The sequence below is a fragment of the Zingiber officinale genome, chromosome 6B (genome assembly GCF_018446385.1).
Source record: "Zingiber officinale cultivar Zhangliang chromosome 6B, Zo_v1.1, whole genome shotgun sequence".
Taxonomy (NCBI): Eukaryota; Viridiplantae; Streptophyta; class Magnoliopsida; order Zingiberales; family Zingiberaceae; genus Zingiber; species Zingiber officinale.
This window is the reverse complement of record NC_055996.1, coordinates 113603707-113732372: the sequence shown is the minus strand read 5'-3', so window position 1 is coordinate 113732372 and position 128666 is coordinate 113603707. Positions and strand designations below refer to the sequence as shown.

The 128666-nt window shown below is 38.4% G+C and overlaps 11 protein-coding genes across 19 annotated transcripts; 2 read left to right on the top strand and 9 right to left on the bottom strand.

The window, feature by feature from the left end:
* Positions 1-24767: 24767 nt before the first annotated feature.
* Positions 24768-25522, top strand: LOC121989005. Its single transcript, XM_042542777.1, has one exon. The coding sequence runs from the start codon at positions 24979-24981 to the stop codon at positions 25387-25389; it is 411 nt and encodes a 136-aa protein (XP_042398711.1). The 5' UTR covers positions 24768-24978; the 3' UTR covers positions 25390-25522.
* LOC121989004 (probable serine/threonine-protein kinase PBL7) lies at positions 25518-27969 on the bottom strand. Of its 2 annotated transcripts, XM_042542775.1 has the most exons (7): positions 27847-27969; positions 27106-27714; positions 26768-27028; positions 26529-26695; positions 26369-26448; positions 26133-26280; positions 25518-25951 (listed from the first exon to the last, which is right to left on the bottom strand). In XM_042542775.1, exons 2-7 carry the CDS (start codon positions 27674-27676, stop codon positions 25610-25612), a joined length of 1569 nt encoding a protein of 522 aa, XP_042398709.1. In that variant the 5' UTR covers positions 27677-27714; positions 27847-27969; the 3' UTR covers positions 25518-25609. The 2 variants fall into 2 exon arrangements, with proteins under 2 accessions (XP_042398709.1, XP_042398710.1); XM_042542776.1 differs by having other exon boundaries at positions 27106-27948.
* Positions 27970-28912: 943 nt separating this feature from the next.
* Positions 28913-43816, bottom strand: LOC121989003 (lipid phosphate phosphatase 2-like). The gene is made up of 7 exons (XM_042542774.1): positions 43478-43816; positions 30174-30261; positions 29984-30093; positions 29825-29918; positions 29556-29744; positions 29405-29464; positions 28913-29284 (listed from the first exon to the last, which is right to left on the bottom strand). The coding sequence occupies exons 1-7, from the start codon at positions 43691-43693 to the stop codon at positions 29079-29081; spliced, it is 963 nt and encodes a 320-aa protein (XP_042398708.1). The 5' UTR covers positions 43694-43816; the 3' UTR covers positions 28913-29078.
* Positions 43817-44757: 941 nt separating this feature from the next.
* Positions 44758-58320, bottom strand: LOC121989002 (histone-lysine N-methyltransferase ASHR1-like). 4 transcript variants are annotated; one of them, XM_042542771.1, is made up of 14 exons: positions 58123-58320; positions 57776-57921; positions 56216-56350; positions 47816-47870; positions 47592-47710; positions 47187-47275; positions 47009-47090; positions 46792-46890; positions 46541-46631; positions 46313-46432; positions 46056-46162; positions 45848-45917; positions 45412-45475; positions 44758-45194 (listed from the first exon to the last, which is right to left on the bottom strand). In XM_042542771.1, exons 1-14 carry the CDS (start codon positions 58220-58222, stop codon positions 45035-45037), a joined length of 1437 nt encoding a protein of 478 aa, XP_042398705.1. In that variant the 5' UTR covers positions 58223-58320; the 3' UTR covers positions 44758-45034. The 4 variants fall into 4 exon arrangements, 3 of the variants coding, with proteins under 3 accessions (XP_042398705.1, XP_042398707.1, XP_042398706.1); XR_006114151.1 differs by having other exon boundaries at positions 45119-45194; positions 45872-45917; XM_042542773.1 differs by having other exon boundaries at positions 45051-45475; positions 45872-45917.
* A 10389-nt stretch (positions 58321-68709) lies between these two features.
* Positions 68710-69543, bottom strand: LOC121991403 (zyxin-like). Its single transcript, XM_042545410.1, has one exon. The coding sequence runs from the start codon at positions 69541-69543 to the stop codon at positions 68710-68712; it is 834 nt and encodes a 277-aa protein (XP_042401344.1).
* A 960-nt stretch (positions 69544-70503) lies between these two features.
* Positions 70504-77722, bottom strand: LOC121989001 (4-alpha-glucanotransferase DPE1, chloroplastic/amyloplastic-like). Its single transcript, XM_042542770.1, has 16 exons — positions 77259-77722; positions 76712-76774; positions 75755-75843; positions 75620-75680; positions 74623-74701; positions 74394-74530; positions 74142-74300; positions 73974-74050; positions 72079-72218; positions 71924-71955; positions 71773-71847; positions 71582-71654; positions 71398-71486; positions 71200-71244; positions 70960-71112; positions 70504-70793 (listed from the first exon to the last, which is right to left on the bottom strand). Exons 1-16 carry the CDS (start codon positions 77640-77642, stop codon positions 70689-70691), a joined length of 1761 nt encoding a protein of 586 aa, XP_042398704.1. The 5' UTR covers positions 77643-77722; the 3' UTR covers positions 70504-70688.
* Positions 77723-95812: 18090 nt separating this feature from the next.
* Positions 95813-97898, bottom strand: LOC121989000 (cytochrome P450 72A397-like). Its single transcript, XM_042542768.1, has 5 exons — positions 97576-97898; positions 97246-97469; positions 96911-97155; positions 96460-96844; positions 95813-96379 (listed from the first exon to the last, which is right to left on the bottom strand). Exons 1-5 carry the CDS (start codon positions 97874-97876, stop codon positions 95954-95956), a joined length of 1581 nt encoding a protein of 526 aa, XP_042398702.1. The 5' UTR covers positions 97877-97898; the 3' UTR covers positions 95813-95953.
* Positions 97899-101351: 3453 nt separating this feature from the next.
* Positions 101352-112531, bottom strand: LOC121988998 (probable peptidyl-tRNA hydrolase 2). 2 transcript variants are annotated; one of them, XM_042542764.1, is made up of 9 exons: positions 112417-112531; positions 112131-112346; positions 110994-111054; positions 110661-110697; positions 110376-110453; positions 110230-110302; positions 103782-103821; positions 103044-103127; positions 101352-101684 (listed from the first exon to the last, which is right to left on the bottom strand). In XM_042542764.1, the coding sequence occupies exons 1-8, from the start codon at positions 112456-112458 to the stop codon at positions 103078-103080; spliced, it is 597 nt and encodes a 198-aa protein (XP_042398698.1). In that variant the 5' UTR covers positions 112459-112531; the 3' UTR covers positions 101352-101684; positions 103044-103077. The 2 variants fall into 2 exon arrangements, with proteins under 2 accessions (XP_042398698.1, XP_042398697.1); XM_042542763.1 differs by having other exon boundaries at positions 101352-101681.
* Positions 105744-108872, bottom strand: LOC121988999. 4 transcript variants are annotated; one of them, XR_006114150.1, is made up of 3 exons: positions 108421-108872; positions 108084-108315; positions 105744-108013 (listed from the first exon to the last, which is right to left on the bottom strand). XR_006114150.1 is itself a non-coding variant. In XM_042542765.1 (3 exons), exons 1-2 carry the CDS (start codon positions 107983-107985, stop codon positions 106254-106256), a joined length of 375 nt encoding a protein of 124 aa, XP_042398699.1. In that variant the 5' UTR covers positions 107986-108872; the 3' UTR covers positions 105744-106065; positions 106228-106253. The 4 variants fall into 4 exon arrangements, 3 of the variants coding, with proteins under 3 accessions (XP_042398699.1, XP_042398701.1, XP_042398700.1); XM_042542765.1 differs by having other exon boundaries at positions 105744-106065; positions 106228-106399; positions 107757-108872; XM_042542767.1 differs by having other exon boundaries at positions 105744-106399; positions 107757-108013; positions 108084-108872.
* Positions 112532-113829: 1298 nt separating the features above from the next.
* On the bottom strand, positions 113830-114669 carry LOC121991402 (transcription factor MUTE-like). Its single transcript, XM_042545409.1, has 3 exons — positions 114542-114669; positions 114010-114438; positions 113830-113907 (listed from the first exon to the last, which is right to left on the bottom strand). Exons 1-3 carry the CDS (start codon positions 114635-114637, stop codon positions 113830-113832), a joined length of 603 nt encoding a protein of 200 aa, XP_042401343.1. The 5' UTR covers positions 114638-114669.
* A 1647-nt stretch (positions 114670-116316) lies between these two features.
* LOC121988997 (histone-lysine N-methyltransferase ASHR2-like) lies at positions 116317-122386 on the top strand. The gene is made up of 2 exons (XM_042542762.1): positions 116317-117598; positions 122176-122386. Exon 1 carries the CDS (start codon positions 116410-116412, stop codon positions 117586-117588), a length of 1179 nt encoding a protein of 392 aa, XP_042398696.1. The 5' UTR covers positions 116317-116409; the 3' UTR covers positions 117589-117598; positions 122176-122386.
* The last annotated feature ends 6280 nt before the right edge of the window (positions 122387-128666 follow it).

The following is a 128666-nucleotide window of genomic DNA, read 5'->3' as shown; positions in this document are numbered from 1 at the left end:
TGCCGTGATCCCCGACGGGTTCACCTCCTGGCCTATAGTGTGGGTGGGTCCAGGCGGCCGGAGGCCGCCGACGGTGGGCAGATGGCCGGCGGTCGAGCGAGGAGGCACGGTGAGCACAACGAGCAGCTTTGGCGAGAACGAAGAAACACAACAGAGAATTCCAGGCTTCCTTCTGTGGGTCGCGACCGGCGGGTGGTGGGCCGCCGGAGGCGAGGAGGCGGGGTGACGCCAGCTGGTCGACCGGCCAGAGGCGAGTAGGCGAGGTTGGCACGATCGACACACGACGACGAGAGAGAGGAGAACGAGGATGGTAAAAAAAATATAAAAATATAAAAAGAAATCAAATTATGTCGCGGACGAGTCCGCATGCACATGTATATATATATATATATATATATATATATATATATATATATATATATATATAGGTTTTTTTTAAAAAAAAATTAAATTTAAATAATTAATTAAAATATTTTTTAGAATTTTAAAGTTATATTTTAAAATAATTTTTTAAATTATATATATATAGTTATATTTTTAAAGTGATTTCATTTATTGCAATTAAAAAAATTTACGATTTATAAGTAAACTAATTAAAAAAATATATCTTTTAATTATGAATTTACTACTATAACATTAATATTCGCACAGGTTGCGGAAATTATTAATTAAAGAGTATATTTTTTCACAATAATTTTTTTATTAAAAAAATATAAAAAATCTCTACTGCACTGCTAGATAATCTTGATTAAAACTACTACAAATAATTTTAATCAAATTGTTTTATGTTGCGATAGTTTTAAATAAAATTGTTACACAGTTAATTTTAGTTCTAATAATGTTGAATAAAGATATTTTTAAGATGAAAAATAGGATGAAATATTGTTTTAATATTTTTTAAATTTGAGGTATTCTTAATTGTTAATAAAAATGATACTAAGAGGTGCTCTTTTAAATTACTCATTATTTTTTCCAAACTTATAGTATTTTCATGATTAAATAAATGCTCCTTTTATAATTCTTTCTTTCATAAACATTTCAAATGACCTATAGGTAGATATTTTTTTACTACTTTACTTTCTAAAATATGTGTCGACTAAACATATTTAATTGTATTTCTAATTCCTTTTTTTTTTTTCATAAATTACTCGAAACTGATATACAAAAGTTAAAGAAGCCGTGCCTACAACTTTTTTAGGCATCCTAGTTTAAAGGAAGCTTAGTGCATGCGGGCAGCGTGAAAGCTATATATTCAATTGTTACATGCAGTTACATTTTGGATATTAGTAGAGATGCAGAAAAACAGGCTAGTTAGAAGACAGATGGTACACTTTTTATAGGTAAGCAATTGAGACACGGAAGTACATATTTGTTTAGATGTCCTACGGGGATGATTAGAAATTCACTACATATGAAACAGGAATTATCTATTTATAGACTGACGTTATGGCTATTTGGGCATTGTTTCCATCATGAACTTTTGATTAAGGCGAGAATCCTTCCTGTCTGCTTTGATATACGGAGGGTTTAGGCCGTTGTAAATATTTTTCGATTTATTTTGATAATTAATAAAAAATTTTTATAAGATTAGATTGATCATCTTAAATTTAACATTGTCTAGTCTAATTAATTATTTTCTCAGATATTCATGATTTAATTTTCAATTATGATATATCTATAAGAATTTTTTTTCATTTGAACCTTGTAATTAAATAATATTGAATTTTTAAATTATTCATCATAAATATTTTTTTAATTTTTATGAAGTGAAATCGATTATTCCAAATTCGATCTGATCAGTCGGATTGATTATTTTATTTTATTCGATAGAGTTAGATTTTTTTTTTTTTGAAAATCAGATAAATAGTGAGTCCATCTAAGAGAAAGTCATATTTATTGCACATTGAAAATGTATTCTGATGATTTGTCAAACATGAAAGAATATTGATAACTAGATATTACACTTTACTAAATAAAGGTTGACAAAATAATTGATGTGAAAAAACAGATGCTACTATTAAAAATTCCTTTTAGTTATTTGTAAAATTATCATTTGATAATGATTTGATAATGATGAAGGGTCTCATAAAAAATAACTCGATCGAAGGAAAAATATCAGTTTATGTAAAAGATAAAGTTAAATAGCGTATCTAAATCGGTTCAGTGGACTGGGTATGATAAGGCGGACTGGGTATAGTCGAACAGATGATACTAATTTAGGAGATAAGTAAGTCGGGCTCTTTTTGGTAGGGTAAAATGACCCTCCGACAATAAAAAGAGTTAAGCAATAGGTAGTCCCGGCGATTGGGCTTCGTGTTCGTTCAGAGGGGGATAATTGACGATGGTTAAAAAGAAAGGAAAGAGACTAGCCGACAGATCTTAAGGACATTACCGAGCGGAGGCAGCCCACCTGAGCAGAATCCGAGCTACTGTGCATGCCCCCATAAAATATATCTTATCATATCTTTTTAGAAGTTTGTGCCACTGATAGCAAGACATGTTCAGCTGACAATCGTACTTTATAAACTTCTAGATTGTCACATCAGAGAACTGCATGGTTACTCAAGGAATGATGTCAGAGACATTTTTTGACCTATCTTTTCTCAGGACACCTAGGAAAACGTGTTAACACTTTGGGATGCATGCATAAATACTACAGGGATTCTATAAAAGAGAGTTCTCATCTACAGGAAGAGGTATGCGTAACTTCGTCTTCTACCCTCTTTAGCTATAACTCTCTATTTTTGAGATCGTTGAAGACTAATTTGAGCGTCGAAGGGTCAATACTGAGAACTCTTTCTTGGCTCGGCACTAACGCTTTTGTATTGCAGGGCTACGTGGATTCTTGACCGCGTCAACTTCGAAGCCACTTTCCCAGCTTGCCATCTTTGTCGTTTCTAGATAGAATCATATTTGGCTCCGTCTATGAGAATCTTACCTGAATCTAAAACACAAATTAAGATGGAGGACGCTGGACAACTCACCACCATAACTTGACTCAAGAGAAGTTGGACATGCTGATACAAGCACGGGCGACTAAAATGTTGGAGCAGCAGTAGACAATAGTTGATCGCCAAACAAATAAACCCACGACATCGCTAAAGTCAACAAGTCGATCATAGAGGCCAAGTGGAAAATGCCGCCGCTCGTTGGAAGAACAACAAGTTGACCGGTACATTTGAAGAGGCACTGAATGCGTCGATCTCCTACCACCAAGTGTTGTTCTGCACCCCTTCAAAGGAGCAAGGCCGAGTGGATAAGGCCCAAGGATCCTCATCGGAGGAAGCACCCGCTCGGGATGAGCGATAGGGTAAAGTACCGAGGCTCGACGATTCTCCCGAATGGATAAACAGGCAGTTCTTTCAGGAGATCCTGGACGACCAGCTGCCGCGACATTACATGTCGCTAATAATCGGAGAATACACGAGGGCGACCGACCTCAATCATCATATCATCAAAATTCGACAACATGGCCATGCTCCATCAGTACACCGACGGAGTAAAATGTTGGGTCTTCCTCACCATGTTATCCGGATCAACACAGAGGTGGTTCATGCGGCAGTCGATCAGGTCGATCTGTAGTTTCAAAGACTTTCGCTCGACGTTCCTATAACACTTCACGAGCAGTCATCATCTCCAAAAGACGAATGTCAACTTGTTCACGGTCAAGCAAGGACCTAAGGAAGCATTGCAGACCTACATTAATAGATTTAACCAAGTGGCTATGGAAGTCCCATCAGTCACTCCGGAGATCCTTGTAAGTTCATTATCACAAGGGCTTTTAGAGGGTGAGTTCTTTCGGTCGCTTATCTGGAAGCCTCTTCAAGAATTCGATCACTTGCTCGGGCGGCTACTAAGTACATCAATGTTGAAGAGGCCCAAGTGGCTCGAAGGAATGAACTGATCCCTGAGCCAGCAATGGTCTCGGAGCGCCGAACGACCCATCAAACCTACCACCAAAGGGGCCCTGAGCGGGAGCAACTCAACAGCAACAAGAGTCTCATACGCATGCATTCCAACACGTGGAAGTCAAGTGAGCGAGATTCACCGAAAGACAACAATGGACGCAACTCTCCTGCTCATATCATCGGGTGGCGACACACAACACCAGGAACTACTACAGTCTCAAGTCGAAGCCCCATCAAGAGGCCTCACCAAGAGCATACCACTGGTCACCATCTCCTGAGCGACACCATCATAGCCAATCAGGTGGGCGGTGGGCGGCGTGAAGAGAATGTTGGTGCAACCTTAGGTCAAGGTTGACATGGTTGACCCGACTCGAGTTGACCTGACTCGAGTTGTATTTTGATGTTTGACAAGAACAAAAGAGTTGTATTTTGATGGGAGATTGTGGGTGCAACCTTTGGTCAAAGTTGACCTGGTTGACCCAAGGTGAGTTGACCTGACTCGGAAAAGTCCAAGCAGGGGGTTTGGCACGGGAAAAGTCCAAGCGGGGAGCTTGGCACGGGAGAAAGTCCAAGTATGGAGACTTGGCACGGAGAAGTCCAAGTATGGGAACTTGGCAAGTGGAAGTCGGAGAGGGCTCGGTAGCTCGTTCTCCGAACTGTGGTCAGAGAGGGCTCGGTAGCTCGTTCTTTGGACCGGAAGTGGGAAAGTCCTGGTGAGTGAAGCCAGGCAGTTGTGAAAACCCTAGTGAGTGAAGCTAGGTGAAAGTCCTGGTGAGTGAAGCAGTGGGAAAGTCCCAGTGAGTGAAGCTAGGCGGTTGGAAAGTCCCGTGAGTGAAGCCGGGCGATTGGAAACCCTGAGTGAAGCGGTGAAAACCCTAGTGAGTGAAGCTAGGTGAAAGTCCCGTGAGTGAAGCCGCAGGAAAATCCGGATGGATCAAGGGTGATCGGACATCTGGTGTTGAGAAGGTCAAGTAGGTCAAGGGAGTGATCGGATACTTGACACGAAGAGAAAAGTCCAAGTGGGTCAAAGGGATTGACCGGACACTTGGTGGGGAGTCTTAGCAGGTCAAGGGAGTGACCGGATGCTAAGCATGATGTACCAACAGGTCAAGGTTGACCGGATGTTGGTTTGGAAGGTTTGGGACTTGGTTTGGGCGAAAACCAAGCTCTGGATCGATCAGTGGATCGATCCAGTGATACACTGGGTATCTGGATCGGTCTGGTGACCGATCAATAACCACACAGTGAGCTTCTGTGTGTTATCTGATCGGACTGAAGATCGATCAGTGATCGATCAGGAGACGATCAGAAGGAGACGATCAGAAGGAGGGAAAGGCCCTGATCGGTCATGGGACCGATCAGGGAAGGACTTGATCGGTCACCATGACCGATCAGGGAAGGGCCTGATCGGTCTTGTGACCGATCAGGACCCTTGTGGACCGATCAGGATGAAGCCTGATCGGTCCACATCCTAGCCGTTGCGTAGCAACGGCTAGTTTCTGTTGTGTCTTCTTCGCAGGTTATAAAAGGGGTTGAAGAGCTACTGTTTCCTTCTTCTTCTTCTTCTTTCTTCTTGAGCTGCTGTTCTTCTTCACTGCTGTGATCTGAGCTTTGCTGAGCTCGCTTCTGCTTGAAGCTTCGTGTGAGCTTCATCGGCTGGGTTCCTGCTGTTGTAGGCGTCGTTTGAAGCTGCTGCTTCATCCAGTCGACAAGAAGGCAAGCTAGGGTTATTACATTTTTGTATTGTACTTAGTTTCTTGCTGTATTCTTATACTCCTGTTTATCTTGCTGTTGCAAGACATTGTGGCGAGGTTTCTCCACCCAGAAGGAGTGATTATTAGCCGGGTTTCCGGGGACTCATCCACCGACGGATTGATAGGCTTCGTCCACCTTACGGACACGCCGAGGAGTAGGAGTTTCATCTCCGAACCTCGTTACATCCATCGAGTTTAAGGAAGAAACGAAGAATTTGGGGCGTCTATTTACACCCCCCCTCTCTAGCCGCGATCATCGGTCCTAACAAGTGGTATCAGAGCGAGGTCGCTCTTCGCCGGATTAACACCCGAGGGAGCACAAGCTAGAGATGGATCAGCTCGGAGAGGACATCACGATTCCACCCTTCTACGATCGCGACGACTTCGCGTTTTGGAAGGTAAGAATGAAATATTTTCTTATGACTAATCTTGAGAATTGGAGGTGTGTGCAAGTAGGTTTCACTCCTCCGGAGGATGAAGAAGGAAAACCTCTCAAGAAGAAGGGGTGGACGAAGGAACAAATCCACCAATCAACCATCAACGATGACGCTTCGTCGGTTACATAGTGACCAAGCGAGGATCAAAGCAAATCCAAGCAAAGTGAAAGCGCTTCAGGACATGTCTCCTCCACGCAACCTGAAGGAAGCTCAACGGTTGACTAGACGGATTACCGCCCTATCAAGATTCATATCTAGGTCATCCGATCGGAGTCACCCTTTCTTCAAGGTTCTATGCCGAACGATAAAATTTCAATGGGACACCGAGTGCAATAAGGCGCTGGAGGAGCTCAAGACAAATTTAACTTCTTTACCTGTATTGGCGAAGCCCATCACTGGCAAGCCACTCTGGATGTACCTATCGTCCATAGAACGGGCGGTTGGCTCAGTGTTGGTGTGATATAATGACATTGAACAACAAGCGATGTATTTTTTAAGTCATATATTGAAAGATGTTGAGTGTCGCTACACCTATCTCGAGAAAGCTGACATACGGGCTGGTCCTCGCCGCTCGGAGGTTACGCTCATACTTTTTGTCGCATCCAATAATTGTGTTGACTAACAACAGTCTAGGATGAGTCCTCCTTAACCATGAAGTATCTGATCTACTAATCAAGTGGATATGGAGTTAAGCGAATTTGACATCAAGTAACAGCCTCAATCGGCGATTAAGGCGCAAGCCTTAGCCGATGATCCGGCGGTAAGAATGGGGGACCCACTTCCTGAAGGGTCTCAGCTTGAGGACCGATGAAGGGCTGACTAAGTGGTTAATGGCCGCGCCGAGAGGCTTAGTAGGTCCGAGCGGAGCTAGAGATAACCCGTCCATGGGCTTGGGTTTCCGACGCCAAGGCAGGAGGATCGAAGGGCCGAGCGGGAGTCCGCTCGGCTGGGACCAAAGGGTCGAGCGGGTTGTCCGTTTGGCCCAGATAAGGGCGAGGGTACAAAGGTGGCTGAGCGGCCTATGCGCTCGGCTCGGGATATGGGATATCAGCAGAAGCATGTCTGATGATTAGGCCGTACACAAGATCGCACGATGGAGGATCTTGCCGTCACATCATGGAAAGGTTGATACAGTAGCAGTATGGCCTCATGGACGTCTTTCTGACGGATCCATATCTGGGCATGGCCCTTCTGACAGACCCATACTTCGGCATGGTCAAATGCAGGTGGTTACTTTGATTGGCGCGCCCAGGCTTCTTCGAGGGGTCTATATAAGGCCTCCATTCTTTCACCAGAGGTAGGAAAAAAAGTCTTCATCTTGAGGCCACCCTTTTTGTTATTCCTCGCCTGACTTGAGCGTCGGAGGGCCGTCGCCGGGACACCCCTCCCGGCTCGGTTTTGTGGCAGGTTCACCGGAGCACTTGAGGATTCAGCAGGGAGCGCTACGTGCCCAGTGTCCGTTGGCTCCTGGTTCGGACAGGATCAAATTGGCGCCGTCTGTGGGAACGCTCCTGCATTCGAACAAGAACAATGGATGAGGCTGGACGACAACACACGGTGGCGCTTTCAACAGAAGAACTCGACGCTCTGGTCGAGATGAGGGCCGCCAAACTTGTGGAGCAAAAACAGAAAGCCGCGGCCGAGCGGCCGGAGCAACAAGCAACATCTGCATCGGGTGGCCGAGCGGAAGCACCTCAGGCCACCGTCGCATTCCACCGGGCCTTATTTCGCACCCCTGAAGTCGTACCAGCTCGGAGAGATAGAGGCTCTTTTTCAGACGAAATGCCAAGGCGGGATGACAGAAAAGGGAAAGCTCCCCGGGCGGACACATCTCCCGAGCGGATCAATCGCCAATTCTCGGAGGCTATTCTACGAGACCCCCTACCCAAGCATTACGTGCCTCCGACGATCGGCGAGTATAATGGAACAACAGACCCGGATGATCATCTGGGTAAGTTTGATAACACAGCTACACTCCATCAATATACAGATGGAGTAAAGTGCCGCGTCTTCCTTACAACCCTCTCGGGATCGGCTCAACGGTGGTTTCGGAGGCTGCCGGACGGATCCATCACTAGCTTCAAGGACTTCCGAACGGCCTTCCTCCACCATTTCGCTAGCAGTCGGCGGTATCAGAAGACAAGTGTCAGCTTGTTCGCCATCAAGCAAGAGCCGAGAGAATCGCTTCGAGCTTACATTCAGCGGTTCAACCAAGTGGCGATGGATATCCCAACGGCCACATCGGAGACGATGATGAATGCCTTCACGCAAGGCCTTGTAGATGGGGACTTCTTCCGGTCGCTCATCCGAAAGCCGCCCCGAGATTATGATCACATGCTGCATCGGGCCAACGAATACATAAATGTGGAAGAAGCGCAAGCCGCTCGGAAAAAGGAAACTCCAACCGAGCGGGCACCTGTTCAGGCCGAGCGGAAACAGCATGCCGCTCAGCAGCCACCAAGAGGACCGAGGGCCGAAGCAATCCGATCCCCCCACGCCAGGTCGCACGTACAAGAAGTGGCTGCCGCTCGGCCCAAGCCAAAGAAGAGGTGGACCCCTATGTTCTGCTCCTTCCATCAGACGGATACGCACAACACGAGGGATTGTCGAAGTCTTCCCTTCGTGGCCAATCCCGTTCCCAGGAAAGCCGAACGACTGTCGACTCCCATCGACAGGAGACAAAGGACCCATGAAGCCGACCGGACCCGCACCGAAAGGCGACATCAACAGACACCCGATCGGCACCGATCTCCAAGACAGGAGAATCGCCGGGCGTCCAGAGAACGGTCACGACCGTCCACTCGGGAAGAGGAAAACAGGAGCAATACTTCCCGGGGCGAGATCAACGTCATTGCTGGCGGGCCAACCGGAGGAGACTCCAACCGGGCCAGAAAGGCGGGCGTTCGGCAGCTACAGATCCACGCAGTCGGCTGTAGTCAAGAGCGGGCAAGTGGACCGGAAATCACTTTCGGCCCCGGAGACTTGGAAGGAGTAGAAGTGCCCCACGACGATGCTCTGCTCATTAAAGCGGTAATAGCAAATTATACTATTCACCGCCTATTTGTTGACACAGGGAGCTCGGTCAACATCATATTCAAGAAGGCGTTCGATCAGCTGCAAATTGATCGTGCCGAGCTGCTGCCCATGACGACCCCGCTATACGGGTTTACTGGCAACGAAGTTCAGCCGGTCGGACAAATTCGGCTAGCTACCTCACTGGGAGAGGAGCCGCTCAGGAGGACCAGGACAATAAACTTCGTGGTGGTCGACTCTCCTTCGTCCTACAACGTCATTTTGGGACGACCGGCGCTTAGCGAATTCCGAGCCGTCGTCTCAACCTTCCACCAGAAGATGAAGTTCCCCGTCGAAAACAAAGTGGGAGAAGTACGGGGGGATCAGTTAGCAGCTCGGCGATGCTATATCGAGATGGTCCGAGCAGAATCCAACTCTGCTCGGAAGGCGCCTCGAATCGAGGTAAATGCCATCACCGAGAAACCTCCTGCTTTAATTTATGATGAAAAGGAGGAGGTTCAGATCCATCCGAACCGATCGGAGGCCACAACTTTTATCGCCTCTGATCTGGAGAAGGAGCAGAAGGAGGAGCTGATCCAGTGCCTCCAACGAAATCATGATGTCTTCGTCTGGTCGACACATGAGTTGCCCGGGGTTTCGCCAAGCCTGGCGCAGCATGAATTGCATGTCCGACCGGACGCTCGGCCAGTGAAGCAGAGGAAAAGGGATTTCAGTGCCGAGCAGAACGCCATCATCCGGGCGGAAGTAGAGAAACTTCTGGAGGCCGGCCACATACGAGAAGTGCAGTTCCCTAGCTGGCTGGCCAACGTGGTATTGGTCTCCAAGCCGGGCGGCAAGTGGAGAGTTTGCATCGACTTTCGGGACTTAAACAAAGCATGCCCCAAAGATTTTTATCCCTTGCCCCGGATAGATCAGCTAGTGGACTCTACGGCCGGTTGTGAATTGATTTGCATGCTCGACGCATACCAAGGCTATCATCAGGTGCCGCTCGCCCGTGAAGATCAAGAAAAGGTTAGCTTTGTGACTGCCGACGGCACGTATTGTTACAATGTGATGCCGTTCGGACTGAAGAATGCTGGGGCCACCTATCAACACTTGATGAACAAAGTGTTCAGGGAGCAGATCGGGCGGAATCTGGAAGTCTATGTGGACGACATTCTCATTAAGTCTGTCCGAGCGGCCGATCTTTTCAAGGACATAGAAGAAACCTTCCGAACGCTGCGCAAATATGGAGTCAAGCTAAATCCCCAGAAGTGCTTGTTCGGAGCAAAAGGAGGGCGTTTCTTGGGGTACATAGTGACCGAACGAGGAATCGAAGCAAATCCTAGCAAGGTGAAAGCTCTGCAAGACATGCCGCCCCCAAGAAATACAAGAGAAGTGGAGAGGTTGACCGGTCGGATAACTGCTTTGTCCAGATTCATCTCCAAAACCGCCGACCGGAGCCTTCCATTCTTCAAGATCCTGCGCAAGGCTACTAAGTTCCAGTGGGACGAAGAATGTGACCGAGCGTTCGGAGAATTGAAGACGTATCTTAATTCTCTGTCAGTGTTAGCCAAGCCGATCGGGGGTGAGTCACTTTATATTTATTTGTCATCGACTGAGCATGCTGTAGGCTCAGCACTTGTGAGGGCAAGCGGCGAAATACAAGAGAAGTGGAGAGGTTGACCGGTCGGATAACTGCTTTGTCCAGATTCATCTCCAAAACCGCCGACCGGAGCCTTCCATTCTTCAAGATCCTGCGCAAGGCTACTAAGTTCCAGTGGGACGAAGAATGTGACCGAGCGTTCGGAGAATTGAAGACGTATCTTAATTCTCTGCCAGTGTTAGCCAAGCCGATCGGGGGTGAATCACTTTATATTTATTTGTCATCGACTGAGCATGCTGTAGGCTCAGCACTTGTGAGGGCAAGCGGCGAAGAGCAGCCGGTGTATTTTCTAAGCCACATTTTAAAGGATGCTGAATCTCGTTACACCGGGCTCGAGAAGTTGGCCTTTGCTTTGGTTCTAGCCGCTCGGCGCCGTATTTCTTGGCTCACACCATCATTGTCCGGACGAACAGTCCACTCGGAAGAGTACTGTTGAATCCAGAAGCGTCCGGACGGCTCATCAGGTGGACGACAGAATTAAGTGAATTTGACATCCAATATCAGCCCCGCTCGGCGATCAAAGCCCAATCCTTGGCTGATTTTGTGACCGAAGTGCAAAGGCCAGAGCCGGAAGCTATGTGGAGAATATATGTGGACGGGTCCTCCACTCGGCTCGGAAGTGGGATTGGAATATCGCTGCTCTCACCTCAAGAAGAGAAGATGCACCTATCCGTCCGGCTGGATTACAAAGCTACCAACAACGAAGCAGAGTATGAGGCCCTCATAGCCGGATTGCAGGCAGCCCGGTATGTGGGTGCCGGTCGGGTGACTCTCTATTCGGATTCACAGTTGGCCGCTCAACAACTTTCTGGCACCTTTGAAATTAACAGTGTTCGGCTTAAACTCTACGTTGAGGCCTTTGAAAAACTCAAAGCCACTTTCCGAGAGGTTCTTATACAGAAGATCCCCCGAACGGAGAACCAGGCAGCAGACGAGTTAGCCAAACTCGCGAGTTCAATAACACCAGTTGCCATTCAGCAACCAATTGAAAAAGTACTGCTGGTGGCGCATGTTGATCGGATGCAAGGCCTCACGTTTCCCAGCGACTGGAGGACACCTATTATAGAATTTATCCGTTCGGGCACCACACCCTCCGATGAATATGCAGCCCGGCTCCTTAGAAGAAGAGCCGGTCGGTTTACACTCATCGGAGATCAGCTTTACAAGAAAGCTTTCTCGCGCCCGTTGCTGAAATGTGTAAGCTTGGAGGACTCAGCTTACATCCTCCAAGAAGTACATCAAGGATCATGCGGGGGGAGTACTTTTGGCTAACCTTACAAGAGGATGCCGCTCGGGCCGTTGCCAAACGCTTTTCATGCTGAATATCACAACTTCTCCCACCGACCGTCAAAGAAATGAAGGCGTCAGCGTTCATGCCGTTCGACCAATGCGGAATGGATATTGTCGGTCCATTTCCGATGGCGGCCGGGCAGAGGAAATTCTTACTAGTGGCGGTAGACTATTTCTCCAAGTGGGTGGAGGCCGAGCCGCTAGCAAAGATCACTGAACAAATGGTTAAAAAATTCATCTGGCAACACATCATTTGTCGGTTCGGCATCCCTCGCCGACTAGTGTCCGACAACGGGCGGCAGTTCACAGGGAAGGTGTTAGAGGATTGGTGCAAGAGCTACGACATTGAGCAACATTTCACATCCGTGGCCTATCCTCAGAGCAACGGTCAAGCTGAAGTGGCCAACCGGGAAATTCTCCGTATTCTGCGCGCTCGGCTCGACCATTTGGGAGGAAGTTGGCCGGATGAAGTGCCGAGCGTCTTGTGGGCCATCCGAACGACGCCAAAAGAAGGGACAGGAGTCACACCGTTCCATTTGGTATATGGTGGCGAGGCCGTCATTCCGGTTGAAGTCGGCGTGGAGTCCGCCCGGATCCAGAGCTACGATGAGGACAACGCCGAACGGAGAAACATGGAGCTGGATTTGGTAGAAGAGGAGAGGGCAAAGGCGTCCGTTCGGCTGATGGCGTACCGTCAACGAATGAAGCAAAACTATAACCGGCGCGTCATTCCCCGATCATTCCAGGTCGGCGACCTTGTCTGGAAGAAAGTCAAGCCGGTCGGCGACGTCGGCAAGCTTGAAGCTCCATGGGCAGGTCCCTTCAGAATCATCGAAAAGCTCCGCTCGGGCGCGTATTATCTGGAGGATGAGGAAGGTTGGCAGCTAGATAGGCCGTGGAGCGCGAACCACCTCCAGCCTTACCGGGCAGGGTGAAAGGTGTGCCTATGTAAATCATCTTGTGTACTTTTTTTCGACTGAATACTTGAAATGCAGAAACGAAAAATCAAGAGAACAAATAAGACATCGCCAACAAAAGAACGAAGGCCCCGAGCCGCTCGGCCGGAGGTAAATGGGTCGGGCCAAGCGCTCTAAAATTGAAGGCCCCGTACCATTCGGACGGAAGTATATTATCCTAGCCCAGATGCTCGACGAAGCAGACCCTGAGCCATTCGGCCAAGAGTACGTTATCCGAGCTGGGTGAAAGGAACCAAAAGTGATAAAAAGGAGGGCAAAAGCTTCGCCGAACGGAAGCGTCAAAATTAGCCAGAGTCGTCTAGCCCAGACGTTAAACCGTAGAGCCGCACCGACCGGCTATAAAAACCGAGCGGAAAACCGACGAGCACCGTCGTTAAAAATCGAGAGCCGCGCCGATCGGCTATAAACATCCGCGCCGACGAGCACCGTCGTTAAAAATCGAGAGCCGCGCCGATCGGCTATAAACATCCGCGCCGACGAGCACCGTCGTTAAAAATCGAGAGCCGCGCCGATCGGCTATAAACATCCGCGCCGACGAGCACCGTCGTTAAAAATCGAGAGCCGCGCCGATCGGCTATAAACATCCGCGCCGACGAGCACCGTCGTTAAAAATCGAGAGCCGCGCCGATCGGCTATAAACATCCGCGCCGACGAGCACCGTCGTTAAAAATCGAGCGCCGCGCCGATCGGCTATAAACATCCGGTGCCGACGGCCAGGTAAACGTTGTCCGAATTCGGCTATAAAAGCCCGACGAGCCCAGTCGTTAAAGTAGAGCCGCGCCGATCGGCTATAAACATCCATACCGACGAGCACCGTCGTTAAAAATCGAGAGCCGCGCCGATCGGCTATAAACATCCGCGCCGACGAGCACCGTCGTTAAAAATCGAGAGCCGCGCCGATCGGCTATAAATATACCAAGCGGAAGAACGAATATCAGAGTAAGAAACCGCGGAAACTACAAATATTAAAACATTCAGGCCCGATTGGGGGTTGGTCCTTCGATACTCGGCGTTTGTTGACTTCACGCAGGCAGGATACGTGCAGAGCGAGTAGGCCTTCTCGCTCGGACTTTATGCAATGAGCCAAGCCGATCGGACGCGTGAGGGAGAAAGCTTAAGAGCATGACTGGCAAAAATTTTACAAGCATCAATGTTAAGCAAATAGAAGAATATTATGGACAATGAGTAGGAAGACAGGAAAAGGGGCATCGTTTCATTAGAAGAAAAATTATGCCGAACGGCACGTACAAAAATTTTACATCTGCCGAGCGGATGAAGTACAGAAAGTGCTTGAAATAACCCGCATCACTCCGGATCCTCAAAATTAAAAAAGGTGTCCGGGATGTCGTCAATCATGGCCGCCAGTTCGGGAGGGGGAATGCTCAGGTCAGCAGGAAGATGCCCCCCTTCTTGAAGTACGCCGTGGTGACCTTGACCGCCTCGAGGAAGGTTGAGGAGACGTTGCCACCAAACTTTTCGCCAAATCGCTCCGAGCGGATGTATTCCTGGCGCGCTGCTGCTAGCCGACTTGGCTCGCCCTCCTTATATTTTTTGAGTGCCGCTCGGGAAGCGGTTAAGGTATCTTGGACTGCCTTCAAGTCCATCTCAGCTTTTGTGCGTTCGGCCGAACGGATCTCCCGCTCGGCATCCAACTCGGCCCCTAGCTTCTTAGACTGCTGATCTAGGGCCCGGACTTCGACTTTCATTTTATCTAGATCAGCAATTGCCCGCCTCTTCCGACCATTGGCGCGCTTCACGTCCCCGTCCCGCTTCTTCACCAAGTCTTCGAGTCGGGCCACCTCTGCAGCCAGATCGGCAGCCTTCTTCTGTTCGGCCTCAAGAGCTTGTTTCTCCCGCTCGGCCGTGGGACCTCCCGACACTTGGAGTTTTTCTAGGAGATCCTCCAACTCGGCTAGCCGATGGCTCGTGGCGATTTGCTCAGCCCAGCGCTGTAAGGGAAATAATAATGTCAGGAATCAAACAATAGCATGACACGGGAATGAAGATGGGTTTACCTGAGTGGCCTGCTGCATATTGTTATCGCCGAGCTGCTTGGGCGTCATAAGGGCCACCTGAATCTGGGCGTCCTCGAAGAGCTTGGCGAGCAGACCAGTCAGGGTTATTTCGTGAACGGGGCTCGATGGCCGATCGGCAGACAGTAAATATTCCTCTGACGGGAATCGGAGGGTAGTCTTGATGGTAGGGTGGCCGGACGGCGCTTCTTCAGTCGCGGCCGCCTGATGCGAGGACTCCCCTATGGTGGAAGTTTCGCCCAACCGACGTAAGCGGCGGCGAGTTCGGGGAGGAGAGCCGGAGGGCTGTGCGATAGGCGAGGCCACAGGGGTCCCGATCTGCGGGGGCGTGCGGTCAGGCGAAGTTACGCTGATCGGCGCCTGTGGTTCCCCCTCTTGGGTCGGCGGAAGGCTGGGGTCTCTTCGACGTTTCCGCCGAACCTCCAATGGTGGATCTCCAACCTGGGGAACGCCCAGCTAGGCGGGGGCCGAGGAAACAGGATCCGCCTCAACCTCCGTTGAAGCGGATGGGGCAGTTTCTGTTTCAGGGGCGGACTGCGCCCCCCCCTCTCCTGCATCCGCCGGGCGGCTGGGGATGAGTCCTCGCTCGGCGAGCTCTTTTTTCGTAGCCGCTTCAATCTCCACGGACTTCAATTTCAGGTGAGCGGTAGCCTTGGAACGCCACATGACTTCAGCTGCAGTAAATGAAATTAAAATCAATTAGACAAAAAAGACTAAGAGAGTAAAGAATCCTTACTCATGCGGAAGGGGAGATTTGCCCGAACGGGAGACAATCCGAAAATATACAACACCCCCTTGAGCAGCAACTGGTCGATCTTGTATCGCTGACCAGACAACCAGTTCGCCGCATGAAGATAAGCTGGATTGCTTCTGAACTTGTCGAGCTCCGGCTGAGTCGGCACAGCGGTCTGCCATTTGGTTCGGAATGCTGGCCGCTCGGGAAGTCGAATATAGAAGAAAAACTCCTTCCAGTGTTTGTTGGAGGTCGGCATATTATCAAAAAATTTAAAGCATATTCTACTTTGGAAGATAAAAGTGTCCGGCTCGGATTGTTTGGGGTAGAAGAAGAAGTGGAATATTTTGGGGTCAAGAGGGATACTGTGCAGCTTAAAGAGGACGACCACCCCGCTCAGCAGCCTAAAGGAATTCGGCACAAGTTGGCCGAGCGGGATGCGAAAATAGTTACAAACCTCTAAAATAAAGGGATGGGTAGGAAATCTAAGGCCACCCTGAAATTGGTCTAAAAAGAAACAGATTGTGCCGATCGGCGGGTCATGTGGTCGGTCAGTCGGGTCGGCTATAACTATTTCATGGTTATTGGGAATCCCATACGTCCGAACCAGGCGCCGAGCACCCTCCTCATCAAACCGACTCTCCATGGTCATATACCAGGGACCGTGAACGTTGGTGGCGGGTTCAGAGGAACTTGCCATCTCGGAGAGGCAAGAGGATAGCAAGAAATCGAAAGAAGGGGAGCGAAAGAGGCGAAATGAGCAGGGAAAACCTAGTAAGTGAAGAAAGAAGACTCACTGAGGAGGAAACGGGTGGAAAAGATCACCGGGGAAAAGGTAGCAGCCGGAAAGTGGGACTGGATCGCCGAAGGCTACAGCGGCAGAGGAGGCAGAAGGAGGAAGCACGAGCGAGCGTGCGGCAGAGGAGGAGAACTGAGACTTTATACAGCCGGGGCCCGTCGGCCTCCGCCGTCCGATCCAGGTCACGAAGGACAAGGACGCCATCGGGCCGTCCATTTTAAACGAGGGGGTCCCATCGTGAGTGACGTCGCCGCCACACAATGGTCGACAAGTGGCGCTCTGTCGCCAAGCACAATTAATGCGCCCATACCGCGCATGCTTCGACTTAATGGAGAGGATTTGTGTGATTTTCGAGAAGATCTAGACAAGCAAATATCCACATTAAGCGACAAGACAACCGAAATGAAGAGCCGAACGGCTGAATTTGGCAGAAGGGCCGAACGGCCCCAAGAATATTATGAGCCACGGAAAGGCGGCGACCGCCCGCTCGGGCACGTATAGTCCAGTCAGTCGGACTCACTGCCTCCTTCGACTAGACTTGAAGGGAAGGCAAGTGATCCGGCGGTAAGAATGGGGGACCCACTTCCTGAAGGGTCTCAGCTTGAGGACCGATGAAGGGCTGACTAAGTGGTTAATGGCCGCGCCGAGAGGCTTAGTAGGTCCGAGCGGAGCTAGAGATAACCCGTCCATGGGCTTGGGTTTCCGACGCCAAGGCAGGAGGATCGAAGGGCCGAGCGGGAGTCCGCTCGGCTGGGACCAAAGGGCCGAGCGGGTTGTCCGTTTGGCCCAGATAAGGGCGAGGGTACAAAGGTGGCCGAGCGGCCTATGCGCTCGGCTCGGGATATGGGATATCAGCAGAAGCATGTCTGATGATTAGGCCGTACACAAGATCGCACGATGGAGGATCTTGCCGTCACATCATGGAAAGGTTGATACAGTAGCAGTATGGCCTCATGGACGTCTTTCTAACGGATCCATATCTGGGCATGGCCCTTCTGACAGACCCATACTTGGGCATGGTCAAATGCAGGTGGTTACTTTGATTGGCGCGCCCAGGCTTCTTCGAGGGGTCTATATAAGGCCTCCATTCCTTCACCAGAGGTAGGAAAAAAAGTCTTCATCTTGAGGCCACCCTTTTTGTTATTCCTCGCCTGACTTGAGCGTCGGAGGGCCGTCGCCGGGACACCCCTCCCGGCTCGGTTTTGTGGCAGGTTCACCGGAGCACTTGAGGATTCAGCAGGGAGCGCCACGTGCCCAATGTCCGTTGGCTCCTGGTTCGGACAGGATCAGCCGATTTTGTGACTGAAGTACAGAATGTCGAGTCAGAAGCAACTTGGAAGATCTATGTGGATGGGTCGTCCACTCGATAAGGTAGTGGTGTGGGCATACTGGTGATATAACCGTACAAGGATTGAATGCAGCTGTCCGTTTGGCTAGACTACATAGCCATGAACAACAAGGTAGAATATGAGACGCTAATAGTTGGTCTGCAGATAACAAGTCATATGGGAGCTACGCGAGTTTTTATCCACTCTGACTCTCAATTGGTGGTCCATTAGCTCTTAGGGACTTTTGAAATAAATAATGCAAGGTTAAGGCTATACGTGGAGGCATTCAAAAAGTTGAAGGCTAGATTTCAAGAAGTTATTGTTCAAAAGATCACCCAAGCAAAGAATCAATATACGGATGAAATGACAAAGTTAGCAAGTTCCTTAACTCTAGTGGTGATAGATGAATCGATTGAGCAAGTTATGTTAGTAGCTCACATCGATAGGCCGACCGGAGGAGCATCCAGCGACAAGAGAATGCCTCTGATCGAGTTTCTCCGATCGGGTTAAATGTCGGTCGACTGGGAGCAGGCTCAGTTACTAAAAAAGAGGGTTGGACGGTTCACATTAATCGGGGACCACATATACAAGAGAGTTTACTCAAGACCTCTGCTCAAGCACGTTAGATCGGAGGGCATTCAATACATCTTATAAGAAGTTCATCAAGGCTCCTGCGAAAGTTATCTGGGCGACCAATCGTTGGCCAAAAAAATCCTATTGGCAGGGTATTTCTAGCCTACTCCGTAAGCCGACGCCGTGCGGATGGTAGCAACTTACCTATCTTGCCAAAAACATCAGAGCATACCACACAGGCCCACGGAAGAGCTGAAGACATTTGTGGTATCCTACCCGTTCGATTAATGGGGCATGGACATTGTAAGGTCATTCTCAATGGTGATCTGACAAAGAAAATTCATTTTTGTAGCGATAGATTACTTCTCCAAGTGGGTGGAAGCCGAACCTCTAGCTAAGATAACCGAACAAATGATAATAAAGTTTCTATGACAGAATATCATTTGTCTTTTCGGCGTCCCTCATAGACTCATCTCTGACAATAGAAGATAGTTTCAAGGAAGAAGGCTCAGAGAATGGTGCGCCAGCTATGATATTATGCAGACCTTCACCTCGGTGGTTTATCCCTAAATCAATAGTTAGGTAGAAGTCACTAATAGAGAAATCCTCCAAGGCTTCAAGACTTGGCTCGACCATATCTGAGGGAGCTGGGCGGATGAGTTACTGAGCGTGTTGTCGGCCTACTGCACCATGCCCTGAGAAGCGACTGACACAATCCCGTTCCACTTAGTATACAGAGGAGAAGTTGTGGTGTTGGTTGAGATGAGAGTTGAGTCCGATCGGGTGTAGCTCTACAACGAGGATAATTCCAAGCGGCGCCTCATGGAACTAGATTTAATAGATAAAATTAAAGATAAGGTAGCCGTTCAGATGATGGTCTACCAGCAAAGGATGAAGCAAAAACTACAAAAACTAGTGATGCCCAGATCATTTCAGGTCAACGACTTAGTCTGAAAGAGAGTCAAGCAAGTTGGCGATGTCAGTAAATTAGAGGTCCCATGGGAAGGACCCTACAAAGTGATTCAGAAGCTCAGCTCAGAGTCTTATTGTTTGTAAGATTAAACGGGGAGGAACTTAGAGAGGCCATGGAGGGCAAACCATTTACATCCCTACCGAGCTGGGTAGTAAATTCATGAATAGATTCATGTAATCTGTAAAGATGCTCATTCCATGGATGTAGGAAGTTTTAAATGAAAATAATTTAAGTGTCAAAGACTCATGAGCTATTCGGGCGTGTTATAACCGAGTGTTGTTCTCGCGCCAAGTGTTAAAGACTCACGAGTCGTTCGGCTGTGTTATAAGCGAGTGTTGCTCTCGCGCCAAGTGTCAAGACTCACGAGCCATTCGACCGTGTTATAAGCGAGCGTTGCTCTCGCGCCAAGTGTCAAAGACTCTTGACCCGATCGAGTCAGTTATAAGCAAGTATTGCTCTCGCACCTGAAGATAATTAGCCACAAGGTCCAGACTGGGCGTGTCAAACACTCTCGACCCGATCAGACGAGTTAAAAGTCAGCATTGCTCTTGCGCTTGAAGATAATTAGCCATGAGGTCCAGACCAGGCGTGTAAAAGACTCTCGACTCAATTGAGCGAGTTATAAGTGAGCGTTGTTCTCACGCCTGAAGATATTAGACAAGGAGTCCAGACCAGGTGTGTTAAAGACTCTCGACCCAATCAGGCGAGTTATAAGCAAACGAAGCACTTGCGTCAAGTGTTGGGGAACCGTAGGCCTTTCGATCGTGACACTTGTCACATAGGCAAATATAAAAAGCTGAGTCTCCTGCACTAAGGATGGGTTACGAGATTATAGGACGGTAAAATGGATAACTATAAGGCGTCAAGCGGGGGTGCATTGAATGATACTTAGAATTTAAACAAGATCCTACAGCAAAAGAACTATAAAAGAGCTGAATGAGGGGCATTCATTGACACTTAAACTTTTTTACAAAATGCTGGGGGAGTACAAAAAGTTGATGGAAAGCTTGAACAAGGTGGCAAAAGGCGACTACGCTCGCCCCCAGCACCCTCGCAAACTTGTCCCAGGATCAATATGGAGGAGGTAAATCACAGGTGGCTACTGACATTTGAAATAGTGACTGACGTATGAGAGAGACACCTCAGCTATGCTGAGATTCGAACCCCAAACCTCATGGTGACAACACCTCATGCGCTAGCCACTAGAACGTCCCGAGGGGACGATGGAAAACTTAAACAAGAAACTACACTAAGTAGTCAAGAACGTCATCTGGGAGAGACTCTGTGATCTTCTCCCTATTTATAATTTGGCTCATCAGATCGAGAGAGAGATAGCCACGGTCCTTCAATTACTCGAGGGTCCCATTAATGCCGGAGTTAAAGAGGCGAAGAGTCCAATTGGTGAACTTGTCGTTGAAAGCGTTAGAGCAAAGATAATTTGCTCTGAAAGACTCTAACCGACCGGATTCCTCCTCTTGGTACCTGTTGAAAGCCGCCTAGGATGCCTCCAACTCAGCTTTTAGTGAAGCCAGCTCGACATCTATTTCATCGAGCTAGAGCTTGCTCGTCGCTTGCTCAGCCGTTGGCTATCCCGCTCGACCACCAGAGTAGCTTCCGTCTCTTTGAGATTTTGGGCTAAAACCCGAACCTCCTTTTTTGATGTCAAAGTCTTCGATGGCTCGGAGTTTTCTAGTGTTGGCAGAGTTTATCTTAGATTCAAAAGTATGAGCCTGCTTGGTAAGACAGTCAAGTTGCAGGACCTGCTCTTGATTTTTGTTCTTCTCCACATTAAGCGCCCGTTTGGACCCAAGTAGTTGATCACAACTCCATTCTAAGTCTGCCTCAGTTGGGCCACCTTCGTAGTCAATCGCTCAAGGCGGGCTCTGGAGGTTTCTGATTCCCCTCCTGGAGCATGCAGTTGTTGGAGCTCGTGCTCCAAAAACGTCAGCCTCTGGCACATGGCCAGACTCTCCATCCAGAACTGTATGAAAGAAGAGTTAGTTAGAGCCGATCAGAAGATGCAAAGAGAAAACTTAGTTAAAAATATACCCCGATGGACTTCTAAGTGAAGCCATCTGCGAGCTCCCAAGGTGGAATAGTCATTGTGTGGGCCCTAGCATTTGCCCAGATTGCGCTAGTGGCCCTTGAATCTTTATCTGGTGCTTGGGGGAGCGCGGTACAGTGTCATCAGGGTGACATCACTGGTCGGTCGGTAGGTGAATGACAACCGTTATGTGTCTGGGGCCGCTCGGATCTGATGACTCTGAAGCGGTCGGACCCTTAGACTTTGACATCGGGGAGGAGCAGATTATGGACACCTGGGTTGATCAGCTGCGGCGGCATATAAGCGAGTGGTGGGCGCATATGGTCACGGCCGGCAGCGCAGACAGCGAGGGTGTCTAATCAGAAGATGGAGGAGTGGGTGCAACGATCTCCCTCTCTGGGATGGTAAAAGATGAGGTATCACCCTGCTTGGAAGAGCGGCGAGAGGTGGTTGGTGCAGAGGCCTACAAAGCTGATGTTGCCGAGTGGGAAGAAGCTTCCCCTCGATACCTCTTGTGGCGTTGGATTAACAGCTCACCTGAAGTGACCGACTCTAAATGAACCACGATCGACGCCATGGATTGCTGCTCGGGGGTAGCTTGCTTGTTGTGGCCACAACATTGATAGCCGCCACCCGACTTCCTCTTGCCTCGCTAGCCGCTGTGCGGCTTCCTCCTGCTTCGCCAGTCGGATCATCAGAATGTTCGACCGGCAACATACCTCAAGTCTCCATCTCGGTGATGCCCCAGGAGCTCTTGCTCTTGCCGCTCGACCGTGCCCTCAACATAATTTGAGTTGCAAAAAAAGGTGAAAAAATCAGTTAGATTCAAAGATGACAGAAAGAAAATTGGCATACCTAAGGGGATGGGTAGCCGTGTTCGGATTGGACTTAGCTCGAACACATATAACACTTCCTCCAACAACAACCGATGTATGTAGTACTTCTGACCGGTTAGACTTGAGGCTGCTTGGAGATAGTCCGGCTTGCTGCGATATCTATCGAGTGGGGGAGACTTCGCCAACTCTACCTACCAGCTGGTCCGATAATCAGGCCAGCCGAAAAGACGGACAAAAAAGTAATGCTCCCTCCAATGCTTATTCAAGGAAGGCATTTTATCAAAATAGACTGTGCCTACTCAAGCTTGGAACAAAAAGATTCCTGGCGATGAGTTTCATTTGGTCGACTTCGTCGTCGTTAAATTTAGAGGCAGTAGAAGTGTATCAGAGCCTAAGGACACCCTCGGGAGTGGGGGGTGGGTGGGGGACGAGGAGATTCCGCCATGAGGAAGAGGGAGGGAGGAAAAAACTAGGAATCAAAGAAAGAGTAGAGGAGAGACTTATTGCAAAGAAATTTGCCGACGAAGGAGAAGAGAAGATGACGGTGAGCGCGAGGAAGACGATGAGGGGAAAAGAAAGAGTCGGGGGCTTAAAGACCTGGGGAGCGGCTACTCTGAGTCATTCAATCAAGGGCTTTGGAAAATAGGAGTTCATCGTGATTGTTGAATTCAAAAAGATAATAGTCACATCAAACACAAACAGTCGTTTGTCACATCATGCATGTGGCAGCATGCAGAGGCGCCATGTGACATTCTGTTACAAGTGGCATTAATGATGAGACAGAAAGCAAGATTACAAGGCATGACTGAGCGTGCTCTACATTAATGGATGAAGATTTGAATGATTCTCAAGAAATTATAGTAACATCAACGACAATTAGAAAGCACTATAGTCGAAAGTAGAGCTCAGCAAAAAGTCATAAAATTGGCTAAGAGTCGCACATGATAGAGTTGGACGACGGCTATAAAACTGATTGTCTTCTCCACCAGCAGCTGAATGACGGCTATAAAACCATGTGTCTTCGTTGTTAGCAGCCGAACGACAACTATAAAACCGACCATCTTCATCACTAGCAGCTGAACAGCGGCTACAAAATCATGTGTCTTCGCTGTCAGCAGCCAAACGACAGCTATAAAACCTATTGTTTTCTCCATCAGCAGTCGAACGATGATTATAAAACCGTGTGTCTTCGCTGTCAACAGCCGAACAACAGCTATAAAACAGATTGTCTTCACCACCAGTAGCCGAACGACGGCTATAAAACCGCATGTCTTCACTATCAGCAGCCGAATGATGACTATAAAATCAATTGTCTTCGCCGCCAATAGCCGACCGGTGGCTATAAAATCGATTGTCTTTGCCACTAGTAGCCGAACGACGACTATAAAACTATGTGTGGATATCGGCAAAGTCTATGGGCGGCCCTGAACGACAGAGCGCCTGATCAGGGAGAGAGGCTCAGGAACATACTAATGGTCCAAGCAATTTGACTTACAGTCTCCTTCAACTAGACTTGAGGGGAGACTTGTTATCTGACAATGATGAGGGGTCCCACCAAAGATAGGTCGAAGTAAGGAAGACCGGCTGATGTGGAAGACAAAGTCAAGTATGGTCGAGCGGACCGGGTATGACCGAGCGGATTGAGTATGGTCGAGCAGATGGTACCGATTTAAGAGATAAGTAAGTTGGGCTCTCCCCGGCCGGGTAAAATCGCCCTCCGACAACAAAAAGAGCTAAGCAGCAAGTAATCCCGCTGATTGAGCTTCGTGTTCGGTCAGAGGGGGATAACCGACGATGGTCAGGAAGCAAGGAAAAAGATGAGCTGGTCGACCTTAAGGACACTGCCGAGCAGAGGTAGCCCAACCGAGCGGATTCCGGGCGGTTGTGCATGACTACATCAAATATCTTATTATATCTTTTTGAGAGTTTGTACCGCTGACAACAAAGCATGTCCAACAAACAATCGTACTTTAGAAGTTTCCTAACTGTCATATTAAAGAACTGCACGATTGCTTAAGGAATCACAGTGACACTATAAAAAGGAGTTCGCATCTATAAAAAGAGATATACTTAACTTTATTTTCTATCCTCTTTAGTTACAATTCTCTATTTTTGTGAACATCAGAAATTAACTTGAGCACAAGAGGATTAACGCAAGAAACTTTACAATAGTATTTTTATATTGTAAGGCTAAGTAGAACCGTGTAACTTTAGAAGCTATTTTTTTTTTTACGAGATTAGACATATTATCAAAAAGTTATGAAAAAAAATTATACGATATGAATATAATATTATAGAAAATATGATAAAAATTATATATATATATATATATATATATATATATATATATATATATATATCCTCATTTCTTCGTGACCACAGCCGGCCTCCATCTATATCTCCGCTACGCACCGTAAGACCAACAGCACAACTCGACAAATTGGGAAGAGCTGTGATCCAGCGATGGATGATCCGATGACGGATTCCAAACCCCGGCGATTACTCCGAAGCTTATTTGCAAATCTACGTCCCTCTATATATCTGCTGTCGTTCTACGCCGATCTTTCAGAATCAACAGCCATCCGCAGATTCCGAATCAGTTACCTTCAGTAGCCATGGCTGAGAAAGAGGGCGGCGTCGTGAGGAAGGGGCACGAGGAGGGCATGAAGCTGGCGTCGTCCCTGCTGGAGGAGTTCGGGCTGCCGCTGGGGGTCCTCCCGCTGAAGAACGTCATCGAGGTGGGCTTCGTCCGGAGCAGCGGCTACATGTGGATCCTGCAGAAGGACAAGGTCGAGCACAACTTCAAGATGATCAGCAAGCTGGTGAGCTACAGCACCGAGATCAATGGCTACGTCGTCAAGGGCCGGATCAAGAAGCTCAAGGGGGTGAAGGCCAAGGAACTCCTCCTCTGGCCTCCCGTCAACGAGATCACCATCGACGATCCGCCCACCGGCAAGATCCACTTCAAGAGCCTCGCCGGAGTCACCAAGTCCTTCCCTGTCGAGGCCTTCGCCGCCGACAAGTAAGTCACTCATCTCTGATCGCAACAATGCATGTGCTTCGCCCTCATGAATAACACAGTACGAGGAGGATATATATATCTTCAATTAAATCTCTGTATTCAATATGTACAACAAATATGAAAGTGATAATATGCGATCGAAAGAACAAATACCATCATTAAACACAAGAAATCATACAACATCGATGGTGATACAAGAAATGTCAAAGGTATATAGCATAGAATCATCGATCGTACAAGTCTTCTTCCTCATCAGAAACGTCGAGCATGGCCAGAGCTAGATGGCTGCTCATTTCATTCATTCCCATTGTTTCGTCCGACCGAACACCATATCCAGCAAGGCAACCGTTCGCCATGAAACTTGACCAATCAGTGTGGGCGTCTTCTCTTTGCAGCATTCTTGTGACATCAATGATGCTCGGCCTCGCGGTTTCTTGACTGCTTAAACATGCAGTTGCAGCGAGAAACATCCTGTTCATTTCACTTGGGCGATAAGAACCAGGTTTTAACTTGGGATCGATCAACTTTTCAGCAGCTACGGCTCCTTGCTGCAGAAGAGGGTTTGCCTGCCAAAGTTTGCAGATAACCTCATATGATCAAGCAAATTACTAATTCTATATGATTTTGGACCTATTTTGAGGCAGGGGTGTAGATAAGTGCACTTCACTTCTGCATACAATCAGCAATGCTCAACCATTGCAACCCCAAATGCAAGTACAACATAGATAAATGGATCTGGATGCTTACCAGCAAGACCAGGTTTTCCTCTCCTTGAGGCCTAGCCCTATCAATGGCTTTCTGGCCAGTAATCAGTTCCAAGAGTACAACCCCAAATGCATATACATCAGTTTTGTCTGACAGTTTACCATGTTGAAAATATTCAGGTGCCAGATAACTGTGGTGGATGCAACCACATGAGAAAAAAACGAAACAAAGTTAATTAAGCTGATCACACCTTATTGACTAAGCTATCAAACTCTTACCCAAAAGTCCCCTTGACACATTTACAAAGAAAAGGTAGGGAAGGGCCATTGGTCCATGTAGCCATTCCGAAATCACAAAGCTGAAGAAGAAGATCACAAAGGAGTGATATTACAGGATGAGAATTAACTTTGAATCTGCAGCTGATGGACTAAGGCTTACTTTGGGGGTTTTGTTAGAGGAGAGGAGGATGTTGGAAGGCTTGATGTCTCTGTGGATGATGCACCTGTCGGTGCCGAAGTGTAGGTACTCAATTGCTCGAGCAATTTCAATGGCCACCTTGTACCTTGCCTCCCAGGACAACACCTTCCTCCTGCCTTTCTTCTTTCCTGAACTTCCCAACAATTCACTAGATCAGTGTGTGTGTGTGTGAGGGAGAATTGATTCACAGAGAGCAGCACCTTGGAGATGGAGGTGGTGATCCAGACTTCCTCCAGAGACATATTTGTAGACGAGGAAAAGGCCTTCTTGATCAATGCAAAACCCTAGCAAAGGAACGACGAATGGACTGCCAAGAGAAGCAACTATCATCAGCTCCCTGCAAAATGCCTTGGCACTGTCCCGATCCCGCCCCTCGACTCGCTTTATCGCCACCGCTCTCCGGCCAGCCCCAATTCTTCCTCTGTACACCCGGCTGAGGCCTCCGCCGCCGATTTCTCTTCCTGTAAATAGCAGGGAGACTTCAATTATCCGCCCGATTCGAGAAAGCTAAGCTTCGCCGTGAGGAAAAAAATGATACCTTTGGAGAAGCCCCGGGTGGCGGACGAGATCTCCGAGTAGGTAAACCTCGACAGATTTCCGGTAGCAGACGATATGGTCCGCTCTAGAGCCTCCAGCCCTTGCCGCTCCCTGAGTTTTAACGCATGGGCGTTCCCCCTTCCTGATCCCTCCTTCTCATCCTCCAAATTCACCAGCAGCAACACCGGCGTGGCCGCCGGAGTGGCAGCTTTTTCCATTACCTCCTCCGCCTCCGCCTCCGTCTGCGAGCCGAAGCTTAGCCGAAACGAAGAATGCGCGGACTCCGCCTCGGTCGCTGCGTCCGCTCGAGCCTCCGCTAGCAACCACGACTTGTTCTCGTCCTCCCCGCCCTTCCGCTGGCGCTGCCACCGCCTCCTCCTCACGGCGCTCGCCCTGGAAAGCATGACGCTTGTCCCCCACGCCATCTTCTCCCAGGAACTTCCCTTTTTGAGCTCGCCCGGCGTCGCCACTCCCCCGCCGCCTCTCCCGGTCGCCAAAGCGACATCTTTGGCGTCAATGCAGCTGCCTCCCCCGCCATCGCCGTCGCCGAAGCCGCTGTGGACGCAGCCCATCTGATAGAACTGATCTATCACCCCTCTCTTCTATTCTTCTACCAAACTCAAAGAATATAAAAAAAAACAAATTGAAGGAGGAAAAGAAAAGGAGAAAGATCGAATGCGACGGCTTCAATTACTTCAATCGCTTAAAAGTGGTGAATAAAGTGTGACAGGGAAAGACGAACCAGAGGGAAGAACAAGAAATCAGTGGATCAATTGCTTCCGGTCGGGGCAGTCAAGATGCGCTACCTCCAATCCATCTCCTTTTCTGGTCGTTCTTCAGCTTTTACCTTCGAGGAAAAGATTCAGATCACACAAGAATTATTTTATTTTATTTTATTTTATTTTATTTTTCAAGATCCCTTCCAGATTTGAGCTAAACTGTGGGTTAGGAGTCAATCTTGACTGTTTGATTATTGTCAACGAAAAGGCGGCCATAAATGCTTCAAGTTAAATCTAACCAAATTGTTCAACCGCCTGAAAGAAAATTCTTTCATGCGAAACACCCTCTATAATAAAAAATATTTTAATTTACAAGTAAAGGCAGATTTTTTTTAAAAAAAAAAAATCTCTTTTTTATTTATATTGTCAAACATGTATTCATTTTATAAAAATTATCAAAATAACAACACCGTGCATAATTCGATACCTCACAAAGAATACTATCTCACGGATTTCACCTTTAATAATTAAAAAAAAAACAGGTGAGTCAAAATTGCTTGAGAAAAAAAATATATGAGCTAACATCGGGACTTTCGTCCCATGACAGTTTTTTACTGACTGTAGAATAAATTGGAAAGGGTTTAGGACGGTCTAGATATTTAGTATCTCATGCTTATCCGTTTTTAAATTTTTTTATAAATATATTATAGTTGTTAATCAAACTATGAATATTTGAATGATAACATAACACCCTTCCATATACCATTATGACCAAAATTCCTACATATGCTTTTTCAAAAACTACTTTAGAATTATTTTGACATTGATATTTGTCTTACTTTTTTCTAATTATTTTATTATTATGGAATTTATTGACACAAGGATCTAAGTAAGATTTTATCCAACATGAAATTCATCATCTAGAAGAAAGTAAATTAAGAAATTAAAATTAATTATAGGAGGATATTTTTTCAGTCTTTATCAAAATTAGACTCATACTTAATTTTATAAATTTGTCATATGATAATCAACTCAACTATGTTTCAGTGTAATACAAATTTAAGAAAGAGCTAATATGGTAAGAGGTTGTTTTTGAAATCCGTGATTATAAAATCACATGATAATAACTTAATCATGTTATCGTTTCTAATGAAATTGAAGTGCCTTTTTGACAACATAAATAAACTGGAGGTTCTCTTAATTATCTATACCCAAAATTACTAGTCCTCCAAACTATCTAAAACTTCGATCTCTTTTAACATGCTGCTCGACTAAAGTTTTTGCGACCTTCTTCAATGTCTCGCGATAAATCTGAAGCTCTCGTGCCAACAACATCTTGAAGTTCAGAGTAGGCAGCATATGCTGCTGGTTCAGAGCCTGCTGGAGGATTTGCAGCATTAGGCACTTGACCATCACTCTGTGTCTCAGCCAACATCTGGAAATATGCATGAGGCCCCCAACCTGCGTAAAACACATACCAAAATTCAAATTCATCAGTGACTAGACTCTCACACAAGACTGATCTGCTCGACAAGAAAAATATCTTTTCCTTTCCATATGTATGTATATATAAAAAAATACCATTTGCATCGTATGGTGGTGGAAAGAACTGCAGATAACAAAACGAAGCAACTACCAATCCTGTAAAAGTAAGAGGTATCGCAATGTGTTCTGTTCTGTAGAAGGATGAATTTAATTTGTCAGCAACTACAACCAGTTTAAACATGCAAACCTATCAAACCACCGACAACCACATCTTGCCAGTGATGCCAGTAGTCGTCCACTCGAGAGATTGCCACGAGGGATGCTGCGAGTAGAGGAAGAGCCACAAGGCAAAGTTTTGCAACATGACCCCTTCCATCGAAAACTCGCATTTTCCCTGCAAGGTACCATGAAAGAAATCCTAGTCCTGCAAAACACCCTGTGTGCAGATGGACTTGATCAGCAAAGAGTGTGCATCAGTGTATCGATCGCGATGCAAAGAGTTTCTGTAACACTCACATGAAGCATGCCCACTAGGGAAGCTTTTGTGCCCTTCGTTGATCTCACTTTTTCCTCCATGGCATATCACACTCGTTGTGAAATTATCATAGTCCTACATGTTCATATCGTCAATTCAAGCACTAAGCCATCCATAGAGCTCGAGAACAAAGTATGTACCTCCTTGCCATCAGGAAAACAGCGCCAAAAGAAGTCCGGTCGAGGTCGGCCTACTGCATCTTTAATGACATCAGTTATCACAGCGGTAATAAAGACAGAGTAGAGAAGACCTGCAAATCCACCTTCTGTTAGAAAACCAGGAAATTTGGGAATCGAAACCTGACAGAGTGCTAAGAAAATAAAGACAAACCCAGTATGGCGTGATGAAAATCATACGCATCCCTCCTCCTGAAGTAGACTGCACAATATATTACAATTGGCAAGAGAATGGCAATCATCTGAAGAACAGATAAATTTGGTTTAAGTATTCACTTGAGGAAGGTCTGTTAGAAATAATATTTTATTTATTATTAATGGTTTATGATGGTTCACATTCTTTGATTTTAGTGTAATCAAATAGATGATTAAATAGAAATAATTATGATTCATGGCTATATTCATATTGATGAATGAAAAACAATTCTCTTCATATTTATGCAAATGAATTTAAAGGAAGATGAATACATCGTTCTCATATTCATGCAATATGAGAATTAATGTACTGTATTAAGAGACAATTGAATGTATACATTAATGAAATGTGTAAATGAAAGATTATAAAATGATCTTCCCAATATATAGGTCTTTACTATATCAAAGAGGCTAAGTAAGAAGAGAGATTAAGAGGGACAAACACAATTATTTAAGAGTGCTTAGTTTCTACATACTTAAAGGTCATCATAAACTAAGATATGCTTTCCTTTTAAGTATCATATTGTAAAAATCATTTAGTTCAAAATCTTAGACATTAAGGAATATGCAATATGATAAGCTTAATTTACATATGAATATTCATATTTATGAAAATATATGTTATGCTAACATGTTATATCAGAGCTCTTGTTAAGAACTTATGATTTTCCATTAAAAAATATTTTTCTCTCTAGATCGATTTTATGTTAAATGTTTTTTTAATATTTCTTCGGTTGTAATTTACATATACAAATATGGATATGTAATTTTGAATGTTCTGGACATGTATGATAACTTAATTGAGAAAGTTTATATGATTGCACATGTTGAGTAATTATATAAAAAGAATTTTGAGACTAAAAGTTCTGTATAATTTTTTGGCATCTCAACTTTCGAATGGACATAATGTTTTAAGCATGTTACACTTATTTGTATTTGATCAGATCTTTGTATGCTTTGTAATATATTCATACATTAGAAATAAATGATTATGATCATCACATATTTGCTGAGTATGCAAGTTACGAATATTTTCTTACTTTGAGTATATGATTATGTTTAAATCACTATGAGAATGATTATTATGTTTACTCATGTTTTATGTTTGATGTCATTGATCCTGTCCAAAAGTCGAAGAGATGGAAAGCTAGGGATGTGGTACTCACGCTGACCTCCTATGGACTCCGCGCAGACCTGCAACACAGACTACGTCAGTGCTGAGCCAGGGAATGAGTCCCCGATGTTGGCCCTCCGACGCTCAAGTCAGTCACCGACGATGAAGTGGAAAGCGGAGCAATAAGAAGACTATTGTAGCACAAACAGTGAATATCGCATACCTCCGCAAATGCTTGGACCCCCCTTTATATAGAGCTCTGGTAGCGTGCATGCACGCTTCCCAAGGTGAGCACGCTTCTCAAAGCTTTTCCTGAAAAGATTTGTCAGTAAAGTATCCCTGACACAGTACCTTAACAGGCCGAGCATATCTCTGAAGTGACAGTGGAAGCTTCCGCCATACGATCTTCTGGCAGCCCATGCCTAATGTCGGCGGCACCAACTACCAAAAGGATATCACTGAATATCATTAGGAGTGTACCGCTAGGCCAAGCGGATCGGTCGGTCGGCCTGAATTCCGCTGCTCTGGTGCCCCGTCTGGTCGACTAGAATCTCGCTGCTCCTCAGTGTGTCTGCTTGACCGAAGGTCCACTTCGTTATTATCGAAGCCTGCTACCAAGCCGAGCTGGGTAGCCGCTCGGCCGAAGTTTGTTGCCATGCCGAGTGGTGTAGCTGCTCGGTCGAAGTTGAACTCTGCACAGTCATCTCTGTTGTTTGGCCGAGCAGGGTAGCCACTCGGCTCAGCTTCTGCACATTGTCTCCCTTGAGCATCGGTTGTTTGATTGCTCCCCGTATCGAAGGTGACGGCGGTTTGGAGCCTTCTTCCCGGTCGAGGCATGCTTCGCCCGACCGGTCGATGCCTCCTGCGCGTTGACTGCCTTGACTTTGACCTCCTCTGACCTCCACCATGGCAGCAGGGTGGGGCCCTTCATCATCACCGCATCCGTCATTATTTAATTTAATGTCTATATTATGCATAATTTGTTAGTCATCAAAGTGGCCAAATTAAAAAGTTTAGACATTAATTAAATAATATTAAATTATTCATGAGTATGTGATGCTATGAGATGATATGTTAGAAATACTTAACTTTTATCATGAATAATTTAAAGTTCATTGATTATAAAATAATTAAGAATTACCCAAAGGTTGATTACTTTATTTTATGATCATTAATATAATTGTGGCTAATTTATATACTTTATTAGATATGTTTACTATATCCAAAGATAACAAACATGTTTAATTATAACATATTTTATTACCTGTTACTTGAAATTTTATTTGAGCATCAATTTTGTGTGTGTATCGTAGTATCACCCAAAGGAGAGTTTCAATATGTATTTAAAGTTCATATGAATGTTATTTGAATTTTGTATTATAATTAATGAATCAAAAGCATTGAAGTATGATCATTCTATATAATTTGCAACATCAATAATTGTTGCTCTTCATTTGCAAGTTTCATCTATTACGAAGTTTAATGAGCTTAATTTTTTTGAATGAAGTCAACAAATTCAGTTGCATTTAGGTGTTTTAGATCTTCTTACTGTTGGTGTAGCTAGCATGAATGGTCAAACCTGAGTTTTGATGAATGACAAATGGATTAAAGTTAGGTGTAGTGTGATCTAACCTTTCTACCAAGTGTGCAAGACTTGACAGGACTGACAACAGGCTGAAATACAGCTAGGTCTGAAGGACCTGATAGCAAATGTAGTAGTCCAGATAGGTTAATGAGTGATTCGATATCTAGCGGGATTTTCGGTTGGGTCTGTGGGATCTGATAGCTGGCTAAAGTTCAGTTGAGTCTGTAAACCTGACAACTGGCAAAAAGACTTGATGGACCAAAAAGGAGTCAAGCGATTCTGTGTAGTAAGTAAGGTAAGTCATTGGAGGAGAGTGTTCGGTGAGGACGAGTCCCATTTAGGGACTTTAGGTGCAGGTCCACTTTGGGTCTATTTTGGATACCTTGAGTGAGACCGTGACTAGAACATGATCTCGAGAAAATATGATCTAATTAATAATGTTGTTGTATTATTGTACTAACTCTATTTTGTAGGGTATAGTTTGTTATTTGGACTAACACATTTTGCAGGAGCAAAAAGTCACTCTCAAGTCTTGAGTGAACAGTGACCCAAGGCGCCTCCTAGTCGAGTGGAGGCGCCTCGGATGATTTGGTCGAAGTCCCTGAGCGGAAGGGCACGAAGGCACCTCCTATGTGGATGGAGGCGCCTAAAGAGCTTTGAAGGCGCCCTTGAGAGGATAAAAACCTGAAGTTGCGGGTTTTATCACTTCCGAAGATAAGGAGATAAGAGTTGCTTCTGGAGACGCCCTTTCGAGCAGCCTTCAACACATATCATCTCTAACAGCTGTAAAGATCATTCTGTTGCTGCGAACACGTCCGACCATTGTCGTGCTATTGCTTCGCGGCTTCCAACTACTGCCAGCCGACCGACACTGTTGGATCAGATGCGTGCGATAGAGGGGTGGGGGTGAATATCGCACTTTTAAAACTTTTCTTTTACTTTAGAAAACAGAGTCGTGTAGCGGAAAGTAGAATGAAAAACTCATTCGGTTACTTGGTTCGAAATCTAGGTCGACTCCTACTACAAGGCCTGCGATCCTTGACCGCACCGATGGGCAATCCACTATAACTCTTCTTTCCGAAAATTTCGGAAAGAAGCAGTGCGTACAGATGAGAAAGATAGTAACAACCTACTATCTTACTAATAAATGAATACAATGCAAGCTAAAATAATATACCGACAAATGTGAAAGTTGAAGCTTAGGTCGGTACTTCCGGACGAAGTAGCTTGAAGAGTTGTAGATGACTTGTAGCACGAGTAGCTTGTGCAGAGGAGAGCTTTGAGATGATCAGTAAGTGTTGTACAGTCTCAGACCTCGAGCTTCTTTTTATAAGATCGTCGATGTTCGGTCGACCGATCCATGGGTTCGGTCGACCGAACCAGCTTCCTTCTTTCCTGGCTGAGATCCGATGCTGATTCGATCTTCGACATTAATTGATCATTAAGGGTTCGGTCGACTGATCCCTTTGTTCGGTCGACCGAACAGGCACCTTCCCTGTTCGTCGAGATTTGCCGTGATTTGCATTTACTGCGCCTTTAATATTGATCGTTCGGTCGACCGATCCTCTAGTTCGGTCGACCGATCAGTGTAGCTTCCTTCTGCTTTTGATCGTTGCTGATTAAACTAACCTGTGCTGAGTCATCCTGGTTCGATCGATTGATCCCTACATTCGGTTGATCGATCCGGCCGAACCTGCAACACAGAGTTAAACAAAGTATCCCTGCAACACAAAGGTTAGCACAGTAATATATAATGCATGAGTAATATTAGACAGTAGAACTGTCTTGATCTCAACTTAGAAACCTTCTCGGTTTCTTCAGTTGGATCAGCGACCTTAGGTTGTTCCCTTCAGGAACCTGACCTCACTGTCGCTCCTCCAGTTGTTTACCTCAACTTACCTGCCAAACATGATCCTCTAGACATGTTTGGATTTTGCCTGCTCACTGTCTGATCACCTGATCCACTAAGACCTTTCCTGCAATACTATATTAGCCAACAACAATAATAATGTAGAATACAATGGTAAACCTAAACCTAGATTTACCGTGATCAGCTGGTTCGGTTGACCGCACGCGGTCGACCGAAAACCATCCGATCAACCTTGCTTGGAGTTCACTCCTCCAAGACTTCTCGTTACCTAAGGTTATCTCCTCCTAGGTTTTTCACCACTTGGCTTCACTCACCAAGACTTAGTATTCGGCTACCTAGGGATTAGGTCCTCCAAACCTATTCTCCTGGCTTCCACGATATACCGAGATTTCCCTTACCTCAGTATTCGGCTATCCAGAGATCAAGTCCTCCAGACTTATCCACCTGGCTTCCACGATCTATCGAGATTTTCCTTGCCTAGTCTGCAACTAGAATTTCCCTTGCCTAGCCTACAACTAGGACTTCCCTAGATCAACCTTCATACTTAACATACTTAAACATATTTGTCTAACATTAAAACCTTGGAGGTCGATTGCACCAACAGACACCAACTGCTGAGTGCTTCTGGATCCTCTTTCTGCGAGTTGGTAACGAAATTAATTTCTGCATTTTCTTATTACTTGAAAAAAGGGAGTGTAGGCGGTTACACTTCCCTTTCTTTGATATCTTATATTCGATTCCCTCTTCTGGCAGTTTTGAAAGAGATTTTAATGGATTGCCCGTCAATACGGTCCGAGGGATCGTGGATCTTAGAGTAGGAGTCGGTAAAGGCTCCGAACCAAATAACTTCTCAAGTTCTTGTTCGTGTTTTTGTTTTTGTGTTGTTTTATTATGCTTTGTACTTATTTTAAAAGTAAAAAAAGATTGATTTTATTTAAAGACACGTGATTCCCCCCCCCCCCCCCTTCCCTCACATGTGCATCGATCCTACACTTACAAATAAGCCTCAAATAAGCTTGTTGCACTTCTTGAAACTAGCAGCACTGAGAAAGTATCTTTCCATAAGGTCTAGGAAAAATCAAACTGTTAGAGTGTATACTAAAAGCCTAGCTTTTGGTATAAACATTTATCTAGAAATAAGAATCACATTGGTCAAATGTTTACATTTATGATAAATGTAGTTGTTCAATTAATTTATATTGTAGATAACATGGTGTGTGGTGTCACACACAGAGGATCATGTTATCAGTACCTTATAAATTATAAACAGTAGCTCACGACCATAATGGAAAGAAACAAACCATTGGAAGGTCGTAGTGTGATTAGGTATTAGTTTATCTTAACTATATAATTACACTAGTACACTTAGAGTGTATTGAGTAGGACCATTAGAGGTCATTTCTTTTATACTGACTTTATAAAGAAACAAAGACCTCAGTTATTATGGAAGTGTGCGCTCTTAATCCTAATATAATAACAAGCACATATATTTGATATTTATTTCTTTAATTTATCAATGGGTGAGATTTAGTTCGATGAATCAATAAGGCCGATAAGTTGGGAAATGATATCGCTTATAGTGTGTGTTGTTGATTATAGAAGGAAACTGTGTCCTAGTGATCTAGGTTGAGAATGTCCCCAAGAGGAGCTCATAAGGATTGTCATGTTAAACCCTGCAGGTGGACTTAGTCCGACATGACGATGAAGTTGAGTGGTACTACTCTTGGAGCTAGATATTAATTAAGTGAGTTGTCAGTAACTTACTTAATTAGTGGACATTTGTTATCTTAAACACAGGGAGACTAACACACTCATGATAAGAAGGAGCCCAAAATGTAATTTGGGATTGGTGCGGTAGTTCAATAATAGTTCTCTAGTGGAATGAATTATTATTGATAAAATTAAGTTGTGTGTTCGGGGCGAGCACGGGATGCTTAATTTTATCGGGAGACCAAAACCAATTCCTCCTCTCGGTCCCTATCATAGCCTCTTAATTATAGAGTACTATACCCACCTATACCCACCTTCTTACCCATCCTATAGGGGCCGGCCAAGCTAGCTTGGAGGCCAAGCTAGCTTGGAGACCAAGCTAGGGCCGGCCATGGGTATGTTCATGGGTGAACTCATGTGGCCGTCCCTATTAAAATAAAAAGGAATTTTAATTTTAAAATTTTTCTTATGTGGATAATATAATTTAAAAGAGAGTTTAAAAATTTAAATCCTTCCTTTTATAAGATTCTACAAAAGATTAAGAGAAGAGTTAAAATCTCTTTCCTTATTTGTAGATTAAAAGGTTGATTTTAATTTTGGTAAAAACTTTCCTTTTAATTATATTCACGATTTAAAAGAAAGTTTGAAAATTAAAAATTCTCTTTTATTAGTTTCTACAAAAGATTAAGAAAAGATTTAATATCTTTCCTTATTTGTAGATTGAAAGGAGATTTTAATTTTTAGAGATAACTTTCCTTTTTGGAAATTATCCACATGTTTAAAAGAAAGATTTTAATTTATAAAATTTCTTTTTATTAACCAATCATGAAGGGATTAAAATTATTGGAGAAATTTTTATAAATTTCTAGAAACAAATTAGGAAGTTTTAATTTTTTTTTAATTAAAACTCTCCTTGTTTTGGGGAGAAGAGTGGTCGGCCATTATAATTTGAAAAGAGAAAATTATTTTAATTAAATAAATTTTCCTTTTCAATGGCAAAAGAATTAAGGAAGTTTTTATTAAATTTTCCTTATTTGCCAAGACCAAGGATTATAAAAGAGGGGGTAGAGGAAGCTTCAAGGTGAACGACTCTATTCTATTTTTCCTCTCTTTTCTCTTTGGGTGTGGCCGGCCCTTTCTTTCCTCTCCTCTCCTTTGTGTGGCCGAAACCTTCTCATGGTGGAGATATCTTTGGTGGTCGGATCTAAGAAGGAGAAGAAGGAGAGAAAAGAAGCCTCTTTTCTAGCATCCCTTGGAGCATGGTGGTGGTGGCCGAACCTCTTCATCCTAGGAGAAGTTTTGATGGCCGAAACTTGTAAGGAAGAAGAAGGTGCTTGGTGGTTCTCATCTCGGAAGATCGTTGCCCACACAACGTTCGAGGTTAGAAGAGGAATACGGTAGAAGATCAAGAGGTCTTTCTAAAAGGTATAACTAGTAATTTTTGTTTCCGCATCATACTAGTTATTTTTGGAAATAATACTAAATACAAGAGGCATACGATTCTAGAGTTTCGAATTTGTTTTCGATATAGTGTTCTTTTGTTTTTCTTTCCCTTGTGATTTGATTGTTCTTTTCGGTTAACCTAAAGTTATTTTAGGAAATTAAATATTAGCTTTCTATAAAAGGTTTTGTCTAGTCGGTGGTGGTTGCTCCCATATCCAAGAAGGTCATGTGTCTTGCCACGTCAGTACTGGGAACCAATTATGAAAATTAATATTTAATGGAATTAATAACTTAAGGTGACTTGGGTCGAACGTGTTAAGTTCCACAGGAGATCCAAGTCAAAACCTAAAAGAACAAATAGATTAAGTTTTGAATCAAACGTATTAAGTTCCGCAGGTGATCCAAAATTTAATTTAAAAGAACACATGGTAGCTAGAAAAAGGTTCAGACCTTTGTACAAAATTTTTGTACAGTGGAACCTCTAGGTTTTCCGAGTAGCAACCAACACAAACAAACTTAGCTTGATGGTTATACGAATGACCATAGCAGACATCTTTAAGCCAACAATCCCTAAAATAGATGATGCTAAGGAATTTATGAAGTTTGTAGAACATCTATCTCAATTTGAGTCTGCTGATAAGTCACTTTGTGAAACATTAATGAATATGTTTACCACCATGAAGTTTGATGATTCTTGTGCCATGAATGAGCATATCACTCAGATGATGAATACTACAACAAGATTGAATTTCATGGGAATGAAATTGAGTAAAGCTTCCTTGCACATTTTATTATAAACTCCTTGCCTCCTGAGTATGGTCTATTCCAAATCAATTATAATACTATAAAGGATAAATGAAATGTGATAAAATTACAAAGTATGCTTATTCGAGAAGAAGCATGACTTAAGAAATAAAGAGTTCATTCAGTTAATCTCATGAGTTATTTGAATGCCAGAAAGAAATCGGGAAAAAAAATACAAAGGACAATAATGGGCACTTAAAGTTAAATGTGTCATCTGTTCAAAATCAAAAGAGAGGACAAAAGAATGATAAATGTCATTTTTTATCACAAGTCTAGACACTTTCAGAAAGATTGCCAAAAACGAAAAGCTTGGTTCAAAAAGAAAGGTAAGCCTAGTGCTTTTGTATGTTTTGAATCAAATTTTGCATAATACATGATGGATTGATTCTGGTTGCACTACTCATGTTTCAAATACGATGTAGGGAATCCTTACGATTCAAACCATAAAGCCAAATGAAAAGTTTGCCTTTATGGGAAATTGAGTCAAAGCTCCGGTTAAAGTTATTGAAACTTATCATTTTATTTTAGACACTAGATATCATTTAAATCTTTTTTAAACTCTTTATGTTCCTTCTATTAGTAAAAATTTAATTTCTTTATCAAAACTTGATACAGTTGAATACTCATTTAAGTTTGAAAATGGATATTTCAGTTTGTTTAAGAATAATCACTTTATTGGTTCTAGTGTTCTTTGTGATGACTTATATAAATTAAAGCTTAATAATTTGTTTGTTGAAACTCTATTAACTTTGCATCATAATGTTGGAACAAAACGTAGTCTAGTGGATGAAAACTCAACTTACTTGTGGCATAAATATTTGGGTCATATATCCAAGGAATGATTACAAAGATTAGTAAAGAATGAAATCCTTCATGATTTAGATTTTACTGACCATGATATTTATGTGGATTGTATTAAGGGGAAACATACAAAACACATAATTAAGAAAACAGCTACAAGAAGCACTCGACTTTTAAAAATTATACACACTGATATATGTGGATCTTTTGATGTTCCATCTCTTGGTAGAGATAAATATTTCATGACCTTTATTGATGATTATTCACATTATGGCTATGTTTATTTGTTGAATGAAAAATCTCAATTAATAAATATCTTAGAGGTATTTATTAATGAAATTGAGAGACAATTAGATAGAAAGGTGAAGATTCTCATATCTGATAGGGGTGGTGAATATTATTGTAAGTATGATAACTCTAGGCAGTGCCCTGGTCCATTTGCTAAATATTTAAAACAACATGACATTTATGCTCAATACACCATGCCTGGGACATCACAACAAAATGGTGTTATAGAAAGACATAATCGTACTCAAATGGATATGGTTAGAGTATGCAAAGTTATTCTCCTTTACCCTTATCATTATGGATGTATACTTTGAAAACTACTATATACTTGTTAAACATGGTTCCTAGTAAGGTAGTTCCAAAAACTCTGTTTGAACTATGGACTAGAAGGAAACCTAGTTTAAAACACCTACATATTTGGGGTTTCCCGACGGAAGTAAGAATTTATAATCCATATGAAAAGAAACTAGATTTAAGAACATCCAGTGGATTTTTCTTTGGTTATCTAGAAAAGTCTAAAAGGTATAGATTTTTTTCTCCTGATCATTCTATGAAAATTGTTGAAAATGGGAATGTTAGGTTCATTGAGCATGGTGAAACTAATGGGAGTGTTAAACCATGTGATGTGGAAATTCAAGAAGTTAGGGTACAAATACCTTCGCCCATTATTTCTTCTCAAGTTGTTGTTCCTATGGTTGTTGGACATTTTGACAACCTACAAGAACAACAAATGAATGACCAAACACTCCATGATATTGTTCACAATGCACCTAATGTTGATGGACCACAAGCAGTATCATTAAGAATGTCTGAAAGGGAAAGAAGATCAACTATTCCGAATAATTATGTAGTTTATCTTCAAGAGTTAGAATTTAACTTAAGTATTGATGAAGATCTAGTTTCATTTTCGCAAGCCATGGAAAGTATTAATTCTTTTAAGTGGTTTGAGGCTATGATTGAAGAGTTAAAATTAATGGATCACGATAAAGTTTGCGACCTTGTTGAATGATCTGAAGGGTCAAAGACTGTTGGATGTAAATAGATCTTTAAGACCAAATGTGACTCTAATGGCAATATTGAATGATACAAGGCTAGAGTTGTTGCCAAAGGATTTACTTAGAAAGATGGCGTTGACTACAAAGAGATCTTTCTCCTGTCTCAAAAAAAGACTCACTCAGAATTATTATGACAATGGTAGCTCATTATGATTTAAAGCCACATCAAATGAATATAGAAATTACCTTTTTGAATGGAGATTTAGATGAAGTGGTCTATATAGACCAACCTAAGGGTTTTTCAATTAAAGAAAAAGGGCATATGGTATATAATCTTAAGAAGTCAATATACGGTCCCCAGGGCATAACATAGATGGGGAGTGCATGGTTCTGTGGGTGAAAGGTCCAGGGGTCGATCCCCGGGGTGTCACTGCCTGGGGTTAACGTCTCCGCCATGCACTTTCCACCTGTGTACCTGCATTTACCTTTCTCCATATCCGTGGGACCGGCTCTAGGGGGGTCGTTGATGTGGCGGTTTCACATTTTTTTTTTTATTAAGAAGTCAATATACAAACTCAAACAAGCTTCCCGACAGTGGTATCTTAAATTCAATGATACTATAGTTTCCTTTAGATTTAAGGAAAACATCGTAGATTAGTGTATATATCTAAAAGTTAGTGGGAGTAATTCATTTTTCTAATTCTATATGTTGATGATATCTTACTTGCTACTAATGATCTTAGTTTATTATATGAGATCAAGAAATTTCTCTCAGAGAACTTTGAAATAAAAGATATGGGTGAGACATCCTATGTGATAGGAATTACAATATTCCGTGATAGATTACAAGAAATGTTAAGGTTGTCTCAAAAATCATATATTATTAAAGTTCTAGAGATATTTAGAATGGAAAAATATTCTGCAAGTATTGTCTCAATTTAGAAAGGTTCGTATGCAATGCCCAAAAAATGAATTGGAATGCAAACAAATGAAACAAATTCCTTATGCATCCATAATTGGAAGCTTAATGTATGTCCAAACATGTACCAGACCAAACAGTTTTGCTGTTGGAATGTTGGGTAGGTATCAACGTAATCCAAGATTAGATCATTAGAAAGCTGTGAAGAAAGTTTTACTATATTTACAAGGGACGAAAGAATACATGCTCACTTATAGGAGATCCGATCATCTTGAGGTGAAAGGATACTCATATTCAGATTTTACTAGATGCTTGGATTTTAGAAAATCTATATTTGGCTATTTGTTCCTCTTAGCTAGAGAAGCAATTTCATAGAAAAGTGTGAAGCAGTCAAACATTGCTACTTCAACTATGAAAGCTGAATTTGTGGCATGCTTTCAGGCCACCATTTATGGATTATGGATGCGGAAATTCATTTCAAGACTTGGAATAGTCGATAGTATTACTAAGCCGTTGAAAATTTTTTGTGATAATGTCACAACAGTCTTCTTTTCTAAGAATGACAAGTATTCAAAAGGTGTTAAACACATGGAAATAAAATACTTTGTTGTTAAAGAAGAAGTTCAAAAACAAAGAGTGTCAATTAAGCACAATAGCACCCACCTTATGATTGTGAATCCATTAACTAAAGGATTGTCACCCAAGACATTTAATGAACATGTCATAAGAATGTGCATTATGAAAAATTGTTAATGACTCCATAATTAAGTTTATGCTCATTTTTATTTGACTCTCAAAGCCCTTTGAATATTGTTTTTGATATATTTACGCATCTTGTTTTCCTATGTTAATGTATATACATGAATGGATTATGTAGTTATTAACAGGATTTGTCTCTAATAAAAAATATTATGGATGGAGCATTAAGTTATATCTCATTATGTTCATGTTAAGTATATAACTAATATTGTGATACATGGAAGGAAGTATGTTGAACTAATGATGTATAATCATCATGATCCTTACTAGTTTTTGTTTAACGATGATTTATGATTGACCAATTTAAAATAATAATAATAATTTATGTTGTGTACATTGAAATGTATAAAGTCATGTGCGCCAAGTGGGAGAATGTTAAAAATAATATTTTATTTCATGTTAGAAATAATATTTTATTTCTTATTAATAGCTCAGTTCATTTTTTTTTGATTTTATTATAATTAAATAGTATGATCAAATAGTCACCATTATGATTAATGGCTACATTCATATTGATCAATGAAAAACAATTCTCCTTATATTCATAAAAATAAATTTAAAGGAAAAGATGATTCTCATATTCATGCAATATAAAAATTAATGTATTGTATTAAGAGATAATTAAATGTACACATTATAGAATGTGTAAATAAAAAGTTAATTATAAAAGGGTCTTCCCTCTACCCAATATATAGGTTTTTACTCTATCAAAAACACTAAGTAAGAAGAGACGTCAAGATGGAAAAATACAATTGTCTTAAGAGTACTCTAATTTCTTCATACTTGAACATCATCATAAGCCGAGTATAGTTTCCTTTTAAGTATCTTGTAAAAATCACTTAGTTCAAAATATTGGAGATTAAAGAATATATATTATAACTTAATTTACATATTCATATTCATATTCATATTCATGAAAGATATATGCATGGTGAAAGTTGACCACATTGAGGGAATGAGATTACAGTAACTTACTGGAACTGCCCAAACTGGAACTGTGTTTCTCTTCACTGGGTATCTCAGATCAGCCATCATGTCCCTCCCCACAAAGCGATGGAATGGCTCTATGACATTCAAGACGACCTCTATCGCAATAAGCAGCAGTAATATCATCCAGTCATGGATATGGAACGTTGCCACCTTCATTCCATGAGATTGTACGGTGTGAGATCCCAACTGAACTTCTGCCATTATCTTGCCCTGGAATTGGCACGGTCAAGCTTAAGAAGAAGAACAAGATAGAATGTCTAGACAGCGGTTGTGAGAACAAAAGAAGAAAAGGAGGAATGGAAATTGTGGGGTGACGAGGATGGAGTTAAGGATAGACCGGAATAGATAAAGGAAGAAAGAGACGCACACTTGAGAGGTTTTCCTCCCTAAAAATTGAGTGGACCCTGTCAGTTCCTTCTTGCTAACCGAACTTTCAAGTTTAATTCTTTCATAATTTTTTGCAAAGAATACACAACTTTTGGAAAATAAAAAGAGATAAAAATTTACCAGTAAGTGTGAGGAATGCTAATGAAGATAGAGACATCAGTGGCTTACCTTTACATAACTGTGAACATTATTTACCACCGTTTTAGCAGCTTCTTTGACAGAGTTTTTCCACGAGAAATGTAACATGGAGGAAGAAGCATTGCTTGATTCCTCCATGGTTGAGAAATATGATTTTATCGTCGAAATCGATCTTCCTGTGTCAGAATGGATTTTGTGTTCACCCCTTCTACTGCGTGTGTACGTTGTAGGCTTCCATCATTAATTTGGATCATTCATTGACACCAAATTATGTACCACCTCAAGGATAAAATTTTGCCACATGGGCCATCTCCCTGCTATTGAGGTCCTCTTATCTTGATTTTATTCAAAACTTAATCGAAAAGTTCAAACGAGAATTGCTAAGATTGATGGACTAAGTCAACAAGAGAAGCTGAACAAGTTAATATATATTTTCTTGTGATGGTAGCACATCATCTTCCAGATAGGTTAGTGTGTGGGGAAAGGGAGGGAGGATTAGACCTCTGTGCGAAACGATACGAACCTATTGGGACCAATCTAGGGGTAGCCTATTAATACTCAGCATGGCGAAAGTATAAATATGACAACACTTGGGATGGCAATGGGAGTGAAAGTATAAATATGGACATTTAATAGAATCATGACAAAAGCAAAGTATCCGGCAGCTGAATAAACAACTCTAAACTCATATCTAATACCCCAAATCTTCAACATAGCAAACTTTACAAGAGCCAAAGGGAGATTCTGTCAAAAACATACCATAAGATTGCATTATCATTGATCTGCACCCCATTTCAAAACATACCAACAATCAGACGTAATACTGACAGAATAAAGTTTGTGACTGTAATTTGGCAATACATTTTGAAATGCACCAAACCCTCGATATCAAAAATTGCATATGCTAAACCAAACAAAAGCAAAACTGCCAGGCAGGATTTCAAACAAGTCCTTGCCTTAGTCGGCATCTTCCTGGTTCAGACATAGTAGTGGATCTCACTCCAGGAGTTTGTTGCCTCAATCTCTGACAGAATGTTTGTGTGAAGCTTCAGCACGGGCTTCCTCTAGCTTGTTTAGTAGCTCTTTCATGAAAGGTGTTCTAGTCCCATGAGTAATTCTTAGTATCTCTATTGCTTTGATGTATGATTTAATAGAATCTTCTGTGAGTTCTAGCAGCCTGAAAAGACCCTCGTCAGATAAACAATAAACTCAAGTACAAGAATAAAACTTGGCATATTTAGTGCACAAAAGAATTCCTACAGATGTAACCTCAGGGATGTCTCAACCATCTTATATTTCAATGCACAATTCACTAGAAGCTAAGAGCATTGCAATAATGATGTCATTCAGAGCATTTCATGGTGAAGATGAAAAAAAAAAATATAGCCTTTTACCACTCAAGCTTCCCACGAATATAAAATTCTAGGCCAATCATGGGATGAATAGCTGGATAGATTCCTGCAGGGCACAATTTAATATAATGTCATTCAAAACAATCCACCAATGTTTATATATATGCATTATATCAATTAGATGTATACTATAGTAGATTTTAGTGGAGAAGAGGGTTTTTAATTGGACCACAAGAATTAAAATTAGAAGGAATTATTCTTTCTAGTTCTAAGTTTGTGGTCTTGGCCAAAACCAACTTTCTTTAAGAGTAATTTATATTTATCATGTCTCAAGCATGCATAATTCTTAGTACCATTGCAAGTATATCGAAGCAAGGCCATGAGGGAAGTTACAACATAAATATCATCAACAAGACAAGTGAACAAAAAAAAGTTGCTATTTTATAGGCAATTTTTGAAAAAAGATAAAATTTTGTACTTTCATAAATTGGAATTGTCATACAGCAATATGCTAGGGCATCTTTCCAATCTTTTAATTCCATCAAAACCTGTAAATGAAACAGATATGGATTATGAATGTTCATTCAAATAGGCAAGCATCGTTTGATATAAATGTGGAGGCAGTGGGCATGAAAGGTAAATTAAAAAATGCATTCTATGATAGATTGCTACAATAGTAGTCAAACCTTCAGAAGATTTTCACGGGTTCGCAGCAAATTGAGAGAAAAGGGATGGAAGAGTTTAAGTTGCAACTGCTCAACGATCTTGTAGACATTTTTTGCTTCAGAAATATCTAATTTTGTTAAGATTTTTTATATTTATCATAATGAAGAATTATGGCAAAGTGCTAGCAATTATAATATGATATTTAACAACGCCAAGCAACTGACTCTGGATTAAAGATGGATCACGCATTGCAAGCAAGCAACCAAAAACAGGATACAACCAGAGGACATCAAAGATGATGTTTTCCCTTCGAGAAGTGAAATTTCACTAGAAATTTTTTCTATATCTTGTATATCCCTGAAGAGACCGCACTTCTGGCATGTGAAAGACTGGTTATCTGTATGGAATGCCAAAGTGAATGATGTAGTTTGGATCCAAACTAGTGAATGTGGATAAAACAGAGACTTATGATCAACAGATATAGAGTTAGCAGAGTCTGGCATACCTGAAGCAAGAATGAGGAAACCATTACACTGCTTGTCCCTACACCTGAAACCTTCGAGAATGGCAGTTTCCTCAAGCTCCTCATGTAAGTTCTTGATAAAATAGTTATAAGATCAGGTGTAGTCAATATAATTAACCATTCCAGATATGAAAATACAAAACTACATTGCTTCACAGAAAGTGACTACTTATTCATAATTCAAAACAGAGGGAAAGTAACTATGGAACATATAATTGCCAGAAAGAAAATACCTTGGTACAACGAGCACATGTGCAAGTAAAAAAATATTGCTTCAGATCTTTCTTCCTAGTAGCGGTAGTTGCTGCAGTTTCTATGTAACTAATCAAGATCTGTTAAACAAAAACACAATAGAAGAAATTTCACATATTAATGCCATGTCTCACTGCTGGCAACATAGATGGATAATAGAATGAAAAAGTTTGCTAAAGTATAGGTGGATATATATACCTCAGTACCTTTAGTTATAGGCTCTGTAGCACGTACAAAGCCCATCCGATTTTCAAACATCAAAATAGAATTAGGGACACAACTGAAAAGATAATGACATGGCAGAAGGTTAGTTCACTAAATACAGAAAAGTATATCACTAAGCAGATGTGTAGAAAAACATAGCTAGGTAGACAACCTGTGGTTAATCATTGAAATTACAGGATACAAACCAGTTCCCAAGGGGCTAAGTTCATCGTCACAGATTGTATGAGCATTGCATGAGAGCTGCATCATGTAAATCAGATCATTAACACACTACATTATCTTACATTTTTAAAGATAAACACTCAAAAGATAAAGCTGACGAAAAAACAAAATCAGAGATCCAAGATTATTGCAAATTGGACAAATACAAGTAATGCATTTTTTTAAAATTGTGTTTACCTTAGAAAAATTATGTCATAGAGGACAAAACCAGTTCCTCTATGATTAGTTGGACTTCGCCCGACTAATCATAGAGGTAGACGGCCTTAGTAGTAAATTTAGTTGATCATATTCAATGACAGCATTATGATTGATGGCAGCAATAAATTGTGTTTACCTTAGAAAAATTATGTGTAATCTCCTTTAAATCAACATCCAGGGAAGGAAGTACCAACTTGATGAGGTTCGCCATTTGTGCGTAAAGCACAAGTTGTTCCTCATTGATGTTAGAGATATCTTGGTTCATGCACTTTATTAATTAAACACTCACCAAGGGAATATTACACGACAGAAAAAAGATAGGGATAATTGAATATTGAATAACTGAATATGTCAGGATACGAGACTCCAAAGTTGCCACCAAGTTGTAGCTATCCATTGCAGTTGTTGGAATCACCTAAGCATAAGAATAGATAGTTGAACAAGTCTTAATCAAAATATATCAATTAACCAACAACCATATTCATACATTATCTACTACAATAGAAGTTGGACGTCCATCTCCTAAGTCCCAACAGAAAACGTAATTCTAACAAGCAAATATAACCATGATTAAAAACAAGATTAAATGAAATTCATTGTCACTCAAATAATTCTTAAATTTCATCATTTAAAATGGTGGTTGTGCTATTCCATCTAGGCCAATTGTCACAAATGACAATTTGTAATTGAGATTTGTACAAGTCCCTAGAAGAAAAATCTAAGCATGAAGGTACTAGCCAATAATGTTAAAGAGGAGGGCATGAAAGATATAAGCATCAACAAGATAGTGCATTCTGAATCTTTTATCATGATTACTCTTAGTTCTGTGAATATGATGGCCATGTTGCTGGCCAACTTGAATGAAACCTTCTCTCTATTTGCAAGGCAAAATGAAGGCCTTTCAGATGCTAACAACAAAGGTTTTAGAAGTGTCCACCAAGACTGCATAGCAACTGCACATGCAATTGGAAGGAAAATATATATATTTGGTTCATTTGAACTGATTGAGAGAATTAAGTGTTCTCTGAAAAATGGTTGATGTTCCGAACTTGAAGGTCATTTGAGATGAGTACAAGATCATCCCTTCATCAGAAGGACATCATTAACCTTGTCATTTTCAGGATTTAGAAGTGTTTGGTTCAGTAAAAGTTCTTAGTTTCTTGAAAATAATTAGCATTTTTTTTTAAATTGATCAACTTGCACATAGAAAATTTCCAGTTTTATTTTTCTCACAAAAAGTTCGAGAGATAATTTTTTTTGTTGAGGGATAATTTGATATAAATTTTCACATTTTCTGTAAACTATTTTCTAGAATTTGAGAACAAAGCTGAAAAAAAAATAATAATAATAAAATTTTCCTAAACCAAACACAACCAGTTTCCTTTACCAACAAAAACAACAATTTGGTAACACTTTCCGGATGAAGAATTGCAGTTATTACTTATGGAGAAGCATAAGAACCTCTAAAGCATTTAAATTTGCTGCAGGAACATAAAGTTGTTCGCCAAGAAAAATTCAATAAAAAACTACAATTTATACAAGGAAAAAAAAAACTATAAACAACATGCCCATTTCTGAAACAGCTGCAGTTTTCAAATGTGTAACATACAACAACCACCACAACAACAACCAAGCTTTATCTCACTAGGTAAAGTCAGTTATATGGATTTTTTTAAGTCATTGAACTTTATCTCCTACTATATCATCATCTATACTTAAATAAATTTTATCTTATTTTATTTTATTGTTGATAACCAAGTCTTGTTTGATCTTCCTCTTCCTCGTTTGATATACGTGTTTGTCATAGTTTCACATTGCCTGGAACATTTATTGGTTGTCTAAGCACATGCCCGTACCATCTAAAACGTGTCTCTCGGAGTTTTCCCTCAATAGATGCAACTCCGACTTTCTCTCTAATGCTCTCATTTCTTATTTTGTCCATTCTTGTATGTTCACACATCCACCTTAATATTCTCTCTACAACTCTCATCTTTTGCTTATGTGCTCAAGTCATAATCCAACATTCAGCTCCATATAACATAGCAGGTCTAACTGCGATTTTGTAAAATTTTCCTTTAAGTTTTAAAGGTACTAAATCATCCTACTTATATTCTATGTAAGACATCTCTCTCAATCCCTTCATCATTTTACAAAAATGCTCCTAAATATCTAAAGCTCTTGGTTTCGGACAACTCGTCATCTTCTAACTTAACAATTGTCTCATTATGTCTAATATTGCTAAACTTAAATTCTATATATTCTATCATTATTCTACTAAGTCTAAAATCTTTCCCTTCTAGTGTTTCCCGCCAACATTCTAGTTTAGCATTTACTCCTTTACGTATTTCATCTACTAAAACTATAAGTAACCCGGGTTGGTTTTGATGCGATCAACCGAGTCGAGTTAAGTACTATTGTGTTGGATCTTTGTGTCTAAGTATGCAGGAACTTAGGAACACAAAAATCGAGCGGAAGACGTATCGGACGAGAAGGATGGTACGAGAAGGGAGTCGACGGGCTTGATGCATCCGAGGGACGAGAAGCTATAGAAGAGTACACCGATGGACTAGAAGGGCGCGCGCAGTGCATTCGAGGGACGAAAAGACGAGGAGAAAGTCTACTCGAGGAGAAAATCAAATTGGGTTCGGGTGAGCTCAATTTCAACCGGCCAGAGCATCACCCACGAGGACAGCAAAGGCAAGGGTTGAAAGGCCCTCTTGGAGGCGCCTCCATAAGGGTCGAAGGCGCCCTGGCACCTCCCTTGGAGGTGCCTCAAGGAGGCTTGGAGGCGCCTCCAAGGAAGGCACCTCAGGCACGCTAGAGACGCTCTCACGCCTCCAGATTCGACAAACGACCGTTACAGTGACCGTTGTACGACCATTGGAGTTTGGATAGATGTTTATCCATTTGGAGACGCCCTGGACCTCCTTGGAGGCGTCTCCCACCAATGGTAACTGATCCCTAGAGGCTATAAAAAGTCCCCTGGAGCTAGGAATTAATGAACAACTTCGTTAATCAATTCTTAGTTATTTTCTGAGCTTTTCAAAGAGTGTAAGAGGCTTCTCCGCCTACATCAAAGGAAATTTTCTAGTACTTTTATTTGCCTTGGATTAACAACCACCTAGGTTGTAACCAAGTAATTTCTAGTGTCTCTTACTTATTTCTTTAAGTTGTTTTTCATATTATGTTTATTACTTGTGCTTAATTAATTAACTGTCCTTTACTAAAGTTCCAAGCAAGAAATTCTCTAACTTTCCTTGGAGGCTATTCACCCCCTCTAGTCGACCTAACACAGACTTACAAGTGGTATTAGAATTCAACCGCCTCAGAAGGAATAACCACCAACTGAAATAACAAGATGATCATATCTAACATCTACCCACCAGAATTCGAATGGGAATTCGTATTTTGGAAACGACGAATGAAGGTATTCTTCAAAACTGATTTAATATTTATTAACAATTAAATATAGTTTTGAAGCACCCAAGGACAAGAATGGAGAAGAACTCGAAGAACACAGCTGGATTGAAAAATAGCACGATGAATTTGAGGTGAATGGTAAGGCCGAGTTCCATCTTCTGAATGTGCTACCTACTCAAGAACTTGAAAGAATCGGCACCTACGAATCTGCCAAAGAATTTTGGGAAAAATTCTTGGAACTCCACGAAGGACCAGGAGAAGCTGAATCCGACTCTTCGATAGACACCGATCTATCTTCAGAAGAATCCGAGATCAAGGAGATTGCCGAAACAGTACTTACAGCCGAATACCTACCTGATGACAACAAAAGCTCATCCGAGTAAAGCATCGATGAAAGGGGAGTTTCGTCAGAAGACAACAATAAAGAGGGGGAATCCAGTTTCAGATCAGATATGGCAATTGAGGTATGTCTTTTACCTCCTGATTAGTTATATTCAGGTATTAAGTTAATGTATAAATCTTTGTGTAAACTTAGATCTAAGAATATTAAATTGAAAAAGGAAAATATAAATTTGAAAACGACCTTAGTTAAAGCATGCCCACTAGAAGAATTTGATAAAATTAAAAATAAAAATATAAAATTAAAAGAAAAAATAGAATGTCTTAAAAATGCTGCATGCTCATATTATGAAATTCCAAAATTCAGAAATTATAGTGGAGTTAATTGGTATCTTAGGAATCGTATGGGCCAAATTGCAAAATGAATAGAAAATATATCCCACAAAATTTTTTGATAAATCCATTAGTTAGGAATTTGTTTTGGGTTCCTAAATCATGTCTAGTTTAAATTAATTTTTAGCATACTTCAAATATAAATTTAGTTTAATTTTAATATTGTTTGTAAAATTTAATTGTTTAATACACTTACTGTTAATAATTTGAGTTAATTTTTTTACTATGCTATATGATAATTTGATCGAATAACAAAAAAAGGTTTGAAATTTTTTAATCTTCATATTAATTTTTATAAATTTTCTAGTGAAAATTGTATTTTTAAAATTAAAATTATTTTGAAAATTAATTTTTAAAAGAATTAACTTTCCAGTAACATCACAGAAACCTATCTGTTGATAGAAATTATTTCAAAATTATGTTGATAGAAATTATTTCAAAATTATTTGACCGTTATATAAATTACTACGAATTTTTTTATCGAAAATACTATTTTAATAATTAAAAATTCTCAAAATTTTAATTTTGTAATTTAATTTTTCAGTGGATAAACATCATATCTTATATGCTCAAAAAATTAACAAGATTTTTCGAAATCTAAAACTATTTTTAAACATTAAATTTTCAAAAATATACATTTCTGTCTCAAAATAATTATTTTGATACAACAACAACAACAACCAAGCATTTTCCCACTAGGTGGGGTCGGCAAAATAGTTATTTTGATAATAAAAAAAAAATAATTTTTTTCATGAAAATTTTTGTACTAATCCGAAAACTTATCTTTGACATAGACAAAAATTTTCAATATTTTTCAAAAATTTAAAGTAATTTTTGAATTAATTTTGTGAAATCTGAAACTTAATTCTTAAAACTTTATTTCTCTACGAATTAATTTTGGTGAAAAATATAAAAACCTTGAGATATTTATATAGGACCCCTAGCAAAAATTTTATATTTTTTTCTTATTTTTCCCTTATTGTTTTTTTTATGTGATCATAGGAGAAGAATAACTAGATATTAAGTTTAGGGGAAGATTTTATTGCATTTAATACTTGCAAATAAATGACATGTCTATTTAGTTGTAATTTTAATTGTCAATTAATTATTACTTGTTTGTTTATCCCTAACTTAACTCGGGTTGATGCATAACAAAAATGGGAAGATTGTAAGTACCCCGAGTTGATTTTGATATGATCAACTGAGTTAAGTTAGGTCCTGTTGTTTTTTATCCTTGTGTCTAAGTGTGCAGAAACTTAGGAGCACAAGAAGTTGAGCAGAAAATGCAGCGGACAAAAAGGATGACACGGAAAGGAAATCGACAGGTTCAATGCATCCGAGGGACGAGAAGCTTCGAAAGAGCTCACGCAACGTATCCGAGTGACAAGAAACCGGGGAGGAAGCTTGTTCGAGAAGAAGGTTGAAATTGGATTCGAATGAATTCAATTTCGGACAGCAAGAATATCACCCACGTGGGGAGCAAAGGAGAGGGTTGAAAGGCCCTCTTGGAGGCGACTTCATAAGGGCCAAAGGCGCCTCCCTTGGAGGCACCTTGGCACCTCCCATGGAGGTGCCTCAAAGAGGCTTGGAGGCACCTCCAAGGAAGGCTCCTCAAGCACACTGGAGGCGCCCTCACGCCTCTAGATTCGACAAACAACTGTTACAATGACCGTGTACGACCATTGGAGTTTGGATAGATGTTTATCCATTTGGAGGTGCCCTAGACCTCCTTGGAGGAGCTTTCCACCAACGATAATTGATCCAGGAGGCTATAAAAGCCCCTGGAGCTAAGAATTAATAAACAACTTTGGTAATCAATTCCTAGCTATTTTCTAAGTTTTTCAAAGAGTATAAGAGGTTTCTCCACCTACAACAAAGGAGATTTTTCTAGTGCTTTCATTTGATTTGGATTAACAACCACTTAGGTTGTAACCAAGTAATTTCTGATGTCTCTTACTTATTTCTTTAAATTATTTCTCATATTATGTTTATTACTCATGCTTAATTAATTAATTGTCTTTGCTAAAATTCAAAGCAAGAGAAATTCTCTAACTTTCCTTACAGGCTATTCAAACCCCCCCCCCCTCCTCTAACCGACCTAACGCGGACCTATAAAAATAATATCATCTGCAAACAACATGCACCACGGTACTGTGTCTTGAATGTATGCAGTGAGTTCGTCCATAAATACTTAATTAGTGTAAAAAGATAGAAACTTAGAACTGATCCTTGATGTAACCCTATCTTTATTAGAAATGCTTCAGTTACTCCACCTGAAGTTTTTACTTTAGTCGTTACATTCTCGTACATGTCCTTAATTCGTTTGATATATGTTACGCTAACACCTATCTTTTCTAAAATTCTCTATATAATTTCTCTTGAGACTCTATTATAAGTTTTTTCTAAGTCAATGAATACCATGTGTAGATTTTATTTTTGCTCCCAATATTTTTCAATTAATTGTCAAAGAAGATGTATAGTTTCTATTGTCTACCTTCCAGGCCTGAGCCCAAATTGATTTTCGGTCACCGTGGTCTCCTTAATCTTTTTTCTATTACTTTTTCCCAAAGTTTCATGGTATAACTCATTAGTTTAATAGCCCTATAGTTTGCACAATTTTGTACGTCTCCCTTGTTCTTATATAAGAGAATTAGAGTACTTATCTTCCATTGATCAAGTTTTTTTTTCGTTTTCAATATCATGTTAAATAATTTTGTAAGTCATTCAATACCTTGTTTCCCTAGACACTTTCAACGACCATTTAAATCTTGTTCTACTTTTGAAGTTTGAATTCTATGATAAAAAATTAAATTTCTAAGCTCATTACCTAAATTAAATTGGTCACCTAAACCTTCATTAAAAAGTTAAAGAAAATACCTCTTCCACCGCTCTTTTATTTCTCCATCGTTTACTAGTACCCTATAACATTCATCTTTAATATATTTTACTTGGATAAGATCTCTTGTCTTTTTTCTCTCACTTTAGTTATTCTATAAATGTCTCTTTCCCATGCTTTTGTATCTAATTTTTTATATAATCATTCAAAAATTTCAATCTTTACTTCATTCACTACTATATTAGCTTCTTTCTTAGCTATTATATATTTTTTTAAGTTTTCCTCGTACAAATATATAATTCCTTATAACTTATTCATTTTTCCTTCACTTTCCCTTATACTTTCTCATTCCACTACTAAGATTCCTTACTTAGTAGTGCATGCCCCTTTAACTCACCGAGTATACTCATAGCTAGTATTTTTCAATTTTGATATCATCTTATCACATATATATTAGAATCATCGTATGTTTCACCTAATGCTTGTACTCCTACCTTCTCCTTAAATATATTTTCCTTCCATACTTTAACTTCTACCACTTAATTCTAGGAGTTGTATATATTTTCTTTCTATTGATACTATGTTTGAGGCGTATATCCAACACTACTAACCTATGTTAGATAGTTACGCTGTCTCCAGGGATGACCTTGCAATATTTATAAATCCTTCTATCCTTCTTCCTAACCACAAGAAAGTTAATTTCCAATTTATTATTCCCACTTTTGAACGTGACTAAGTGTTTTTTTTTAAAAAAAAAACGTATTAGTCAATATAAGGTCATATGTTATCGTAAAATCTAATATAGTTTTCCCTTCCTCAATTCTCGTTCCAAGCCCATAACTCCCATGTATCCTCTCATATTCCTCATTTTTCACTCCGACATGCCCAATTATATCACCTCTTATTAAAATTATTTCATTTCGCGGAATGTTTTGTAATGTTTCATTTAAGTCGTCCCAAAACCTTGATTTAGTAGCTTCATCTAATCCTACTTGCGGTGCATATATGCTAATTATGTTAATAGTTTCTTTCGCCACTGTTATCTTAAGGGCTATAATTCTATCATCTTTTCTAACTACTCCTACAACTTCACTATCTACAACAATACTCACTCCATTTCTTGCTTTACTCTTTCCTGTGTACTATAACTTAAAACATGACTTCTCTATCAGTCTTGCCTTCTCGCCGACCCATTTTGTCTTTTGTACACATAAAATACTAATTCTTCTCATAATCATTGTATCTACTACTTCTATTGATTTATCTGTGAAGGTTCCTATATTCCATGTTCCAAATTGTCAGATTATTAGTTTTCCTATCATATTTATTCTTACTCAACCTATGGTATGAGAATTCTTGTTATTTAACACTACACCCAAGTTCTTATGGAGATGTAGCAGTCCTTGCCGATACGTTACGGTCGAACCCTGCAACGCAAACTCTTACATATTTAGCACTACACCCGAGTTCTGGAGATGTAACGGAACTTGCCGAGACGTTACAGTCGAACCCTACAACGCGTTCCTTCCATGGAAGGACCTAGCATTAACACAATAGTTTAATGGATCCATTCATTAAATATTTATCATAATTTTAACACTGGCTGGCAACCTAACGCAACCCTCCTCCTTTATCCGGGCTTGGGACCGACCATGACTGGTTCGTCACGGGTAGAGTTTTTCAAATGTGTAACATATTGTAGGAAAATAAGTAATTGAGATTAATTCAACCTACCAGCTAAAAAAAGGCATAGAAGGTAAGAATGAACCAACCTGTTCATTTTGCAGTTGCTTCTTTAATATAAGTCTAACCATTAGACGTACAGTAGATGTAAGCAGCTTTCTTCTGTCATCTCTAAGGGAAGCAAGAGCTTTACATTCTAGTTGATGTAACTTCCATTCTGATCTCTGAGAATATAAAACGCAGAAAATATAATAAATTAGCATACATATTGGACCACTATGGTTATAGCAACTGAGATTTACTATAATTATTTATTGGCAAATCATCTTATTAAACAATCACCTTAAGTAGCATGGTTAGCATTGGAAGTCGCCAATGCAATGAAGAAAGAAAACCAATAGTTTTAATCATCATAAGACTCACCTAACTTTCTTGTTTTCTCAACAGCATTCAAGCAATTTTCGGTTTAGACCAGAAAGGGTAACTTGATATATGCAACCATAGGTAGTTTTGGGAAAACACAAACCATGAACTCGGTTCACATGAACCAAAAAGGAAACATCAAGCACAAAAGACGAAGGAGGGATGTAGTAGCATGTGTTGTCCACAACCATGACTAGAGCTCATGGACAGCGACAATGCCAAAATCAAGGCAGAAAGCAGGGCATCAAAGGAGAATTGGGAAGGAGAGCTCACTTCAAGGACTGCATGATAGGAGATGAAGAAACTCACAACAAGACGTCTAGACACAACAAAGGAGAAGCTGAAGCAGACTCATAACCACACTCACCCAAAAAGTGGAATAAGAGATGCTGAAAAACTATGTTGATTATCAGCTAGGAGCGTAGCCAAATAGACCAAGTCTTTTCCTACCACTGCCTGGAGAAGCCGACAACAATTAACACTGCCTGAAGCATGGAAGAGCGGCATGGCTACTAGAACAAGTCTGGAGAAGGGCGGAGCTGATGACTGGGGAAGATGTAGGTGGCAAGACTAAGACACGCATTGCAGAGGTAGTGAGACAATCATGATAGAAAAAACAAGGTGGAGGATGAATTAGTGGGATGAAATGATGAATCAAGTACCAAGAACAAGATGAAGAAAGTCATGTCTTCCTTTTAGTTAACTCTATGACATAATATATAGCTAGTATATTCAGATCTCTTAAATCAACTCTAATTAGACCAATATTGTATAAGAGTTTCATTTTTAGAAACTGATCTTAGAAAATCTTCATTTATCCTTCAGACATCTTCATAACTCTAAAATTCTGTTAAACAACTTAGTTAACCACATTATGGCTTGATCTCTCAAAACTTTACCAAACTTCAATCAGAATATCACCAGATCTTATACTTTTGTTATACACGCTAGGATGACTTTAAAATGTTCTAGTTCTTCCAATCTCCATATGTACTTATAGTCAAGGTCAGTATTTCAAGAATCTATATGAACATAAACACAACAAAGTCTATCTACTTGGCTAGCTAGTGCAGAGAGTCCGTAATATCATGCATGAGATTGAATAGAGCATTCAGTACCTACAACTACATTGAAATGGTTCCCAAAAAAATTCGTACAGAGCGAAAAAAAGGACCTAAAAGTCAAGTCCGTGTTGAAACCTATCAGTATTGCAATCCGAAAAATACCTGACAAGTATTTCCACAATACCATGCAACCTTACAGACCGAGCATTTTCTTAGGTTGTTGGAGGTAAAACATCCGTCACAGATCGAACTAGTATAAACTTTGTTTGGCGCAGAGGCATAGGGTTCTTGAAAAATGATCACATCACCTGGAGGATAATCCATCAATTAGATTGTAAAACCTTACTTTCGCATAACTGGTACAAAAGAACCAAAATTCAAATTGGGCAGAGGCTTTTCGTCAAGAATTTGTCGATCAAATAGGCGACCGAGACTCAAGGGTCCAGTTTAATGTTAAATGGAGATAATTGATAAGGAAGAAAGAACGGAATCAGGTGACGGGGACACACCAGGAATGAAATCGCGGGTGGTAACCAAGCCCCGGCCTTTGCCGGGGATCGACGCCAACGCCAAGCCACGAGATTCAAGCGCACGCTGCAAGTTTTCCATCCAACCGAAGCGCGCACTCCGCTTCGCTCTACGCTTCTTTAGTGCGGAAAATACACTTTCTAAGAGTAACTTCCAAAGTTTAGGGTTATTAGGGTACTTCAACCGCCTCCCTTTCTTGTATACATATTGAGAACTATTACGTTAAGCTTTCAGTCATGCTAAGTAAAATCATTCATGTATGTTCTACCGGACAAATTTTTTAAATTTAATTATCATTATTATCATCATCATCATCACCATCATCCTCGTCGTCATCGTCGTCATGTGTGTATCATGTGTGTGTATAAGGGACCGTGGGCAACAAATCCTACATAAGATACTTGACATAACTTTAAGTAAAAAATTTTAATCTTTCGCATTTGCATGCAATAATTTTTCTCTTTTTTCTTTTAAATTAAAATAAAAAAATTTCTCCTTTGATTGTATACAGCAACAACGGTGATACCAATTTTTTAAAAAAACAACTCCAATTTAGTACTAATTTTTAAAAACTAGAACTAAACTAGTATCACCACTATAGTGTTATTTTTTAAAAAATAAATATCACCTTGGTGTTGGTCTTTAGGTGGTGTTGGTCTTTAAAACAAGAGTGGTAGCTTGTGTATTTAAGCTGTGATACTTATATTTAAAAATTATGCACCGTGGTTGTTGCATGCAATCAAAGGAGAGAGAAGATAAAATTTTATTTTAATTTAACAAGAAAGAAAGGAAAGTTATTGTATGTAGATGAGAGAGATTAAAAATTTTTACTCAAAGTTGCGTTAGATGCCTATGTAGGATGTCACCCACAATCGCTCATATAAAGGTATGCAAGATATCATTTTTGTATATATATACAAGAATGTTACCCTGCACACCCTTAGGCAAGCGACGATGGGCGACATCCAACGTAGGTTATCTGACATGGCCAAGGTTTTTTAATCTCTCTCTCTCACTACATGCAACAATTGTTCTCTCTTTCCTCTTAAATTAAAATAAAATTCTTTCTTCTTTGATTGCATGCAACAAGCACTATGGTCCTGATTTTTAGAAATCAGTAGCAAGACTTAATTACATCAGTCATCGTTGTGAAGGTGGTGCAAGTCTTTAAGACCAACAACCAGTACCAAGGTGATGTTGGTCTTAAAGACCAGCACCAGGTGGTGTTGATTTTTAACATGATGCTGATTTTTAAAGACCAACACCATCTTGATTCTAGTTTTTAAAGAACAACATGACCTTAGTGCTAGCATGATGTTGATTTTTAAAAACTAGCAATGATGCATAAAGAAAGAGCACAAGGTATTTTTTTAAAAAATCAGAATTAAAATGGTATTGGTTTTTAAAAATCAACACTAAGTTAAAAACTATAATACTACAATGGTATCTGGTGTATTTAAACTGTGGTGCTTATTTTTAAAAAATAACATCGCATTAATTGTTACATGCAATTAAAGAAAAAAGAAGAGAGAATTTTATTTTGATTTAAGAGAAAAGTTATTATAAGTAAATGATAGAGTAATTAAAAAAATTAGCTAAAAAAAATTAGGTATTTATAGGATATAGTAATACATTTACAAGGTATAGTAATATATTTAAAATTTATATTCGAGGAAATTTAAAATTTTAAAATAAAAAAATACACAGTAAGATCTTAATTTTTTATTTTTTTAATATAATTTTTTTTAACTTGATACCCCAAGGATTTAGGCTTCCTAATTAGATTATAGTATTCAAGTTAACAAATTTTAAAATTTTATCTCTAGAGTTTAGATTTTTTAATTGAGTTATAATATTTAGTTAAAAAAATTAAAAACGAAAAAAATATGGACTGTTTATCGGATATAGTAATGTATTTACGGGATATTATAATATATTTATGATTTATATTTCAGAAAATATTGATTTTTTAAAATAAAAAATAAAAGAAAACACGTTGATATATCCTGTGCGCACAGTCTTAGTGTGCAATGCGCAGGATATCAGACCCGTGTTATTTTTTTTTTTTAAGGATTTAGGGTAGTATTTAGGAAATAATAATTTTTAAAAAATAGCACTAGGTAAAAGATAAAAAATTTGGATACTATATTAGCAGTTATAATTATAATTACTACAGTTATTATAGCAACTAATCCATAATTACTACATATTAAGTGTTTATATTATAACAATTACTGCCGTTGTAATTGTTATAGCAACTAGATCCATACTTACTACATATTAACCGTTAATATTATTGCAACTACTGTCTACTGTCATCAAATTTGTGATTGCACATGAGAGTTTATGATTTTATAAGGTCGAGCTGATGATGTAGTAAAATCAAGTGAAAAGTCCAGTACAGAATGAATTTATACTATGTTAAGAGAACTCGCAACCGTGCAAGGTTGCCCGCGGTGGACCCACAGGGCCGCCTGTGGGCTGTGGCTGCCTATGGTCGTTGCGTAAGGTGGCGTGAGGCGGCCACGTAAGACCGCACCTGAGCATAGTCTCAAAAGGCAACTGTCGCCTATTATCTTAGGAGGCCCAATAGTTGGAGCACAACAAAAGAATCTTTGTAATAATCAAGCCAAAATTAAAGAATATATAGAATAGTGTATTCCTTAAAATTTTAAAGACTTAATTATAATTCAAAAACATTTATGTAAAAGTGTAAAATAATAAGTTGAACCCTATTTCCCCTTTTTCTTCCACGTGATCTCGATTTTTCACTTCCCCTGCCACCAGCAACTAACGTCGTCGCTTTGCGCTGTTGCTGTCGTTTCGCGTCGTCGTCGTTCCACGAAGCCACCTGTGACACTGCTCACCTTACTATTGTTGTCTCTTGTCATCTTCTATCAAAATTTTTGAACGAGGATGCATCAATCGAGGTTCAACAATCGCTACCTAAGTTGTTGACTTGATGTTGTCCACATCATTGTCGACGTGTTGACATTTCTTTCTTTCCTATTCATTGATTCCAATCAGACTCATTGCAACAGTGCAAGGTTCGTATCTTCTCTGGTGGGTTTGATGATGTTTCAATTTGGGTTTATTACTGTAACCCTATTTCTCTTTACCTATTATAGAATTTGTCTTTAGTATTTGCAATTTTGATCTCATGATAAACTAAGTTGGTTAGATTTGGTTTGGTCATCTATGGATAATGGATATGATCTAGTGGCACATAGAGACCCTTAAAGTGTACTGGAGACTAACTAGAAGGAGGATTTGCAGTGTTTGGATGGTAAGGTTCGATAAGATATGAGACACAAGGTTAAAGCTTCCATTTGTATCTTTTAATGGTGCTGGATTTTTTTTTAGTTTTTATTTTGTCTTGATGATTAAGATCATTAGTAAGAATTGGAATTGTATTTATATCTTGCATATTTGGTTACAGCTAAGGGGGGCATTATATAGGCATAAACACCAAATTGAAAATTCTTCCCTTGAGGTGGGTTTTTCTTGTAGTTAATTAATTCCTTAGAAAAATTTGGACAATATAAGACGGTAAGAGTTTTAATATTTTGATAATTATTACATATTGTTTAGGTAAAATATATAATTAATGACTCTCAATCCCAAACATCTATCTGGCTATTAGAAAAGAAAGAGAAAACAAAAGGAAAAAGTATTAATTCAAAGTCAAGCAGGAGATATTGATAAATATTTTTCTAGTAACAAGAGAATGATGGTAGAAGAAACAATTGATAATCCAACGAATATGGAACAACAGAATGAAAACAATATTAATGTTGAAGAACTTGATCAATCTTTGGATATAGAATTGATTCAAACCCTCAGTGTAAATGAATCGAATGATGAAGATGATGTGGATGTGGTTAATAATCAATCTAAAATCAATAGACTTTGTTTCTACTTAATATTGATGATCCAGAAAATTGGGATAAGATTAATCAAAATGTTCAGGATTTTTTTAGTTGAAAGGGGTTCAAGTAGGGTTGATGGTGTTTTGTTTCCTAAGGACAATAATGGTAGGCATTTTGATACATCACATTACAAGAGATTACTACCTATGCGAAAACAATGATAGAAAGTGGCTTGCGTATTCAATTTCTTCTAACAAAGTATTTTGCTTATGTTGCAAATTGTTCAAAACTCAAAGTACCATGTACAAAATTGGTCAATTGGCTAATGAAGGGTACAAAGCTTGGCATAACTTGAGTCGTAGTCTGAAAAATCATGAAGCAAGTAAGGAACACATTGATTGTATGATTAATTTGATTGAATTGGAGAAAAGGTTGAAAAAAATAAGACAATTGATGGCAGCATACAAGTAGAAATCAACAAAGAGAAAGAGCATTGGAGACAACTATTAAAGAGGATAATTGCTATTGTGCATAGATTGGCAAAAAATAACTTAGCATTTCAAGGAGATTATGGGAAAATTTATGCTGAAAACAATGGCAACTTTTTGCAAATGATTGAAATGATAGTTAAGTTTGATCCAATAATGAAAGAACACATTCATCGAATACAATCAAGTGAAACTCATTATACATATCTTGGCTCCAAAATCCAAAATGAGTTGATACAGATGCTAACACATGAAGTGAAAAAATCAATCATTGCAAAAGTTAAAAAGACCAAATATAATGAAGTTATACTAGATTGTACTCCAGATGCACGTCATGAGGAACAAATGTCTCTTGTAATATGCTGTGTGGATGATTCAGCAAGCTTTGCAGTGATAGAAGAATATTGGGTTGAATTTTTGAAGGTAGATGATACATCAGGACATGGACTTTTTACTGAGTTAAAAACTATGTTGAAAAATCTTGGACTTAATCTTGATGATATAAGAGGGCAAGGATATGACAATGGATCAAATATGAAAGGAAAGCATAATGGAGTGTAGAGAAAATTATTAGATATTAGCCCTAGAGCTTTCTATACTCCTTGTGGATGTCATACCCTAAAGTTGGCATTATGTGATATTGCAAATTGTTGTCCTCAAGCTATGTCCATTTTTGGAGTAATACAATGGATATATAAATTGTTCTCATCTTCTACCAAGCGATGAAAAATTTTCAAACATCACGTGGAAGGTTTAACACTTAAGTCATTGTCATAAACCCGTTGGGAAAGTCACGTTGAAAGTGTGATACCGATAAAAGAACAAATTTCAAAGATAAGAGATGCTTTACTTGACTTAGCAAACATGGTTGATGACCCAACAGGAAAGAGTGAGGCTGAGTCTTTAGCAACACATGATCTTGAAAATTTTGAATTCTTAGTTGGTTTGGTAATTTGATATAAGTTATTGCATTCAGTAAATATTGTGAGCAAGATTCTCCAAGCTGAAGATGTAGATATTGATGTTGCTATTAAATATATAAAGGGTCTTATGCTGAATTTTGAAGAATATAGAGAACATGTTTGAAAAGGATGTTAATGAAGCTAAACAAATGGCAAATAAATTGGGAATTGAAGCTTCATTCAAGGAAAAATATATTATTAGAAGAAAAAATAATTTGTTGAAACTATTACAAATAAGGTAACACAATCAGCGAAGGAATCTTTCAGAGTTAACTACTTTCTCTTTTTGATTGATCAAGGGTATTCTTCTCTACAAAGCCGGTTTGAACAATTTAAAAAATATGAAGAAACTTTTGGGTTTTTATTCAGTGTGGAGAAATTAAAGTGTGTTGATGATGATAATTTATTAAGATCTTGTGAAAATCTTGAATAATGTTTAAAGTATAATGACAATTCTGATATTGATGGACATAAGTTATTCATGGAGTTAACTCTCTTGAAACATTCTTTACCAACAGAAGCAAAAAGAGCAATGGGCGTGTTGAATCATTTTAAAGATGTGGATGGTTGTTATCCGAATGCTTATGTTGCTTACAAAATTTTGTTGACTATACCAGTTACGATTGCAAGTGCCGAAAGAAGTTTCTCGAAGTTGAAATTGATCAAAAATTATCTTCAATCAACTATGTCACAAAAAAGATTGAATGAGTTGGTCATGCTATCAATTGAGAAGAAAATTGTGGAATATGTTGATTACTCATGCTTAATTGATATTTTTGCACCCAAAACGTCAAAACGTGTTATATTTAAGTGAGTATTGGTAATATCTATAACTTATTATTGTTTAACTAAATTACATATATTGTATATACAATTTCAAATTAGTATTTTGCTTTGTATTTTGTAGGTCTTAATGAAGAAGACTTTTGATAAAGAAAAATTGATTACACAATATGAGAGGCCTAATTTTGAAATTCCGACTCAGGCCTATGAAAACTCAAGTACGACCCCATGCGGTCGCGTAGAGCCCCCGAGCCTATGAGCACAAGAAAAATAAAACAATGGGGGTGCGTTTAGTTGGAAGTTATCCTTGATAACCTTAATTATCCATCTAAAGTTATCAACAAAAATTCTGTTTGATTTATGTAATCAATGATTCCCGAGTACTGTTCCATCACTACAAGAAAATCAACATTTAGCTACGAAAATTTTTCATTGTTAAACCCATTATTTCATCGCAATCAACATTTAGCGGTGAAAACAATTTGTCGCTATGATTGTTGCAATAAGCTTTTCATAAACCATATTTCGTGACGATTGTTAATATTTCGTCGCTAACATTAACGACATACCATAAAATGTCGTTAAGATTAATATAATCGTCGCTAAAATACACATCAGTTAGCGACGAATTTTGCTAAATTCATCGCTAATATAACTAGTTATCGACGATTTAGCAATAGATTCGTAGCAAACCTTTTTTAAAAAAAATTGCTGGGTATCAATGGTTAGGAACAATTTTAGAGAAAATCATCGCTAACCATTTTTTAAAAAATATATTTATTTTTAAAAAAATTATTTATTTTCATTCATATCCTATATACAAATTCATAAACAAACTCACAAATAACTCATATTTCACCATCATCAAGTTCACAAAGCATTCACAACTCTAACATTCACAAACAACTCATACAACTCTAATAACAACACAACAAATAAATAACACAACTCTATCAACAAGTAACAAATTCACAATTCTAACAACAAGTAACACAACAAATAAAAATCACACCATCAAATTCACATCCAAAGAACTTACTACGATGGAGAATTATAACATTTGAATCAATATGTCCACCAAAAGCTTAAAACAGAACATTTCTACCTACGATGTTGTCTCAGCTGGGGTCAAGTTCAACAAAACTCATTCAGGAGTGCTCTAAGTACTACGTCGCAAAGTTTCATCAGTCTGCTTATGCTCAAAATCAGGATATTTCTCGTTTGGCTACATATTAAGGGGAAAAAAGAGTAAAAAAGGATGCACTAAAATAAATATCATATTAATTGATGGTTATACCTTCGTTGATATGTAGTCCCACTAGTCCTTTGGATTATCAATTAGGTTCTTCCATGAATTTTCAATCAGTGGGAATTTAAAGTTAAAAGTTAAGAAAATAAACAAAAAAACAAGTTACAAACTGTTTCACAAACCCAATAGTTATCAAAAGCTATGATTTGCTTCAACTGAATCTAAGTCTCTCCAATCCAAGTGGCGATGCTTTCTTCCCAATATAATCGGGTTAATCATTATATTAAAATCTATTGATGATGTGAATTAATAAATAGCAAAGTAAGTATTAAATTAAACCTAATGAACAAAAGACAATGCAAGTAATGAATAGCAAAACAAGTATTAAACTAAACCTAATGAATAACAATCCTAAAGCATTCAACAAAAACCTAATCTAATCTAACATACTTCATCTAACTTAATCACAAGAACAAACATCGACAAAACAAGAATTGCATGAAATTAAACTAGCATAATTGCAATAAATGTAGGAGCAAAAGTGGTTGGAAAATTTCATCGAACACCTAATATGCATCTACCAATTCAAGCCTAAAGCATGCAAGTTGAAACATGGGAGGTTAATGTCATTACAATTCAACAATCAACTTAACATTAATCAACCATCAACACATCAATAATCAGCACTCAACACATAAAGACATCACCCAAGTTTATGGGAGTGAACGGACAAATTGCATATGGAGTTTCAGAAGGGGCTAATTGAAGCATGGATGAAGGAGGGCCTCTTCTCTTCTAACTTGAAGATAAGAGGGTTTGTCGAAAGATAAAGTGGATGTCCACTCCTCTTCTAACCCAAAGAGGAGAGGGAAGAGAGGATGTCATATGCGGATTGGAACGGAGAACGAATCCTCCTCTTCTAACCCAAAGAGGTGGATTGTCGGAGATGGATGGAGCGAGCAATCGGGTCTTCCTTCTTCTAACCCGAAGAGGTAGATGAATCGATGATGAAGGAGCTCCTCTTCTCTTCTAACCCGAAGAGAAGAAGGAACTGTGGATGTGAATGAAGCTCTCCGAATGTGACTACTGGTTTTCCCTCTTTTGATCCAAAGAAGAGAGGAGATGGCCGAATGGTGGTGATGAAGTGGAGAGGAGGCTCTCCTCTTCTAACCTGAAGAGGAGAGGTGAGGGAGAGGAGAAGAAGCGGAGGAAGTTGTGTGCATGACGGCGTCAAGGAAAAGCCCAAGGGTTTTAAATTTTTATGCATGTTAGCGGTGAAATTTATAAATTCGTCGCTAATGCTAAATATTAGCGGCGAATTCGACAACTTTGTCACTAATGCCAATATCAAGTTTGGGTTCTAAAATCCTAATATACATAAATGTTAGTGGCGAATTTGATAAATTCATTGCTAAATCTTGATATTAGCGACGAATTAGACGAACTCGTCGCTAATGTTTATTTTCTTAGCGATGAATTGACAAACTCATTGCTAATGTTTATTTTCTTAGCGACGAATTCGACAAACTCGTCGCTAATGTTTGTTTTATTAGTGACGAATTTATATTTCACTATTATAAATAATATTTAACTACGAAATATTATTTCGTTGCTAATAATTTATCGCTATTTTACTTATTTCTTATAGTGCATGCCACACGTCAACAAAAAAAAATATGCAACTCGAAATTGAAAAATTGAAATTTTTCTTGATTTCGGAGGTAATAAATTTTTTTTTATCAAAAATACCCTTTGATATGAGAAAAATGTAAAGAAAATAAAAATAGAAAAATGTAAAAAAAATAATAAAAAATGTAAAAAAAATAAAAAATTAAAAACGAAATATAAAAACATAAAAATAAAAAACATAAAAAATAAAAATAATAAAATAATAAAAAACTTAAAAATAATAAAATAAAAAACACATAAAAAATTAAAGTAAATGTGAAAAAGAAAAAGTAAAAAAATATAAAAAATATATAGTTTAAATAATAATAATAATAATAATATTATTATTATTATTATTATTATAATAGTTGATGTTGTAACTAAGGGTAATACAATAAAATATTAAATTAAACCTTCAAATAAATAAATAAATTGAACCAAATAATATTTAATTATATTTTATTTCTCATAATCTTAATTATATAATTACTTAATAATCATATAACTAAAATTATATAACTTACCAAACGCACCAGAGATATCCCCAATGAATTTTTAAATTTTGTATGTCCAGTATTTTGTAATAAATAAAATAGCGGATAACACGAGTAATCCAAAAAAAATTCACGAAATAAACGTTGAAAAATTGTCCAACAGACCAACTTTCCCTAATTTTTATTTCCGTAACACAGTTTAAAGATACGACAAAGGATCGTACAAAACATCTCAGGAACTAAAAAGTTTGAAGCATAATAATCCATTTGACAAATCCAAAAGCTTGTTAAATTGATTGTTTTGCAACTCCATCGTCCTCCCCCTTCCTAGCACTCGCCCTGCGCCATGGCAGTGGGTCACCAGCCACTACAAAATCTAGATTCTACATCAACTACACACTGAATTGGCCGTGCTGGCCGTTCCAATCCGATCTCCATTGATGCCGACACGCCTTTGGGCGATGCAATCAAGGAAACATATTGATGTGGCAGTGGAGCTCCATGGGCGTTAGAGGAGGATCTTCATGGCATGTGACTTTGCACGGCTAATTATCACCTCTTTAATTAAAGCGGAATGATATGCCGGGCTTTATAGAGAAGTGGAGGGACTCCTATACCCCCAATAATTATTGCATGCTCGACGTACCATTCTCGATGCAGAGATGCGGAATCACAAGTCCCCTAGCCTTTTTACTGCAGCATCGCATGTGCAGATAGATGGATGATCATCCGCTTTGGTATATATGATTATACTTAATAATTTTTTACGTTTAAGTTCAAAAACGATCAAAGGATAGATAGGAACTGCTGTCAAGGATTTTGTTCATGGCATTACAAGGGAGATTTATATAAGGAAATACAAGCAGAGTAGCGATCGAAATAAGCAGAGATGATAATCTTGCTGATTACCAGTTGATTGTTAGTTGGTGGCAAAAGCATTCTTTTTCACTCGGTCGACGAGCTTTAGTTGATCGCCGTGCATGACTTGTTGAGAGGGATTTTGTCCGGCGCTGCTCTGCATCTTCCTGTGCCGGTTCCTGGAGCCTCTTGGTCGATTAATTGGCCTCGGATTTGCCATGTTTTTTCAGGGGTGGGGATTTGATGAGGATGCCAAGGCCGCCTTCTTCCGTGGCGTAGTTCGAACTGTCTCCGACCAGGCTCGTCGCGGATTGGAGCAGAGTTTGAGAGAGGAAATTTGCAGTTGAAGGGTCAAATTTAGGATTTTGACCATCAGAGATGGGATTTGAGCTACATGAAGAAGCAGCGGTGGCAATACCGTTTAGATTGGAAAGAGGAGCGGTTCTAAAGAAGGAAGAGGAAGGGAAAGGAGGTTTGGGAAGGTAAGTGGAGATGGAAGCGGCGGCGTCGAAAAGATGGAGTCGAGGCCGGGAGAAGGACCCTGAAGGAGCAGCAGAAGTGGCGAATGGCGGAGTCGGGAATCCAGTGAACTGCTGCACCATGGCGCGGAAGTTGGAGGTGTCGGTGGCGAGGACAGTGGTGGGAGCTCGCCTCGAGGCCCTCGACCGCTTCTTGGACCCCCTGGGCACATCTGGTGCAGCGGACGGAGGAGGAGGAGCGGAAGCCGACGGCAGGGCAGCGGTGGAAGTGGAGTTGGTGGAGAAAGGAGGAGACGATTGGTGGATTGGCTTGGGCCACGGAGAGTCGAGGGGGAGAGAGTTATGCTCCGGCGGCGGGGGGAAAGGGAAGGAGAAAGGGAAAGAGGCGAGATAAGGGGAGAAAGAGTCGAAGACCGGAGGAGGACCCGGGGGCGAAGTTGCGGGTGGGTTTAAAAAGGAAGCCAAGGAGTCGCCGAGAGCGTCGTGATCGTTGTTGTCGCCGCCGCCGCCGCTGCTAGAGGACTGGAAGCTGCCGCTGTAGGACGACGCCATGCTCGATGAAAATCAATCTTGTAATTCTCTATCTCTCGATGTTTGCTCCGCTTTCTAAAACCTTCTCCAAAGGCTGGGAAAGGAAGAGAGGGAAGAAAAGCAGGCGATCGATGGGTTAAAAAGAGAGAGAGATACATAAAAGGTTGAGAGATAGAGCTCAGAGTTCCATTGGAAAGATGAAAGATCCAATTGGTCATTGATGTGGACCAATCAAGTCTACGGATTTGTAATTCATAGAGCTGCCAGTCATCGCGGAACGGGGTGGGATGTGATGCAAGGGAGGGAGGGAGGGAGGGAAGGAGTTGAAAGGTCAAGGGCACGGAGACAAAATTAAAGGCAATACGTCCTGTCCTAGTGATTAAACTCAGAATAATTGATCCATCCATCCAATCCATCAATCAATCCATTCATTCTACAATTGTACTTAATTTTCCTACAACCCCCGCTAATTTTTTTTTAACCAAAAATAACTTTATTAAGGTGTGACTATAACTACATTTTATAGTCGCCAAAATATGATTATATCATTCACAATCATATGATTATACCGCATTAATGACATAACAAGCAATTTAATCATTATATCCCATCATAAAAATGGAAGTTCTTCATTAAATTCATTTTTTTAATGTATTACTTTGAATAAATTACAGGATGGGTGACTAGTGTCATGAAGAGCCCTTCATTAAAACCTCAATGCTAAAAACAGGTCGGATCTAGAAAAGAAAATCCTGAATTTCATGGACAACCTAAAGTCGCTCCCACAATGCCAACCTTTGCAAGCCAGAAAGCATAAAGTTGGCATAAAAGATGCTCTCTTTCAAAGTCGCAAGCACCAGTTCGATGCACCACTTGGACTTGCTCATCATACTATACTTTGACCTAAATTTAGAATGGATCAAAATGCCTATCATAAATCAGTCCAAAAATTCTAACACATGGTTCATATGGGCAATGGGCTTTGCTACACAAATTAAGAATCTATATATATGTGATGTTAAATGTAAAATGTAAATATATGTTTTGCTTGATTTCGATTCAACTCTCCCTCTAGAGCAAAATGGGAATAAAAAAAAACTCAATCAAATGAAAATATAGAAAGTCTCGATCAGATGAACCCACGTGTGCACAAGGTTAATTTAACATCACAGCCGGTTGTACATAGAAATGAGGCCCTTCAGCTTCTCTGCTTCAGGATTTAGGTTGTTGAACCTTATCGAACTTGGTATCCTCCACTTCCAGTTCCCCAACTGCAAAAGGATGGTGCAAGATCTCACGTTAAAAGAACCAAAGTAATGTAGTCAATAATAACTTGTACATGCACCAAATCTTCCAAATAGTTGGATAGTAATAATTTCAGAAAGAAGTTTTGGTGACTATGTCCACAATAAAGAACCGAATTAGAACCCGATTAACCTGTGTTGCGGGTGTGTTCATCCTAGCATTACTTCCGAGACAAAGGATGTCTTGCATCGTTATGATAGCAGTCCGTGCTACTGAAGAGAGAGCACATTGAATCAGAGCCCATGATATATCAGTGTCATCAGCCAAGGAAAGATACTTCCTCACCTGCATAATCAAGACATCAATAAATAAAGAAAGTTAGACAGGAGTCATGACCAATATTTCATCTAGAAAAACAATGCAAGCACTCACAGTATCCTTCTCCTCCTCGCCAATGACCTCCCACCATCCTAGGATCTGAAACATGCAAAGAATCAAGGACTAAGAGTTTGCAGCATAGCTTGGTATCAAGATTTTTTTTTTATATATATCAAGGTAAACTACAAATTTCTTAAATATTCTATTCTTAGCCTTGATAGATAGCCAAAGAGTAGAACAAAAGAGCCTCACTGTGTCATTATCATGTGTGCCTGTATATACAATTTGTTGCTCTTCATGGTTATGAGGCAGGTGAGGGTTATCCGCATTACTTCCGAAGGCTAGACAAGCAATCAAACCAATAAAAATAGTAACTACTTCGCTAACATCAAGATATAGAGCAACATGATCACAAAATGGTTAACTTATTGCATACCAAACTGGAGAACCGCCATGCCAGGAGCACCGATATCCTTCCTTAGCTGAACCACATCTTGTGTTATTACCCCCTAAAAGAAAAAATATTATGGTTAAGTTGAAAAAAAAAAAATCTTCAAATCACATGAGGTACACAGACAAATTGGCATATAGGGTAGTCTCAAGAAAAACACAATTGATGAAGCATACCAAATCCTCTGCAATTATTTCAATATCCCCAACAGCTTTAAAGACAGCATCAAAGAAAGCTTTCCCTGGTCCAACCTAATGGCAATCAAGCAACAAAGATATAACTTGTGTTCTAGCATGAAATTGTATGACCAATTCAAATGATGCTTACTTTCCAGCTTCCAAACATTGCGATACTAGATTCTGCACATTTACAAATTAAAAAAAAAAAAAACATTAGCCAGAGGGCAATCAACCAAATCTATGCTTAGCAATCTGTATTTTTTTATATATGATACATAACAGCCACAGATTAAGTGAACTCACCGGCAGGGACAGCCCAAAAGCCAGCTAACCCTCGAAAGTGGTCTATCCGAAATTCATCATAAAGGTCAAGAGCACGCCTGATTCTCTGTATCCACCAAGCAAAACCATTCTCCTCCATAGACCTCCAATCATACAAAGGACTGGTGCAGAAAGACAACCAAAATAGTAAATGGATACTCTAGACTAGTTCAAAAGGGAAAAATAAATGAATAAACAAACAAACAAAAACCTTCCCAGAGGGCCACTAAATTGGTCGTAAAATGCAAAAATTCTGCCATTGTACAACCAATTCTCAAAACATGAAGTTAACTATGACAGTTGAGTGAGAATATGAATGAGGTTTGACCCATGCACACTTTAACCAAAATTGAAATAGTAAAAAATATAATATAAATAAATAAACCTTGGATTGCTACCTGAAGATAGTGATAAGTACAAACGGGGAAGTAAAAGAAACAATGTAATAGAAACTATCCAAAATGTCAAAGTACTGGAAATCAGAGAAGAGGGATTGCCATTATCTCGAGAACTGTCAAAACAGCATTACAATCATATAGCAAAGAGTTAGCATTGTGAATAACCAAAAGAAAATTACCAAATCCCATTTGGTAAGCTTAAAGAGGCTTGCAATGTTCAAGACTTTTCGGAGCATAACCATCAAGAATTCAAGACCATGAAAAGAGCAGAGTTAGAAAGGAGATAAAAGAAAGAAGAGAAGTTATAGATTTATAAACATAACTCAGCTATGCAAGGTTTGAATTGTTGTTCCGAGTCAGGGTTTTGATCACCAACCACAACAATACGGTTTATTGCCATTCGGTGACATGCCTAGATCGGTTCAAATTAGGTTTAACTCTCTAATCTCCTTTCATTTATCTTGTTTACTCCAAATTTACCTCTATAGCAATTGATAAGTCAATTGAATAAACAAGTTACAAAAATTTGACACACATCTCAACTAACGGTTATGCCTCACTAATATCAAAAAATGAGTGTAATGCATCAAATGAAAGCATTGATCAATGTAGCATTCTGTGAGGTCAACTCCATATTTTCTAAGATCCAAATCAAATAATACTCTTAAAACATCTATCATTAAACCAGATTTTTCCGTGTCCACAAATATATCTAAGTTAAACCCTAAAACTTGGACTTGAACTTGTACAATTGAAATATGAACATATATCAATTTTCTAACCCTGACATCATTTCTCTTTTTGCAGCGCTTCAACTCCTCCCTAGATTGTCCTGGGTGTTGAAGGATGAGCCATGGGTCCTATCTCAGCTAATTGTCTCAATAGATTTCAGATGGTACCAACAAGGTAAACCATGTCTTGGGCAATACCACAGAAATTGTATTGGCATGAGTGACATAGTGAACCAGTGTCAACACAGTTTCATTATTATTTTTTTTTAGTTAGCATCGGGCATCCAATTCTTCAAATCAACTAATCTTGAGGGTGGCCCAACCCACGGAAGTTTCCCACCGGCCACCAGAGTAAATCAGGAAATGCTCATGGAGTCCCATATGGCGAGCATTCTTAGGCCCGCTTCTCACAAGAGGGTAATCCCCTGCAGTGTGCCCAACTAAGATTTGAACCTTAGATCCCTTGGTTATTCATTGGAGGGTCTGACCATTACACCATTGCCCTAGGCCAACATAGTATCATTATTGATTGACACTTAGAATGATACATTTTGGTGACCATAGGCACTTAAAACAGTGGAATTATCTAAAATTTAGGAGTCAGACTGGGCATCCATAAAACTATAGGATGATGTAATTTGTGGTGGTTGTTGAGAAAGTTGAGTTTTTTTATATAAGCAAAAAAACAATTTTTTTTATTACCATAGAATCCAACAAAGTACATTAATTTTTAGCAAAGGATGTGAACCTGTTCCATAGTTGCCCAGTTTCACTGAAGGCATCTGGTGGGACACCACTTACAAGTCTAGGAAAACCACTTCTATCCTGAACCAGAGAATAAACCAGAGCAGAAAAGAAGAATTATTGTAAGCAAGAAAGTTTACTTTCAATGGCTTGAAAATGCTAATGTACTTACCAGTAAAAATGATTTCTTATTAGCCCAAACATCTGCACTATGATGACCTACATAAATAGGCATGTCTCCAATAATTTTAATTCCTAATGTTTGTGCATGCTGACGAACCCTTTGCCACTGTCTTTGAAACAAGAACTGCTGAGCAATAAAGATATTTATCTGCATTATCAGGAACATAGCAAGAATACTTTAAAGAAAAGTATATGAAGATGAAAAAACTGAACTTTGGCTAATTTTGTAAAAGGTTGTTACAAAGTCTTTTTGTTTTTGATACACATCTTCCAAAGCTGCAAGATGTCGATTTTTCAATTGTTCAGGCCATTCATTCCAGGAAAATGCATTAACACTGTTATCAATTGCTGCAAATAGAGCTGCATCTTCAAGCCAACCTGAATAGAATGCCACGAGAGACGTCTGGGGTTGGTTAGCATGATTGAATTCAATCTATAAGCAGGAGAAACAGTGGTACTGAGAGATATACCTGAAATTCCAGGATCCCTTCGAAAATCATAGAATTGCCGTTTAAGAATGCCCTGACTTAGAAGAAGTCTTTCAGCTGCCTGATAAAAAAAACGCATTAATCCAAAATAGTTAACTACGGATTTTACCTGTCCACAGTGGTTGCGCAAATATGAAAAATAAGACATCAGTAAATTCTAGGTGTTACAGCAAATAACTTTCTATGTTAATCAATAACTTAACATAAGGTTCACTGAAGCTAACCAAATCGTGGTTTCAATCCCCAGCTGGCTTGAGAAGTGTCAAACCTATCAGGTGCCAGTGCTAGCGGTGCACCAGGTGGGCAGAAGAACAGAAAGGGGAAAGAGCAGAAGGAGATAACATTGTCTAGGACTTCACTGAAGCATCATAGACCATGACGCTAGCCATTGTTGTCATGGCAAACCACAAGTGAAGCATTCACTGTCATTGAGGACCATGAGCTAAGTCATCGCTGTCTCAGGGCATCTTTAATCCATGGGTTCACCTCTTAATGCTTGTTGAACTAGTCTTTGATGTTCTAAATTCTGTCCCATAAAATTTATTTTGCTGGTGCATAGAGATGTTGTATCAAAGGATTTCATGGGGAAAAAAGTGATAGGCTCAGAAGAAATATATAGCATGAAAAAAGAATTTATTAGAGTACTGGTCAAAAGGTTGCAATGGAGTGATTATCAAGGAGTAATAAATTTCATCTCCATATGATTAATAAAAGTGGTATAGGGATACAATAATAAAGTGCACCAACCCATCTAAGGAATTACTTGTACAGCTCCATTCTATTCTGCCTATTGTTGATAAATTGAGCATGCTGTATTAAGCTAAGATATTACACCAAAAGATTAAATAAGATTATGAAAATAAATAGCTGGCATTCTCAACATGTTCTACATATATGACACGCCAAGAAGATACCAGTTTTTGCTTGACATAAAGAATAAGTATGCATAAAAGCAACAAAAAAGCCAAGAATTACCTACTTTTGTGACCAAAGGGTCCTTCAGCATTGCAACTGCTTCAAAGTCAACATGATCCATATCCCTGCAAGTTTAAAATAAATGTGAGAATACCAGTGTACATAAATATAGTCTAAAATCAGAAATTAGTAAACTCACATTGGCTCCGGAAGTTCATCCTTCAACAGTAAACCATCCTTGACTAACTCCTCAAGAGAAATCAACAGCGTGTTACCACAATTTGCATCCTGCATTTAGCATTACAAATATTCATGTGACTCAATAACAGCAAAGCATATAAAGATTTGTTCACAAATCATTCCACCATATACAAGGTACAACTCTAGATCATAGCGTTTAATATTATCTTCCCCACCAATTGAGTCAAATCATGCATGATGTGAGAAAAGTTAATGATGTTCCTTTTCCAGAATAAATGAACAAAGAAATTGATAATCATTCATGTATTCACCTATATTAGGTGTGGGTGAAGTTGTAAAATAAGAGTGAATATAAAGAGTGATTCGGCACCAGCAAGAACACCTCACAAACAATTTGAAGAGAATTAATTAACTTATAATTACATAATTAATTCAATTAAATTTTGGAGAAGAAAGGTGATAGATATAAATTAAAAGTCTGCGGTTGACATAGGCAACATAGAAAAGATTATTCGTGCTCGTCGGTTTCGAAACTCACATTCTACTTTTTTGCCAAAAAATTATTTGGATTATCTAGTTGATTTATACTATAGGGAGACAGTAACAGTGCATGGGTTACCTCTTGATACAGAGTAATATAAAGATACCGAATTCAAGGACAGGTATACAATTAACGTGCCAAGGGGTACTAAACTGATTTATAAAGAATTTCCAGACACTAACCATATAGGATATGTATGGAAACATGGATATTTGATCAATGAGCGAGTAACATTGAGGCCTAGTAAAATTGTCCACTTGACCATGGCTACTTGACCAAGGACAGAGGAAAGTTTATGGCAGATTGTTATCACTTATCATTCAAATGGAATATGTTCTCTAACAAGATAGCAGAAGCAAATTAGAAGCAAGAAACCCCTGATTTCCCTGTTTATATTGCCAAAGTTTAATGTACCTGGCCAGAGTAGGGTGATCCATCTTCCCTGGACTTCCTTCCTGGTGGAACAAGCGGTAGAACCTACAAAAAAACAAACCAATATCGTTTGTCACTAATGTTACACTGTCCGGCGAGAGAAAAAAAAAGTTTTTCATACTTTAAATTATGCATGTTAATAATTAATACATATATCATAACAAAATGAAAAAGAAAAAAAAAATACAGCCTCCGACGCTGACTTGAAGTTTATGATTTGATCATAAAACACATTAAGCGTTACAATTAGGTATCAAACCAAGATAATCCCATGTTTTCAGGTTTAGAAATTTTGAGATTTACAGAAAGGAAAAGTAGTTCGTTTGCGGAGAATGCAAACAACAAATATTTACTTCAAAAGAATTTAACCACCAACATTGTTGAAGAAAAGAAATTCTATGCTCACTCTAAGTTGCAAATGCAGTACCATTGCAACAAAACCCTTGCATAGCAGGAAAAGGTATTCACCACAAGATGCCCCCAAAAGAATCATGGAACATAAAGGAAGAGAGGGAGAGCAATCAAAAACCTGCCACACAGATACGCCAGCGGAATGAAGCCAATCCAAGAAGCGAATAACCTCGTCGCCGAGATCCCCGATCCCGTGCGGACCTGGCAGGGAAGTCGGATGGAGGAGCACGCCCGCCCTCCGCCGTCGCCTAGGGTCCGCGACCGGCGTCCAAGCTTCGTAGTCGTGGGGCAAATCGTCCCCGGCACGCAGGGCTTCCGCCAGAACTGCGGATGAAGCGAAGAACCGATCGCACTGTCGGCGGCGAATCCTAGTCCGCCAAGACGCCGGTGAAGGGGCTGCGATCTGCGATCTGAGGAAAGAAGGAAGTGCAGCGATCCGGCCGCGGGTGGAGAACGAGGCAGCGGCTGGGAGGACGCCCGGGGAAAGGGAGAGTGATACCATTGTGGCAGAGAAAGAGAGTGAACGCACGGAGGAAGGGGAGGAAATAAGGAGAGGGAAAGAGTGACAAAGAAAGTGGATATTGGTGTTGGATCGCGTGACACGAAGCCGCTTCCTGCGTTCTCCATCAATGTGACTACATCTGTGTGGCAAAAGTGGGTCCGCCTACTCCCATGACTTCTTTTAAGTTTCAACGGTTTACAATTTTTTTGCAGGTTTAGTATTTTGATAAAATAGGAGCAATAGATAAATGTGAACGGTTTACTTATTTTAATTAAAAAAAACAAGCATTAATCATTTATGAGAGATAAATTAATCTATAATTAAGTTTATTATTTAAAAAGCTGATATGAATAATTTTAATACATACATTTTCCCGGACGGGTTCAATATGCATGCGGGCCTGAGACGTGACCAAACAACAGTTACACCCACATGCTATTTGTTTACATCCCAGTCTAGTTAATATCGGCCAGAATGTTAATGAAATATGATGTCTCTGCATGATCTATACGAACGCAGGTATGTTAAGAGACGGAGCATAAAACGAAAAGATATCGAGATTTGAAAACATCCTTGTTCCAGAACCTCGAAAGACGTTGCAGCTGCTCCGAAAAGACCTAACACATCTTACCTTACAGCAATGCTACCAACCCACATACAAGAGTATCCTCGACTCGGGAACGTTCTCTAGATGTCGTCTCGGGTACTCTTAAATCTAAGACCATCTCTAATCATAAAATTCATTTTGATGTATTTTTAACACCAATTGGTATCATTTCAGCATCAAATATTTTTCTAACTCCAATCAATACATACCATTTCCTATACTAAAATATACGTTGGGGATGAGAGTGATGTACAAGTGCATAAGTCCATCTTAAAAAGATTTATCTAGTCCACAGCAAACGACTAGCGATAAAGACATGTCAAATCCCTTTATAATTGGGGCTTTGCTAAAAAGTCCAAGAGGACGAATAGACTCACCATAAAGGTCTATTTAGTCTGCAACAAACGGCTTGCAGTAAGGACAACATCAAATTTGCTGATGGCTAGGGCTTTGCCAAAAAACCCAAGAAGATGCATAGGTCCACCATAAAGACCTATCTAGCCCGCAGCAAACGGCTCGAGGTAAAGGCGCGCCAAATCCGTTGATAGCTGGTCACTTGCTTAAAGTGACTTCATGGGATTTTGGCACATGACACAGGAAGAGATGGATCGAGATGACTTGGAGTCACTGGAGACTCACGGACACATGGGAAATGCGAGAGGCATGGAGGAGGTGCGAAGCGCTTGCTTCCTAGAGACACATGACATAGCATGGACATTGATGATGCAGACCCATGAGTAGCTAGACAAAGATAGCAAGCAATGTTGGATGATACCTCAGCTTGAGTACCTAGTACCAAGGACAAGCTTGAATTCAGCGTGTGCAAAGGAGACATGGATAGATGGTACACGAGTTAGCATATGTACATGACAATAGTTCCCCTTCCAAATCTGATACTTCATCAGACATAACATAAGGGATTCCAGGATCACGCTTTTATATTTATGTATTTTGATGATAAAATACATATTTACCTTTTCATTAAAAAAATGGACATTCCTAAATTTAGAATATTCTATTTTTCTATCTTATAATTTATTATTCAACATACATATTAATTTGTTAAAGTTTTTACTGTGATAAAAATAATTATTATTAAAATTAATAATTTTATGGTACATAATAACAAATTTTTATGATATTATATTTTTAGTTACGAGAAAATTAAAATTAATATCTTCCTTCTTAATTTTGGTGGAAATAATTTAATATACATACTAATATTCAAAGATAATATACAACCATAAACAATTAAGATAAAATATTTTAAATATTTTCACAAAACAAATAATACTAAAATACATCATTATGAGCCTTAATTATAAGAATTACTATATTATTTCTACAAATGTTCAATTAATACATTTCTAAGGGCAAAGTGAGCATTTTTATTTTTGATTCCTTCATATCTAGCAAGAAACTCTTGATATTGGATATTGTCATTTACTGTTGTATCAACATCTATAGTCGACAGGGCTTCACCTTGATCAACAATTGATGCATTCATATCACACTCATATTCAATTATCATATTATGCATAATAATATATGAAGTCATTATATCATGTAACATATTTTTCCGTCAAAAACATGAAAATCCTACAACAATTGCAAAGCGTCATTGGAGCACTCCAAATGTTCTCTTAACATATTTTATAATTCCCTCTTGTTTCATTGCAAACAACACATTCTTTGGATCTCATGGATCATGAATTGTTTCAACAAGTGTAGATTATTTTGGATATATACCATCATCTAAAAAAAATTACTCATGTTGTACTCTTTTCCTTGAATGCCATAATGAGCAGGGGGAGCAATACCATGAGCAAGGTTAGAAAAAAGATAAGAAGACTCCAATACATTGATGTCATTATTAGATCCGGGTAAACTGTAATGTGCATGTTATATCCAAAGATCATGATCAGGTACAACTTCTAGAATAATTGTTGGCTTTCCACTACGACCAGAATATTGCCCAGCCCGTACTATTGGGTAATTTTTCCACCTCTAATGCATGCAATCTAGACTACCCAACATACCAGGAAAACCATACTGCTCACCAATTTGAAGAAGCCTTGCAATATCATTAGCATTAGGTGAGCGCAGGTACTATCCTCCAAACACTTCAACAACAGCATGATAAAATCTTTTCACACTTTATATAACAGTTGATTCTCCTATTTTGATGTACTCATCAGTAGTGTTTGCCAATACACCATATGACAATATTCAAAATGCAGCTGTCTTTTTTTGCAAATCTAACAAGCCAAAGTTTTCCAAATCTATCTCTTTCTACATAAAATAATTATCATGATTACTAACTGCATTAAAAATACGCATAAATAAATTTCTTCCCATTCAGAATCTTCTTTGAAACATTGCAATATTATATGTAGGATTTTTGGCAAAGTAGTCATTGAATAGATTACGATAAACAACTTCTCTATTACGATTGATCACTATGTAACCAGGAATAGATCCTCGATGTTTGCCTTTGTTACTTTCTTGACTCAGATGATTCAAAATGACTTGATTGTTTCAGCAAATCGCTTGAGTGATAAGCCTCCTGTGTGCGTCAAATATTTCATCATCTTCAAAGTTTGAGGAGGATAAATTTGATGTACCTGCATTATGATGATTCATTTTTTGAGATGCAGAATGTGATTGAATTATTTTTAGTTATGGTATGTATTTATACTATATAATACACACCATTATTATTATTATTGCAGGCGACGGGACATCACAATGCACACACCATTATTATTATTTTAAGAGATAGGGCATCACAATGCACACACCATTATTATTATTTCAAGAGTTGGGACATCACAATGCACACATTATTATTATTATTTCAAGAGATGGGACATCAGAATGCACATGCAATAAGATTATTTTTGTAGGCGATGGGACATCATAATGTATGCACACACTATTATTATTATTTTTATTTTAGGAGATGGGACATGACAATACATACACAACATTATTATTTTTATAGGCGATGAGACATCACAATGTACATGATCCTGTCCGAATCGCTGAACCAAAGGACGCTGGGCACGCGGCACGCTCCTAGTCGATGGGGTGAATCTCCGGCTGGTCGAACGAAGCTCCGGCGATCCTGCACGAAAGTCTAGCCGGGAAGGGGTTCCCGGCGACGACGCTCAAGTCAAGTAAATGGTGGAGAAAGTGGCTGCCAAATTTGTATTACGCGTACCTTTGGCGAAGTAATAGCTTCTTTATATAGGACGGAGAAGGAACTGATGCATGCCCACCGAGGTGCGTACGTGTCAGCAACCCATACCACGGTATGCACTTGTCAGAGAGCTTACCTGACACCATGCTGCCACAGTCCGAGCATGTTCTTTGATGGGACGGCAGGACCACCCGTTGTCAGACTAGAAGTATGGCATAGCCATACGACTTGACGGCTGTCAGAAGATGTCCCCGTCTTTTACCCACCGTCTGACTGGGGTGTTCGGCCCGCCGGGCGGACGATGAACGTCGTCCGGACGGCCTTGATTCTTTGCGCCGTCCGGGCGGCACCTCCTTCCGCTCGGTCATTACGTACTGCTTTATTTGAGCGTCGGAACCCTGGTCCCTGCCAGGGTACCTTTTACTATCAAATTTCCCTTTCTTCTGAGTCCGGTCGGCTCGCCCTTTTCCGGCGAGCCACTGGACTCTTTGACCTCCTCTTAGCGTTGACTCCTTCTTATGGGGTTCCGGATTTTTACCGCCGAATCAGTACACATTATTATTATTATTATTTTAGGAGATAGACATGACAATGCACATACAACATTATTATTTTTGTAGGCGACGAGACATCACAATGTACACACCATTAATATTATTATTTAAGGAGATGAGACATGACAATGCACACACAACATTATTATTTTTAATTATTTTTATAGGTGACGAGACATCACAATGCACACACAATTATTATTATTTCAGAAGATAGAACATCACAATGCAAACATTATTATTTTTGGAGGCGGGACATCACAATACACACACGATTATTTTTGCAGACGACAGGACATCACAACACACATACTATTATTATTATTTCAGGAGATAGACATCACAATGCACATAATATTATTATTTTTTCAGACAGCAGGACATTACAATGCACACACTATTATTATTATTTTAGGATATGGGGCATGACAATGTACACATAACATTATTATTTTTGCAGACAATGGAACATCACAATGCACACACAAATCTTATGGCACATATTTTTTCCCTATATAATGACATACTAGATATGATCATTACACATATTAATTCAATAATTTCCCATAAATTTTACTCTTAAAAAAATGAGTTCAAATTATTATTCATCATCCTACTCAATTAAAGAAGATAAACAGTTATGTCATGTTTATCAAGTGGAGCATCAGAAGAAGATATTGTAAGTTGTTATGACTATTTCTTTTGTAGACTATACCAATTTTTTAGTCAATATCTAATTTAGTTATTTTTTTTATAATTGTATTGTTTTCTTACAGATAAATTATGCTCAAATGTTATTGGTACAAGATCCTAATTACTCAAAGGGCTTCAAATTTGAACATGTGTGGAGCATTCTTCAAGGTATTGAGCAATTCAATAGTGACAATGTCAAATTTTATCAAGAGTGCAATGACAAACTGCAGTTGATTATGTTGGATCGATGTGTTCGCTAGAGGGGGGTGAATAGCGATTTACAAATTTTCGTAGAGTACGCAGCAGAAATTAAGACAACGAAAATCAAAAAGGACAAAGACATCAAGATTTTCACTTGGTTCGAAGCCTAGGTCGACTCCTACTCCAAGGCCCGTGGTCGTTGACCACTTTCGATGAGTAATCACTATCAATCCGAAAATCTATTACAATTCTAAAGTACAAGTGTTGAATAGTGAAATAAAATACTGACAATACAAAAAGGATGAAGAGAACAAGTTGTCAGTTATCGGAGCAGCTGGGCGTAATTGATGCGTTCAGAGCAGCGTACAAGAGCACAGGTGTTCTGTTCGAATTGATTGAATAAGGTTGCTCCCCGAGGTCCCTTTTATAGCAACTGTGAGACTGATCCAGATCCTCGATCCTCGCGATTAGCTTTGACCCGAAGTGGATCGGTCGACCGATCTCTGGTTCGGTCGATCGATCAGATGATCTCCACCTCATCTGATCCGCTCGCTCTGCTCCGCTCTGGTCAAATCCTATCCAAGGTTCGGTCAATCGATAAACAGGTTTGGTCGACTGATCAGTCTTCTCTGACCCGATCATCTCGGTCCACTCCAATCGATGATCATCCTTGGTTCGGTCGACCGATACCAAGGTCCGGTCGACCGATCCCCTGGTCAAACTCGGTCCATCCGCTGGAACTTTGACTTGCCGCTGCTTGGGGGTTCGGTCGACCGATCCAAAGGTTCGGTCGACCGATCCCGGTCAGTTCTAACCTTGCATAAAAATGTTAGTTTCCTGCAAAACAAAGTTAGAACAGAAAAAAGAATAGTAATTAGATTCCGTCTCACCGAGACCGGAATCTAGTCAAGATCTCGACTTAGAGTTCCGAAATGGATCTAAGTCGGATCGGCGCCTAAGTTCCCGTCCCGGGAATGCGTCCTCACAGTCACTCAACTCCAGTGACTTACCTTCACCCACCTGTCAGACGTCCGGTCAGCCCTTTGACCCGTCTGGACTTCGTGCCAGCTATCCGGTCAGCCCGTCGACCTAGCTGGGCTTCGTGCCAAACGTCCGGTCGGCCCGTCGACCCGTTTGGACTTCGTGTCAGCTATCCGGTCGGCCCGTCGACCTAGCTGGGCTTCGTGTCAGACATCCGGTCAGCCCGTCGACCTGTCTAGACTTCTCATGCACACTCGGTCAGAGTGTTAGATCAACAACAAAACTAACTTAACCTATTTTGTCATTCATCAAAACCTGGGTTAGACTGTTTAGTGCTAACCGCACCAACAGATTATTCTCAATCAGATAATCTTGAGAAAGATTTTTATTCCCCTTCATAGCCACGTGTCTCTTCGTTTAATCTGAATATCACTGATTCATACAGTAGTGATACTTCAACTAAATAATCTATTGGGGTGAAAATGTAACTGAAGAGAAAGAATGAACAATAACTCAAAAATAGTTTCACAGAATGACAAATTTGTTGTGACGTTGGATCGAAATAATGATGTTGCTATATTCAAGGAAGGGAATAAAATTTTGTTCATAGATTTGATAGCATAATTGATCCAATAATGCGTGAACTTATTCACGATTAACAAGTTTGAATTATGCAAAAGAGGACTGAAAACTAAAAATTTCAATCAATTACACATCAAGAAGAATGATCTAAATTCAATTCATCTCAACAAGAAGGACAAGAATCTCAAGATTTTTTGAATGACTCCGGTCAATTTCATGATTATTTCGGTGGTTTAAAAAGTGATTTTTCATAATATTAAATATTGATTTGTTTAGTATTGCAATGTTATTAGAATTACTTTAAATATATGTTTGGGTTAGTATTAGTCGCATTTTTAAATTGTATGTTATATTATATGTTATGTATTTTATATTTATGTATTTAAAATTTTAAATGTTTAATTGTGTATTTGTTCTGAAATTACCAATATAATTTGTTATTTTAATTACTTCTAAGTTAAATTTTAAATAATTTAAAAGTAAAATAATGTGTCAAAATCTATACATATTTAAATAAAAAAATATGTAACGTAAAAACACCAATTTTAAATTTAAAATATTTATAATATTAAGTAATATATAACAAATATTTTAAATATTACTTATTTAAGTTAATAACTAATATAAATTTATAATATATAAAATTTACATAATAAATTCAATTCATTTAAATAATATAATTTATAATATTTAAGAATATTTTAAATATAAATTTAATATTATATTATATTATATTTAAAAAAGTAATTTTCTAAATTTAAAAATAAAAAATAAAAAAAAATCGGCTTTTGGTATATGATAACGCATTTGATATTCCTTTTACACTTGTCACGGTTGGAGTTGCTTAATACCTTTGAAACTGTCTTCGGTATATATTGGTATACCATAAACTGTCACTGACAACTGCTAGAGCAAAGTCAACATCCATGCATGTGACACGTGATGGCTCTTTGTTCTAAGTCAACTCTACCAGCAGACTTATCCATGTCAACTCATCTCATTTGACAACTTTGCATGGCAACCTGCGTAGACAACTGGACTTCTATATGTATTTAGAATAACGATAAATTTCAAATGTTAGAATTCAATCAACCATAATTTAAATTAAAATATTTTATTATTACATACGATCTTAATTAATGTATATCAATAAAAAAAAATATATAAATAGAGGTAACTTTAACAACTGATCCACTTAATTCTCCTCCTCCTTCGAGGAGGGGTCTTCATGTCGGCGCAAATTCCCATGAATAATCAATGTTAATGTGCATGTGATGGATCCGTTTATCTGAGATAAGATCTTCTGTCTCGAAAATATTATCTTTATATTTTAATATTAATTGAATGATTATGATATTTTCATGATATATATTGTATCCTTGACATATGACTTGCATCTTTGAGATGTGATTTAATTTGTCCAATCGGCGCTGAGACACGGAGAGATGATATTTTCAGGACAGAAGATTTCATCTGCGCTTGTCGGGGCTGTTACTTGCGACACTTGCATGTCTTTTTGCTAAAGCGAAGGCCAGGCTGTTGACGTGCAGAGTAACTCGTCGGAGAATGTAGGAAGATAAGGGAAAGGTTAAGGGTAGGACAGTTAGGAAATGGTAGATATATCGTATTCTCTCTCTTTATTATTTTTTAATCGAATTATCTGAGAAATAACTGATAAGAGGAAGACAATGATAAAAAAAAAATAATCGAATTATCTGAGAAATAACTGATAAGAGGAAGATAATGATAAAAATAACGTGATAGTCAAAAGTGAAAAAAAAAAATGATGGTGAGGGATGAAGATCGTGCATTCAGACAGCTACTCACAATTCTAATCTTAATCTCGGCTGACTTTACCTCTATCAGAACCTAGCTTCAGTTTCTTCATTTATGTTGATAAATCTTAGTCTCAGCTGATTTTATACCAATCGGATTCTAAGGTTTATTCCTTTCACTTTTCTCGAGCATCTTCCTAGTCTTAATCCAGGCTAATTTTATGTCGGTCGAATCTCAGGATTTAATCCTCTCACTTCTTTTGTGTACCATCCCAATTTTAATCTTGATCGGCTTTACACCTGTCAGACCTAGGGATCAGTCCCTTCGTATTTCTCCTAGGCACCATCCAAATCTTAATCCCGATCATATTTACACTGGTCAAACCCTAGGGCTCAGTCCCCTTACTTATCCTAGGTACCATCCCAATCTTAATTCTGACCAAATTTACGTTGGTTGTACCCCAGAGCTCAGTCTCCTTACTTCTCCTAAGCATCATCCCAGTTTTAATCTTGGCAGATTTACGCTAGTCGGACCACATGGCTCAGTTGCCTCACTTCTCTTGTCACATCCCAGTCTTAATCCCGACTAATTTTATGTCGGTCGGACCCTAAGGCTCAATCCCCTCATTTTTTTCTAGGCACTATCCCAGTCTTAATCTCGGTCGGCTTTACGCTGGTCAAATCCAGGGCTCAATTTCTTCACTTCTTCTAGACACCATCCCAATCTTAATCATATATAGTCGATTTTACGCCGATCGAACCCTATGGCGCAGTCCCCTCACTTCTCCTGGGCACCATCCCAGTCTTAATCCCCGATCGATTTTATACCAGTCAGACTCCAGGGGGACAATGCTATCAGGGAATCGCAACAACTTGTCAGAGAATAATAGCTATTCGTCGGTAAATATTATTATACTCTGCCACATATAAACCATGAAACCTTCTTCTATCCAATGAAAGTTCGTCGTACATCTTCTTTCACCCGACATTCCCTGATATTCGATATTCTCTGATGTCTTATGATTACAGAGATTACAAAAGACAATATAAAAAGGGATGCTCTCTCTATTGGCTAGGTATGCATTAGACAACAGTCTTATTTACGCGTACGCATTTATTGTCCTTCATCTTTTTTTTTTTCGCTGGCCTCTCTTTGATTTAAACGTCGAGGTCCTGTGTAAAAGACCTCTTCTCTGATTCTTGCTCTAACACTTTTGAATACTTGATTTGTAGTGTTTACAGGGTTATATGTACTATTAATGATCCTCTCCCTTAAGCTCCAGATTTCTCTCTTCATCAATATTTTTTTTATCATCATTGATATCCCCATTTAACTCAACTTCTAGACGGAGATGACCTTACTTTTGAATCAATTAATAAATTGATTCAGCCTATAGAAATTTTACTATCTATGAGATAAATTAGGATGCGACTTCAGCTATCAATGTTAAATTCTGAATTAATAATAATAATAATAAAATAAAATATAAAATAATAATAACTAGATGAATTAAACACGAAATTAAGATCTTTGAATTTTAAATTAGATTGGATTCGAATTGAATTTATGAAATACTTTGATTCAAAATGGAAATGGAATTGGTATTGATTTTATGGTTAAAATAAATTTAAAATTTAAATTGATTCGGACCGTACAAATATATTAGGGTAAATATTCACTTTCCTAATTTGCTTTTCGAGGTGCTTTCCCGTCAACGCACACCCCTCCAACTCCCCCTCTCTCCCTGCCAAAAGACGCATGTAGCCTTCTTTGTTTTTTTTAATTTTTTTTATTTCATTTAATTCTCATTTAGTTTTAATATTTTTAATTAATTTTATTTAAAAATAACTCTCATACAATTATATTTTTAATTTTATTTAGTTTTATTTTTTAATTAATTTAATTTATTATTTTTTATCAATACTTTATTTTTCAATTTTATATAAATTTTTATTTTTTAATTAATTTAATTTATTATTTTTTTCATAATACTTATATTTTTCAATTGATTTTTTTAAATTTTATTTTTTTAATCAATTTCTTTATTAATTTTTTATCAGTTTTATTTTTTTCAATAATTTTTTTATATGTTTATAATCTTTTATTTATTTTTAGTTTATATTTAAAACTAAAAAAAATACTACCAATTAATAATGAACATATTCATAACTTAGGAACAAACATATTTTTTTTTCAAATGAAGAGTACATGTAATAATACAAAAAAAACATAAAAACATATAAAAATAGAAATCTTAATCAATATTACCTCCAAATTCTGCTCCCGATGCATTTGGTGGTGGTTCACCTATTACTTCGTACCACAAATGAGCGCGTGTCCTGTAACGAGTGACTCATCCTTTAGCTTCATACGATGAATGTTGCCACCACCAAGTTGGAATGGGTGGTACAGGATAATGAGGATATAAGAAAACTTGTACGAAGTTATTGCCAATATGAGAAATAGCTATTTCTCGACGCTCTTGGTTTGGAACTGGAGGAGTTCTTAATGGCAAGTGAGTAAAACAACTCCCAATATTCTCACCAAATGTATGAAGTACAAGATTGTACCTTGATGCAATGACAATTCCCAAAGGCATAGCGTCCATCCAATATATTTCTGGTGCCCATTGCTCGAAATAATTCAATGAGAATAATAGATTGGTTATCAAATTTGGATATGGATAAAGTTGATCATATAAATCCTTATTTTGTTGAATCTCTTCTATAAGCTCAAATCGTACTTGAACCCAACCTTCTTCACCATACCCAATTAGTGCAGCTATTGCCCTGAATCCACAATGACCATCAGGTTGAACATCAACAGTGTGAGAAATATAACGCTGCAGAGGCACGGGTAATTTCTCAATATAAGTATCACGGATGGGTGGAACTGGAGAGTGATCATGGGTCGTTTGAGTATTGCGAACCTTCGACCCTCTTCCACGTCTTCCTCTCCCTTGAGATGTTGCAATCGGTTGAGAGACCCTAGATCCTGAAGTGGATGCTTCTCCGAAAGAAGATATGCGGCGTCCACTTTGCTCATCTCTACCCGTAGGTCGACCTCTATGTTCTGTGTTGTATGAAGGAGCTCGCAATGTACTTTGAGATGGATCAATCATATCAAGAAACTTGTTTATCATATGCTCTCGCATATATGGATCCATCCCATCTAATATCTCAACAACGTGGGATGTCCTATTAGGTTCTGCTCCCTCATCATTAAACTGATGTGCGTGCATCGACAATCTCCTTCAATGAGCGTTGATACTCTGAAGCGGAATTAGAATGGAAAAGTACTGGTAATGTGCAAGATCATGCTCGCATGGCAATCCGTATACAATTTTGATAGAACAGTTGCATCTGCCGGATAGCTGGTGAGATGTTTCCTCAATACATTTTAGGTGACCAGAAATCAAATCCATTGCCTCTAATGAAATCCGACACCTTATTTGACTGAAAATATCATCATGTAAATGTTGATGGCGTGGAATGTTCAGAGATTTTTCGAACGACTTCTTAATATCTCCGAACTGAATTCTCAACATCTTATGTATTTTTTCAAAAGATGTCTGTAGGGATGACACGGTATCTCCCAAATATAACTTCAATCTCGCATGTGCAGATTCTGCCCTGTAATAAAAAAAATGCATTGTGTTTAAATACTGAAAAGAATTGAAATACTACAATAATGAACAAAATTTAAATAATAAAACTATAAAATGACTATACCTTTGATTTGAATTGCTCCCGAGGTACATACATGTATCAACCCATGCTGAAACAAACCGCTCTTTGTAAGGGTGTAACCATGTATCCCAAAGATAATTTAGAGCACCCTTGAATCGTTTATACTCTTTGCGCATGACATTCCACTTATGCTGATAAGACCATTGTGTCGATGAATTAATGAGTGAGTGCCATGATACATAAAAATGTTGCCACTCCAGACCAAGCATAGGGGCGCATTTCTTCATTACGCACTGGTTTATGTGCCAAATACAAAGGATGTGACGTGCAATGGGAAAACATGTTTCAATTGCATTAATAAGCGATAAATCCCGATCTAAAACAAATACTAATGGCAACGATGCCTTCTTTTCAACCATCCACTTCTTTAATGTACCTAATGCTCATGTCAGTTGCTCTGTCTTCTCATTACTAAGATATGCAAACATAAGTGAGTAAGTTCGCATTGTGGATGTGATACCCACAACCTCCAATAGTGGTATCCGATACTCATTGGTCTTGTATGTGACATCAATGATCAACACAGATGAAAAGTTGACAGACAACTCTAGACTTTTTGGATGAACTCAAATAATATCTATGATTTCGTTGGTGTCTGGATTTGTACGGTATTTATGGAGGTATTCTTTCTTGATTAATTGGTCCAAGACATACTGAATAGAATTTAGACTACCCCGTTTAGCGGATTTATTTGTGAAAATAGCATTATAAATGTTTTTGATCCCCGTAGTGTTTGATGGGTCTCTTTCCTTCAAAATACTAAGAATTTCACGAGGTGTGGTGCTGTTGGCCATGTCAAGCACAAATTCTTTTTCTTTTGGTTTTAACCTACTCGGGTACTCATGTCCATCAATATATTCTGCTAATTGATGATTATGAAAACTACAAACAACCCTTAAACCTCACATCACACCATCTGGAGGTATTGGTATACCTCGTAGCTCAAATGGGCATTCACATTTTTTAGTCCCAGTATTTCTTTTTAAGGATTGCCCATCAACTAGATATCGTGGCGGTTTATACTTTCCACCTCTTTCACACATAAGATGACACTTTGGTAGCTTGCCACCTTTTAAATTAGCAGAATTTTTAATAACCACTACAATATCATTCTTCAAACCAACTGTCTTTACCCAATTTATCATATCTTCTTTACTTTTAAATATCTATATAAAAAAAATATAACAAAGATGCATAAGTATGACATTATCAATCTTAATATAATTTCTCTACTTATAAAATAAATAATGAATATACATAAAACAATGATAATAACTAACCTGATCTGTGGTAAATTCGATTGTATAATCGCGACTGTTGTTGGAGATATCTTGACTAGGAACATCATTCTCAATTGACCAACTATCTGAAAATAAGCCCAAATAGTCATTCATATTTTCAGGAAGAGAGAAGGAGAAGCTGAGAGGGAGATATCAGTGAAGGGAGGTGTGAATGAAGAGTGACTAAAAATGAAGTGTGAGAGGAGGATTTAAAGGGAGATGTTTTGACACGTGTCAAAAGTTGAAGGGTGAGTAATTTAAGGGGAGGGGAGGTTCTGACATGTGTCAAGAGTTTAAGGGTGGGTAATTTAAGGGGAGGGGAGGTTCTGACATGTGTCAAGAGTTGAAGGGTGGGTAATTTAAAGGGAGGGGAGATTCTGACATGTGTCAAGAATTGAATGATGGGTAATTTAAAGAAAGTGAGAAGTTCTGACATGTGTCAAGAGTTGGAAGTGGGGGTAATTTAAAGGGATGAGAGATTTTAACATATGTCAAGTGTTGAAAGGGGGACCATTTAAAGTGATGAGAGATTTTGACATGTGTCAAGGGTTGGAAGGGGAGTCATTTAAAGGGATAAAAGATTTTGACATGTGTCAAGGGTTAGGAGGGGAGGTTCTGACATATATCAAGCATTGAAGAGGGGTAATTTAAAGGGAGGGGGTGTTTTGACAGGTGTCAATGGTTGAAGAATGACGAATTTAAATGGAGGGAGTGTTTTGACAGGTGTCTATGGTTAGATGATGGGTAATTTAAAGAGGGTGAGAGATTCTAACATGTGTTATATGTCAATGGTTGGAGGGAGGGATGATTTAAAGGGAGAGAACATTATGATATGTGTTAATAGTTGGATGCGGGTAATTTAAGTGTCAAATTAGGAATGTAATTTAAAGGAAGGGAGTAATTTAAAAATTATATAAAAAAAAAAAATTAAAATTTTTGATAAAAAAATAATAAACAAAATTGATTAAAGAAATAAAACTAAATAAATATTTAAAAATTAAAAAAATAATAAATAAAATTAATTAAAAATAAAACTAAATAAAAATTAAATAAAATTAAAAAAATATAAGTATTAATGAAAAAATAATAAACAAAATTAATTAAAAAATAAAATTAAATAAAATTAAAAATATATATAAGTATTAATGAAAAATAATAAATAAAATTGATTAAAAATTTAAACTAAATAAAAATTTTAAAATATATAAACTAAATAAAAATTTTAAAATATATAAGTATGAATGAAAAAAATTAAAAATAAAATTAATTTTAAAAATAAAACTAAATAAAAATTTTAAAATATATAAGTATGAATAAAAAAAATTAAAAATAAAATTAATTAAAAATTAAAAATTAAAAATATATAAGTATGAATATATAAGTATGAGTTAAAAAAAATTAAAAATAAAATAAAATAAAAAAAACAAAAAGAAGGTTACATGCGTCTTTTTGGCGGGGAGAGAGGGGAGGTGGAGGGGGTGTGCATTGTCGGGGGGGGAAGCAATTTGCTTTTCTTTTCTCTTTTTCTCCTCGTACGCAGCAGCCACTGTTGGGGTTGTAAGGTTGCAAACATAGTCCCATATTGAAAACACATGGAAAAGATCATGAGTTTATAAGAGAAAGATATCTCCATTGGCATGAGGCCTTTTGGGGAGAGCCCAAGAGCAAAGCCATAAGGGTCTAGGCCCAAAGTGGACAATATCATGCTATTGTGGAGATATGGTCCTATGTTTGTATCAAGAGGACCAGACACCGAGGGGCAGGAAGACCTGGTGGGTCAAGGATCGGACGTGAGAAGCAAGGTTGCAAACATAGTCCCATATTGAAAACACATGGAAAAGATCATGGGTTTATAAGAGAAAGATATCTCCATTGACATGAGGCCTTTTGGGAAGAGCCCAAGAGCAAAGCCATGAGGGTCTAGACCCAAAGTGGACAATATCATACTATTGTGGAGATATCTAAATTCTTTTCAATCCTACAGTCACGCCATCGCCCACACCGCCACCCCATGTCTTCACCCTTTTCTTCTCCCTTCTTCTTCTTCACCGATCCTTTTCACTTCTTCTCTCCTTCCTCTCCAACAACAGAAGCTGTTGCCCTTGTCTCTCGACTGCAGTCGGAGAGCTCGTCGGAGCTCGTCGTACTCGTCAGCGAAGAGGGGAAAGCAGCCTTAGCTGCTACGCTCTCCTAGCAACGAGAGCCGAACTCTTCTCTTCCTCTTCTAAGGGTTTCTTTCCTGAGCAGTAGCCTCTCCGTCTCCCTCTCCTCTTCTCAAGGGCGAGACCTTGCTGCCCTCTTTCAACCGCAGCGACTGCCGAAGCTCAGCCGAGGCTAACGGCAAAGAGAGAAAGGTTCTCCCTTCCCTTTCACTGTCCAACAACCTTTTATACCCCCGAGGCCGTGGTGGCCTAATGTAACTCTGGGTGTATATTTACCTTCCATAAGTGAAGATGAAGATTGGTAGCCCGTACTTTAGATAACGTATGCACCATGGACGGCTTATTTATCTATTGGTTAAATAGTATTAATTGAGAATTTTTTTAATTTATCATAATAAAGTTGAGATTCTCAATTTCAATAAAAAATATTTCATGATTCCAGAAAAACATGTATATTTATCTATAAATAGAGAATTTAAGAAGAAATTAAAGTTGTAATAAGAGATTATGATTTATTTTTTTTTAAATTTTTAAACAAGATTATATATATATTTTATTATCTACTTAGTCATTTGGCTTGTGTCTAAATTCTTTGGTCTCCATTTTTTCAAGTATGGGCATGCTTTTGAAATTATAGTTGCTTCAGCTTATACTAGCGTTGCTCAAGAATCTCAACGATTCCGAGTTTAGTTTATTTTCATTTTATTATATTTACGTTTTGTTTCATATATTATTTTCTTTGTATAACTTTAATTTGTTGTCTACAAAGATTATCATATATAAATTTAATATTTTTTTTATTATTCTATTTAGATGTTCTTACGATTTGGGATATCGAAAACTATACCCAGTGTGACAGCGATTTTAGATTTATCATCCTATTTAGGGCGTAGAATTTTATAAAAGCTTTTAACACAACTTTTAACATTCAAAAAATCTATTGAAACATCCCTAATAATTAGAACTATAAATAATTTTTATATGATATAATTTATAATATATAATTATATGATGATATGCATGTTACATCAATTTTAAGTAAAAAAAAATGAAATTTTACTATTACTATTAAATTATAAACTTTAAATTTTATCCCACAATAGTTAGATTTTTTTTTTACATTTCATAAATCTCTTTAAAAAAACGTTGTATTGAACATGCCTTAAAATATATATATATATATATTTTTGTTCAATGCGCCGTAATACTAGATGGTATTTCAGAGAACAGCAATTCACGCACATAACGTGGCGTTCTGAGGAAAGATTTCACACCTGCGCGCACAACTCGTGGCGTTCTCAGATAAATGAGCGATTTCTAACTTAGTGGAAAGAGACGTGCTTTTCATTAGCGGCTTCAGACTTTGAACCTCTGTTTTATCTGTTCGGAATTTAGAATAAGGACGCAGATTCCCGGCCGTCTTTTACTGCAGATAACATGATGACGCAACTCCTGGTTATTTCACTTCCTCGATCCCTATTCTTTGGGCCTGCCCTCGTGCGCAGGTGCCGAAAGGACGGAGGGTCGATTCAGGGCTTGCTACAAAGAGTGGATACGCGTCCAGGTCGACGATCTCAACGAACTCCGGCAAGGCGGCAAGCCACCGGCTTCCCCGAGGCCGAGCTCCGCCGGCTCGTCGCCAAGAGCATACGCCACTACGAGGAGTACTACGAGTGCCGGCGCAGCCTTGTACCAGATGACGGCCCCGCCTTCTTCTCCCCTTCCTGGTGTAACTCCTTCGAGAACGCTTTCCTCTGGATTGGCGGCTGCCGACCCTCCATGTTCATCCGTCTTCTCTACTCCCTCAGCTTCGCCGTCCTCGAACTCTAACTCCGCGCTCGGCCCGGTGGAACGACCTGAGTCAGAGAAGCCGCAGTGGCAGCGCCACTGCCCCCGCCAACGCGGCGGTGCCGGAGGCGGCCTTGGAGGAGTACGCGGAGGCAGCGGCGAGGATGGTGGGAGAGGCGGACCGGCTGCGGGTGAACACGGCGAGGATGCTTTTGTCGGATATAAAGGAGGTAAACACAAACGAGGTAAACGTGTTCGTTCCAGCGCTCCCGCGTACCTCAGGTAAATCACGATGAGTGGAGTTAGTTTACATAAGTTATATGAATATACGTCCCGCCAATTTTGAGATTCGACTCCAAAATTGATTAAGGAACAACTGTTCATAGTCCTTCCTTATCAATTAATTATCAAGCCCTTCCTTATCATGAGATTCGACTCCAGATAATAAATATGAAGATAATGCAAATAAAATTAATTATCAAGCCCTTCCTTATCATAGTCACTCTGTTCACAGTTCAACTTCAATTGGATGCCAGGAACCACTGTTCACTCTGTTCCTCTGGAGATGAATATCAAATCTTGTGATCTCAGAAGATAATAATAACTCGAAGCGTAATTTTATTCGAATTTCATATAAGTACATAGCAGCGATCATACGTTAACACAGCTCGATCACTAGTTCTTCCATGAGCATAAACCAGAAAAGTGAGGAGTGAGGAGAGTGAGTTACTCGCACTCAAAGCCTGCGGAACTTCAGTGGAGCGCCATGCTGAGGTTGGAGGGTGAAAACCGCGGTCGGCGCATGAGAATACGACGGCGAGAGCTCGAAGGAAAACCGTTGCAGGATCATTCCCAGTGCCATCTTGGCTTCGAGCAGCGAATAGTTTTGACCGATGCAGACGCGGGGGCCGCCGCCTAACGGGAAGAACGCGAACTGATCCTTGGACGCCTTGGAGACGCCTTCAGCGAATCGCTCTGGATTGAACTCGCCCGCATCTTTGCCCCAGTACTCTCGATCGTTGTGGATGAACACGGCAGGAAGTGAGACCCCTACGCCTGCTGGGATCGACAAGTTCCCAATTTGCAATGGCTTGTATGTTGTTCTCTCGAGAATAGGCACAGGTGGGTACAGCCTGAGAACCTCGTACAGTACCATGGTTACCTGTGATGATCAAGAAGTCAGTACACATCTGCAGATCTTTCTCACACTAAAAAGGAGAAAAAACAACAACAAATCCTTACGATCTTCAAACGACCCAATCCTTCAAATTCAGGTTTGTTTTTGCCAAAGACTTGCAAAACCTCTTCCCTAGCTCTTTCTTGCCACTCAGGATGCATGCTTAATGTAACCAGCGCCATGGTAAACAAGATGGAGGTTGTTTCTTGGCCTGCAAAGAAAAAGAGCTTGCATTCTTCGATCATGTCTTCAGTAGTCATTCCGCCCTTTTTGTTTCCTGATTCTTGGGCGTCCTTTTGAGTGGACTCCAGCAACAGCCCCAAGAGGTCTTGTTTTGGCGGTTCACCCATCTTGATAGCCGCCTCCCTCTTCTTTATTATGCCCCTCAGAATCGACCGGACTTCGCGATAGATTGCTTTCCTTCTGTTGTTCTTAGGAGTAGGCAGAAATCTGCAAGACGATCCATCAATGCATTGTCGAAGACTTCAACATTTGGACGACAATCGAGTAACTCACCTGAAACCAGGGATATATATCGACTGCAAGGATAGCAGCAGCAGTTCAGCTTGCTCAGACTGAAGCTGGAAAATTCTTTTTCCTTCCTTGTAGCTACTACCAAAGGCGGTGTGAGCGATCACATCGGCGCTAAGGCCTTGCAGCTCCGGCCAAACATCAATTTCAGAAGACCCATCTGGACCGATCCTGCTCTCCCATTTCTCAATCATTTCAGTACAACAGGCCAACATAGCAGGCAGCATTCCCTGCGAGGAAACAGAAAAGGGAACGCGGAGCTTTCAAGTGAATTGAAATGCAAACACAAACATGCCAACACATAATGTAGATATTTTCACCTTCAGCTTCTCGAGGTGGAAAGCAGGGTTGAGAATCTTCCTGTGTTTAGCCCACTTTTCGCCATGGTAGCTGAAGACTCCAGTGGAGAGGAGATGTCCATAAGGGCCCAAATCAGGTCGTCCGATTTGATCGAACTTCTTAACTAGCACTTCCTTCACCAGCTCTGGTTCCATCAGAGTAACACGGGGAGTAGGCCCTAGCCAAGTGAAGGATGTTCTTCCGCCTACGCCAATTTGCATAAATGGACGAATCGAACAAGATTTCAACAAGTCGATCGATCTGATAAGGCGATGTAGGAGTACTTAAACGAGGGGGGCGAGAGGGCTCACCGAGCTCTTTAGTTTTGCGGGTGAGGAAAGCGGCGACGCGAGGGGCGATTTCGTGCGAAAGGGGCGGCATGGGCTTGGACTCCGCCTCTTCCATCAGGCGCCCCATCTCCTTGAGGTCGCCGAAGAGGAATCGGTAAGGGGTGCCGGCGAGGCCCTGCGCCCGGAGCATCCGCTCCAGCTGCCTCGGCCTCCACCACAGTGAGTTGAGCGCCTTCGCCGCCACCCACGCCGCCAGCAGCAGCGGCGGCAACCAGAGCAGCGCCCCGCTCTGGAGCAACCCTGACGACCCAGCCCAACCCATGAGAGCAGAAATTGAGGAAAGCACGAGACGGCCGGCATGGCCTTTAAGAAGGGAAAGATGGATTTGGTCGCATCAAAGAAAGATTCCATTTAGATAACGCTAGGCCGCATTCACATATAATCCGGGACCGGATTGTTCCCCTGATTATGAGTTGGTCCAGTTCTTATACGGATCAGAGGATCCGTCCCCATATAATTCGTGCTCGAAACCATGCCGAAATTTCTAGAATCGAGTTTGATAGTGGATTTTTGACTTTGTCCTTTAATTGAAGACTTTTTTACTAGTCAAATTAGGTATATCTATCTAATTTTAGTTGTATAATCTCCTATAATATTATCCAAGAGCGTCACAGTTTTGATCGTTCACTACAATTAAGAATTTATAATTTTCTTAATTGAAGGCTTTTTATAAGTTAAACCAGATAATATCTGTTAATTTTGTTTGTATCATCCCTCATAAAAACTCGACATTACAATCTACTCAAATTGTAAGATGTCACAATCTTTTAGGATTTCCCATGCCCGAAGATCAGATTTCGTGTCTATTTGTCTAAAAGTTTTGTCGGGACTCTTTATGTGTCCGTACCAACTTCTCGTGTGCAATTTGTCGACTTTTTTTTTTTTAAAAAAAAAAACTTGCAGTCAATTTTCGTCGCATTTATACAATATAACAAAATCGTTAATAAAAAATAATATTAGTTACTTTTTAAAAGACCCTCATTAATAATAAAGAATAAGTTTAAAATAGTAAGACTTCATTTTACTCGTATCATCTCTTATTATATTGTTTCAAAATGTAAAATTTTAAAATAAGAATTCAAAAGATGAATATTTTAAAAATTAACTTTTAAATATGTCCTACACATCTGATATATATATATATATATATATATATATATTATTTTTAATTTTTTATTTATTTTTTTAAAGTTAGGGGTTAAGCCCATTATAATTTACTCAAACAATTTAGAAATTGAATTATAATATTCAAGTAAAAATAATTTAAAATGAAAAAAATTAGATGCTCATGAATATAATATATAGTATTTAGGATGCGTAATTTTTTTTAATCTTTTTAAATTTTAGATTTAAGATTTAGAATTTAAATTTTAAGATATAGTATTTAGTATTTAGTATTTAGGATTTAGGGTGCGTATATATTTTTTAGGATTTAGAATTTAAAATTTAAGGTATAACATTTAAACTTTATGATTTAAGAAATTTAATATTTTTTTTTTTTAAAAAAAAAGAAAAGTAAAGGCGACGCTTAGAGGTCACGCAAGTGGCGGACCATAGATCACGGATGATATCGCTTAAAATTTTAGTCTACACATAATTGGTCGTTTTTTAAGTCTTCGTCTTATCTAGAACTCTAAAATAGAGTTTTACAGGCCACAGCACAATACAATTAGCAATTAGAAAGTCATTTTTTCTTTGTCGAACACTTATTTGTAAATTAAAGTATCTATCTAATTTTAGTCATCATCCCCTGTAATATTGTCCAAGAGTGTGGTTTATTATCTCCTCTGTGTTGATCTTGGGATGGATTGACGAGAGCGTTGAGACAAACATATTCATCTTTTACCACCATGCCACCAAGAGTATGATTTATTACTAGTGCAAGCAATTGTGCAAACAATGATGCAGGACCTTTTTTCAGTATCTCAAAAATTTCAACTTCAGTCAATTAACAAATATTTTTTTTAATAAATGATTGATTTAAAAATATTAAACTGATAGGTCATCTCTATTTCAGGTGTTTCTTGATTTAGTCGGTGAAAAATTATCGTGAAACTAAACTAGTAAGTCTGAGAATTAATCGGCACAAGTTGAATAACTAGTACCAACTAAAAAATGATAAAAGGTGAGATGTACTCCCTAAGCAACAAAGATTCAAATCTCACGTAAAATATATTATATTTAAAAAGTTGAAAAAATTTATAACGTTGGACTTGTCAACCAGAACTCATATGTGTTTTTTCATTTTTCATAGTGGTTGATGGGAGTTTTTATCAGACCGATTCGATCACCTATAAAATCAATCGATTCGTAAAAATTAGATATCTATTACTAAAAACAAAGAAAAAAACCTAAACATATGAACAGGACGGATCCAGGGGGCGGCATTGGAGGTCGCCCCTCGTCCTCCCTCCCTTGTCGACGGTGGAACTCCTAGTATTATGAAATTTCACCGGTGAAGATAGAGAATACCGTCTCTTGTTGCTCGTAAAAATCATCCCTCTTCATGGATCCGTCATTGTACATGAAACTCACCTCTCAATTGGTGGACCGGGAAGGACGCCCAAAATGTGGAACTCACTTGGATTTTAAGAAAAAAAAAACTCGAAATTATAATCTAGGTATAATCTTTTACAATTTGCAGTCTTTTCGAACTTCATCAACTTTCAAGATTTCGCTTGCTCAAAGATCAGGTTTGGTGTCTATTTGTCCGAAAGTATTACTTGCGTAACTTTATATGTCCGTGCTTATCATTTGTCATCTTCCTTACTTGCGCACAAAGTTACTTCATAGAATCAACTACGTTTGCATACAAAGTTACAATCATCACAGCTGCCATCATCATCATCGTCGTATAACAAAATCGTTAATAAGAAATAATATCAATTGTATCCTCACGGAAATTTTAATTCTCATAGAGTTCCACTCCAAACGGGAAACAAATCATTATTCTCCATTATATTTCAAAAATAACTCTTCTTTATTATCTTGTCTAGATGGAATAGGCGTGACCAACTAACCACTTCTCATTATGAACTTCTAGAATTCATCCGAATCGTTGAACAAGTCAAATTCAAAAATAGTGGATGAACTAAACCTGTCATTCTTGCTGATTAATCTTCCGCCAAGACTTCTAGAAGACTTAAAGGGAGCTGACAACTTCTGCAATAACTTAGTTGTGGTTGCAGGCGCAGTGCCACCGTCAAAGTTCTAGAAGATGGCGACCACCATAACTCAACGTCTCGTGGCGGCCACAGGCTGCCGTGGCAGAGCTGTATGGGCGACCATGTATATTTCTTAATGCATCAAGTAGAGGTCAGATTTACTTTTAACAGTCATTGTCTCTTCTGAAATTGTGCCACTGCTTACTTTTGACAATCAAAGAAGTAAACGCAAATAAAAGAAAAAAACAAACACGCAAAGTACAGATACGAGCATTGACTTTGTGTGGATAAAAGTCGAAAGTATTAATTGAGCCAGCATTTCCAGTTTTACACTTGCAAAGGTTGGCGCTCGTTGTGTTCATACCTTCTACAATGTGTGCCGGATTGTGTTGATCAACCTTGAACGTGAGTCAACCAACAATTTGACTTGCTGTAATTTTTACATGAGTTCAATAACTTAACACATCTCCAGAAGACCCCAAATAAGCTCCATATTCAAGATATGTGATAACTAGAAACATCACCGGTGCAATAACAACCTAGCTAGAATAAGCATCAACTAACTCTAAAATCTTAGCACAATAAGTTAGCAATCACAACTCGAATCGAACATGTTATAGGTTACTAAGAGAATACACCAAGACACGACTAGCACCATAACTCATGTGGCAACCACTGACCAACCTGGTTAGAGTAAGCATCAAGTTGTCGAGCACAACTTGATGCAAGTATTTAGAATCCATCCATCAAACACATTGTACGGGCATACACCAAGACACCAACATGTACATTATGAGAATACCACAGAAGAACCTAGCTTAGCATTGCCAAAGGAACTTATTAGTATGGCGTTCCGTCGTCTCAGAGCTTCCTATGGCCATGCGCTCCCTCCTACTTGTGTATCTATTGGCAACAACACAACAATGTGAGTATCAATTTCAATGTTGAGAATAGTTTTAACGATGCAGAAAAGAGAGATCATTTTGATAGTTAAACAAGAAGGATTAGAATTTATTGGCCTAGGCATGTAAATGAGGCATATACAATATTTAAGCATTTAAAGTAATGCTTGCATCAAAATGACAGCTCCATTGTGCTAGTTTGACCTACATAATTTGTTGCAACAAGTTGACGAAAAGACAATGTATTAAAAATAATGACCCAAACTGTAAGGACAAATGCCTAAAGCGTATATGTGTGAGAGGGCTGACACTTTTCACTGGATACTTGCATGCTAGGCTGCTGCGGTGCTGCCACGAGATATTAGACTGATGTTGTAACGAAAACAAGGTTGACAATTTCATATGAACAGGGTTGACATCAATAATTTGCTTTAGGCTGATGTTACCATGCACATGCATTATGAAGTCCATCAAAATAACAATTGGACTCCAGACAATCCAAAAATTTAGAGCGCTTCTCTCTCAATGGTCCTAAATTCCCTCTGGGACAATGAATCCTACGAGTTAAACCTTTTCAAGTCAACTACAACCATACCATTATATTAGTTTATCGTTTAGAACTCATAATGTTCATTCTAACACAAACCTTCCACCATACCACTAGAAGTTTTGCCTTCTCTTAGACAATTCTACAGCGTGGTCACATAGAGTAAGGATGGACTAGTTTTGGAATGTATACATGCTTGAGTTTCTCAACTAAAGAGATTAAGATAATATGAGGTACAGTGGATACTAAACACAATACAGAACCTTCAAAAAAAGCAAAAAACAATAACGTTTTATTTTTATCTCCGATAGGTGAACGTGAATTTTTGGATAGGTCTTATCTCCAAATGCGTTGCCAGGTCAATGCATGTAGTGAAGAGTTATGGTTTGGACCATAAAAATGAAAGGTTGTGACACAAATTCAAGAGGAATATTACTAAGTGATCATTTGGATAGTGCCAGTCAGGTTGACAAGATGCAAAAGTTGCAGGTATGTTTATTAGCAAATAGCTAAAAAAAGGAGAAACCTGGATTAGATGGACAAGATCAACTATACAAAATGGGACCAAAGAGAGGTCATTTACAAATAGTAGTGTGATGACCAGTATAAGGGAGGAATCAAGTGATCCAGGTTTTGATTTCACTATATTGGATAGTGGGTGAACTAGCATTTGAAAGCATTTGCAATTCTACAATAAAACGAACATCAAAGAACTGTGCGTACAATTGCTGCTTGCAATTCCTAAATCGTGCAAGCAAACAAACTCAGATACAAAATACAGGCATTGATGAAATCATGAAACATGTACAAGTCTACCTTAACTTAACATGCCGAATGATTGTCCAGATTGTCACAACAACCGCAATTTTCCAGTTACTGAATCAATATCTGCTTTTCTCCCTATTAGTCAACCACAAATAACAGAAATTGCACAAATTTCATTGCAGTCATATATAAAAAGTTCTCAAATCATGCGCCATATGTAATATGAAGCATAAAAATAGCCACATGAAATATGAAGCAAAAATACAGCCACATGAATATGATCTTTTTTCAGCTTTTTGTTTTGGGATTTCTCAGGCTAAAGCTTGGTCTGTCTAAAGCTTCCACATAGAACCCACAAAAGAAAATGGAAGCCACATCAAGTTGTATCTCAGCATAAACAAATAATAATAATAATAATAATAAACAGGTGAAAAGAAAAACTGGAAAAGATCCACAGTACTTTAGGCTATCGGAAGACATCCAGATCAAATTATCACTCCTGGTAATTCGAACTAGCTTTGATTTAAAAGTTTCCAAAGTCTAAAAACAAAATCAACGTAAGCAATTGAAGGAAATGAAAATTTGACTTTGCCAAATCAACCGGAGATGATTTTTTTAATAAACAAAACCTGAGACTAATTTTATTTGATCTGGCTTGGATCAAATGTTTCTCTTTATTATGCATTCATTCTGTTTTGACCCCCCACACATATTTGTATCATATTAAATGTAAAACAGAAACCAATATAGATACTCATTAGACAATATCCAAGTCAGTAAGGATTCTACCTGGTCCAATGGCGAGTACTGTCCTTGATCCTGCTAAAACCTGGTAAACATAGGCAACAAAAAAGAACCATGAACAAGAATGCAGAAAACCATGAAAAGAAATGCATAATGAGAAACCCAACCAGATAAAATTTGATGATTCAAGATTTATCATATTTCCTGTAGTCCCTGTGACAGGGTGAAGGAAAAAGGAACAAAAAATTGCTCCTTTACAAAAAACACAAAAAATTTATCATGCATCCACAACACACACAAAAAACATTTACTTAGTCTCAAGTCCCTCCAGGCAAATTACCCAAACCCAGATAATTATGTTTTTTTTTTATCATTTGTATAGATGTTGATGTAAAACTCTAATTATTAAATATAATTATTTAACCGCACAAAAAAAATTATCTATGCAGTTCATCCCTCCCTGAATTTCTTTTTTTCAGTTCCGTCCCTGGTCACACCAGCTCGGACTCATTCATCCAAGCCTGGCAACAGGCCTAGAAGTGTCGCCCGAGCCCAATGACTACCCCGAAGGTGTCGCCTAGGCCTGATGATGGGCAGTCCCAACAATGCGTTCGGACTCATCGCGTGGTCCTGGCGACGAATCAAACAGAAACAGGCTATGCAGGTAAATTGTAAGTTAGGGTCTAATTAAATAACTTTAAGTTAATAATTTTAATCAACTCCTAACTATGATTAGGATAATTTAAATAGACTTAATTAAAGTCTAATAAAATTATCTCATTCTATATATATATATATATGATTAAATTTTAAATTTTTTATTAATATATTTTATTAAAAATAAATATTATAAAGAATAATGATTATTTATAATTTTATGTATAAAAAATAGTAAACAAAAAATTAACCACTTAGGCACTGCCTACCGCCGAGGTGGTCACTAACCGCCTGTTGGAAGGTAGTGGGCTCTCAAAAACTTTCTAGGAAGAGAAGAAGAGTTGTAGTATAATGACATTGTATTGAAAAAATACTTCTTATCTTGCAACTTCACATTACATGAATATTTATACTACTCAATAGAAACTACTAGACCATACATCATTAATTAGATACATGAAATTATTTTATCTAGATACATGAATTACAAAATTCATGTTTCAATTGGTTCATGTACATAAAACATTTATGGTTCATGTATTCAACTTCTAATACTCCACCTTAAACTCGAATCTTCTTTACTCCAAGCATGAACCTCAATCTTTGAAAATCATCATATTTGAGTGGCTTTGTAAAAATATCAACAACTTGATCCATAGTCTTCACATACTCAAGTTCAACTTCTTTCTTTGCAATGTATTCCCAAATAAAATGATATCTTGTATCAATATGCTTGCTATGTTCATGAAACACAAGATTCTTTGCCAAACTTTGAGCTGACTTATTATCAATCATGATCCTTAGAGCATCTTCTTGCTCCAAACAAAGTTCCTTTAACAATCTTCTCAACCATATAGCATGGCAAATGCTAAGTAACTGCAACATACTCAGCTTTACAATTAGAAAGTGTCACAATAGCTTACTTCTTTGAATTCCACGAAATTGCATTATTTCCCAAAAAGAATATAAAACCAGTTGTGCTTTTTCTATCAACAATGTCACCAGCAAAATCGTTATCACAATAGCTCGACAACTTGTAGTTGCTAGAGGATGAATAAAGAATACCATAATCAAGAGTACCTTTAATATAACAAAGTATCCTCTTAGATGCCAACATATGAGACTCAGTTGAATCCTCCATAAATTGACTCACAACTCCAACTGCAAATAAAATGTCGGGTCTTGTACAAGTCAAGTATCACAAGCTCCCAATAAGACATTTGAAAGCAATTGGATCAATCTTCTCTTCTCCTTTCTTCATTTTGGATAGTTGCGCTCCAAATTGCATAGGGGTATTAACTGATTTGCAATTAAACATATTGAACTTCTTAAGAATCTCTTTTGCATAACTCTCTTGTGAAATAGAAGTTCCATCCTCCATTTGCTTTACTTGGATTCCCAAGAAATAAGTCATGAGTCTCATATCAATCATCTAATATTCATGACTATCTTGAATTCTTTAATTATTTCCTGTGAATATAGGATCGTCCACATAAATGGAAACAAGTAAGAAACTCTGACCTTCTTCTTTCATATAGAGTGCATACTCGTGGGTGCATCTCATGAAACCACTTTCTTGCAAATATTTGTCAAGACGATTGTTCCAAGCTCTGGGCGCTTGTTTAAGACCATAAAGTGTCTTCTTTAGCTTCAAGACCTTGTCATCGTGCCCCTTAACCACATATCCAATAGGTTACTCAATGTAAACATCTTCATTAAGATAACCATTAAGAAAGGCAGATTTAACATCTAACTAATAAATCTTCCAATGATTTTGAACGGCAACAGATATCAATAAGCGAATTGTCTCCATTTAAGCTACCAGAGCAAATACCTCGTCATAATCAATGTCTTGTACACTCATTTGATACCAATAGTCTCATGGTCTTTTGAAATAGATACTAACTCCCAAGTATCATTCTTCACAATGGCTAGCATTTCTTCATCCATGGCTCCTCTCCATTTCTCATCCTCTTTTGCTTCTTCAAAGCTCAAAGGTTCAACCTCTGCAAGTAAACAAAACATATCATTTCATCAATAACATGAGTCTCATTGTATATGTCACTTCGATATTTTAGAGTCTTTTCTCCCGAAGATGATCCCGACGTCATTGATAACCCAAGTGCATGTGGAGTTGCCAGTGGAGTAGATTTCTCTTGGACTTCTTTTTCCACATCAAAGTAAGGAGAAAATCATAAGACCCTTCTTCTTCCTTAGAGCTCTAATCCCACGATGCATCTTTGTTAAATTCTACATCTCTACTAATCACCACTCTTCCTTTATGTGGATTGTACAATCTATACCTCTTGGAATTTTCATCATATCCAATGAAAATAAGTTTCTAACTCCGATCATCTAACTTGGATATTCCTTGTTCATGGATATGTGCAAATGCAATGGATCCACATACTCGTAGATGTGATATAGTTGGCTTCCATCCACTCCATGCTTCTTGAGGTGTTACGTTCTTCAAGCTCTTTGTTAGAGATCGATTTGAAAGTTACACAGCACATGCACAACTTCTGCCCAAAACTCCTTAGACATGCCTTTATATTTTCACATACTCCTTGCCATATTAAGTATTGTCTTATTCTTCCTTTCAGCAACTCCGATTTGTTGGATGATCTTGGAACGGTCAAAAGACAACAAATTCCATGCAACTCTCAAAAGTTGTTAAATTCATTAGATGTAAATTCATCACCCCTATCAATTCTTAATGCTTAAATTTGATATATACTTTCTTTTTCAACAAGAGCTTTGAACTTTGTGAATATACCAAATACCTCAGGTTTGTGCTTCAAAAAATAGACCCATGTCTTTCTACTGAAATCATCAATAAAGAGCACAAAGTAATAGCTTTTACCGAGAGATTTGGGCTTGATAGGACCACAAACATTAGCATGGACAAGTTGGAGTGATTTAGTTGCTCTGGAAATGGATTGCTTTAGAAAGCTCTTTCTCGGATGCTTGCCTAGTAAGCATGCTTCACATAATTGATTAGGATGATCAATTTTTGGAATCCCTTTCACCATCTTATGATCTTCCAAAGCTTTGAGTCCATCAAAATTCAAATGATCAAACCTCATATGTCAAATCCATGATGGATCTTGGATACATGTCCTCAAGCACATAGGTCCACAATTCTTCAAGTCCAATAAGAACATCCTGTTCTTAGTCATAGACACCTTAGCAATAAGGTTAGAATCTTGATCTCGTATCTGAAGCATATAATCATTCGTATTGATCTTGTAATTTCTTTCTAAAAGTTGGCCAATACTGCAAATATGGCTAGTCAATTTTGAACATAATAAACATCACAAAGTATTTTATGACCACCATTCTTTGTTTCAAGGAGAATTATACCTTTGCCTTCAATCTTCACCTTTGTGTTGTCTCCAAAACTTGCAAAACCTTTCTTGTTTGTATCAAGCTCCACAAATTTACTTTTATCACCCGTCATATGATTGCTAGCACCATTATTAAGGTACCATGTGTTTGGTTTTCGAATAGAATCCTCCTTGAGTGCAACAAACAAGGATTGCTCTACATCATCTTCCTTGTTCTCCAGTAGATTTGCCTCTTCATCTTCCATATTTGATTAACACTCCCAAGAATAATGTCTAAATTTATGACAAGAATAACATTAAATTTAAGATCTATTTCTTCTATCATCAAACCTCACATGGTTACCTCTTCCTCTTGCTCTTCCACGACCTCTTACAGATGTTTGATTTCTTTTATCAAACTAAGAAGGTTACTCATCTCTCCCTTGACCACGACTATGTACTAAACCTCAGCCTCTGCCTCGTCCTTGCCCACGACCTCTACTAGAACCACCTCCTTTGATTTTCAAATTAGTCTTTGCTTATAATACATGTTCTGATTGTTCTTGCTTTCCACGGTTCATCCTTTCTTCATGAGCCTGTAATGATCCATTTAATTCATCAACGGTCATGATCTTCAAATCTTTGGATTCTTCAATTGCAACAACAACATGATTGAACTTTGTGTTAAGAGAGAGTAGTACCTTCTCAATTACCCGAATGTCAGGCATGGTTTCTCCAAGTCTCTTCATTTGATTGACAACAGCAAAAACTCTTGTAAAGTAGTCGGAGATATGTTCACTCTCCTTCATAGAGAGTGATTCAAACTCAACCCTTAGGGTGCATTTGGTTCAAGTCATCATGTATAACCTTGTGATTACCAAGTAATCACATAACCAAGATTATGGGGAATAAAACATAATCTAATGTTGTTTGATTCAACCATGTAACAAAAACGTGTTTGTTTGAAGTTTTAATGTATAACCTGGTTTAATATTTTACTATATTACCCTCCGCTATAAAAACTAACTATACATATTATTTTTCTTTCTTTTTAAACTTTATTATTATTATTATTATTTTTGGACTTTATTTTTCTCTATTTTTTTTAACATTTTTATTGCATTTTTTTGTTTTTCTTTTTTTTAGTTTACGTTTTTCTCTTTTTTAAGTTCGTTTTTTTTTGTTTCTTTTTTTTTAGTTGACGTTTTTCTCTTTTATTATTATTTTTTTTTTAGTTTACGTTTTTTTACTTTAAAATGAATTTTCCGTTATAAAAAGTAAAAAAAGTTAACCGCGGAATCAAGAAAAATCTTACTTTTCCGAAGTTTTCCGATTCCGGGTTGCATGCCCCTTTTACTGATGTGTCGGGTATGGATCATTACTCGGGAATCGTCGATTACTTAAACCAAACAAGATTTTCGTTGATAACCTTGGATGGATAACCAAGGTTATCAAGGATAACCTCCAACCAAACACACCCTTAGAGTTTGAAGTCGCACCTTCATTACCTTGTCTACTCCCATAATAGAGTTACAAAGCGTCTCCCACGCTTTTTTTGATGTTGTCTCATTGGTTATTTTCTCGAACATGTCTTCATCCAAACCTTGATGGATGATGGTGAGAGCACCTTGATCTCTCTTTCTGTCTTTCTTCAAAGCATCCTTTTGGTTTTGAGGTAGAGTTGCCACATCTAAGGGCTTTTCAAAACCATTTTCAACGATATCCCACACTCCTTGAGATCCAAGAATAGCCTTCATTCTAAGTGACCAATTCTCATAGTTGAGTTTGGTAAGTTGGGGGTATTGGAAAGAAAATGATTTTGATGCTAGATACCACTATGTTGGAAGGTGGTGGGCTCTCAAAAACTTTCTAGGAAGAGGAGGAGTTGTAGTATAATGACTTTGTATTGAAAAAATACTTCTTATCTTACAACTTCACATTACATGAGTATTTATACTAAATAGAAACCACTAGACCATACATCATTAATTAGATATATAAACTTATTCTATCCAAATACATGAATTACAACTTACAAGATTCATGTTTCACTTGGTTCATGTATATAAAACATTTATGGGTCATGTATTCAAGTTTAATTCAACTTCTAACACAGCCCGGCCACCGCCGATTGCCATTTACAACATTGGTTTTTATCACATCAGAATGCACAGATACTAGCTTCATTGATTGCATGACATTTGAAAAGTGGAAGCCACACACAATTCACATTGCTAATGGTCTTATGCTGAGTAAGCTTAGTAAACTACCTCCAATCAGAAGCCTGATATTGTCACTAGATTTCACAAATTTAATAAAAGATAAAAACCAACGCATCGGAAAAAAAATTCCAACTAATTTTATAATAAATCCAATTATCACATGGCACTTCGACAAGTGTTTATCGTATCAACCTTTTATATTGTTTACCATAGTTAAGGGGAAAATTATTTTTGACCATAGTCATGCTTTTTAGTTATTTAACATAAGTACAAAAACCAGAAGAGGACCTGCGTGCGCCCAGCATCCGCTACAATAAAAGTTGGCAAGCCACAACGGTCTGCTATTTCCTTCAGCTTATTCCTAATGAGGTTAATTGGAAAAGGTTAATGCTGATGTTTATTAAACACAGAATAAATCTGATAAAAACTCTTACATCTCTTGCTGATTCTTGCATGATAACACTATTTTAGCTTGCCCATATTGTTCCCATGCTCTCAAAAGAGAGCGATGGCTGCAAGAAAGAGGAACCAGCAAGCACTTATTATATTTAGGTAGATGTCATATACGCTCAAATAATAGCTCAAGGGGCAAAAAATTAGATCAGTTAGGATAAAAATGACATGGAGCTGGGTAAAATATGTAAAGCAATGGTAAAATATAAATAAATAAATGAAATATACTGTTAATTGAGACAAAATATATTAAAGACCATTGGCACCTTTGAAGCAAGTCCACGTACAAGCCAGTGGCTGCATCTGCCATTTCATGATTTGCCATGATTAGTCAATAATAAAGGACCCAGAAACATATTTCAAATTGTGTGAATATGTAAATGGAATTGTGTTGAGCAGATTAAAGTTACAAAAATTGGCACCAGCCATATGTTCATTTAATAATTCATTCATTTGGCAGCTGTGCTTGTTTTTTGATGATAACCAGCAGATTCAGCTTACCTCTTAAATCGTAACGAGCGCGAAAGTTAGAATTTGTAAAGCATGTCAAAGGATGAAACAGATGACAAAAGTTGTATTGAAGAAAAGATAAAACTCACGAGCACATTGAGAAGCAATTTTTCCAACACTCATCTTCAAATCTTGCCGAACAACTAGGACCTGCACATGTATACATGTCCTTCATGTATTATGTACTAGAAACTAGTATGCTAAGGCATGGCCTAAAATACAACATGACATAGTATTCAAAGCATGTCGAAATAAATTCTTTTATTCTGCTTATTTGTGATACTCAAACTGAAAACAGTATCCTATGCCATCATACGAAAAAAAAATCAAACTATCAAACGAGGAGTTCCTTTGGTTTGTCATATTGCCTCGGGTGCAATAAGTAAGAAAAAGGAACATGAGTTATAATGGCATATTGCAATGAGGAAAACTAATTTTTCTCTTTGCACAAAAACAGATGACTTGGCATATTGACTCACAAAGTCATCCAACTAAATAGATCTACTTCCATAAGCATTAGAAAAGGGAAAATTACTAATCAACTATCCAAGATTTTGTCAATGTGTTTCTGGGAAGAACTGTGGATTTGAGAACATGGCATTCATCTTTAGGCTATTCCCTAAAGTTTAGTGCCTGGCGATTGAACAAAAACATTAGAAATGAATGTGAAATGTTGCTCAAATTTTTTATACCAGAGACATTAACTCATCATGTTAAGCAATAATTTGAAAAGTCTCAAATCCTTTATACCAGAGATAGTACATCATCATGTTAAGTACTAAGAATCAGTACTAGTACTATTATCCTCATGCTTGTTGAGTGCCCCAAGTCAACTACCTAAATTCGATTTTCATTCTTCTAAAGTTGGAAATTTTGGCAAAAAAAAAAAAAAAAATGTTTATGACACGCCTCTTGGCTCGAAATCAAGCAAAAAGACTCATAGCAATTTCTCTTGAATGATAAAGTATATCTCATGTTTCTTAAACATCCTCGTACGGAATAATGGGATTAGAGTTCGATTATTTTAACAGAAAGAGTCGAATCCGGGCAGACCAAAGCTATCGTTTAATAGGGAAAACCTACCACAAGAAAATGTTTGACACTCTTCCTCTATCTAGGAGTATCAAGCAGTGAAGCAAAAAAAAAAAAAAAAGTTAAATTAGAGGAAGAAGGCACACAGCGTATCCAAAAAGTCCACGCGCGTCAAAATCTTCTCCAAAACTTACCATTTTGAGCTCTTCGCCAAGTCCGGCAGGAGATGAAGAAACAGCCTCCGCCCCCGGTCCGCGTTTGTTCGTACGGTATGGGGACTTGGGCTTGGGATGATAACTAGCGCGCGATGCTGAAAGATCAAAAAATAAGCCCATGAGGAAACCGATTAGTAGTCCAGGGAGAAAGTTCTCCGGCTTCAAACTGCGAGCGAGCCATGGCTCCTCCTCCTTCTGCGAAAAGAGCAAGAGATGAAGTGAAGAAGAAGAAGAAGAAAAGAGAGGGAGGGAGAGGGAGATGTACGTGCTTGGAAGGCATGGATTGCTTTCGCCCAAATGGCACCATCGACTCGAAAATCGCCCGTTGCTGTGCTTTTATCCTCCACAGGGAAGACGATAAAACAGCCGAGTTCACAGCTTTCGATAAAGGTCAGCTTTATTTTTTTTATGGGCCGACCTGGGCCTCAGCGGGTTTACCCGTTTTCACTATAAGATTAATGCTCAGTAGTCAGTTACTCAGTTTATTTATTTATCGGACGAACCGGGCTTGGGCTGGTTTGCCCGTTTTCACTATAAGTTTTATTTAGGGCCGACCTTGGCCTGAACGGGTTTTTTTAAGACCCGTAAACCTGTAAACGCACCCTTAAAATTTGGTGAAAAAACTCTTTTGTTTTATTTCTCTTTTCTCTTAGAACCCCTTAAAACAGCTTGAGCACCTTTCGGAGTATCTCCTTAGCCACGAGCCCATTGATCATCGGTTGCAAACTCATGGTCTACTTGTGAGCCTACTACCCTAAAACGGTTGGTCGCAAGCTCATAGTGTGTTTAACTCATTGGGTGCAAGCTCTTGGCTTGTCCAATCTAATTTGAAAAGAAAAACAAGTTTGGAGCTTTTATGATTTCGAGTTTAGGTTGAACTTTCAGATGAAAATAATTTGACGACAAAAAAACATAAAACAAATTAAAACTCTCAATGGACATCAAACTTTTTTCAACTGGAATAGCTTGATCATTCTAAAGGGCTTACAAACTTGAATAAAGAGTATAAACAAATTCAAGGGACAATAGTATCCTTGTGATATAAATTAGAGTTCTTTTGGTCAGCCAAAATCAAGCTATGTGACTTGGGATGAGGGATATCTTGGGTAACTCACTTAGGTGAAATACATCATTTAATTTGTTAAATATCAAAATATGATCCGTATTAAAAGTAAGTTAGATCGAGCACTTTAATAAAATGTTACTTTACAAATGAATTTTGTTATAAATATTCTAAATCACTCACATATTAATGAAATATGTGAGTGACCCAATTTAAATTTAGTGACTGATATTTTGGTCGCTAAATATAGCAATCAAAATTATAGTTGGTCTTAATGATCAATGATTTCTATGGTAAAATGATCTTTTTATAGTAAATATATATGTACTTAATACTTTGTCCATGTACATAACAAAGAAAAAAATTATGTCCCATTACCTTATTTTGCTCCCATTAATTAAATAGAAAATCGAGATTAATTAATAATCAATGCAAAACACTCGTGCGATTACATCGTGAAACATACAAGTCATTTGCGCACACACATGACCAACCACGTACAAATACAATGTGGTAATTAAGCTGGATCATTATCTATAAATATATACCACACTAGATATATATTTTACTAATTAATTGATTATAATTCTTAGTATATATAGGCACTATAATTTGCTACATAATTTCTTCACAAAAGCTCCTTTGGACCTCATAAGCCAATTCTTCAACACTTAGTTGGCATTGAAGTCCAATCTGTAGTCAAATTAAATTAGCACATAAACATTTGATCTGAACATATATATTTAGATCGATAGGTAAGTAATCGAACGTAGAACATAGACATTAATTAATTACCTTGACGATGAAGGAGTAGAGGACAGTGTCTTCCATGCTGCTGATGTTGAGATGGAGTATCTCGAAGGCCTGGCTCTCCAGCACGCTTATGATCCTGACCACCTGGCCCGGGATCCTCCTCGACAGCGTCCGCAGCAGCACGTTGGGGCCCGACAGCTTAGCCTCGACGTCCGCCACCGCCGAGTTGCAGCAGGCGCCCAGCTCCTTGACGACACCGAGGCTGCCGCCGCCGCCGCCGTCCGAGGGGCTGCTGCTCGACGCGGTGCGCGGCGACGGCGTGAGTTGGTGGCCGTGCCGCAGCTGCTGCGGCCGCGGGCTGGGGCTGGGGCTCAGGCTCTTGCGCTTCTTCTTGGCCTCCAGCGACTGCACCAGCTGCTGCAGCTCCTTGATGAAATCTATGGCTCCTCCTATGATCGAAGCTTGGTCTCCCTTTCTCCAAACACGTACACATTATTTGATAGATACAGTAAACGCCTAAAGTAAATCTTAAACCTTATAAAACCCTAATATTAATACATGTACACATGCATACCCTTTTGATGTAGAAGGATGGGGTGAGAGAACGCAGGACCTTGAGGTGCTCGTTCATCTGCCTTCTCCTGTTCCTCTCCACAGCGATATGCGACATGGCAGCTGGCTCGACCGCTGCTTCCTCCTCCTCTCGATCGATCGATCGATCGATGGCGTATTAATAGAAACGGCAGTGAGCATTAAATGTAATGGCTGCCGCCTCGTGAAGGGCGGGAAGGGATGCATGGATGCATGCATATGCATATGTATATATAATGCATGCATGGACGACGGCGTTTTGGTAGCCATAATAAAAACAGGAAAATTATTACACTGATCACAAACTCGGGCTGGGGTTTGTTGGTATATATTTAATATTCCACATTGCATGCTCTCACGGGTCTCTCCCGACCTTGATATAACTTGGAGTCATGTGCGAGTGCATGGAAACGGGAGCTCCAACTTGATCCATCATCCATCCAAACCGGGGTTGGTTAATAGCTAGCTAGCTCGAGAGCTATATATAAATAACAGGCGATTCTTTAAACCATTTAATAGTATTAAATTTATTAAAAAATTGTTATAGCATTCGCAAAAGTGGCTCTAACAACTACTTCTTAAGCCATTTAATTAGACGTGCTATGGATGATCTTCCTCGTCACGCTAGCGGTGCTTCTCTCCCTGCCTCCTTGGAGCTGCGGGTCAATCTGTTCTCCGGTTGGACGGACCTCAGTATATCCTGCAAATCAAGAGCATGCATGTCAGTAGGGGCCGGTGTTATTGACGTCGCCCTCTGATTACTGGGACAACTTCGGACTGAGAGAGACGAATTGCTCGCTTACAAGTGAGAGAAAGTTCTGAGAGAGAGATGAATAGACTTCACTTGAGAGACTAAAACGATCGTATCCTCATATATCTTGGTCGATTCTACTAAATAAAAAAAATTCTATAAAAAGGTAAAATTCGTTGTCTTGACGGTCTCCATGATTGTTCTATATTATTAAAAGTAAATTAAAAAATTGAAGCTAGTTATCACATCAAAGGATAACTCCTTGATCTTTATTAGGTACCTTTAATTAAGTAAACCTACCATGTAACTAATGAGAGAGAATGCCAAAATATTTAGGTTGCCATATGAGCGCCCTAGGCAAGTCACTTAGACGGCCACACGAGTGAAACATCATCCGTAGGCTAGCCGCACACAGGAGTCGTACCTTTGGCACGGTCGAGTTGTTGGCATAGGCTGTTTTGCTAGGGTCTGTTCAACATCAAGAAATGTCACTGATTAAGGTCAAAGAAAGTTGTGGATCCTTCCTCATCTGGAGATCACTATAGTCAAGCGGGTGGAGATCAGGGAGGTTGGGATCCCCTTAGAGGACGTCTGATTGCTCAGGGATCAAAAAGGAGCAACGATCTATCAAAGTTATTCGAGATCCGCTATAATAATTGTAGTAGTTAATAGTTTTATAAAAAAAAAATATTTTTTTAAAAAGAATTTTAATTATGTTGATAAAAAAATATTCTATAAAAATATTTTATATTAAATTAATGTAGAGTTCCAGAAATACATTAGGATGTCTTTTGACTTGTTTTAAAAAATATTTTTATATTTCTAATTATTTTTTAAAATTTTTATTCATTTTATTTTGCGCTAGAGGTGATATTTTAATAAAGGTTTCAATGTTTTGGGGGTAAATGAGAAAATTGAAGAATGAGGAGCATTTTGGAAACAGATGTAAACTTAGAGAGTGAATTAAGTCGATCTTTCTTTTTTTTTAAATTTACAGGGGCATAAACGTCAATCCGTTTCTCTTAAACCTCGTCTCTCTTGTTGCCCTCTTTGGTCTGATTCCAAGAAGGCGACGGCGATCGGAGAAGCCCCTCGAACCGATGACTTCCGCCTCCGTCGAACTGCTAGTGAAGCTAGCCGAGATCCCCGGCCGCGGCAGAGCTCTCCTTTCCACCCGCCACATAAAGCCCGGCGAGGTACTCCTCTCCGACTCCCCTCTCCTCCTCTACCCCGCCTCCGCCTCTTCCTCCTTCTGTTCTCGCTGTTTCCGATCCCTCCCATCCTCCTCTTCCACCTCCTCCTCCGCTCCGGTCCGTTGCCGCTCCCACTGCTCCTCCTCCCCTGCCGCCGCCTCCTTCTGCTCCGCTCGATGCCTCGCCTTCCACTCTCCCTTCCTCTGCCTCGCGCTCTCTCACTTTCCCATTTCTCTCCCGCCCGAACTTCTCTCCCCAGCTCTCTTTCTCCTTGCCGCCTATGACCTTTCCATCACCGCCCCCTCTGATTTCCATCGCTTGATCTCCCTCCATGGCACAACCACCTCCGACGTCGATGCTCCCACCCTTCACTCACTGCTCACCTCTATACTTCCTTCGCCTCCTTCTGGATTCTCCCTTGAGCTCACTGCCGCACTCCTTGCCAAGGACAAAGCCAATGCCTTTGGGTTGATGGAGCCGTTTGACGGTGGGGATAGACGGGTCAGGGCCTACGGGATCTATCCCAATGCCTCTTTTTTCAATCATGATTGCCTGCCAAATGCTTGCAGATTTGATTATGTCGACCAAGCCAGAGAGAACAACACTGACATTGTCGTGAGAGCGATCCATGATATTCCAGAGGGCAGAGAAGTGTGTTTGAGCTATTTCCCAGTTACTTGGAGGTATTTGGAGAGGCAAACAAGGCTTATGGAGGATTATGGATTTAGATGTGAGTGTGATAGATGTGTGGTGGAGAAGGATTGGTCAGATGATGACGACGAGGATGGCGAAGAAAAGGAAGATGAGGATGAGGAAGGTATGGAAGAAGAAGATGAAGATGAAGCAATGGAGAATATGGACACAACTGGTGAAGATGGAGAGGATGGTAACTTCCCTCATGCCTATTTCTTTGTGAGGTATGTCTGTGACAGGGAGAATTGTGGAGGAACATTAGCACCATTGCCACCAACAGCTGATGGTACGCCTTCAAATCTCATGGAGTGCAATGTCTGTGGTATGTTAAAAACTGAGGATAATAACCAGCAGGATAGACAAAAGTGCAGCAATGGCTCGATGCTACACTAAGCAAACTAAGGTGACATTTATTTCCTTACACCAATTTCCACTCGTATTTTTTTTTTCTTCACATCTAAAATATAAGACTATAGTTTTGTACTCATTTCAAATAAATTTCTTAGAAATAATTCATGAAAAAAGATAACAAACGTGTCAACTCATAACATACCACTATTACACTGGATAGAGATTCAGTTCTTACAGCTTCCTAGTGAGACCAACACCATAATTTGCACCATGTACATTAAATTATACACCTATGACAAATCGGCTAATTCACATGTCCATTAATATCTCAGTTGTCTGATGTAAGTTGAATTAGTTTGCTTTGGTGATGATCTCTTATAGACTTATATGTTACTTAATTTAGTACAATTATAGAGTAGTTATTTATAATTAGATTTAAATTAGGTCTAATATGAGTTTAGAAGACTTAAATTGAGTTCCATAGGGCTGTTATCACCTGGTCATAGGGCTGCACAAATGGAATATTTAGACTTTTTGTCGGTTTCAATTTTGATACTTGGGCGCATATTACCTGCACTGATGGGCACAAATCAAAATTTTAAACTTTGGTTTACTTGTTCCAATATTGCTTTTAATTCTCAGTTTTCAAAAAAAAAATCTGAAATTTGCATTACTAGTTCTTGTTGACTTCAATACAGAGTAACTGCTTGGACTTATTACTTTCTGTGTTTCTAAAAATAAAGAAACCAAAATTTTCAAAAAATGTTAACACCTCAGCTATCACTAATTCAAGCAGACTAGGACTGTTGCTTGCTTGTGGATGATGTGCAATTCTCTTCGCTGATTTATATTACTCAAGTTCATCATGTCGTGAGTCACTAAAGCTTCAATGCTGCTGAGGTCGTCTTGTTTCCCAGACTCATATAATATTAGTACCAAAATTGCCTGGATATAGGTCTCCCTGCCTTTTTGAATGTGCTTGGTTAGAATCATGCCTTGAGAATTTTATCCCACCTCTAGCACTCCTTGAATGCCATAAGTACTCTCGAGATGAAAACTCTCCTCTTTACAAGCATTTTAGTCTTCCATAGCCTCTACACTTGACCCGAGTCATCTATAGTTTTTGAAAAATTACCACAGTAAAGAAAATGAAACCATACCTCATTTTCAGCAGTCACTTCCCTTTTCCAGCTGCATACCCTTCATACCAAAATAATCTAGAATTAGGGTTTAATGTCACCTGTACCATAATTGCACCAACTGGGTTCTATTGCCGGGCAAGGTGCCTTTGTTCCTGCACATATTAAAAAAAAACTAACGGCAATTTACCAAAGGGCGTACTCAGGTTTTCGAATTAACCAAAAGACGCACATTACTTTGGTATTTACTAAAGGGCACACTCAATTATGTGATCTTCCCGTTCTACCCCTTCTGACAAATCTAACTTATTATCTTTTTATTTTCTCTTCCATTTTTCTCTCTTCTCTTTCCTCTCTCCTATGCATGTAACCTCTCTTCTCTTTCTTTTTTCTTTTATATGCATGCATAATGTGGGCTTGATATGCAAATCGTATCATGCCCACAACATTTAGGGTTTAGCATATTCTTTCGATAACATTTTAACGCATTCAAAGAAGCTGAAATAAGTAATGGAAGACACTGTTGGAGTCCTTGCAGCTTTAGAAATCCATAGAACCTGAAATGGTTGCAATCTGAGGTCTCTAGGTCCATAGTTTTGACTGAAACCAACTAAGGGATCTAAACAGATCCGATTGGATCCGTTTCAGGTCCTATGGATTTCTAAGATTGCAAGGAATCCAAACGGTTCCCTCCATTGTTTATTTCGGCTTCTCTGTTAAATATTATCGGAAGAATCAGTCTAACGTATGCCTAATATGAACCGTGGGCCTGATATGGTCCATATCATACCCACGTTGAGTTAATTTTTCTAATAATATTTTAACACTTCTAGAGAAGTTGAAATAAGCAATGGAAGACACCATTGAACTCTTTACAACTCTATAAATCCATAGGACCTAATATGGATCCAGTCGGACCTATCTAGGTCCATTAGTGGGGTTCGGCCCATATCAGGCACATATTAGGTTGATTTTTCCGATAATATTTTAACACCTCTAGAGAAACCAAAATAAGCAATGATCGAAATCCACTGACGGACCTAAATAGGTCCGATTTATTTTAGGTCTTGTGAATTTCTGAGATTCCAAGAAGTCTAATGGTGTCATTCATTACTTATTTCGACTTCTCCAGAGGTGTAAAAATATTATCGAAAAAATTAGTCTAACGTGAGCTTGAAATGAACTGTGGGTTTGATATGGTTCATATTAAGCCCACATTGGGCTTTATATGGAGCCAAATCAGGCTCATGTTGGGCTGATACTTCCGATAATATTTTAACATTTTTGATCGACCTACGTTGGTCAAAAGCTACTGATCGACCTAGATAGGTCTAATTTGGTTCCATTTCGGGTCTTGTGGATTTCAAGGGTTGCAAAGAGTCCAACGGTGTCCTCCATTGCTTATTTCGGCTTCTCTAGAAGTGTTAAAATATTATTCGAAGATTCAACCTAACGTGGGTTCATATTAGGCCCTCGTTGAGCTAATTCTTTCGATAATATTTTAACACTTCTAGAGAAGTTGAAATAAGAAATGGAGGGTACTGTTGGACTCCTTGCAACCGCAGAAATCTACAGGACCTGAAATGAGTCTAATCGGACCTATCTAGGTCGGCTTTTGATCCCAATTGTTTATTTCGGATTCTCCAGAAGTGTTAAAATATTATTGAAAGAATCAGCCCAATGTGGACCTGATATGGAGCCGTATTAGGCCTACCAAGTCATACTCATTTTTATACTACATTAGGAGATGATCTAGACTCATTCGCATATAGGATGACCATTACAGTTATTTTCTATTTAAGCGAAGGGTCGAAGGGAAGAGTTATAACATGTCCATCGCTGCCTACAAAGAAAGGCTTGGTGATCGATTGATTAAATCTTCATCTGTCTTTATAATTTCTAAATGGGCTTGGTTCTTTGGTTCAGTTAGATGAATTAGGTATAATCAGAATCAAGGTATTTGGGGTAGACATTGCAATCTCTTTTTGAACCCGTGGGAGATCGACCACTGATTCACTTCACTTCAATTCAACTTGCAAGAAGGGAAAAACTCAAAATTGCAATCGGTGCAGGCGAGGACAACGACTGAGCTTTGCTTCCTTTAGGCCTGGTGGCAGGCTTGGAAGTGGGATTTCTAAGGACTTAGATTGAATTGATTTGCTTATCAAAACTATGCTTTTGACTCAACCTGCACGCATATGTATATTATGTTAGGTCTGATATGATTTCATCAAGTCCACAGTTCATATTAAGCTCATGTTGGGTTGATTCTTTCGATAATATTTTAACAGAGAAGTCAAAATAAGCAATGGAGGATACTGTTGGATTTCTTACCATCTCAGAAATTCACAGGGTTGAAAATTGGTCCAATCGGATATGTCTAAGTCTATTAGTGAGTTTTGATTAAAATCCACTGTTCGACCGACCTTAGATTGCAACTAATTCAGGTATTATAAATTTTTGGGACTGCAAGGAGTTCAATTGTACCCTTCATTGCTTATTTCAACTTTTCGGAAGATTATTAAAATGTTATCAAAAGAATCAATTATTCCCTAGATGTTGTGGTCTGATATGATTTCCATATTAGACCCACGTTATGCATGCAAAAGAGAAAGTAAATAGATGAGAGGAGAGAAAAGAAAAGAGATGTTACATGTATAGGAGAGATGAAAGAGAAGAGAGAAAAAAAAACACAGAAAAGAGAAAGAGAGAAAAGTTAGATTTGTCAGGGGTAAAACGGGAAGAGCACATAATTGAGTGTGTCTCTTGGTAAATACCAAAGTAGCGTGTGTCTTTTGGTCACTTTTGAAACCTGCATGCACCCTTTGATAAATTGTTAAAAAAATAATGTATGTGTTTTGTTTGATAACACAAAAAATTGCTTTTAGTTTTAAATCGGAGAAATGAGATAATTATTAACCCAACTGTTAGTACATTTGCCTTAATCAACAAAAGGACAATGATAAGGAATTAGTAACTACTTTGAAGTTTAAAAATTGGGACAAGTGGAAAAGTAATGAAATTATTCAGTGACACATTAAAAATATTTAGAATCCACATTATGCTAGGAGATATAATTTTTTCTAATGCTAGTATGAAATATGATATGATATAAAATCCTATTTACTGGGTATACAAGCTTACTAATGCTAGTAAATTGACATGGGATATTGATATAAAATTCCTATTTACTCACGGCATATAAGTTATGCTAATGGATAACTATTTCTTAATTTAATCACACTTGAAAAAAAAAAGGTCAAAGACAAAGAAGCAGATTATATATAAAGTACAATCTGAAACTTCTCTTTGAAGTTGTTCAATAAAGTTTGTACTTGGTTATCTTTTCTAGTTACGTAGCTTATTAACATTAATATTTTTGATTTAAACATCAATATTCTTAAGATAATATTGTCTTTTCTTTTGACAATCACTTTGAGAACTTTAGTTTAATTTGCTTTACTTTTGCTGAATTTGGTACGTCTTACAGCTCATTGCTCCCGACATGGCAGAGTATCCGAAGTCCAATTTCTTTCAAGCCAAGGGCAATGGTAGAAAGATGGGAGAAATTATGATTTGCTGCTACTGATTTTTTTTAGTGCCATGTGTAATTTTGGATTTGTAGTTTTCTTTTTTTGATTTATTCGAACAGAGCTTCAGGGCGTTGAAACACCTTTTTATTTATCTCTTTTGTTTCTAAATCTTTATATTCATGCTTTATTTTATTTTATTTTTGTTTGATAAAGTTTTCTAGTAGCCTGTTATAGAAATTCATGAAATTTTGCATAATTTTCTTGTATTTTTCTCATTTTATTATCCTCGGACTATCGTTAAAATTGAATAAATTGTTTTTTTTAAACCAATCCAAGCGATTGAATTTCTAATAAAAATTGAACCAATTAAATTAATAAAATATCAGTTAATTTATTAAAATTAAATTAATTGAAAATTTTAAATTATGTGAGATTTATTGATTAATTAGGAATTTGTAAATTTATTTATTTACAGATTTTTTTAATTATTTTTTTTATTTATATGGTTTAATCAAATAAAACTGATTTTATTGAGAAAAAAATTGAAATTTTAAATAATGGAACTAAATTTTTAAATTTGATTCGGTTATTTGTATGGTATAACTGAACTTTTACTTACTCATACAATATTTTGTCATGAGATACCTCCATCTATATAGATGTAGATTTTGCATCTAGCTATTAAACATTTCCGTTTGAAATCAAAAGAAGGTTGATGCTTGCGGGTGGATGTTGGCGATCATGATAATGCGGAAGAAGTGGCGGCGGCGGTAATGACTAGAATTCGAGTATTCAGTGAATTCGATGTTAATCCATAATTTTGTAACTAATTTGGATAGGGACGTCTCAACTGGTTCCGAGGCCCTAGGTAAATTTTTAATATTTTTTTAAATATTATTAATTTATTTTATATATTTTTTAATGAAAAAAATTAATTAAAATTTTATATTTAACTTTGGTAATAATTTTTTTCAATGCTAGAATTCGAGTAATTTAACTTTGGTAATAATTTTATCACTAATTTGGTATTTGGAGTTAAAATAAAGAATTAACTTGATATTGAAGGTAATATTTTTTTTCAGCTGTGTATATATTAGTTATTGGTGCATATAAGAAACTACCTTACTTTGAATTTTAATCAATAAATTTCTAAAATTATTTTAAATTTTTGTTTATATGAGTAAAAGTGATAACACTCATATAAGACGGTTCAATATCATCGACCATTATTTATTTCAACTTCTTAGAGATGTTATAATATAATAAAGAAAAATCTCCATGATTACTGTGTTGTGATTTTTATCCTTGCTAGTACATGTTTACTGTGTTATGATTCTTCCTCAAAGTTCGTTAGTGAAAGAGGATCAGCACCTTATGCTCCTCACCTATGTTTGCTAACTTTGGACAGCCAAAGAAAGAGTCTAAAATGAATGAAAGATGTCAATCTAAAGAAGAATTCAATAACATCAAATTCATTTTCTTTCCTTTCATATGTTAGATTGGTAGCATTACATTATTTTATCTCTATATCTTCTCAAAGCCATCATATAGTTATATCGATTTCCTAATTTTTTTTTGCTATTCTTTTTACACAAGTCTTACTTCTTTAACATCAGATATTAGAATGAACAGTTTAAATGACATGTAAAGTGCAATTAAAATAATTCAAAACTACTTTATACTAATCACTTTGCAGAGAGGCTAATTTGGCAAATGCTACTTTAGTTGTGTTGCTAAAAAATTGTGTAGCAGAATAGATTTGTTCACTTTTATCCCGAGTTAAAGTAATAATCAATATGTTATTGAAAGATGAACAGGAAGACTGATAATTGATGTACAACCCTAGTCAATAAGCATTGACTAGTTGTTGAGATTTGATAGGAGAAAAGAATTAACTTCTGATACATGTTTAAGGTCCAACGTGAAATTTTTTACAGATTATTTTTTATTATATTATAACACATCCGAAAAGCTGAAATAAATAATGGATAACATATTTGAACTTCTTACAACCTCAGAAATCTACAGGACTTGAAATGGGTGCAATATGATATTTCGAGGTCCATCAGTCGGTTTTGGTCAAAATCCACTGATAGACCAAGAGACCTCAGATTGCATCATTTCAAGTCTTGTGGATTTATGAGGTTGCAAGGAATTGAATGGTGTTGTCCATTGCATATTTTGATTGATCCGGATGTGTTAAAATGTTATCGAAAAAATCAGCTAAAACAACCCAACATGGGGCCTGATATGAACCATATCATGCCCATGATTCATATCAGACCCACATTAGGTTGTTTTAGCTGATTCTTTCGACCGTATTTTAACTCTTTTGGAGAAGTCGAAATATACAATGGACGACACCATTCAATTCCTTGCAACCCACTAATGGATCTAGAGACCTCGGATTGGACTCATTTAAGGTCCTGTAGATTTTTGAGGCAGCAATGAGTCCAACGATATCGTCCATTGTATATTTTGACTTTTCCAAAGGTGTTAAAATATTATTGAAAGAAATACGTTAAACTCTAATCTCGTGGACCTAATATAAAATCATATCAGGCCCATATTATGCTTTGCATGCATGCATATCTCCTAAACAGAGAGGAAAGAGAAGAGTGGATGTATGCATTGTAGAGAGGAAAGAGAAAAGAAATTGTATGCATAAAAAGGAGGAAAGAGGTTGACAAATGATTGAGGGGGCAGAACGGGAATAATAGAAAATTGAGCACGCTATTTGGTAAATATCAAAGTATAGTACGTCTTTTATAGAATTCATAAATCTAAGTACATCTTTTGATAAATTATCGATTTTTTTTTTGTCCAGACTCTGCCTTTTGTTCAGGCCAAGCCACACTAGCCTGTTGGCTCCATCCATGCTCATTATAATCATTAACTTAATTTTTTAAATTATTGTAAATTATGATAATGATAATTATACCCTATTAAAATATATGATATACACATTCAGATAAAATTTTAATTAAATATGTATATTTAAAATTTACAGCTTAATTAAGATAAAAATTATGTATAAATAAAATCTTAATAAATATGTGTCATTTAATTGAATAAGGAAAAAATTATAATTAAAATAAAATCTTTTCTATATTCAAAATATGTGCCACATACTATGATTTATAAACAAAATAAAATCTTTCCAACAAAAGTTATATAAAATTTTTAAAAAAATCTAAATGGAATATAACGTTATAAAGACTATGTTATGTTCTACTATGAGACTAAAAAATGTTGGATAGATCAAACATAATAAGATTTGACTCAAAAACATATGTGATACAAAATAATTGAGTACAAACAAGTAAACATTAAGGTGGTGTTTGATTTATTCTTAGGAATCGGAATAGAAATGAATATTAGAATATTATGGAATGAGAATAGATATGAGCTTGAGTATCATTATTAAAAATAATATTTGATTAGTTGAATATTTTCAATCGAAATGAACTTAGTTTTTTATTTTTTATCCTTAGAATAAAATAAGAGGAAAAATTAGATGTAAGAGAAAGTTAATGTGAGAGGAAAATCTGATGAGAGAAAGTATGATAGAAAAAAAAAAGAGGGAAAGTGTAGTGAGAAAAAAAATGAGGAGAGAGAGCGCGATAGAAGAGAAAAAGTGTGCTGAGAGAGAAGTTTGATGGGGAAAGTGTGATGAGAGAAAATGAGGAGAAAGAAAGTATGATGAGAGAGAATGATGAGAAAAAAATGTACTGAGAGAGAAAGTGTGATGGGAAAATTAAGAGAGGGAAAGTGTGATGAGAGAAAATGAGAAGAGAGAGATTGTGATAGGAGAGAAAGTGTGATGAGAGGAAACGATGAGAGAGAGTATGGTAGGAGAAATTGAGGAGAGAGAAAGTATGATGAGAGAGAAAGTGCGATGGGGAAAATGAAGAGAGAGACAATACGATTAGAGAAAATGAGGAGAGAGAAAGTGATGAGAGAGAATGAGGAGAGAGTGTGTGATGGGAGAGAATATAAGGAGAAGATGATAGAGAATGTGGGATAGAGAGAATAAAGAGAAAGAAAGTATATTGAGAGAGAAAGTACGATGAGAGAACGAAGAGAAAGAAAGTATAAAGGAAAGAGAAAGTGAAATAAAAGAAAAAATTGAACAAATATATTAAAGATATTTTTGTCTAAAATTTAATTTTCATTCCCATTCTATCAAAACCCAAGGGAAGATGTGAGTTTAATCAATAATTAAATTTTTAAGTTTCATTTCAAAATCTTGATTATATTTCCATCAATCAAATATAAAATTTGAAAATAAATCCATTTCCTCATTTTTAAATCCTTAAATCAAACACTACCTAAATACATTATTAATGATAATAATTATTTCTAAGTTTAAGATTTTAATCGGTTATCGTTCCTTTTTTTTATCTCATTTTATTTTTCCTATGCACACAGTATGTCGCCCCTTCTTTTTTTTTCTCTTTTTTTCTTGGGTAAAGTAGAGAAAAATCCCTAATCATAATCACAACTTTGCATGCAATCTCCAATCATAAAAAATTTTGTTTCCACTCCCTGCATGTAAAGTATTACTTGTTTCAACTCCCTCGTGTAAATATTGTTACCTAAATTACCCCTCAGCTCTTTAAGTATAAAAAGTCTAAAAACGAGTATGCAGGGAGTTAAATTCAGCACTTTACACTAGAATCCAGTACTTTATATTAGAATCGAGTATATTTTCTATCAAAATTAACCCTAATATTTTTTCGGTACAAATAGTCTAAAAATGAGTATAATTCCTATCAAATTCAGCACATTAAACTAGAATTGAGTATATTTTCTATTAAATTGAACACGATTTTTTTCTTGTTTAATATAATTCCTCGTAAATTCAGCACCATTTACTATTTTAAAAAAATCTAGTATATTTTTCATCAAATTGAGTATTATTTAAAGAAAATCTAGTATATTTTCTATCCAATTGAGGTGAAAAAAGAATCGTACTCAATTTGATAGAAAATATACTAGATTCTAATTTAATGTACTGAATTTAAAAGGAAATATATTGATTTTTAGACTTTTTATACCGAAAATTATTGGGGTTGTGTAGTTTGTTGACCATGTTGTGTGTTGGAGTATGTGTATACGTTTGTGGTGGTTATTGAGGGTTTTGGGGTACTCGATGGATGATGGTATTTATATTGTGACTATTCACACCATGTCATCATTCATTGCATACTGATGACTAATGCCTCTCGGTAAGTGCTGGGAGTAAAACCCGACATCCTGATACGACATCCTGATACGAGGCTGGGACTAATGCCTCATGGGCAATTAGATAAATATATTTGAGTAGGGAGTGAAAATAAAAATTTTTATAGATGAGAATTACATATAAAAATGAGTTTATGATTAGGGATTACATACAAATTTACCATTTTTTTTCTTTCTATGCACACAGTTACCTCACTTATCGTACGCCTTAGAAAAGATTTCATCAATTATCAAAATAAATGGGAAAACGGTGAGAGAGGCTCATCCATTATTTGTAACGTGTAATATATCGGTGATTCATAAGACCTTAATATTTATGGTGTTAATTAAAAAAACGTAATTAAATGTCGAATGACATATAAAATTATTTAGATTAATATAAATTATATCACATCATACTAAATATTAATATATATTGTGCATATTAACATGTAAACTCACGTGACGGCCTAATAGCATGTATTTGAGAGATTGGACGGTTTGATGGGACACTGAGAAAAACGAATCATAAATAAAATATAATTTTTTATAATTAAAAAAAAAAATGACAACCCTCTTTGTTTTTTTTCCTTAATTGTACAAAGAGACTTTTTCCTCCTCTCACACACCCTCACCTCTCGGCCCCACTAAATTTTTTTTTTTACCCTTATACTCTTTTGAATAAATGTCCACATTTTTTTTTATTTCTTTTATCTATTGATTTTATTTTTTTAATCAATTTTTTTATCAATTTTTTAATATTTTTTTTATATGTTTGTAATATCCTGTTTATTTTTAGTTATAATTTTTAAGAGTTATTATTTATAAAATTTTTAACAAAATAAAAATTATATATTTGAAACTAATAAAAATACTAGTAATTAATAGTGAACACATTCATAACTTAAAAAAAATATTTTTTTCAAATGAAAAGTACATGCAATAATACAAAAAATATAAAAATATATAAAAATAGAAATTTTAATTAATATTACCTTCAAATTCTGCTCCCGACGTGTTTGGTGGTGGTGTACATATTACTTTGTACCACAAATGAACATGTGTCCTATAACGAGTGACACATGCTTTAGCTTCGTTCGATGAATGCTGCCACCACCATGTTGGAATGAGTGGTACAGGATAATGAGAGTGTAAGAAAACTTGCACGAAGTGATTGCCAACATGAGCAATAGCTATTTCTCGTCGCTCTTGGTTTGGAACT

Excerpts from the sequence above, each read along its gene's own strand:
- LOC121989002 (XM_042542771.1), bottom strand. The coding sequence starts at position 58,222 with ATGGAAAACTTGCAGCGTGCGCTTGAATCTCGTGGCTTGGCGTTGGCG. Across the intron at positions 56,351-57,775 it reads ATTGTGGAAATACTTGTCAG|AGATCAGAATGGAAGTTACA; the intron begins GTATTTTTCGGA and ends TTATATTCTCAG. Across the intron at positions 45,195-45,411 it reads ATTCGTGGGAAGCTTGAGTG|GCTGCTAGAACTCACAGAAG; the intron begins GTAAAAGGCTAT and ends GGGTCTTTTCAG.
- LOC121989004 (XM_042542775.1), bottom strand. The coding sequence starts at position 27,676 with ATGGGCTGCGTCCACAGCGGCTTCGGCGACGGCGATGGCGGGGGAGGC. Across the intron at positions 26,449-26,528 it reads CCTCTAACAAAACCCCCAAA|CTTTGTGATTTCGGAATGGC; the intron begins GTAAGCCTTAGT and ends CTTCTTCTTCAG. Across the intron at positions 26,281-26,368 it reads TGTGTCAAGGGGACTTTTGG|TTATCTGGCACCTGAATATT; the intron begins GTAAGAGTTTGA and ends CATCCACCACAG.
- LOC121989000 (XM_042542768.1), bottom strand. The coding sequence starts at position 97,876 with ATGGGTTGGGCTGGGTCGTCAGGGTTGCTCCAGAGCGGGGCGCTGCTC. Across the intron at positions 96,845-96,910 it reads ATATATATCCCTGGTTTCAG|ATTTCTGCCTACTCCTAAGA; the intron begins GTGAGTTACTCG and ends ATCGTCTTGCAG. Across the intron at positions 96,380-96,459 it reads GATTGGGTCGTTTGAAGATC|GTAACCATGGTACTGTACGA; the intron begins GTAAGGATTTGT and ends TGATCATCACAG.
- LOC121989001 (XM_042542770.1), bottom strand. The coding sequence starts at position 77,642 with ATGGTATCACTCTCCCTTTCCCCGGGCGTCCTCCCAGCCGCTGCCTCG. Across the intron at positions 71,848-71,923 it reads CAATGTTTGGAAGCTGGAAA|GTTGGACCAGGGAAAGCTTT; the intron begins GTAAGCATCATT and ends GATTGCCATTAG. Across the intron at positions 70,794-70,959 it reads TGAACACACCCGCAACACAG|TTGGGGAACTGGAAGTGGAG; the intron begins GTTAATCGGGTT and ends ATCCTTTTGCAG.
- LOC121988999 (XM_042542765.1), bottom strand. The coding sequence starts at position 107,985 with ATGGAAGATGAAGAGGCAAATCTACTGGAGAACAAGGAAGATGATGTA. Across the intron at positions 106,400-107,756 it reads GGTGAAGATTGAAGGCAAAG|AGGTTGAACCTTTGAGCTTT; the intron begins GTATAATTCTCC and ends GTTTACTTGCAG.
- LOC121988997 (XM_042542762.1), top strand. The coding sequence starts at position 116,410 with ATGACTTCCGCCTCCGTCGAACTGCTAGTGAAGCTAGCCGAGATCCCC.
- LOC121991403 (XM_042545410.1), bottom strand. The coding sequence starts at position 69,543 with ATGGCGTCGTCCTACAGCGGCAGCTTCCAGTCCTCTAGCAGCGGCGGC.
- LOC121989005 (XM_042542777.1), top strand. The coding sequence starts at position 24,979 with ATGGCTGAGAAAGAGGGCGGCGTCGTGAGGAAGGGGCACGAGGAGGGC.
- LOC121989003 (XM_042542774.1), bottom strand. The coding sequence starts at position 43,693 with ATGGCAGAAGTTCAGTTGGGATCTCACACCGTACAATCTCATGGAATG. Across the intron at positions 30,262-43,477 it reads TTCCAGTTTGGGCAGTTCCA|ATGATTGCCATTCTCTTGCC; the intron begins GTAAGTTACTGT and ends TCTGTTCTTCAG. Across the intron at positions 29,285-29,404 it reads ACCACCATACGATGCAAATG|GTTGGGGGCCTCATGCATAT; the intron begins GTATTTTTTTAT and ends TGTTTTACGCAG.
- LOC121991402 (XM_042545409.1), bottom strand. The coding sequence starts at position 114,637 with ATGTCGCATATCGCTGTGGAGAGGAACAGGAGAAGGCAGATGAACGAG. Across the intron at positions 114,439-114,541 it reads CATCCTTCTACATCAAAAGG|GGAGACCAAGCTTCGATCAT; the intron begins GTATGCATGTGT and ends GTTTGGAGAAAG. Across the intron at positions 113,908-114,009 it reads TCTACTCCTTCATCGTCAAG|ATTGGACTTCAATGCCAACT; the intron begins GTAATTAATTAA and ends ATTTGACTACAG.
- LOC121988998 (XM_042542764.1), bottom strand. The coding sequence starts at position 112,458 with ATGGTGCCATTTGGGCGAAAGCAATCCATGCCTTCCAAGCAC. Across the intron at positions 110,303-110,375 it reads TGCAAGAATCAGCAAGAGAT|GAATAAGCTGAAGGAAATAG; the intron begins GTAAGAGTTTTT and ends TAACCTCATTAG. Across the intron at positions 103,128-103,781 it reads AGTACTCGCCATTGGACCAG|GGAGAAAAGCAGATATTGAT; the intron begins GTAGAATCCTTA and ends GTTGACTAATAG.